Below are 131,220 nucleotides of genomic sequence, written 5' to 3'. Positions count from 1 at the left end.
CTTAAAGTGACAGTTCAACCCGAAATGACAATTGAGCTTGTAATTCCAAACCTCCCATCTAAAACAAACGTCTTGCACATTTTGAAGAATGTTGGTAACCAAACAACAACATCAAATTGACTTCCGTTATGAACACTAAACCTCTGAGACATTTCTCAAAATAACTTCATTTAGGTTCCACTGAAGAAAGAGTCAGGTTTCAAACCACACAAATGATGACCGAATTTTTGGGTGTACTATCCCTTTAACGCTGAAGATAATCGTTTAATTACTGTACCACAGCTTTAACACATGGATGTGTCATCTAGTTGCTGTCATTGTGTGTAACTTTAGAGTTTATCAGTGTCCAGTGACAGAGGTTTGTTGCATCACCCTTGAACATCATTTGGTACGTGTGTCACTGGTTTCGTGTCACATTCTGTACAGCCGTCCTCCGGGAGCAATCCTGTTTCAGATATAGCATATCAAAAATAATAAGCTATTTGCATACCCGAACTGGCACTATCTCTAACACAGATAGAAATGCAGTGTCTTCTTACAGTCGAAGCTCTTCAGTACTTACTAAACATAGTGGAATCTTTGGTTTCATTTTACATTCGTTATCCTTAATAAAAGTGAATGGTTGTGATAGAAAACCATTAGAAAACTAATGAAATCCAGTCAGACTACATTTTGTGATATCATACAATGTCATTGGTTTCATGATCTGCAGTCTATAACTACACAATTTGCAACTGCTTTTATGGTCACAGCTACAGCAAAACATTATTCACAACAGATTGTATTTAGAAAATGTGGAAGAAATGTAGGGAGGGTCTTTATTTACATCCTTTGGGATGGTTGATGATACAAAATCTGTGACATCAGCCAAAAAAGAAAAGTTACATCAGAGGAAAAGGAAGTGATTGCATGTCCCTGAAAGATTACACACACCAACATAATTTTAATCAATAATAATCATTTTAATAACGTGTACACATATGTGTACAAACATTCTCTGAACATGTCGGGATACATTATAGTTTACATACAGTAGAGGGCAAAACTTTATGTGCAAAATGCATATTTATGTGCAATAATTAAATTAATGCCTGCTCAGGTTTGATTAAACTATCAAAATGAGATGTACTGTATATGATATTAAATTGAGTTTGGGAGAAAGTATTATTGTGATTTAAAAAAAATAGAGAATAGGTGTTAGTGGCAACAACACAAACAAACATATGGTCTCCGCAATGAATCAAGTTGTAATTTAATTTAATAGAATGCAATAAAATATGAATTTAAATAAAAATGAATACAAATGAAATATAATATAAATTGTGATATTACTAGCCACTGTCCAGACCAAATGTATGTAGCCGTGCAGCTTTAGTTTAATAAATAAAAAAGCATAGAAAAACAATAAGCTTACATGAGGTGAAGCATACATTTACTACAGTTGAATTAGTTATTAATACTTTGTTGATTCTCTCTCTTTTGGCTCTTGACTCAGTAAGCTTTGTTTAAGCTTTGTTGATCATTTTATTCCAAATCCTAAAGTTGAGATTCCGTTTACACTACAAGCACATCTACACACCACAAAATATTTAAGGCCTCTTTAATCATATATTTGAAATATACAATTTTTAAAGTTGGAGATCAGTTTCTTCTGTAAAAAATGGTTACTTTTACCCTGTGATATTTCATTATGTAACATGTTTTTCTCAGCAGGTCCTCTAATGTCCTGACCGATGAGAAGTTGTTAACCTTTACTTATCACACAACACTGTGAGTATCTGCTTGTTCTCCATACAGAAGAACGTCTCATCTCAGCTACTGCTGGCTCTTCTATACTCTGCAAGCAAAAGAAGGTTTATGGTTATTATTAACTTGGACGAAGTTGAGAGAAGGATTACATCTGCTAGACACACAGTTACAAACAATGGGCCGCTTGTGTGGGCACTGAAGGATTTGATTTCCTCTTCTTCAACTCACGTGGATTAATTTAGCATTTGTTTTCTTCTTATCGTCATGGTTTTTTCTGTATTTTGTCATTATTGATCTGTTTAGAAAGATGAATATTGATATTGGTAGAATAAAAAAGTATCTTTAATCTGTTATCAGCATTAAAACAATTATTTTTCTGCACGTAGTTTCATCAGCCCTGTGTTTCAAGCCTCTGATGGTCACGGCAGGGTGGTTTATGTAATGTGAATGTGTTATGCTGTAATGGGATTCAGAGATGGAGGGCGGGGGAAGCCTCGTCTCTCATCACTGCACCGGCTTCTGTGTTTACACTCTGACATATGATGTTACATAATGTTGCCATGGAAACCTACAGACACCCACCCCTTCGAGCTACGCTCCACCCAATGCCACAAAAAGGGTCAACGCACTCATATTAGAGGGATGTTCATTCCATCACATGTTAAGATATTTTTGCGTCTAATTTATATTATGCAGATTTCCCATTTTTAGTTTTATTTAATTAATATAAGTGTTTATCTGGCTTTGGTGAGCATGTAGAAAAGTACACAACTATTGTTTACATGTACGGGGTTGTTTGAGTTAAACTCTCTTTGCTTTATACTATTATGGTGGTGTCTGAAAATAGGATTTTAAAATGGTTCTTTTTTGGATAGTTAGGGATATAAATAAAATCTCAGAGTGGCTGATGTTTAAAATGTTATTTTCAGAAAAGCTATAAAAATCACACGCAGACCACTTACATTGGCAACCATGACCACAGTGTCGCCATTATATTCCCTCTGCTAAGATCTATTCGTGCAAACATGCCTGTGGGATCAACAAATGATATTTCTGTATTTTAGAAACGGTTCATGAGGAAGAGGATGACCACAGAAAACCGAACACGGGCCGAGGCCTTTTTTTCTGGCACTCAAGTGCATGATATGCGAGAAATCCTGCGAAATCCTTATCCCCGCCTCAAGGTCATTCACGAATCTTCTCTCATCACTCGTGTCTTATTATCTCTGTGATCTGGCCTGGGATCAGCAATAATTGTGTGCTTCTTGGATTCAATCAATGTTTTTTGCAGTCCCTTTGGTTTTTTTGTTTCCCAAGAGCTTCACCTTTTCAGAAATGGCACGCGGTCATGTTTTTTCACGTCTTTTGAGTTTTATGGTGTTTTGCGCAGGAGGCTCGCAGGTGACTGTACCGGAGATTCAGCCAATGACTCACGAGTCACTGAAGAGATGTTTGTGAGTTCAGGTTGGAACTGGTGCATTTTCTTATCTAAAATACCACTGGAATGTGCTTTTTGTCCCACAGTTAGATAGCGGTATACAGCCCACGGTAAGATGTTTATTGCATTAATAAAAATGACAAATGATGACTTAAGCATCCTCTTTTCTTAGTATTCTAATCATAACTGTTGCTTAGAGATATGAGTTATAGCATAAGATGGGTCACATAACCTAAAAATCCCTTTTATAAAATAAAATAATTGCACCACATGAACCTTGACAAAGGTAACCTCTATTATTTTTTCTAACATTCTCCATTTCCCATTTCGGGTATGGGTCACCAAATAGGTCACTTTCACTTCACTTTCACTATGTTAGGCCTGAAAGACCCATTGTTTCATACAGTCATGTGACCACGATAATATAAAGAAAATTTGGCTATTGCGACAACATGATGTCGCATCCCTAATTATTCAAATGTTTCTCTTAAAATTGCTTAATACTATGAAATGAAAAGAGAAATGAGAGTGGAATTGTTGAAGTACATGAAGAGTATGGAGGTTTGAAATGAATATAGATTGTAGAGGTAAAATCTTCTGGATTTGCGCAAATTTAAAGAGAAATGTTTAAGTATCGAGTAGTTTTGAGATCTTCAATACTATTGACTTTTGATTGCAGACTTGACAAATCTGAGCTCAGTTCTGAAGCTTTAATGACTGAGACATGTGTGAGATTTTGTGTTCTTTGTCTCAGGAGACATTTCTGAGACGCGGAGACTTTGCATTAGCTTTCCATATGTAATAATCTCATTGATGTTTAAAATAATTGAGATACAAAAAAATCTTCTCTTAGTGTTGATTCTACATCTTAGTCGAAAACGCCTTTTCAGGGAAATTGCCACCAATTCATACTGAGAAGAATGACCCTCTTTTTCCATCTGTACAGCAAGTCACAAGAAGCACAAGTAAAAGTATTTTAGGTAAAAACAGCAGAGCACCGAGAATGTGTTTAATTTAGAGCAAACAAGGGATTTATCTGTTCTGTTCAGGCTCTAATTCACTGCCATGACTTTCCATTTTAAGAAGGCATTCACAGTCAAAGTAAAAAACAGATTTAACATTTCCCCAACGCTGAGGCAGCGTTTCAGGACAGAACAGGGAGGTTTGGAAAAGCTTGACAGAGTGTTTCAGAATGTCCTCTCAGATTCTCTCGCAACAGAGAACAGCAGGCAGATTCAGGGTAACGCTTCTGTCTCAAAACAACACGATATAAACCTGAGGAGGACATAAATCAGACAGAGAGAGAGAGAAATATCCCAGATTTATATCATGCATGATTCAAATCAAACTCCACATTTCAGTTTGACTTCACCTCTCATTCCAAACATTAATCTTTCATAGAAACCTATCAATAAAGGTTAGATGACAATGATCTGCAGATTTCCATAGGTTTCTCTGCTGAAAATGCATTGCAAGAAATGCAATGGATGTATATTGCTCTCCAAAGGGAATTTATTTGGAGAAATGCAGCTATGAGAAATGCATTATACTATAACATATGGGTCTGAGAGTATTCAAACATATTCATAGAGCAGCCTGCCATGGATCCTGATGGCCCATATAAACAGAGCCGCGGTCATAAAATGAAAACATTCATAAAACTGAAACTTTCATAAGAGAAACTATAACATACAGTTATATGATTGAAACACATAAAACTGAAACTGTCTCAGGCTATGTTTGTCTAGAAATGAATTATAGATAAAGTTCCAGGAAACCCCCAGAAGTTTGATGTATCTTTTCTGGGCAAATAAGCATTGAGCTGCAAAAGTAAGAAGAATCTAAAAATAATCGTCTTATTCAATTTGCATACATCCTTTATTGATAATGTAGAGAGCCCAGATTTGTCCTCTGACGCCCCCTGTGGGCCATAAGTCAAGATGTAAAGCCTCATGAGACAATTTTTAATAGCCTGAATGGTTATTTACCTTTTTACTCACACGTTACCTTCTTAGTTTTAAAGGAATAAAAATGCATATATTCATTCATTAATTTTATATAATAGGCCATTAGGACAAATCATATCTTTTAGATTTTAATTTTATTATTACAGAGATCTTTCAATTGAATTCTTGCAGAGAATGATGTTGATTTTCATAGCTGGTTCAAAATTAATAAAAAAATAAAACAAAAAAACTCACACCTCACAGAATGCACTGGAAAAGAACTAAAAACATATCATATTTTCATATATATTTCATCATAAACATTGCTGACTATTTTCAAGGCTCATGGTTTCAAAATACAACCAGAAAACTTTCCAGAAGATGTCAAAGTTAAGGTCAATTTGACATAACAGGAGGGTTTCATTATACAGGTCTTTTTGTGCTGTATTTAAATCAAAGCAGTAATTAACTTGTATATATCAGCTACACACTGTCTGTTTTTTATTTTATTTTATAAAACTGATGTTTTATTGTATTTTAATGCACAGCGAGGTTTAAAGCCATACCTGAAATAAATCAAAAGGTAATTCTGCAAACTTTCTCTAAGAGCTGAACTTGATTCTCTTCGTGTTTATAACTGATGGGATTCATGATTCATTTTTTATGAAGACCCGCACGGACGAAGAGAACCGAAGAGATTTGAGAAGTGCAGAGCAGAAGGTGTAATGATGGTTTTCCAAGTTTTTGCTTGATTTAATTCAGAGTTGATGAATCAAAAATGGCAGTCTATGCCTCCCACTGTTGGAGTAAGATAATAACAGAGAGAGAGAGAGAGAGAGAGAGAGAGAGAGAGAGAGAGATGGTGTATTTTTACTAAGACTGGGGTGGGTATGTTGTGATGACTCACACCCTTTCACTTTGCTTTTACCCCCTCGATGCAGTGAAGAACGGGGCTTTGAGATGTTGGTTCAGGCATTTCCAGTGAATCTATTTTTAGTCGAGTGATTCCATTTTATATTCAGCATACTGACAGCCTCAGTCTTTCTAATCCACCTCACTGCACCTCGTATGATGTTAAGTAAGACAAGACTTTTCTTGCCCTTTTTGTGTTTGCTTTTATTAAGGTTAACCATCTAAACAGACTCCTAAACCTGAAACGCAAACAATACGCAAGTGTGTTAAAGTGTGAACATATGTGAAGACCATTTAAAGTCCAAGTGAAATTAAAAATGACAACTTATTATTTTTCCATGAAATATTGCAGCATTTATAGTAAATAGCGTATGGATGTGGGCCATTTTCTTTTTTAAATCAATGTACCCTCATAATCTTCGGTTAATATGTGAAAATGCACTTCCGCCCTGAAATGACTATCCATCTCAAATAACGTAAACTAGACGCCTTGGCCGGAGAATCAATAAAAGGTGCAGTTCGTAAAAATTTTGCAGTAAAATATCCAAAAACCACTATGCCAGTGTTATATATTTTGATCAGCTGAGTACTTACAATATCTCAAACCTATAACTCCTCCCCTTTAAATGTCTGTCTAATGCCAGTTTCATTTCAAAACGCAACGGGTCTTTTTACACATCCAATCAATTCGCAGGGATAACCCAAAGCCACGCCCACTAATTGTCTCCTTTGAAATTCCTTTTCACTCGGGAATGTGTCTGAATACGGAAGTAAAACCGCAACTTCCGGTTCACGGGGACTTTATCATCCGCAGAACCTTCTGTTGTATCAAAAGGTTATTTGTGGTGGAAATAAGTGGTTGTACCGGATATTAAATTGAAGAAATCTTTTAAGAACCTTCGAGGGAAAACACCACATTTATAGGCCTATTGCATTCTTGTGTTCTCCAATAGGCCTACATGAAAAAGAGAGAAAAATCACAAATTAAATTTTTCACCTCTTTTTTCCCCCCAGATATCAATGAGAATATATGGAGATAAAATAGAAACTTTCACTCAAGTTTCATCTCAATTTGAGATATTTCTCCTCAAAATCATCTTTATCTGAGTTACAGAAGAGATGCAATAATTTCTTGAATCGAGCTCAAATTTGTCAATTGTACTATCAATAGTCAATATTTTCTCTATTTGAACTCAAACATTCCTCATTAAATTTAGCACATGAGCAACACCCACATCTGCCCAGCGTGATAGTAGCGAACGCAAAAATAGCATTCTTATCAGAAATTGTAATAATCCTAAACCTGACATTTCACAGACTATTTCTGACCTTCACATCAAAGCGAAGCGGATCTGGAAAATCAGTGTTATATAATCTCAGTTTTCCTCATCCATTCTTCCATGAGAAGAAGCGTAGGCTTTTCCATCAGTTCAGCAACGGAAAGGTCAGTGGAACTTCTGGGAATGTCAGGACTAAAAACAGCATCGTGCCATGGGGTGGCGGGGAAACTCAAACCTGAGGAGAAATGTTGCTGATGGCTCGTCTGCTCAGTCTGAATGCTTAATCTAAATGTCAAGGTGGGGTCACACAGGAAGGTGGGATCCCCAAGAAAACATCTGGAAGGAGCTGATAGAGCCGAGGCCATTGTGAGGATCGAGGACCCGAATGCTGCAAAATCTTTCCATGGCCTGACACATTTCTGGCATTACGCTCGCTCGCTGGAAACTGAAAGATTGCATGAGCCGATCGGTGATTAAAGAATGGATGAGGCTATGTGGAGTTCACGAATGGACTCCTTTGAGATAGAAAATGGCAGAAGAATAGAATAACATTATTTCTCAAAAATGTCATTTTCTGGTGAGTCGCTTTGGTATGATAACACATGCAAGTCAAGTAAATGCAAATAACATTCTCCTCAAGTTGAAACACAGGGTAAATTTTAATTAGACAGTATCAAATGAATCTAATTATTAGCTGGAGACATGACATTGCTGTGATGATGCAAGTTATGGAGATCTCTTACCACCAATCACTTAAAATAAATGTAAATCCTAATTAAGATGATAATACGACATTTGTAAAGTGGATTTTCCCATTTTCCACAGTTAAATGCAAACTTTGGCATGCATTTGTCCATTTTACTTGCAAACTTCCCGTTCAAAATGAATTGCAGTACAAGGAATTCAAACACAATGAGTATAATATTATCATCCTTCCATATATATTATGATAAATATAGATTAAAATACACCTTATTGCTGTCAGACACGTGGAGTGTTTATCCTTGAGTTCATACAGAGCACACACGCCCTCTTGTGGAAAAGTTTGGGTACTCTTTCAACACTAAATGTATAGGAATGTCATGCATTGGAAAAATCAAATGCTATTTATTTAAAAAATATAAATAAATTAAGGATACATAAGACTAATTTCAAGCAAAACGTTTTTCAAAGAGAGTTTGTTAGAAAGTAGAATGAAAATAAATGTAAAAGTTTCAGTAGTTAGTATGTTCTTAAGGAATGGTGAACTGCACACGTGGTTACTCTTCTAAGAGTTAACATGAGGGAAAATTGTACATCTTAAATAATTTGAAACCTAAAATGTACAACTAAAAATCAATTTACGCCACATGTCTAAAAATAACAAAGAATATGGCATGGAAAGTGCAGTTAGCTAAAGAAGGCTGTGGTGTACTTTAGTATTTACTGTAGGAAAATTCCCAGATACTAAAGTGTTTCTGAAACTTATACCATATTCAGGTACAGGCCTACTATAGTGTTTATTACAGTTTTTTAGTGATAACTGCACTGCAATGTACTGCAGTTTACTCTAGTAAATACAACATACAGTGTTTTTTTATGCAGGATGCTTTTCGCATTTCACTTTATTTTATAGTCAAAAATTCATACATGCTAATCTGATCATATACATTTTGAGCCATCGTTCAGCTGTCCACACATACAATGTAGCATCGTCAATGCGGAAAGTCAAACACGATCCCCAACATATATTTGTGTTTGTTTGTTTAAAATGAGATTCAAAGGAAGTGATTTGACTTCATAGACACATCACACTGCACACATCCTCCCCAAAGCCTCTTCCTCTGTGACACGTGTCCAGAGATCTTCTGTCGGGGGTCGGTGCCTGGCGCTCGGACAGCAGGTGACATCTGCCCTGTCATCGCACGCGACCGCCCGCGGTTGTCCCGCCACAACTCTCCAACATTCACTTCCCCAGAGAGATGGACACAAAGGAGAGGCACCTCGTTCGGCGCCTGTCGAGGGGCGAGGATACACTATTGTTTGTATCAGGCCGCTGAGGGCGGCGAGAGCACGCTATAAAACAATAGAGAGTGCATTTTATAGAGAACTGCTTAAAATAGTTGGATGAACTGAGCATCATATATCTGCAGTGCATTGTGGGATTTAGGGAGTTTGATAGGATCTGTAGCGTACCTATGTGTCTCGAGTCTTTCAGGGTGGGATTGACCATTGAAGATCATTTTATGGGTTGAAGGGTCAGATGTGGCTTCCTTGTTTCCCCCCCTCCGAGTTCAAGTATGCAGGAAGTTCTGCTGACTGAATGTCTTCTAGACACGGCAGCACGTCTTGCGAATGTACAGACCGAGTGTGCAAGGCAACCTGAAGTGCAAGTACTTTTAAACTTCAGGGTAAAATGACAATATGCATTGGTTTTATCTATAGTAAGAGAGAAAGAAAAAGTCTCTCCCATAGGAAAATTAAACAGTGTTTAATTGTAGTAAAACCGTTTTGGTTTGCAGGTTTGTGGTTGTTTCAGATGGTCTCATGTTTGTTTAGGCTGGTCATGTGCTGGTTTAAGATGGTCATGATGTTAAACCAGCACACGACCATCTTAAACCCGCACTAATTAGCATCAAAACAGACCTAACCAAGCATATGCTGTTTTTTTCAAAAGGGTTAGTAGCCTAACCATGATTTTGACAGACTGATTATCATTTGAACACTTATAACACATATGTCCCAACACAGTCTTATGGGAATTTGTGACTATAATCTATTCATTTGTGTTCATTACCACAAATTTCCCCCTTTTTCATGTATCCCCGCACGACATTTAATCTTACGCATTTTAATACGTAAAGATACTGTATATGAACGCAATCTGATTCGTACCTATTTTACAAGGTGACTTATTCGTGGGACTTCCTACTTTGCATCTGTGATTTTAGGGTTTGGGGATGTAAGATGTTGGTAAGCCACCATCTGAAATGTGTACGACGTCTTCTGATATCAGGTTATTAATATATTTACATTTACATTTACATTTAGTCATTTGGCAGACGCTTTTATCCAAAGCGACGTACAGTGCACTTATTACAGGGACAATCCCCCTGGAGCAACATGGAGTAAAGTGTCTTGCTCAAGGACACACTGGTGGTGGCTGCTGGGATCGAACCAGCAACCTTTGATTTACCAGTTCAGTGGTTTAACCCACTAGACCACCATCTCCATGTATAAATGAACATATTCTGTGTATTAAAATTTGTGCTGAGTGACACGAAAAAAATTCCTTTCCAAAAACACGAATCAATAGATTTCAAGTTTCATGACTATCCCACGAATTGCCTTGAGACTGGGTTGAATATCATGGTAAAACTATGGTAACTATAGTAAAGCCATGGTACTGTCAAACCGCTAATTAATAAAGACTGGGTTTGAGAGTCTAATCTTATTCTTTGAGAGGGTTACTTTGTGTTTAATAAAACAAAAAAGAAGAAAGAAAGAAACATTGCAATATTTTAATAAATGATCCTACTTACTGTGAGAATTTACGTTATTAAAAGTTTCATTTATTCTAATACAATTGTCCTCTTAAAGTTTTTTTCTTTTAAAACCAGAAGAAAAATTATAACAAATATGTATAAGATAGATAAGAAACAAACAGACACATCGGAAAGTGCTACATTTTTATTAGTTGATAGTCACATGTAAATACAGTAGCACATACGTTCCTTTTGAAATGTTCGTCTATCATTGTGACTAGCAACATTACAATAACAAAAATGGAAACAATGCAAAAGCTCAACTGGTTTAAACTGGTTGAAGTAAAATGCTCCCAGTCCTCTTCAGGCATATTGTGTGGCGTGACAAACCCCAAAAGACAAAAGCACTGATCTGAGTGTTATGTTTTGTTTGTATTTTGATATGAAATCATCCCCTGTGCTGTTGTTTCTCGATAATAAAGCTGTTTTTCTGACCCGATGTTCAATTCTTTACATTCCAGAGGGAAACTCTTTTCTCTTAAGTGGATCACATTACAGTCATTTCCGGCCCTGTTCCCAACATTTCCAGGTCAAACGCATTCGACAATAAAGACAGACTGGCGTTTGTGCCGGGGAGAGGGGAATTTATCTGTGAACTGCGGGGACAAAACAGGAAAGAGATGCCAAACTGCTTTCCTAAGTCACAGAAGAATAATACATGAGACAAATGAACTCAAGTACTTCTTGCAAACACTAAAGAAATCCTTTTAAAGTGACAGTTGAGCCAGAAATTAAAATGATTTCATCGTTTACTCAACCTCATGTCATTTCAAACCTGTATGACGTTCTTCTGCAGAACACAAAAGAAGATATTTAGAAAAATGTTGATAACCAAACAACATAAAACTCCATTGACTTCCATTGTATGAACAAAGATCCACTGAGACATTTCTCAAAATATCTTCTTTTGTGTTCCACAGTCATACAGGTATTTCTATGGTCTTCAAGACCTCGCCCCTTTGCTGAAAAACATTATAAAGACATTCTGAATCGTTGAAGGCATGCTGCAGAAACAACTTGTGCTACACAAAAGCCAATTGGAATGCAGCAGCGTTTGACAGCACAATGTACGCCGATGTCCTGGAATAAAACAACAAAATAACACAATAACAAAACGGAGCGATAACCAGCAGGGAACTTTGCTGATTAAATTCCTCTGCTGTGACTCTATTGTACATCTCGCTGGGCTTCCGCAGGTCCGCTGTTAAACTCACGGGCATTGTGCTCGCTTAATAGGTCCTCCGAGGTCCAAGCATCCAAACGCTTCAACACAGGATACTTTGACTCTGGGCCGTTTGTAGATGAGGTGCATTTTGGGGGGCTTTGATGTGCTCGTACATTCAAAATAGTGCATGGGAGGGACTTGGCTGATTTAGACCAAAGGAGGCAATTGTTGGGCTTTAAGCTGAAGTTTTGCTATATGTTAAAGGGTTGGAATGTGTCTGGGAATGATTCCAATTGTTAAACTTCAGGAAACTCCTTATTAAAGCATGTTTTAATGCATTAGAAGATCAGCAAGAGCTGTACCACAGACAGAAGAATATTGATTCCTTTGAGGAGACCTTTTTTCAGTCGTTTTAAAGAAGTAACGTTGATTAAAAATATACTTAGTATAGATGTGGTATAACTTGGGGGACACGAAAAATCTTGTCGTTGAAATATCATATGACTAACGACTTTAATAATAAGTTGAAAAACTAGTTTTCCCAATATTTGTGTGTGCTGTCTTAAAAATGCTCATTAGAAGAATCAAATTGATTTGAAAAGTAAATTTAACTTATGTTTTCTTCATTTTGTCTGTTCTTGGGAGTTGCTGCAAATAAATTGAAATTGCTTCGTTTATTTGGATGAGTTAAGGTCATGCAAAAACATTTAAAAAATGAATATAGAAATTACTTTTTAAATTTTATCATCCCTGAAATTTGAAGCAGCAAAACAAAAAGGTTTATTATGAACTTTAGGCAGCAACTTTTAAAGCACTTAACTTTTAAAGCCGTACTTTGTCTCGAGAAATTTTGCCTAACTCTTTGTATATATTGTTGACTTAGAATTATACGATTTTAAGTCTCGTCTTTATCTCTTAATGACAGAAGTTTGCCAGTAACTTACTGTAGATGTAAATTTGTGTAATTTACTGGCAAAAGTTTGTTAAAAGATAGATGAACATTAAACATTAACAAGTCTTTATAGCCTCTTTAATGTAAAAAGAAAAAACATCACAACATGTAAATTACTTAATGTAAAAAATAAGAATATGTAAATAACTATGTATGTACATTTTGACAAAAATGTCAGCTACGACCTTTTAATTTCAAGGTGACGATCTATTTGGAGTCCACACTTCAAACAGATGTTGCTGCCTTGAGTCATTTCAACTTAGTTACTAAGTTTCTTCAACTTTTAAAATTGTACATTGCTTATTATGATGAGTTTAGGTAATGTAAAAACTAGATCTGTCAAACGATTAATCGTGATTAATCGCATCCAGAATAAATTTTTATGTTAATGTTATATATGTCAGTGTACTGTGCATATTTATTTTGTATTTACAAACACATATACATACTATGAATGCTTATATTTACGAAAAGTGTAAGATATAACAATTAATAAACGTTGATTTAGAAATTTAATTATTAGTAATTATAAATAAATATATTTAAATATTTCCTAATTATATGTACAAGTATGTGTATGTTTTTGTGAAATATATTTTTGCTTCTATAAATACAAAATTAATATGCACAGTACACAGACATATATAAGGTAAACACAAACTTTTATTCTGGATGCGATTACAGCGCAATTCATTAAGACAACCAATGTTTCAGCTTTCATCTGATCGCAACAAGCTAATAAACCATATATATATATATATTCACCGTAAAATTTGGAACTGTGCTAATCTTTTTATTTGAAATAATTTTTAAAGCTTTATTTTTACTGTTAGTCCTGTACGTGAACGAGGATTTGAAACAGAGATGGAGTCAGGTCGGGTAAACATGTAAGCTTTACCAAACCCTTCTTTAATGAGTTTTACCATATTTAGTGCTCAGGCTCCAAAAATAGTTCCCAGACCCCCTCCAGGAGGGTGGCACCACGTTTGCAGCTGGTACGAGTGCATCGGTTCTGCACGTCCACTCCGGTGTGCCCTGGGGAGGGAACGTGTCGAGGAAATGAGATGGCAGACTCTGTTGAGACTAAATGACCCATGCAGAAATGAATTGACTTCTGGACGAATTAGATTTCTATAACCACTGACTTATAAAAAGAAACTGAGTCGTTCCGACCTTATTTGCGATTTCAATGAGGTTATTCAATTTGAGACATTGAAGCATTTACATTGTATTTAGCAAATGGAGACAAAAATAAGAATGCCAGGCGAAATCACATTAAATCAAAGTCCAGACTAGACGTCTTTACAAAGTCAAAACGGGAATTGCCTTTAATATTTAATGGATACACCCTATTTCTTTCCTTCAGTTATCAAAACATTTTCTCAACTTACTTAACATTTTTAGTAGCTACAGATGTAAAAGTGTATATGCTTTTATGTTTTATGTTGTTTTGATTAATGTGTGAATTCTTTTACAACTTTTCAAACATAACTTTTGATTTGATTCTTTGTAACGTGATCTTAAGTCATTCACAAAAATGTATATTATTTATATGATTTGTATTCATTCCTGTACCATTTATTCTTTAAAAAACAGTCTTCTTATTTCAGTGACAAGAGACCACAAGGTTACTTTTACTGCAAATGTTTTTATTTCAACCGACTGCAGGTGTTTGTTTTTACAGAGGAACATTTGTACAGAAATAGATCTGCTGAAAAGCACAGATGTCTGCAGATAAAAAAATAAAAAAGAAGATATTGTACACTATTTACACAAGCCATTTCCAGTCCGAGCGGAGCTGCATTTTCGCATGCAATCGCTGGGGAGCTGTTTGTGACTTTGTGAAATCATTGTAGGCCTACAGTATGTTAACAAGGAAACACAAGTGTGAGTCTGGGATGTGTTCGGTATCATGGATCTCTGTGTATTGCAATATTCTCAATATTCTCCGTCTCAAGTATTTCCAGAGATCTGAAACCATTATAAACAGGAAACTGATTGAATCCTCCAATCCTCAATCCAACCATTTATGGCACATTTACATTTGAAAATAAAACTACTTTTCTCAAGGAAAGTTCTCAAGGAATCACAGCAGATGTGAATCTGATTGGCCGTCCACCCCAGAGCAGCTGTTAGTTTCATGGCCCTTAAAATGTGCAGACCAACAAAAGCGAATCTTTCCGTTTCTTCAACAACATAATATAACAAAATAAATGTTTTCAAAAAATCATACAGAGTATCAAAGGCAGCAATAATAAAAGCACTTAAAAACATCTTTCTAAATTTAAAAAATAAATGGCATATCAAATAATCATCAAATCTCAAAAGTGAAACATTTGATGATAGTTAAAATACACACAACCAAACAACACTGACGGCATGCTGTAACACGACTCTAACATGTACACAAACCTTATATTTATGACAAAACAAGAAACCAAGAGCTTGAGTTTCTTCATTAGAAACTCATTCATTCAAACACAAACCATGCTGGACACACATTATAGGGTCATAGGTTTCCTTCTTTCTCCATTTTTGCTATTTTTATTTCAATTTGAACTTGTGTTGAAATTAATTATAAAGTGTATTTTTTATATTGATGTGTGTTGTAGTTAATCTGATGTTATTCTGGTCTCGGCAACTTCCCTTATTAATAAGGTGCTTGAAAAGAGCAAGTATACAAAAAAATTGTTGAAGAAAGAAACTCTATATACTGTATACACAACCAGCATCTACATCCCAGTATACAGGCCTGTGTGCCGAAATGTTTTCTTCCTTTAACAATTCATGTCAGATTTCCTCCTACCTTGAAAGTCATCAAAACATATTAGCCTATTAAAGGAAAACATTATTTTCAATGGTATAAATGTGCAAAAAGACGTTATTGAAATGTTTGTGGCTACATTTTGGATTAAATACTAGTGTATCATTTACTGAACAATATTAATTGTATACTGTCAATTAATTGTGTATATGAAAAAATGTACCAATAATATTTCTTGGAAACATTCACTATTTTGTATTTAAGCATGATTGTTTTTTATTTAATCTGGCTTTTTTTCATTTAATGAGTTGTAAAATGCATTATTTTTTTGCGGTTTGTCAGACGTACTGCACTGTATGATGGATGAGCACACTGTATAGTGTACACTAGATATACAGCACCTTTTGGTAAATGTATGGTGATCATCTGGGTATTCAATACATGCAAAAAACTCCCATAATGTCCACTGTATAGGCCTATATACTGCCAAATTATACTATAAATGGAATGGTTCAATGCAATTTGAGGCACAGCCTAGTAAAACCAACAGTACTGAGAAGTACTATAAATAAAAAACTAAAACTTTAAATATAAATAAACAAAATAATGACTCTCTCAACATGACTCAATAAAATAATTAGATAATAATAAAGGGTGCAGACCAAAACTACAATCGTTTGATCTGCAATAAACGCTCATTCACAGTACACTGGCGCCCTCTGCTGGGCTCATCTCAAATTGACGCAAAATTCTAGTTGCATCTGAATGAAATTATCATCCCATGTCCTCATACATACCTTAAATTACAACATAAAATCAGAAAATCTTTCACAGTAACAACAAAAGAAGAAACAGCCTCAAGCTTGTTTCTGTGAGTCTTAAAACGGGTTCATGAATCAGTGCTAAGAAGTTTGCAAAATACAAAAGTCAAACGATCGGGTTAAAAAAAAACATTCAATTAAAAAGTACTAAAGCTGAAGTGATAAAGAATACTTTGGCTTAAACAAAGAAATCTTGTGAGTATCTGTGACATCAGACATCACTTCTTTCATACCACACAATGTGTTGAAGCGACCTGCAGATGTTATTTGCTTTGACACAATGATCACGAAAGGAATAAATGTTAATAGACATTTAACATATATGAAAATATAAAGGATTTTTGTAGAAAATAAGATCTATATGAATAATGCGTTTTTTGTACCGCTTCATACAAAAAGAAAGAATTTGGCATCGGTTCGAAGCGGTTTTGTAACACCATTTGAAAATGCAGGTTTTTTTAAATACTTTAAAAGTAATACTTGACAGCATAATAATTTAGTTGCAAATGGTTATGAAATCAACTTTTCAACATAATGAAAAAAATGATAGATTTGGCCTGTAAATATATGAAGTGTATATATACAGTATATATACGGTATAAGACTAAAACTAAACGACCTCATAGAAAGTGCTACCAGAAATAAAAGATGTTTTAAATAAAATAAATATAAAATACACTTTTTTCACAAATGATTAAAGGATAGTTCACCCCAAAATGATCCCCATTGACTTGAAGTACATTTCATTATTACTATGGAAAGTCATCGGGGACCATTTTTTGGGTGACATTCCTTTAAGTTCAGAATCTCAAATGGTCTTTCACATCACTTCACCACAGCATAAAATACGCAAAATAAAACATTATTTGCTGTGAACATGCCAGTGGCAAGTGTGAGGTAAAACATATTTCACATTGTTCAACCAATATCTTCAAATATTGACACATTTGCTGCATATACTGGGAATCTTATGGAAGGCATCCTACAATATCACACGTGCGATCTGCAGTTTTCACACATCCAATCAACAGCCAAAAATCCATTTGTTTCCTCATGGCCTTAGTAGAACTCCTGCATCCGAACTTTCAAGCACAATACATTTATGTACCCCAACATCACCATGTTTTTAATGCAGCCGTGTGGCGTGCGGCAGAGGAAACCCGAGGGAAAGAGGATCGCCTTACGATTCAACTCCTCAATAGTCTTTCAAAGTGTGTTGAATCAGTTCAGGATGAATTCTCACATACACTCAACGCACGAGAGTTTGTCTCGTCTTTTAAGGCCTAAGGTTTAGAGTCTCTGTATATGGGCTGGGATAGTATTGCCACAGTAATGCTGGATAAAGTGGATTATACATAAGACTAGTCATTTACAAGGACAAGAGTATAGTTTTCAACATCTACAGGATGAACGTACCCATGATATAATCCAAACCGACGGATGACATCGAACAATCAATGCCTTAGAGAAATCTAAATATCAGTGTTAATCGTTTCCGTTTGAAAAAGGATTTGTTCCATTATGGATCAATTCAGATTTCTCCTTAACATCTTAGTATACTTTTAGAGCATTGAAGCACCTTCCAACAACATGTAAAATGTGCAAAGTGGAAGAAATGGTGATGTGATAACAGAGAGAAAATCTTTGCACACAAACAGGAATGTTTCCGACCGCTCAGCTCGTGTGGGAGAGCGTGAAAGAAAAGGGAATATGAAAGAGAGACAGATTATGGCGTGATCACGGTCGCAGTTTGTTTCCACTTTACTGCATTACGGCTTCATCGGCATAAAGCTGCAGAGATCCGAGTGCAAAAACAACAAATGTTCAAGACGTGTAAAGAGTCATCGTAGTTCACCGTCAAGGCAATTGGCACGTTGATTGAGATTCTGACAAAGGCTTGTGCACAGCTCTTACGCTGATTTTGCATCGAGTTGATCTGAACCGATCGACGCCTTTCCACAGAGTTTATACAGCGGCTCATCCGTCTCACCGTTCCAAAGGCCACTCACCCCAGCCACACCCACTGTCTCCTCTTCTGTGAGCTGATTGGCTGTATCCGTGTGCCAGTCTGTCCGTTCAGAGCGTGGCGAGTATTCGTGAGAATGAAATGACGACGGTGAACGCCGTCTGGCCCATGCCAAACACCAGAGCTTCTAATGGAGTCATGCCTTTTCCCGCCACACGATACACACCTGCCACGGCCGCACCTGAGAAACGACATCACAAACAATGACATCACACACATGCATCTTTTGAAATAACATGCACTGATGAATCATAACATCACTCCCAGAGTTGAGAAAGTAAAGAGGTCAATTCATCTTCATGTCTATCTGATATATATATACACATCAGAGAGAGAAAAAAGAGCCAATTGCAAATTTTTATGGAAGTTTTTTGGTTCTAATGTAACCGATGTATCCGGATTTTTAAAGATGCTCCTGTTTTTTAATATCTAATCTCTCACAAACACAAGCAGCACGACACAGTAGTCTTCCTGTAGCACATGTTCCAAAAGTATGATATTGATGATCTATATTTAAAGGAGTAGTGCACTTTTAAAATAAGTGTTCAATATACTCTACTCTCCCCTATGTCATCCAAGATGTTTCTGTATTTGTTTCTTTAGTCGTAAAGAAATGAAGGTTTTTGATGAAAACGATCCAGGATTTTTCTCCCTATAGTGGACTTCAATGGACTCCAAACGGTTGAAGGTCAAAATGACAGTTTCAGTGCAGCTTCAAAGGGCTTCTAATGATACCAGACGATGATAAAGGTCTTATATAAAGAAACGATCGGTCATTTAAAAAAAAAAGTATATGCTTTATAAACACAAATGCTTGCCTTGCTCTGTTCTGCGATGCGCGTTCATGACTTCACTTTATAAATCATATACATTTTTTTTTTAATGACTGTCATTTTGACCTTCAACCGTTTGGAGTCCATTGAAGTCACTATATGGAAAAAAATTTCATCGAAACCTTCACTTCTTTTCAACTAATGAAACAAATACATAAACATCTTGGATGACCTGGGGTGAGTAAATTATCATGAACATTTATTTTGAAAGCGAACTCCTTTAAAGACCATATTGACGTAACCTTGGCTTCATCAGCAGATAAAGATAAAAAGTGCACAGTAACATCAAGGACATGTTAACAAACATGCAGAATGACTTGTGTTTCCGAAACCTGAGTATGCAAAAACACTATCCGTTTAGTTACCCAGATGCTCTCGTGCTTCTGCTGAGCTGTTCTATCCCATAAATCTTCAGTAGCTACAAAGTCACCAATTTCAAAACATTCATACTCGGAAAGAACCAACCAGTTCGCAGTTTTCCAGTGTTTTTCAAGTGTATTTCTCAAGGTATACTTCTTTAAGCATACTTGTTTCAATTATTTTGTTGGTTGTTGATAATACATCATAGGTTAACCCTTCCAAAACAAAAATATATGAGAATACATGTGAAAATATAAAGCAATATATTACATTTAGTCATTTAGCAGAAGCTTTTATCCAAAGCGCTTTTATCCATACATTAAGTAACACATTTCCATTCGTGGAACCAAGTATTTCAATATATTAAAAGCCTCATTTATGTTTTATAATTTTTTTTAAATATAAACTATGTATTATTACATATATTGTCAAATGTGAAACCTTGTATCTTCATATTTTGTTATTTTTGCCATAAATCATTGTTATTAGTCACGCTTTTTCTTTGTCATGGTGTTCTGCAAATTTCTAGCCAATAAGAAGTATTAAAAAGTGCTTGTTAACTTTGATGACACAGAATAGTACAGCAATCTTATTTTTCCTGAAAAGCAACTCATTTGGATGATACATTAAATGATTTAATATATTGACAGTTAATAAATAGGAGCATTTATATTCATTAATGTAGTATGTGATTTCAGATGTGAGTAAAGTAAAGGAGGTGAGTTTTGGCTCTGGGTTTATATGCAGATGTTATTGTTAATGGAAAGCAGAAGTAGATGTTGACTGACTGGTGATGACCCCTCCAGTGAGGGATGCGAGGAAACCCACGCTGATGAGGACCACCGTGATGAAGCGCCCTCTCTTATGACGCTGCAGCGTCACGCACATTAGCAGACCCACAGCACCGTAGACGAAGAGAGACGAGAAGAGACACCAGAGAAACACACAGTACCACATTTCTGCAGGGAAAAACAAAGACAGGAGAGAGCTGTCATAGCTTCAGCTGTTTTAAAGAGAACACAACACAACAGTAAGCTTTATGTACGAGATGAACATGTTCTTCTGTTCTTCTTTTTTAAAGAAGTTCTGTTTTTTAAATCAAAGAGGAACAGATTTGTGAGGAACGTCTCCTGAAAAAGACCAAACTTTCACACAGAAAATTATTATTTAATTTGTAAATTGTTAAACAAATAATCTCTTTTAAATATCCCAACAATTTTGGTAATAATTTCACAAGGAATCAGCTCAAGACGGCTCTAGAAGATTCCAGACTATTGCAGAGCCTCTTGGGAAACCGCTTATCAAACTGCTGTTGTCATGAACTTTGTGAAATGCATCTGCATGCAAACCATAAATACTTAAGAAATCGTGCGCTCATGAGGGGAAATCTGCTGACAGCTGCAATTTTACAAGTTAAAAGGCTTGTATCAAATAACCAACTGCATACTTGCACATACAGTATAGTGCTGATGAAAGCGCTTCCCCTTTAATGTGAAAAGAAAGATATTATATGGGAAATATACTAGCATGTGATACCTGTACAAAACATGACAACGATAATATAAATATCGAAGGTCTGGTCAAGTAGTTTCAAGCAATGCTTCTGTGTAAATTAGTGTGTGGACACAAAAAAGACAAACAAACACACAATGTATTGATTAAACCATAAGCTGCCACTCACATGCTAAGTGAGACGTAATGTCCAGACACAAAAGCTTTTGTGCTAGAAGTCTGTAAACAACACACACGCCCGCTTGCTAGAACGCACGCACACACAGACACACAAATATGTGATTGTGACGGGTGAATAGCAGAGAGAGAGACATCCATCAAACTGTGTTATCAGTACACTGAGCCCAACAACACAAAGGGCCCTGATAGAAGAGCCACACTGTGCCAGGAGCACCACTGCAGTTATTATGAGTGATTCTATTGCCTATGGTCTCAGCCAAAACATGCAAGACTTGGCACAGGCACACTGTAGCACAGAGATACACTTGTTTTCTGCGCACAGAGATATAGTAACTGTGAGAAACTACAGTACGGGGATAATACAGAACATAGACACAGTCACTCAGATATACTTCAGGACAGATATGCTGTAGCACAGAGACACAGTTACAAGAGAAACTTCAGTACGGAGATAATACAGAACAGAAACAGAGTAACTCATAGACACTTCAGCACAGATACACTGTAGCACAGAGATACTGTAACTGAGAGAAACTTCAGCACGGATATGAGACACAGTAACAGAGAGAAACTTCAGTACAGAGACAATACAGAACAGACACACAGTAACTCCTAGAGACTTCAGCACAGACATACAGTAACATAGAGATACTGTAACTGAGATAAACTTCAGCACAGATATTCTGTATCACAGAGACAAAGTAACAGAGAGAAGCCTCTGTATGGAGATAATACAGAACAGAAACAGAGTAACTCATAGACACTTCAGCACAGATACACTGTAGCACAGAGATACTGTAACTGAGAGAAACTTCAGCACGGATATGAGACAGTAACAGAGAGTAACTTCAGTACAGAGACAATACAGAACAGAGACACAGTAACTCCGAGAGACTTCAGCACAGACATACAGTAACATAGAGATACTGTAACTGAGAGACACTTCCGCACAGAGATACAGTAACAGGGAGAATTTTCAGTATAGAGATCGCACAGACTGAGACAAAGTAACTGAGAAAGACTTCAATATTGAGATAGAGACACTTAACCACTGAGACAAATACAGAAAAAGAGACAGTGGAGGACATGAAGTAGAAAAGAGATATTGAGCAAGACATTAAACGCAGAGATACATAAAGACCTTTCAGCACAGAGAGTCAGTAACAGAGACTTGAGCACAGACAGAAGTGAGAGAACTTTAGTTTCTCTTCCTGTTTCTCTGGATCTAGAAAAACAGTGACTTGAAACAAAGAAGACAAACACACTGAAGCACAAGGATCCAAGTGTGACAAAAGTGACAAAAAGGATCACCAACATCACAAAAATACAAAGTAGTGACCACCAAACAGCAAACGCGCCAGGTCTCATACGAGGTTTGTGTGTACATTGTGTGTGAAATGAAAACAGAGGAGGGGCTTAATTTAAAGAGTTGTGTTAGTGAAAGGCCTCGTCAAACATCGCATGTTAACATGGCAGTTTCCAAGGTTACGAAAGGCCTCTTTTTTGTGGCTGTTGAATCGACACATTCACAAAGACTAAAACTGACACGACACACACACTATTCAAGAACTGAACTTCTCTAATTCTAATTTAACAAACGTACAAATAAACAAACCTATCTTTACCATCTGACTTCATGAATAACCAGCATGAACACAAGAAGCAAAAGAGATAGCCAATACAGCTGTCAGATTATTAAATAATCGTCTCATCCCAATGGTTTTAGAACAGATTCATTACATTTATTGCACATCTCTAGAAGACACAAGGGGGAGCTGTAGTGCCTGCATATTTTAGTGTATATATTGTAACTTAAGTATAATAATACTGGTAAAATGTTCCAGCAATCTCTTAAAAAATGTTTTAATGCATATACCATCAAAAAAAGCTGATCTCAATATGAAAACTACACTACCACAATTTCATCGACATGGAAGTCAAATTTTGTTGTAGTCTCGCTCGTCAGAAAAAAAAAACTTCTTTTTCTATGACTGTTAGTATTTTAATGGTGGCTTCAATTCACTCATTCGCTTTACACATTTTTGTATTATTGACATGTTAAAGCTTAGACCTTAAATGTATTAAATATATCTTTTTAAGAGAAAGTAAAACATTGTCTTATATTCAGAAAAATATGATCGTTTCAAAGCTGAATCAAAAATGTATGAGAATTAAATGTCAAAGCCCTAAAACAGACAATTAATAGTCATAATTGTCAAAATCCACAAAGAGACAATTAATCGTCATAATCGCAATGATTTATTAGATAATCAATCGTGAAAGCCCTAAATGCCATCAGCAAACAAACAAACACAGAAGACATGTTTATGTGGTCTGAAGAGCTGCTGTCATGTAGTGCATGTGAAAGTGTTGCTTGTTGTTTTTACTCCACACAGGAAGCTCCACCACAGCATACAGAGATAACTGCAGCTTCATCTATTTCCACACTGTGAGAGCTGTCCCTGTGATGACTTATAAAGCACACATCTCATTTATTCTTAAGGAAAGTCCAAGTATATAGCAAGTATACTAATACTAATGTACAAGTAGTATACTTGAAATAGTACTTTAGCAGTGCTACTTGGGTCTACATTGCTCCAACTTTTAGTTTATTAAAGTATACTTTTAGTTCTTTGCAAGTATATTTGTAAGTTATATGATATAAGAATACTTCATTATAATTTCAAGTGTTTTATATCTAGTGCGTGTTGACTTTAAGATTCTGTAGGACCTCCACGTAGGGCTGTCACGATTATGAAACTTTGATTAAGTGCCTATTTAATAATTGCAATTATGCCGATTAATTGTCTGCTTAAAGGCTCTGACAATTAAAACGATTAATAATAATTATTTTATTCAATAAATCCAATAAAGATACATCAAGAAATGTGAAAATTCTGTAAATAACTCAATTCCCTATTGAATTACCTTACCAGAGAAATCTGAGATACGAGGATAATGTCGTCTAGCTGTGTAGAAGCAGCAAACCTGGAATCACTTGAATAAAACTCAAACACAAAAAATACAAATCTGATTTTTACATTTAGTCATTTAGCAGACACTTTTATCCAAATTTGATATAACTCAAATGATGAAGAACTGTTATTGGAACATAACAAGTATGGTGGATGTAAAATGGCCAAGATAAGCCCTGTTTTCTAAGGATTAACAATCATTGTTATTATGTCGAATAATTGCGATTTTAGCCGAATGCTTGAGACTATAGGCAAATACTTGTGGCTATAGGTGAATAAATAGATTGTAGCCGAAATAATTGTGGTTATAGTCGAATGGTTGCGGCTATGGCTGGCTAATTGCGGTTGTAGATGCCCGTTTATGGTTACTGACGAATGCTTGCGGTTATAGACGAATATTTGCGATTGTAGTCGAATAATTTCCATTATAACCGAATAGTTGTGATTGTTGCAAAAACAGCGATTATAGTCTAATAATCCGATGACACGATCATTTAATAATTGTTAAAGCCCTTCCTCCACGGTTTGACATCTAAATGCTTTTATATGTACTGTAATTCCTCCCGCTAAATTCTGCCACACACATGAATGATCTTTAACCACGCAACATGCTCTCTACAGTTTCTATTATTATTTTAAGCAATTAAGCATTTAAATATTTCAGGCCCTATACATAGATGTCAAAATCGTCCACTTTCATCTCCACAACACTAAAGTTTCTAGATAACACTGTTGAATCTTAAGCTTGCTTTGCTGGCTGAGGGAAATGAAATGACTACATAAGTTAGTTTCACTGACCAAAACAGGAAATGATAAAACGACCAATGAACTCTCAACCTATGTGTCACAATCTGTGTTTGCTCTCTGTGCACCTGCAGCTTTTATTCAGCACAGACAGAGAGAACACAGCCGTTTCTTTCACTGACTGAAGCTTCTGAAGTGATGGATTTTCTATTTCCATAGGAAATATCAGCTCTTTTATCAGTTTTTGAAAGAATACAATTTTATCATTTTTGTGGAAACTAATGTGTTGTGTGATCTATCCAAAGTCTCGTGAAGCCTCACTAGGTTTGTGTGAAAAACAGAAAACAATGGAAAGTTCAGTTTACTGAGGTTCAGTAATGTGTCAGTCACATCAAACCAGGCGTAACCTGGCAATACACCATTTTAGAGAATATTGTCTTGGATTTTGTTCTGTTTGCCAAACAATAGCTTTTGAACATTTTGCATACGGCACATTCAATGTAAAGTCGATAGATTTTCCAGTTTGATCTTACTGAAGTTCCAAGCCTATTTTGTATGAATCTACAAAGTATAAATCTATGATCAATAGAAAAAAGCTACAATGAAGCCCCGCCCCTGAACCTAACCATCACTGCCCAAAACAGATTGTAGTAAGAGATATAATGAGATTATATAAATGTATACTAGTGAACCACCTTGTAAAAAAGTTAGGAATAGACACGAGATTGTGTTAAAATTTCAGAGTGTTTTTTGTGGTCAGTATGTATTTGTGTGAAAAAAAACAGCATAAAAATTCATCCTTTGGTGTGTTTTACAGAAAAACTAACAGCATACATGCTTGGAATGACACAGTGGTACATTATGGATGACAGATTTTGTGTGTTTGTATGAATAATTCCTCGCACAAATTCTGGCACAACAAGCTCCCCACTGCTTTATGTGTTTATGTACAAGATGTCCGTGAGAAAACATCAATTATAATCTAGCAAAATCTCTGAAGGGGAAGACGGGCGTGTCTTATGTTTTACACCAGCGTCTTCAAGGAACATCCACTGACCAGCCATGACCTGCTTGTCCAGTACTTATCAATCAAATCAAATAGTCTAAACTGGTCTTTGTTACACACGGGACAGTTTTTCAACCGATGGTTGACACGCAGAGCTCATGTCGAGGTTTTAACTCAAGTGTGACTGTCAAGTTAAGAGAGCAAGCGCATAGGTGCCAAAAGTGCAAAATGCTCAAGAGAAGATGCAGACAACAGCATCATGTGCCACGTGTAATAAGTGCATGTCTACTGCACAAGCCAGCAGAGAGGATTCTGGGACTCAAGATTAACCAAAGATTCATTCATGACACGCTTAAAGTTTCACACCGGGTGTAAATGTATTAATGCACTATTGATTTCTAAGCATACAAGTTCCGCAGAGTCATCTGAACATGTCGGCGTCATTTGTTCAACCACAAAATCCTTGAATTAGCTTGCAGGGATCTACTATACAAGGTAACACTTTACATTTCAGTCGTGGCAGATAAAATCCATATAGTGTTATAGTGATAGCTATAGGACCGTGGCATTTACAACTTTCAAACACTATCATCATGTAAACTACTGACATGCCATGGTATTATCATGTCATTTAATCACCACACCATGTTAAAATCTCTTTGTCTCTGGACATGCACTGTGATCATACTACAGTACACAACCATGATGGCAATATCATGGGAATATAGATTCATCACATACAAGCATATATCAAAGCACACAGTTGTCTGACTCCATCACTGTACCTTTATAGCTCATTGATAAAACATACATATGTGTCGTAAATGATCAGCGTACAGTAATGTGACCTTGTTCACATCGGATGCGCAAAGCTGCGCGCGTGTCCGCCGGTACAATAGACTGACCGGTTTGGGGAGGCGTGCGTGCGCGGACACACATGAAGCCTTTCGAACCCGATCTCGTGTGCACGTACCTGTGAAGTCCTTTAAGGTCGGTACCGTGCCCTGGACCAAGAGACTGAGGACCCGCTGCACGGACAGATTAATGGTGTCATCCTTATCCATGCTGGCACCGGGCTTGCGGAGCGCAGCCCTTCTGCTCAGATATCTGACCGACGATGATGGAGATGATGAGGGACACATGGAGCCTCTTCACCGGTGCCGGTGTCTGACGGGCTGGGTCCGTCTGATCGGTCTGACCAGCTGCTGCTCAGAGGCCATGATGGGTACGGCCGACACGCACAAGCACACACACATACACTCGCACCGGCGCTTCAGCCTGGCTCTTAAAGGCGCAGTGCTCTTAAAGGGAGGTGGACGGGTAAATTTAAATTACGACATATAATGGAGTTTATGAATGAAAATATTAAATAAAAGAGGATATTTATGATATATAGAGTCGGGTGACCTAAACAACGCTGGTCCAGAAGAAAGTGACACAAACAGAACAATTATAACCTATTTAAAATGTTAAACAAATATATTTAAGATTTAATTACATATGTGAGGATGGATACAAGTGTATGTGTTTACATCATGCAAAGTGGTCCATATTTATTTGTTATTGATATAGCTTTAATGTATATGTTGTTTGAGTTATATATATATTTTTTTTAAGTTTAATTTTACATTTTGTTAACATAATACAATATTATTTAGAATATAAGTATATTTATTCTTTTGTGTATTTTTTATATTTATATAATTTCATGTTGAAATATATTTATTAATATTTAGCCTACATATACAAATAATACAACGCGATATATAACAAGACATAATTATTGCATACGGTTTCAATGACTTTTTGACTGCAGAATCTATCTATCTATCTATCTATCTATCTATCTATCTATCTATCTATCTATCTATCTATCTATCTATCTATCTATCTATCTATCTATCTATCTATCTATCTATCTATCTATCTATCTCTCTCTCTCTCTCTCTCTCTCTCTCTCTCTCTCTCTGTCTGTCTGTCTGTCTGTCTGTCTGTCTGTCTGTCAATCTATCTATCTATCTATCTATCTATCTATCTATCTATCTATCTATCTATCTATCTATCTATCTATTCTATCTATCTATCTATCTATCTATCTATCTATCTATCTATCTATCTATCTATCTATCTATCTCTCTCTCTCTCTCTCTCTCTCTCTCTCTCTCTCTCTCTCTCTGTCTGTCTGTCTGTCTGTCTGTCTATCTATCTATATATCATTAAAATTACACACACATTAAATGTATTATAATATATAAAGCTAAAGATCTGTACTCAATAAGAAAATATCCCACAGCAGGCCTAAGTTTAAACTCTCAGATTCATGAACGCATGTCTTTGTTTGCAGCCTAATGCAGCCTTTTGATTTTTGAAGAATGAAGTTGTTTTTCAGAATCACAGAACTGGTTTACTGGACGTAATGGCAATTTCAATAGAACACTGACACGCACACTTATCATTTTACACGATTTACCGGTCTTATATTTGAGTCTACGATTGTATCATCTTACAAACCTAAAGCTTCTGTACTCTTTGTTAACAGTATTGTCGCATGTATCAAATAATCCTCAGATCACAGGTCACGTGAGGAGAACATCACACTTTCACCGAATGAAATGACTTAAAGTAAAAGCTGACATTTGATCGGAGATGACGAAGCCTCTGTGCAGTGACGTTTGATTCTTTTGTGAAGAAACCACACAGCTCTTCTAAAGGGAGATTTTTAAAAGGGTTTTCCCCTAAGAGCAGATTTGAATTCCCTGAGCATTAAAATATCAATGGTTGCATTGAGACAATCTTTAAAGGAAACCAATAAAAAGCTTAAAATCAAGGGTGACCAGCAAATTTGTGGTTAAATGACAAAAAGAGCGAATCAAACAGCCAAGTTTTTGACCATTCATTACTGCTATTATGTATTCATCCGTGTGCTTTAATAGCACAGACTGTGGTTGAGGTCGAGCTTCAAATCACCATAAGAAACAACCGTGTGATTTACATTTCACAAACACATCTCCGTGGTTTGAATGAGGTTTGATAGAATACATAAAGATCACACTTTATGGCGATACACAAACGTGTCTGCTCTGACAGGGGAACTGGTTGTGGAAAATTCCACGTGGAACAAAAAAATGTTGTTTTGCACATTGGCCGCAAGATGGTGCTATAGGCTTACATTGTAGTAATTGAGCAAGTATTTTCCCAATTTCTTTCTTTCTTTCTTTCTCTCTCTCTCTCTCTCTCTCTCTCTCTCTCTCTCTCTCTCTCTCTCTCTCTCAATCTCTCTCTCTCTCACACTTTTGTACTTTAAAAAAAAATATTTTTGACCAAATAATGATGATCAATATGCTAAGTTGGCAACGCAAAGGTCCTGGGTTCGATCCCTTTAAAAAACACATGCTGATAAAAATGTAAAGACTGCACAGACAAATATGCTTTAATAAAAAAACATGCAAAATGCATAAATTTAAACACAAAAAGGTGCTTGGCGATGCCATAGAAAAACCTTTTGTCTAAATGGTTCCGTGAAGAACTTGTAACATCCGAGGAACCTTTCTGTTTCTCAAAAGGTTCTTTATGGCGAAAAAGGATCTTTAAACTATAAGAATGTAAGGAAGACATGCTTTTTGAAAGAACCTTTGACTGAATACTTCTTTGCGGAACTCAAAATGGTTCTTGCCATCGCTGTGAAGAACCCGGTATGGCTGTTTATCTTTAAGAGTATACTCTCTAAAAAATTAATTTCTAGATCTGTAATTGTTATACATTTGCAGAGTTTGCAGGTTTCCCATGAGAAATTTGAGAACTGCTCTCATAAAAGAAAGATATTTTCTCACAGTTTGTCAGATAAGCACATCAGATCCCTTCCCCAGAATTGCTCCAGGTGTGAATCTGAAAGTTGGATTCTGAATCAGAATGCATGCGTCACTTGTTTAGACTGTGAAACCCAATCCGAAGGGAGTTCTCATTCTATCCATACTTGTTTCTGGATTCATTGTCATCGACTCTCTCTCTCTTTCTCTCCTCTGTCCCTTCAGGTGACTCATGTAAATATCCCAGCTGTCAAGAGTGACCCGACCCTACGGCCTGATCGCATCGCAGCCTGAGTCACAACCACAAAGGCAACAGGACACCCGGGTCTATTCATCACTCCAAACATCCTCTTTCATTTCTCTGTGGTCTGATGGTTTGTTGTCACACACTTCACTTAAAACAAATGGAGCGGAGACCGGCAGCCATGCACGTGAGACTTCAAAGCCCATGCTTTTTAATACACAGCGGTGGTCTGACAAAGACGACGATGGGAAAAATCGACGGTGGAAAAAGTTCAAACAGAAATGGCCTTTGTGGCTTTGAGGCAGATTTCACCTGTTCAACTTTCCTGGGTTTGTTTTGAATAAATAACAGGTTGTACAAGCTACTGATGTGGGACTTTAAAGGTTTAACCTTGTTTAACCTGAACGCTAATCGGTTGTAAGATCACTGCCCTAAAATAAAACTGGTCCTGGTTCAGACACCTGTGAGAGACCTGTCTGTACCTGCATGAACTAAAACATACCCTAGAGCTACGGAAACCAAACCCGGGGATTTTAAGACCTTCGGGATTTTTATGGATTACTCATTTGCACTCAAAAACACGTCTGATCGTAAGAAAGAGTCTTTAGGAGGCGCATGGGGTTAAAACCCCTTGATCACAGGTGTCAAACAAACTTTTCTTTTACATTTCAGTTTTTAGAGATATATATATTTTAATACGATTATATGGAGAGTTTGTTTAACTCAGATATTTCTCCAGAGAAAAGAGTCTGTCTTAGTCAATGTCTCTGTCATTAGAGTTTCAGAAGACGTCTCAATTTTTTTTTGGAGTTTTAGAAGTTCTTGGTTTAAGTAAGCAGAACTTTCAGATTTTGATTACTGTTAAATTAAAGTTCTTAAGGTCTTAGGAAGTGTGACTCAAATATTTAATTCATCCTTCTCATCATCATGTTTAAAACGTACTCTTCTAATGCAGGCTGACGCAAAGCATGCTGGGAATAGGAGATCCTTCTCGACCAACTGTGTCGAATTAACGTGTTTAGATGAAGTAAATTGAACAAGGAGCAAAATATTTTTCTTTGAGTTTTACCCAAACTTCAAGTTAATCAAAAATAATAATTTTACTAAATACTCAAAGTTTTGTTTCGGGAACTTAATATTTTTAATCAAATTAAGTTTACATTAGTTAATCTTTGATTACTTTGAGCATTTGGGTTTACAGTGTTAATTTCAACAACGACAATCTCATTTTTATTTCTCATAAGCAACTATAGGAGGAACATCTGAGACCTAAATGAAACACAAAGAATCGTTATGGAAAAGCTATTACATTTTCCTCTGGGTGAGTTAGCAGCGTTGTTTGGGTTGAAGGATGTACTTAGTCGTATTACCGAATCACAACCCAGTCTTAAATCTAGTTCTCTGTTATAGAATCTTATAATTACGTTCATCATAAAGACAACTGAATAATGAGTGAAATTATAGTATGTGTTTCCTCACCAGTGATCTGGGTGAGAGAGGGGTCTTCCTGTCAATCTCATGCTCTAGGCAACCCACTGTTAACAAAGGAGGCGGGACGTTGTGATTTTCTGTCAAGTTCTGGGAATGGCTCATTCATTAGAATGACACTTGAGGTTTAAGCAATGCCTATCATGTTCTTGTTACAACCTGAAGGTGCTGGTCCTCATCGCTGTAACCACATGCCCTGAGGTGTAGATCTTCTAACACAGAATTCCCCTTCATGACGACAGCCTGCAGACGTTTAGGTTGAAGACATGATGCAGACATCCTCTTTTACTTTAAATCATAATGATGTTTGATCTTGCCTTTTGCCAGTTTTCGCTTAGTTGTCATAATTGCAGGGCAGGTAAGACACATCACAAGACACAAGACACGAACGTTTACAACAAGACTTTTATTTTCAAAAGAATAGATGGATCGATATGGCACAGGTCACGCCCGACTGAAATACTGTCCGCTTTGGTTCCTCTCATCTCTGATGGGATTAAAAAGTCAGGTTTCCAATGCAGTTCATCTGATTCTGTCGACTGGAGGGTGAAATTGGGACGTATTTATTTCGTACAGGCAGAAAATAACCCGTTGTTTATCTGATGAAAGTCTTTCATGCAGAATGAAGACGGACGTCCTGATAGTGGAACATGCGCGTTGGGTTCATGAGATCAGAAAAAGTTCTTGCTATATCACACAGATGATAAAAGATGTTTCTAGGTTTTTATAGTTTTATGTTACAATGTTTTATGTTTTGGTTGGTTTTAAACTTTTAATTACAGATCATGATGTAAGAAATCGCAGAGAACATTGTGAGGACTTTGAAGTTCAGTTTTTGTTCTATGTCATCTTAATGATCTCAAAGAAAGAACCTAATTTGTGTTTTTTTATTTGTACGGGCACTTATGAACATAGATACACAATCTCTTTCCTCTTTCAGTGATGACATGAGTTAAGTGGGTAAATCACACATTGCACAGGAGGTTTTGTTGTACACACCCGTCTTCTGATGGACGTTTTGCCGGCAGGATCACGGGACTAGTCGAGGTCATTGGGATAGTTTCATGTGGCTTTGATCCCAAGTCTTACTTCCCCTGAACCCAAGCAAGAGATTAAACCTGAGGTTTACAGGACTCTTGCGCCGGTTACCAGACTGTACATGTCTCACGTGTGCATGCACACAAATTAATATCACCTAAAACACTGACATGATCTAAAAATCACATTTGAATCTTATGACAAAATCATCTGTTTATCATGAGTCACAAATTATTTCATTTTCGTTCCATCACGTTTTCATTGTTTTGTTGAAGCATGACCAAAATGAAACTGATGTAACTTCTCCAAGAAATTAATATGAACAGATCAACTGTATTTCTCTAAAAATGGTTTTGTTTATTACAACACAAAATGTTTTATATTTACATTTATTCATTTTGCAGATGGTTTTTTTATGAAGTGATTAACAAAAGAGAGAGTATTTAACATTTTGCCTAAAGAACCAATGGTACCTCAAATCTGTATAAAACTGTTTCTTCTGAGGAACACTTTGAGAAATGTGTCTTAGTGGTTTTGTATCCATACAGTGGAAGTCAATGTTGTTTAGTAAGCTTCTTTCAAATATTTTTTTCTCCAGAAGAAAGAAAGTCATACATGTTTGAAAAGACATGAACATTAAAAGTGATGTTTGTTTGTCTGTGAAGACCAGCACTTATCAGCTTCTGTCTGTCGCTCCTGCTGTGTTTATGACCTGATGGCTTCCTCACAGTTCTTTCCTAGACAAGACAATAACCAGTTGAGTGTTTTATATCAGATAGATTCTTATCACAGCTGGCTTCGTCCTGCAATAACACAACGTCTGAGAAATCTCCTGTGTCTGCAGAGCCGTGTGTAGTCTACCTGTACTTGAATCTGTGTAGCACCATGACATCAAGTGTTTTTCTGATGCATTAGTCATATGTTTGTCTTACTGAACACATGATATCAGGATGAGTAAACATTACACACTCCTGTATATATCAACAAACAAACAAAACAAACACACACATACGCACACAAATTCACACATGCTGTGCATATACATAGGTAGACACATGCTGAACACACACCACAGATACTGTCCTACACACGCCACAGATACCGTACATACACAAAAACATGTCAGATCTTTGTGTGGTCTAATGAGGCGAAAGAGTTCATTGTGTCAGTAGCCTGTTATTGTGTGTATGTGTGTACCTGGTAAACTAAAAATGTCCCCACAAAGATGCCAATATTCAAAATCCTTGTCCATTTTTTGGTCCCCATGAGGGAACAAGCTAATAAATCATACAGAATTAACTTTTTTGAAAATATAAAAGAGCAGAAAGTTTTCTGTGATTTTTAGATTTATGTGAATGTGATATACAGTTTGTACAGTAAAAAAAAACCATTGCGACTGCGGAATGTCCCCATAAAACATGAAAACCCAACATGTTTGTGTTTTTTCATTTAGATTGTGTGTGTGTGTAGGTGCGTTGTGTGTGTTCGTTCATCATATTTGTGTGTGTACAGCATATGTGTGTGTTTGGTCAGCATGTGTGTGTACAACATGTGTGTGTGTGTGTGTGTGTTTGTTTATGTGTACATGATCAGTTTGTGTATGCGTGACAGCATGTGTGTGTTTGTTCAGCATGTCTGTGTACAACATGTGTGAGTGTGTGTCCATGATCAGTTTGTGTGTCCGTGTACAGTATCTGTTTGAGTGTGCATTTGTGTTCATACAGTATGTGTGTGTACATGATCGGTTTGTCTGTGCACGGACAGTATCTGTTAGTGTGTGTACAGCCTGTGTGCATATGTGTGTGCATACAGTATGCGTCTGTGTGTGTGTGTTGTTTGTGTAAGCCTCTCTTTGTTAAAATCCCTTTAAAAAACAAAGATAATTTGGTTATTTAACATCTCATCCACAGCTAATGTAACAATCCATCTGTGCCACATGCTAAATGTTCCGGTAAACACAATTAGTGCACATCCGTGAAAACAAGCCTCAGTCTGGACTCACAATGACGTCACCAGAGTTTCAGTATCTGCATGGCTGAAAATTACAGAGCACTGCAGCTTTCTAAATGAAGCTCTTTTGTGGCACGGGTTGGCTCGATGGATAAGTTTCCACTTTTCATTGTGCTCCAAATGTGCAGCCAGGAATGAAACTTTATTCCAAACCTTCACCATAGACATGCACAGACGCGGTCTCTGTTAAGTGGCTAAGTCTTGATTTCTCGGTCACGGTAGGTAACTCAAACTTTCTCGTTGTAACTTTTCTTCATCTTTAAACCACTCTAATGATGTGTCAACGTAGTTTCACAATGAATGCTTTCATGCGGTTTCATGTGGTTCATTAGAACAAAGAATGAACCTGGATGATCTGGAACCTGGTTCTCTTCTCACCTGAACATTTCTTTTGACCTCGTCTCTGCGCCTCGAGACGCCTTCAATGTTCTCTGTCCTCTCAGAACCAGGTCCGACCTGAAGATAAAAATAAACACAGACTCTCACATCTTAAGCAGGGAGCGTCCCAGGGGTCCGGAATCACTGTTCTGTCGAATGTCCCCCTCTCTCTCTACTTGTCTGTCTCACCCCGAAGAAACAGAAAAAACTGAATGACTTGCAAAATTGTACATGTATTCATTTACATCCATATAAAAGTGTATACTTTAAAATTTACTATAGTAAACCGTGGTAAAATTCCTAGATACCATAGTACAGAATAACAATTTGATGCAAAATGATTGCAATAATCTACAGTTTACTATAATAAATATGAAAACATAATAGCCTGCAGGGTGTTTAAACAGCAAAAATTCACTGCCCTTGGAATAAGAAAAGATTGTTGAAACACTAGAAAAACACAGCACTGTGTGTGTATGTGTGCTTCTCAACCCAATATTAAAGTTCTCCTCTTTTTCTCTCATTTGTGCTGATGGATTTAACAGCAACCCTCGGCTCCAAACCGCACCGTATGCTGTATGTGTGTGTATCTGGAGACAGATTCAAGGTGGGATAGCTGACCCAAAAATGAAACCGCCGGTAACTTGGCACAGAGTGTTATTGTCTTCACGCATACAGTAAAAACACAAATGAGACAATTAAAAGCATTGTCCGTCTTCAGCAGACCTGAAATAAAACAGATGAGTCATGTATGGACTATTTTAATAAAACTTTTACTGTGCCCTTCATATTCTTGTATGGAAAAAGCTGCATTTTTGGGTCAACTAATCATTTGAGATGTTTTGGCATCAGACCGTAGATGTTATAAAACTGTCAGCGATCTAACAGCATGTTACACACTCGGGTGTGTGGTTTCATTGGTACGACCCTGTGTTTACCGGCAGATCTCTGACACAGTCTGTGAAATATGAAAGACGTTTAACAGTCGCCACAGAGAGATCTATTTACAGTGAGCAATGTGACATTATTTCTTATGAAAAATGGGCTTTAAGTCTATACGGTATTTAGTCATCCGATAAAAATTTCCATGTCAATATTATCCACTGCAAATTTTTATCTAATTATTTTCCATTGGGTCCAAAAACAATACAAATGAAAAAGGAAGAAGAAGAATAAACCTCTCTATCAAGCCACATCACTGGGGTACTTAAATGCAAATACACACAAATAGTCATTTATAACCAAGAACATTTCAAGAAAATAAACCAATTCAAGAAAGAACATAAAAACCTATTCGGGGCCTTTACAAGCCATCTTTGCATTTAGTTGTTCCGGAACAAACCGTGTGGTGAGGAACAGACGGGCGAATGAACCCTGTGTAAAACCGAATATGGATGTTGGGATCCAACCAAATCTTTTCAAGTGGAGCTCCTTGGTTTCCGGAGGCTGGCCAAAGGTCCAAATGTGCGTCTTTCAAGCGCCTGTGAAAAATAAACTCTGACAACCCGGGACAGGTTTTAGATCTGATTCTGATATCAAATCTAAATACATCTGTGGGCGCTGGGCTCAGCTACTGATCTTCACAATCTAATCTGATGATCTGTTTTATGTTTTCATGGCTTGATGGAGGAGGATAATATGATCGATTTGTTGTTTTAACACTGGGGGGAGAGGACCAAAGGAACAGCTTTTTCATTAACAGTCACATTTCTCTTACAAAAATAAGTACACTTAAGAAAATAAAAGTATATTTTAAGTAGTATGTACTAGTACTTGAGATGTAAATTTGACTCTCAGAAAGGGAAGGAGAGAAGAGTTTAATCCTCCAAGCAGTTGATAAGCCGTCCATGGGTGGTCTTTGTAATTTGCATAATGTTAATTAGATTCATTTGTTTTAAAGCTTTAGTTGTTGGTGGTTCTTCTCATTAAGTCTCCTGGTCATTTTGTGCAATAAAACGGCTGTAAATCTTTTAAGAAGACAGTAAGAGAGCTCTCAGGAGAGTAGATCTGGTGTTTGTGTGTCTAAAGAGCTTTTAAATTATACGTTTTGGTGATAAAGTGTGTGATAAAGAGTAACGTCTCCAAACTCTTGTGTGTTCGTCTAGCCTTTAGTGGTCATTTATGTTTCACTTCAAAGCTCCAAACATCTCTAAATTGAAAAACAGAGCATAAAATGAGGTGTTCCATCTAACTAAATTTGCAGGTCTGTCTTATCTGTCTTTTATCTAATTCTTATAGTCATCAGATTCAAATAATTATAGTTTTACTGTCTTACACACTCAGGAAAAACTATCATGTTTAACATTAGTATTTCAGAGCTGCTGAACGAGATAAACCGCAACGTAAGGAAACTAAAGGAAAAATGAAAATTGTAGGACATCTGCTGCAGTTATTACATTTTCTTCATTTCTTCCAAAGAACGAAAACGGAAATCTGGATGAAGCACTTGCATTTGTCACAGTTGTGCTGCACCTGCAGCGACAGAACTTCACAGCATCATAAATCATCCACACACTCGTGTCTGATCTGCCCTTGAGTTACTGAAGAGTACACAGACATTTCCAGAGCGACGTGGACGGACTGTCACTACCCAGGGAAAGGGTTCTTCAGGCTGGTCCAGAGGAAGATTTAAACAGAAGAAAGACTTCTTGTGTGCGTGTTTGTGCTACAGGACAGCAGGACGGAGGATGACATTCTGCACGGCAGTGTGACTTTCACAGGGTGGCATCACATACGTGTCTAGACTGAGTTTACAAATCCTCACATACACATACACGCAAGCATCACACTTTGTTAAAAACATTCTGCATTTTATTTACTTTCAATTTTTTTTCCATGGGATTAAAAATGTCCCCACAAGATTAAAAAACTGAGATTATGCATTCATATTAAAAAAAACACAGATGTTTTTTAAAATAGAAAAAATAATTTTAAAGATGCACTCATGTTTAAATTGAAAAAAATATTTAGCAGGCTAATAAAAAATATTGTGTTTTTAATGAATTAAAAAAGTGTCCCAAGCTCCAATCCTTAATTTTTTGATAAGAACGAGACAAAAGAAGGTGCTGCATGACCAGGACAAAATAAAAATTAACAGATTGTGTAGCATCATGTTCAGCATGTTAATAAAATATTTTGACATCGAGGGACTTTCCTGTGCCATTTCTAGATTTATAATTGAGCCGAGAAAGGTTGAGGTTTCTTAATAGAATATTGTGTACTATCATGATGTCTAAAAATAGGACGAGAAAACGGTATGCATTATGTAACAGCAAAAAGTACACAATAAACTCCATAAATCATCTCTGCCTTGTTTATGAGAATTAAGAATGTTTCTTAATGACCCAGAATGAATTACATGTGGTGCTTGACTGCACATTCTAACTGCAATATGTCAGATTAATAGATCATAATCTTAAACATACTTATGAGAACGAATATAAAATGTTAAATTAATAAATCTGCCAACAAAAACTAAAATCAGCCAAAAAATTACCCTATGAAAGTAAAAAAGTATAATGCCATTATCCTCTAAAACGTAGAGTTGTTGAGGCGATTCAGTTTTTATGGCCTGTTTACAAAAAGTTAAATCTAAGCGTTTAAAAATATGTGTGGTTTAGAATAAGTGCACGTTCATGAAGACAAAAAAATCTGGATTTAATTTTACATGTTTAAAGTGAAACCACCAGGGCCCGGTTTCATGGTTTATCTTAAGCCATGACAAGGTCTTAGTTAAATTAGGATATTTTTGTAGCTTTTATAAAAATGCCTAGTAAAACTATGCTAGTGTGAATCTGGAGACGAAACAATAGCACTGACATGTTTTAGGATCTTTCTTTGCAAGTTATTTTCAGTTAAGACAGTTCAAACTTGCTTTTCAATATGGGACTAGGCTTAAGCCTTGTTTGTTAAACCGTGCATATGTGTTTTTGTCTGGTTGTTGACTGTTTTCTCAAACTCTAAATCAGTGTTAAAGTACAGTCTGTAGACAAAACCAGATTTTCAGCCGGTGTGTTTAACGGTGACAAACAGGAGCTGGCATGAGTCGTGTTGATCATTTTGATTATCAGCAGGAAGTCTTGTTGTAAAACACAATAGAGTGTTTTGCTACTCTTAACTTTTATGTCTCCCTTTCCTCGTTCTATTCCAAACAGTTAAAATCAGGCTGATTCACCACCTGTGTATGTTAAAGTCTTAAAAATACAGAAAACGCTGCATATTCTTGCAGCTCAGACGTCAGTCTCAGTTCACAGAGTGGTTCAACATGCTTTTGGGTTGAAGTTAAACAAACAGTTTTACATCAATGTGAAATGTCACCCGTCTATCAGTTTGCAGTCATACTGCCTCAAAAAACTCTGAGAGATTGTCAGCTATAGATGCAAAACTACATTTTATACCCAGGAGGTTGAAATGCTAAATTTGGGGCTCTGAAGATCACATCAGTCTGTTGGTTATGTGCTAGGAACGTTATGCCCGTTTTTTTACTTCAAATAAATTGCCCTGCAATATCTTCAAATATGTCATTGCCATTGTTTGGTCTCAAGATGCACACCATCAATGTTTTTATCGAAGGCATTTTATTAAAAGCGACCACAATATCCTAATTTAACAAAGGCATAGTCCTGTCTTAAACCTTGTCCGTGAAACCGGGCCTTAGTGACCTAATCTTGCAACATTTCAGTCATAATATGTGACATTTGTTTATACAAAACAACTTACAGTGTTGCATAAATAACCCAAAGTGAAAGATGAAGACAGAATTTCAGATACAGATAGATCAGACGTAAGCCTGCGACGACGACGCCACATCCGAAAGTCAGAGGGCGCTCTCGCGCAGAAACTCCAAATATGGGCCACAGAAGAAGTGCCATGTTCTTCAAACCTGTTCAGGTGTTTTCATGTCAATGAAGTATATGTATAATGATGATGTTTGACGGGTGTTGCTTTTTCAAATAGAAGTTGTAAACGACTCAATCTCGTAGTGGTTTTAGATCGAGCTTGAGAAATATATTCCGACTGATCGAAGACCTGTACTTCACGGAATCGAAGCCTTTGCTATTTCAGAATCGCCCTAGACAGGTGTAATTTGTTATATCGCGATATATCGTCCAAGCTCTGCTTAGCAATTCACAGGTCAATTAAATAAAATACAACAACTACAACACATAGTATTCAACATGAAAACAAACTAATTTACTCAACTATTGACATAAAACAACAGTATAAAGCTATTAAATGTGTGCGACAGAGCTCAGACGCCTCTTTATAAAGGAATTTAGAGATAAATCTCAATATTCATATTTAGGAGTCTGACTTTCGATTGCAAACACATACATTTTTAATATTTAATATGTTTCTCCTGAACAGCAATGAAATTAAATAGAGTATCAACTGAAACGTGCTGGGAAGTATCTCAAAAGTCACACTTCTCCATTTAGTCTCACTGTGTCAAGAAAGAAAAGAGAATTAAGCGTTTTTCTTCATAATGGCTTTCTTTACAGCTCTTATAAAAACCAGTTACATTTTTTGTTTCTTCAATCATCCCACATACACGATTTCTTTTTTGCTTGGCCACATTTGAAACCACTGAAAGTGAATACGCCGTCACGAAATTCCTACAGAGTTTGATTCTCCTCCCCAAAACGCAAAATGTGTTTGACCAACAGCCATCAACTATATATGGAGGGTTTGTGGAGGGTAAAATATTCCCAAACTCAAGTTCCCGGGGTTTGGCGATGGACGCATCCTGCTGAACGAGACCGAGATGCCAAACAGCACAAGACAGCGGTCGTGAAATAGGAAATCGGCGACATCTGATACAGTATGTGTTCTTAAACCAAAGTTCTTCAATGCTCTTTAAATTCAAAGAGTTTTTCAGAGCAGCCCCAGACGGAACACACTCAAAGAGCGAAGAGCGCCGGTCACCAGGGAGACCGCAGATCCGATGGAACTCATGCTGAGAGGTGAAGGCAGTCTGACCCAGTTTTTACCTTCTTTACAGACAGCAGATTCTGCTTTGATACATGAAATGAGCGGAGCAGATACAGACACGGGGCACTTTGACACATATGTTTTATCCATGATGGAACCTCGGAAGAATATCTCAACAACCATCTATGGGTTATCAACACACACAGCACGCTGCTTCCTGTGTAATACAAGAAGTTAAGAAGTGATCTTTGTTCCTGTTGTGGCCTCATTTCAGGGTGTTTTTGTGAGTTTGTGCAGGTCAAGGGTCAGTCTTATATGGAAATGATACTACACATGGATATTGCATGACAGCGATCCACAATGAAGCAAACCGTAAAAGGCCGCCATAAAATACATTATATCTAAGATATTTCTCTTGAGAAGAATCTCTCAGACAGAGCTTCAGATTGTCTGCAATCAAATGTCAATAATATTGAAGATCTCCAAACATCTCAAACAATTTCAGATTATTTTACTTCTACAATCTACATTCAATTTTACACCTTCACACTCTTCATTTGTGTCAACAATTACACTCTCATTTGTTTTTATATTTAGTTGATACTTAAATGAAAGACGGCTGAGAACCCCATCAAATTTCAACATCTGAGCAATGCATTTTCCTAAGGACTGATAAAACGGAGAGATCACCCAAAAAACTGCATTTAAGCACTCAATATAAGTAGATCCGACAGTATTTGGTGTCTGTGGTTTTGTTAATGAACTGCTGGTTTCATCTGCATAATAATCTGCATATCCTGCATAACAATTGGATTAGTGCTGCTCCGTCTCTTTAAATCTGCATGAATGTTAATGAGATATCGTTGTGATCCAGACACCTTTCCCCATGATACATTATAAGTGACCGTTTTGCTTTTTTGATGAATTCAGGTGCCGTTGTGTATATACGACCTAATTCTGTAAACTCAAGAGAGAAAACATACAGTTTCATCACACAAAGCAAAACATAGTACATTATTTATCATCCCAGTCAATTTATATAAGCACTGATTCAAACTAAAATACATTTTTAAATGACATTTTGTACAAATGTGATTAGTTTACTCAGTGTTACTTAGATTATTGTGGATTATATATACACTGTGAGAGTAAATGTTTCCATTTTTAACACTGGCGATTTTGCTGTGTTAGAATAGAACTTATAATATCAAAATGCAATTATAAAGGTGCACAGTAAATATAATAAATAGTTTTGTTTTAAAAGTTGTTGTACAATTGCTATTGTCATTAATTAAAGAGTTTTATGCAAAAACAGATAACTCATGTTTGAATTTGTTTTAAATAAACGTCATTATTTTATTGTGCATTACAAGTAATATCAATCAAACTGAAGTTGTTTTTTTTTATTAAAGGATTAGTTAGCTTCAGAATTTGAACCTATTGACATTACTTTGGAAAGTACTACTTTAAGTAAAAATACCTGACAAAACAACAACACAATAAAACACCATTAAAACGACAGGATTTTTATCTGTGATTACAAAGAAACTCTTTAAATAAACAAGTATGCGATCAATTGTACACACAATCATTCCTATACAGAATGACCTTTAGACGACCTCTCAGTCTGGACTCTCTCTCTAAAATTGCACAACAATGTTTCAGCCCCAGACGAGCTCTTTTGTTCTGCACTTGCCATCAAATAATGACCAGACTGCATCCAACAACAGAAAGGAAACACTGCAATAAACAGGGCTGGAATAAAAAAAACTAAACCAAGTCCCTAAAGAGCGAATACAGATGAGCTTCTGTATCTCACCCTCGGCAGGCAGGGCTGAACAATGAGAAGGGGTTTAAAAACCCAGAGTGTTCCTCAGAGGACTCTCATCTGCTGCAGGCGAGCAACATATACTGATGTGAGATTCCGGTGTGTTGGTTTTAAGGGTTATAGTTGAATACACAGATGGATTAATAAATCTACATATCGACTGGTAAATCGGGCATCCTCGCAGGCAGGTGAAAGGGGCACTGGGACGCAGAAGCTGAAAGTAGAGAGGATTCTGGGAGTTTGTATTTGTGGGACGGATATAGGTCAGATCTCACTGTCAAGCTCCAAACCTCTATGAACGGTGCTGATGGAAAACCTTTCTTTAGAGTACAAAATAGTCCTGTAAAATGTGATTCATTTCCTTTTTTCCCAAAATTTTCCTTTTGTATCTTCAAATAGAACAAAATACATAATTAAACATTTAACACGTTGGACACCAGCTGCTGTTTCGTTCACATTAGTTGTGCTGCTTAATCACCATTTTGTCAATTTTTTTGCCTTTAGTTTTGGATATGCAAGCTTTAATGATATCTAAAGTGTGCTTTTTTGGTTATGAAAGGGTTTATGTGCGTATTCCCAGATAACACAAACACCATCCGTACATATTGTAATAATTAATTAATTAATAATAATTAATTAATAATTTAATTTAATTAATTAATTAATTAATAATTTAGTCATTTGGCAGACGCTTTTATCCAAAGCGACTTACAGTGCACTTCTTACAGGGACAATCCCCCTGGAGCAACATGGAGTAAAGTGTCTTGCTCAAGGACACACTGGTGGTGGCTGCTGGGATCGAACCAGCAACCTTTGATTTGCTTTGATTTACCAGTTCAGTGGTTTAACCCACTAGACCACCATCTCTCTTGTGATTGAAGCATGAAAATCACTGCTCTGCAGAATATCTGGATTTGGCACAAATTCTAATGTGGTGATAGTGGCACAAATGTTAATCAAAAACAAACAGATGGGAAACATACCGCCGCCAAACCAAAACCACACAGTCATACTTTGCCTTTCCTTACGGTCCAGATACGTTCTAAATAAAACGCTGGATCTGGCTGGAAACACACAGATTGGTTTTAGACAGGATCTTGTCTGGGAATGTGTTATTGTACTTTACCCGTGGATCTCTATAAATGAACTGATGAGTGCAGGGGTGGAAGCGGAACAAGTTTTGGTTTTTATAGGCACGTGCAAGTCTGGAGAGCAGGTTGGGAAAGATCTGTTTGTTCAGACGGTCCGACACATCGCTCCGAGGAGGGGAACTATAGATAAGCAGGTGTGATCTGTCAGGTGGTCAGACTCAACCATACATGTACTCACAAACACAACATTTACTTTGAATGTTGGAATTCTGTGTTAGAGGTTAGTTTACCGTCATTTTAAACCCGCGTTTGACAGACCTGCTTCTGTAGAACACAAAATGAAGCTTTAACTCTACGAATCATGTTTGAGTCCTCATGGAGACATATCACAGCAGATCTGACAATAATCAACATTTTCAGGAAGTGCTGCTTTCAATCATCTAGGATCGGGTAAAACATCAACATTTTACATATTTTTTATAAAAAATGTCACATTAGAGAAAGAGACTTCAAATTCAAGACATTTTTTACATGAAAAACTGTTATTTTACGGTAGACATTTTCTGTTTTCTTGAATCAGGACATGTTTTCAAGTAGGCTATACGATGTGTGAAAGTTAATCTAGCAACAGTTCATTGTCAGATTTGTTTTGGGAAACAGTTTTTTCAGGACATGGTGTTCTTTGAAAAGACAAAATAGATTTACTGCTATCATGTAACATCCTTCAGATTTCCAAAACACGCAAGCGCTGATAGCAAATCCAACTTCACAGTAAAGCCTGGGAGCAAAAAGGTAAAGAAAGACAAAGATTTGAGTGTATAACTGATCTATCTGTGTATGTGTGTGTGTGTGTATCCTGGGAGGTCAACAGTGAGTGGAAACAGTGAAGTCACCTGTTTGCTTCCCGAGTGTTGATCCAGCATTGTGCATGTGTTTCCAGGCGGCAGGGAGTGTCATCACAGTCCCTCTGACCTTTTTTCAAACTTCTGCAATGAAAGAAAGTGTCTTTAGCCGAGCACTAAACTATAATGTTCATAAAATACATAGATATGTTTTCCACCATTAAATCGATAAGAAACAAATAAACCTATAGATAATATAATATTTTACTGTGTTGTCATTTCTGTGTTAATGTATATTTTAGCTCATCTTGAAACTTTAATCTTAAATCACTAAACACTTAGCAACCATCCATTGCAACATCTTGGCAACCAACGACAAAAATTTGTGTTATTGGGTTATTATTTATATGAAAGTAATTTGACTGCCTAGAGGAAAATGTTATTGTTCATGTCTAAGTTGTGTTTATCGACTTGGTGTCAGATGTCTCTTCTAAAACAATGTCGGAATTGTTGAAATCCTAAACATGGAGGTGTTAAATCAGTGTAGATTGTAGAGGTAAAATAATCTGGATTTGGGTACATTTGATGAGAAATGTTTAAATTCAAACTGAGATCTGCAATAATACTGACTTTTGTTTGCAGACTTAACTAACACTGGAAACTTTTAATCTCATTGAGGTCTGGGAGAAAAAACTGAGATATTGAAGAGGTTTCATGTACAATACAGTAATTTTATCACACTTTATTTACATTGTTTAGGTATTAAATCGAAGTAAAATGACACTTCAACATTCACAACTGAAAACGCTAACAGGATGTCAGATTTCTCAACCTTTTGTCCAAATCTGTTCTGCCCTGCAGGACTTTTCACGGTGGACATTGTGTTGCGGTTGTCCATTGAACGTTAGGGATTTTGTTGAGCACACAATGTATTGAATATATAGTACCCCAAAAATGGGTAATAACTTTCATGTACACAGCTGGTGCCAAAGAGCTATAACTAGGTCATTGAACAAGCCACAACACAACACTACTGTGTGAGTCTTTAGATAATGTGGGGGACTTAGAAAAGAAAAGGTTTTCAATAGAGTTGTGATGTGTGTATGGCACGCATCCAGAACCATTACACGTATTTAATAGCACCTTGTTCCTACATATATGGAATGGGTCAAGGCATGTCAAACCGTACAGTGTCAATGCTGTCATACCCAGAATGCACTGCAGTTCTTCTTCACAATGCCATGAAGTCTACCACTGCCAGCTGACACAAAAGCTGGATGGATCATTTCCATAAATAACTAGCAGGAGACCGGACCAAAACCACACTTGTCCCTCCCCGTCCTCTTCTCCGATCAAACCTGTTCTAAACATCTCCCAGCCGCTGTCCAGAAGTTCTCCACACGGACGGTTCAAACGAGGAAGCCAGAAGGAAACGGGAAATCTATGTGTTTGGTTTCTATTAAAGGGATCATGAGGAATCAATTTTTCCTTGATCTTTGGGGATGAGAGAGCTTGATGCACTCTGAAGAGAAATCTATAGCTGTCAGAACTCAAAACGGTTCCTCCTATCGTCCAAAATGACTCAATACTCATTTTGACGATTTCCTTTTGGGAAGAAATAAAGAGGGACATAACCGGTTACAAACTGAAAAGGAATAAAAAATTATCTTATGCCATCAAAAATGTTAAAAAAGGGAATATAAAGAGAGAAAAAGACAAGCTTATTGTCTAAGAGAAAAGGGATAGAAGACCAGAGAGGAAGAAAGAGAGAGAGAAGACGTGTGTGTGTGTGTAGTTCCAGACAGAGAGGGTGTCTTACACTGGAAATGGAACTGTCAACACCCCACCACGCATCATCACTCACACACACTCACACACATACACACACACACGCACAAACACACCATGTACACACACTTGCATGCACGCACACACTCTCATCCTTATTGCAATGCAATTGAAGAAACAGGGAGTAGGAGACAGAGAGAAACAGAGAGAGAGAGTTCTATGGTTTTATTATTTCTAAACATCTATTGTTTATTTATATTTTTGAGGACATCGAAAACATTAACACTTATCTCGAAATGATTTTCTCAACATGTTTACGGTTATCTCTAAGTCACTATGAAACAGCACACACAATCCTTTTCAATTTGACCTGTCATGTAACGGAAGGCATTTTAAAATGAAACGTGACATTCTGAAACAGTGTTTCTGTTGCTCAATTTATAGAACATTGCATAAGAAGAGCAAAGATTCCAGAAAACACGCAGCGCTAAAAAATATACACCAGGTCTCTGGATGAAAGCTTCTTCCAAATGTGTAAATGTAAATTAATTGTAAACAATAAAATAAAGAATGTGTATTGGGAAAGTAAACTGGGTGTCGAGTAAATAAAGAGCATTTCAGATGCAAGAACATTTTGTGATAAGAAGGTCTTAAGATTGCATCCTGATGTACTCTATAAAACACCTTTTTGTTTTAAAATCAAGGTGGTATCTTTGTAAGCATCTACCATTAGGAAAACACATCAACCTCCCAGAACACCATACCAACTGCCCTAAGCATCCTAAAGCATAAAGAACCCATCTACCTGCTTCACATGTAAAGTGCGTCAGCAGCATGTTGTCTTTTGGGTGTTGTTGTGATGGTCTCTCCTCCAGCATAGCCGCAAGATCTCCTTGGTCAAACAACTTCTTCTGAAAGTTGACCACATAGGGTGCTGCACACACTTTTCTGCAAATTCATATATAAAAATGTTTGCCTCATACTGCATGTATCTAGTCTTTTTCGTGGTAAAATCAACCTTCATAATGTAAAGAACATTCTGTGACCCTGGTATCTTTAAAAATGACAAAATCAATGTTTACAAAGCCAATTTCTGGTAGTTGTTGCACAAAACAATAAAATGTGTGAATCAAATAACTATTTTCAGTACTTGTAAATGAATTTCAGTTCTGTGTGTAAACATCTATAATTTAACATATTGTAATGTATAAAATGCAGTACACACAAATTATATCATGGCTTTGACTACTTTGATGCTTCTTATCTCATTTCTCAAACAGTGTCACAAACGTCTCCAGGAAATAGTGAAATATACCAAAAAAGTACACATACAGAATGTTTACAGTTAATTTACGTGTTAATATATGTGTGTGTTCATATGTTTTACAATACATCATATTCTTTCATTAGATCTTCAAAGACAGCGTTTTATGAACCCCTAGAGATTTTCCTGATGTGATTGAACTAAGAATAAATCCCCTCCACCTCCAAACAGAGAGTTTATTTAGTTCTTTCTTTCTCCGCCTTGCATTTCAAATGAACTGGATTCCAATGCATTTCTATGTAGCTACAGGGTCAACAGGGTCAGTGTGATTATAAAGGAGCCGGAGAGACAAACGGAGAAGAATGAGAGAGGCTGTCAGGACTTGCTGATTCCACAGGAAGCTTTTCTGATTACTTCTGTTGATGGATTGGATGGGCGGATCCTTCACAGTATCTGAAGGACCTGAGCTGCGTACACAATGGTTTCAGGTTCAATCTCAAGAAGGAAAGATCGCGGTCCAATTATCGCCCTGCCCTTGACCACGCAGATGTTTCTCCAAATATTCCTGATGAGAAATTTTGTAGGAAAAAATTGACATTTGTTGACATACAGTAGAGATTTGATGTGAGCCAGGATTATTTTGTATTTGAAGATTTTGGAAAGAAATGTTTGAGGTCACACTGAAATCTCGTTGGTATCTTCTCCTCTAAAATTCGAATTCTTCAATTATTTACCATTTACATTAGTATCATGAATAGAAATAAGATGCTAAAAAGCTTTTGTTTGTTGCATTTCATCCAAACTTTCGGCATTGAATACAGACTCGCTCACACAATCTGTCGCGAAGGAGCATGCTTTCACCGTTTTGTGATTGTTTTTACAGATTTTTGCATCTGTCCAAAAAAAAAAATTCCTCTTTTGTTTCAATTAAAAAAACATGTGCATATTTACAGACAAGCTCCGTGGATAAATCTTTGGTACTTTGGTAAAACAGCATGAACCCGTTGCGCTGAACCCTGCGTATCGAGATTTTATTGGATAGCTTAGCTCGTAAACAAAAATAGTTCAGGCATTACACACCAACAGCGTAGAACCTCCAGTACTACCCACAAATCTCTTGGCTTTGGAGATCATTGTTATGGCAACAGTCGGGTACAGAACATTGTGCGGCTCTCTTAACTCAAACCAGTAATGCTCTTCCCTCACCGTTCACATTCTTGAACCGCAAACTAGACTCTTACAGTTATACACTCCTGTACAGAAAGAGCTCCTGGACTACGAAAAAAAGGCTTATATAGTACAAATAAAGAGGGAAAGCATAAAACAAATTCAGATTACTTTCTTTCTCCTCGCTCAGCAATATTATAATGCAATACTGCAGATTATTTGACGTACTTATCTTTGCATTAGTCTAATGAAGTCCTCACCTGAAATCATACCCATGCTCATTATATACTTGCTCAACATATGCCTTTTGTTTATTTTAAACAAAGACAATGTTACAGATTGCAGCTTTAACAAATAGATGTTAAAATTTTATATAATGAGGATTCAGTCAAATTTAGGCTTGTTTGGAAAGCTTAAGTCACAAAAAATTGTAAACCGGAAAACCTTCACGTTCAATCTTGTCAGTGTGAAAATGAGGAAACTGTTACGGAGGATGTTTGTGAAGGAAACAGGTGCACAAAAACACAATCTCATGCCACTTGTCAAGGAGAGCCCGCTCTCGTCCGTTGGAGTCCCAGCTGCTTCTAACACATGACAAATGCTTGTTTTGAGATGCATGATTGGAGATACAATTGTAGCCCTGAAACAAAAGAGCAGAAATATGAGTCTGCAGGAACTTAGGAGCATGAGACCTGAGAAATGAGAAAGCTAGAAAAACACAAGGGCTATGTGTGGAACCGGATATACAACAGAGCTTACAGTGTAGACAGCACTGTATCCCACAATGCACTGCACTTGATCTTGCAAAATGATGAATAAACCAATCAACAATCATCATTTTGTCAACAATCATTTTAATTTCCTCTGTGCACATGTAAACCGGCAGTCACACCTCAGACGTCTGTTGACGGAGAGCATCCAGGGCGGTTTCTCTCACCTCTTTAACTTCACTGTAAAAACATATTTCTATAGACTGATGCTGCACTACTGGTGAGTACACTTCTGCTAAATTATTGCTTTTACATGTAGATGAATCATGTGTAAATCGTCTTTTCAATAGTTGATTTCAGATGCATACATAAAAAATAACAGATCTCATTAGGGCTAAAAACAGTTACTGAATCACAATAAGTGATAAAGCAAAAAAAAGCTAACACTTTCCTTGAAGCGTGTATGTATAATGCATTATAAAGAGTTATTTTCATAATGTGTGTTGTAATGCATTATATGCAGTTGTAAAGAAGTATAACCAATTTAAAATGTGTTGTGTAACAATGAATTGTCATTATTAACTGAAATAAAAATTATTTATAAAACATCACAATGCATTAAAAGGTGAACTACAATGCTTTAAAACTACTTTTATAATGCATTATACATACATGTTTCAAGAAAAGTGTTACCAAAAAATATTAATGAATTACTTTTAATAGAATCTGATGTTGTAGGGGTTGTCTGACTTTAAACAACTGCAGAACCATAAACACAAACAGAATAAAATTGTGTTACTTCAAATGCAAGTCTTCTTTATTGTATTAGAAGAACCTTAAACCAATACAAAAATAGTATTTTCGTATAAAAACGGCATAAAGGTGAAAGGGTTTATTAGGTAATAAAAAATTCTAAAAGGTAGCTATAAATAATCATTAAAGGGAAATTAAAATTCTATCATAAATTACTCACCCTTAACCTGTATACATTTCTCTGTTCGGTCGAACACAAAGAAATATATTTGGAAGAATAAAAAATTTGGGTGGAGTATCTCTTTAATGTTAATAACATATTTCACTTACAGACGGAAATATAACTCTCATACACAAGGAAATGTTTTAGAGTGATATAAAAATTGTTGAACTGTAGAGAGAAATGAAATAAGTTTATACGTCAATAAAACATATTGGTGACATGTCACTATCACTCACTCATGATCAGCCTTACTGTGCATTTCATGACAGGAAACCACAATGAATGATAAACACATTGACAGTCCAACGCTTGCACCGTGTGGTGAATTAATAAGTGGTTACAAGAAAACAAAATGTTCCTCAGAAAGAACTTTAATAGTCCGGCTAAAGAGCTAAATGACGGCTTGCCAAGGTATTATTTCAAATATATTATTGAATTCAAGAATTACTGTGGAAAGAAGTAATCCAAAAACCTTTTGATTCATTCCGACCACATTAAACTACCAGCCAGAAGCTCAAGTACAACTAATCTCAATAATAAAGTGACAGTAACAACAAATAACCAAGTTCAAGTTGTTTGACATCAAAAGCTATAAGATCTTGATCAAAATCTATCTTAAAATGACAGTCTGTGCTGAACCTGAAAATAACTCAATGAAATGTCATATAGGCCTGAAGATCAAGTGTTCAACAGAAGTGGGTGACGTCACCAGATGAAGGCACACAACTTACTTAATTAAACTGAGTTATAACGGTCATGTCATGAAAAACCTACACGAATGCTAACAGTGAGCTAATTAACTACGTTTTTACTGTAGCTATCGGTGACACGATGACAGCAGCGCTGAGTAATTTCCTAGAAACGCCGCCGTCACCATGTACGGCCTCACAAAAAAGCGTTTACCGCCGGGCGCCCCTCAGCTACGACGTCAGAGCGCTCGAACACGCCCCTCCAACGCCAACCAATGAGCGATCCAAACGAGCTCCCGCATGCCCGTCGCCGGAGCTCCTCCCACTAGTGCTCTTAGTCACTACGGATCCTCCAGCCCTCAGCACGCATACCGTTATCCCCTCGATCCCGCGTCGATCAAAATGCGCGTTTAGCGTCGATTAAAGTTTCTTCTCACCGTATCTCGGATTGTCTTACCGGAGTTACTGGATAGCGGAACACCGCCAGCATGAAGTACAAAGTAAGTGACGCTTCATTCACGAGCGCGTTATTTCCGTAAACTCCATCTGGACGAGTTGAGTTTACAAGAGTAAAACAAGTCAGAGTAATTGAAGTACATAGAAGGGAATTCGTTCTCGTTGATTATTGTTGATACCATTACATGCTGAAAAAGACCATACAAAGTATCCGTAATGTATGTTTTTGGATGTTATTCCAGTAGGATTTAAAGATGTAACGTTACTGTTGGTTCTCATTCACCAGCAACATCCCACCAGCAGAACCCAACACAACACCGGTTTAGAACCACAGAGAACATCATAATAATTTTCATTAGCCAATACAATCCCATTATAACCATTAAAGCTATTAGAATTTGCAATTATTGTAATGTTTTCTATTGCATTGATGTTATATTGGGTGTATTTTCCCTATTGAGTGTATTGTGTATTGTTTGTATATTACAAATGCTTTATTGTTGATGTATTATAGGCTTTTAATAGCAAAAGCTGTAAAAATGACTGAGAAATCTATGCTGAAGATTTGGGTTTTGAAGGGTCATCTATGAATCCATGAAAGGGTCATCAATGTTTCTCTAGTTAAATACTCTTAAACTTCACAAGCAACTGGCTCAGTCCTGCACAGCAGTCATTTGTACGTATAACCGAGCATGCATGTATCGGATCACTGGTGTGATCCAAAAGCTGGGTGTAAATCACATCATTTATTGCCGCCTCCATACAAAAGCACCCCTTAAGAGCTTTTGTGTGGAGTCATGTAATAAACGATGTGATTTACACTCTTACATTTTAACTCAAGTTACTTAAAGCCACTTGAGGATATATGGGAGTCATTCATTACCCGGGCGTCCAACCCCTTTTCCAATTTGAGCCTCGCTGTGATTGTGTAACATGATGGTTTGAAGCAAACAGCATGCATTTTGTTCCGAGCGTTAAACTCTGTGTTTCTAGCGGAGCAGGAAAATGAAAACACTCCAGGAGTTGATGTGCACAACAGGGTTTGATTTGTGCGTGGATTGCTTTTTAAACTCCAGGGTTTTCAAACGAAGCTGGTCTGAAGACGTCACGTAGAAAATGATGAATAGACTTAATAATGACCTTTATGTCTTGAAACAAGTTTTGCTTATAGAAGCGATTTTCAACCCGGGGTCTGTGTAGAGTAAGCAGGATCCAGGAGCTCGTCTTTGCTTTGTTAAGCAGAAAAAGTAACAGATTAAAATGACTGTTGTTTGTAAGTTAATTATTTTTTAGTTCCTTCTTGTAGAAGACTGACACACAGCAGAATAGATATTGATCAGTGTATATAAATCATTTTGTTTATTTAGTTAATTACATGGTTTTGTTGTTGACTTGAGTCTTACTGATGGGGCCCGCGATAGGGAAACACCAGTTTACAATGTGTAGTCTACCATTCAGAGTTATTTTTAACATTAACAATGTTTGGTCCAAAAGCCAATCCTCTTTAGAAACGCACAAAATAAAACAAGACGTGACTTCAACTGCGAGTCTTTCAGAAGTTTGGGAATCTCAAAAGTACACGTCTAAACTTCAGCCAAGCCTGTACATCCAACCCAAGTACACACAGCGTGGGGGCAGCTTTTCATTTAGCAGAAACTTGGCCCTTGTGTGCGATTGCTTCCCGATTTGCATAGTCTTTGAGGCTCTCGGCCCTTTGGGAAGATTTGCTTCCTACTTTGGTAGGAGATTGGATCTGATCTTCCTGAATGGAATGCTTTTGTCTGTTTCACACTATCTGGGGAATGTGGAGCACTTGGCAGGACACGAACTGTTAGCGTTTCGGACTGTTTAGATTCCTTTTCTGTAAGGCAATGAGCCTCATTGTTTCAGATTGGTGGATTAAATGAGTAACAAATCAAAAGCGCTTTATTTCATTTGAATTCATTTCTATTTTTATTGGGACCCCTCTCGCCAATATAAAAAGAGAAGTTAAAGGGATTTATGTAAAATCGTATTAAAGACGAATCTGGCTTGATGTTATGCAACACTTGCGTGAAAAAAAACAACTCTTTTGAAAAAATCTTTTCAAACAAATATTAAAATCAGAAAGTTCAGACTGCAAATTCTAAATGGAAAAGCAAATTTACATCACTCTTTTAAGTCTACATAACACAGACACACCTCACAAAATGATTTACTATGGTATATTAGGTATATCATGCTCTCTACCGGTTAATTTATTTACTGCTGTAGTGACCGCCTTAACCTTAAGCTATATTTTTAGAAATACATCTTTTTGTTTTGCTGTCTTTTGACAAAGCTCATTGGCTCGTTGTGGTTAACTATACAACAGGGATCTTGTGTCAGTATGTTTGAGGTCAGGGCCACAGGGGCGAACTGCTCACCCTAGTGTTGTTTCTGATTCAGGACGACTGACGTACAAGCTGTTCTTAACTCATGAGAACTGTCAGACCCTACGGACAGGATGTCTTAAAATAGAAAAAAATAGATTGAGATTTATATGAATATATTTTTATTGTAAAAAGAACATCTAGACATCATAGAAATGTGTATATGTGGTAGGTGATAACCAAAGTTTTGCTACATGTGATGGATAAGGTGTTAAGCATTCATTGTTGTCGCTAGGCAGTTGCTAAGATGTTCTTGGTGGTTACTAGGGTATTGCAAAGTGGTTGCTATGCACTTTTAAGGATGCTTTGAAAGAACCCTCTCCCAAAATTATTATCTCTTATTGTCTACTTTTCGTATGGAGCATTGTTAAGGTCAATTATTGTTCTTCATGTTGTTTGCCATAATTTTGCTTATTAGCTTTTAGATTAATGGCCTTGGCAAGAAAAAACACACCGAGATCCTTCTCATGTGCAAGATGAATTTCTGACTTTCTGGGATGTTTAAAGTGGCGTCAAAATTTGGCAATAGAAACAAAACTCTTCCTATCTGTGCTTTTCACAATCCTACCTGTGTGCGACTCAAGTATCAAGAAAGTCATTCAGAGGGTCATAAGGTGAAGCAGTGCTGTTAGTTAAATATTAAAGCCTCACCAGAGCTGTTTTTCCACCTTTGGAGCCGTGAAGATACAAAACAGACCTCAGCTTTCAGTTTTCACGGTCACGTGGGCTAAGTCTTGACGTCATCGATCATAAAGGTCAGCCAGAACCTCTGTCAACATCGCACTCACAGGTGAGCAGGTGTGAGATGATACGCAGGACACAAATAATTCTGTAACATGCAGAAAGATTTGGTTTCATAGCCTCTGTTGAACACTGAGAATAGTTTGAGACTGTAGTTTTAACTTCAGGAAATCACAGAGACGAAACCGAGACGAGGCGCCCCTCCTTCCAAACAGGACACTTTCTTTGGGCTTATGTAACTCTGGCACAAAATTTCCTGACGGTGAAGTAAATGTTCAGGGTTTTTTTAGGTTCTCTATCCAGGCTCAGGTCCAAGGCTAGGGCTTTGTTTGTAAATTGACATTGTTCTCAAAGCCCTCTGAGGGAAAAAACCGGGGTTGCCCCACTGAAATGGAAAGTACAAAGTGGGTAAACGGGACGTATCATTTGGTGTTTGTGTCTGATAGAGAGAGATTCGATTCTGGTAAACATCAATAAGGATGCCAGTAAGAAACCAAACCACAACAGAGATTTCTGGAACATCTCAATTGTAGTCAAGGAAATAGTAATAGAGGGGTGGGAATTTATGACATGTCTTTGAGCTTTCTTCTATTGGAAAACATTGGAGTATGAAAACATGTGTGTGTCTATATGTTTTGCTTTGCGTATGTGTAGAAGGGGTGGTATTTGTGAATAAAGAACAGTTCTCAGCAGGCCTTCCACATTCCCCAGGGTAAGAACAAGGGCTATTCACAGAGCAGGTCTCAACCAGAGCTCCACAACACAGTCCGACCGTGTTTGAAAAGGACAGACAAAGAGAGAAGACTATTCTGAAGGAGCCCGGAGCCCTCCTGCATATTTCAACATAGGGGGTTGCGAAGATGCCTCAAACTGTGAACCTTTCACAAGAACGCCGTGCCGTCATCACCATTGAGGGGAACGCATCCATCCCCCAAATATAGTGCCTGACATGTGCTTCAATACATGAGACTGAGTAAAAAGTTTAAATGATAATGCTGTCTTTTTGTACTTGCCCTCACATAGTTTCAGATGCGTCATGAACTTTGAACGTACTTTGCAAAGCTAAATTGGTTTAAGAGGAATGGCAATGTTAAGGAGTCATGCGTACTACCATACTTTTCGTTTTTGAGAGCAACCCACATTTTAACCAGGGCGAGTTTATGACAGAATGTTCAGTTACCACATTTGGCCTCAATTGTGAATGTGTGGTTGCGAGAATCCTTAAACGTGTATTTCGTCAGATTGTCCTAAATGACCTCAGTATTGGTGTTTTGCACCATTCTCTTTTGGTTTAAAACGTACGGGTGGTTTCGAGTCACAAATAATAAACCATCACACAGTACATTTATGCCATTGTCTCACATCAGCGTCACGTTTGTTGAGCATGAAGACTGGGCCTGGTGTTTGATATCAGCCATTGACAGGTGAAGAGTTTTAGATTGAGGCAGTTCAGTGAGGTGAAAGGTTCGATTAGCGTTTGGAGATTATCTGGGGTCTGGGGTGTGATGGTAAACTGTGAGATAAGAGGAACTTTGACAGTTGTGGATGAGGGAAGCAAATAATGGTGTTAGTGACTGTTTTCCCTTGAACTTTGGGACTTCACTTGTAGTCATCACTATTTAAAGCATGACCTCATTTTTATCCACTGACACAATTGAAAGTGTGCTGATTTGTCATCCATTGTTCATATTATCATTTTATTCATGCATGTCATCAGACCTTTTACATTATATGGGATCCGGAAAAGGGTTTGGTGAAAGTATGAATGTATATATTCTAGCCAAAATATAGCAGTGGAAAAAAAAAATTGACTATGCATTTACGTAATTCAGTTTTCATGTGAGATTTGATGACTTTGTCACACCTGAGGTTTGATTTTGTTGAAGTTCATCAGATGGACTGGAATGATCTAGACATGCTTATTTAATGAAATTTGGAATGTTCTTAATTTTTTCACGGCTGTATATATTTAAAACCTATATATATAATATATATTAAAATAATGTATGAAGTTATAAAGTAAGTATATGAAAGTAAAATATACATATTTATTTGAAATGTAAAATTATATAAAAAAAAATGAAAACATACACATTAGGGCAAGGACGTAATTTTTAAACAAGCGGAAGATTTTAAGAAAGATATTAAGACATGGGTATATCAATATAGCCATAATACGTAGAATATAAACATATCTTATGGGTTTTCTAAATAAAGCTTAAAGACACTTGTATTTATTTGATAATGTAAGAGATTTTTTTAAGGACATGTTTTTTGTACTCCATTAAACTTGTCTGAGACAAATACGGTCGGCCTATTGACCCAAAATCCTTTAGCGAGTAATTTATAGCGAGCTCGTGTTGTGCTTATCAGCGGCGGAGCAGCACAGATTTGGCGAAGCGGTGTGAAATTGAGCTGACATTAGGGGGTGAATTTCCCCCTCTTGAAGGCCCGTCCCTGCTGTGACATCATAAATCTATCACACATCCAAACCGCTCGCTGGTTTTGGGGGGATTAGGTCTGGAACTATCTTCAAGAGGAAAAGTGAACCCAGTTACCCCACACTCCATATAATCCATCCCCAAAACCCCCTTAAATACGTGAAGACCCGTTGGAGTAAAAAATACACATTAAGCAAACATGGCATTATGGGATTTTTGTGTGTGTGTGTGAAGGGCGACGGTTAGGTACGATTTCTACAAGACACCCGATAAAGGCAGTGCCAGGTCAACATTTGGTGTTTGAAAATATGAAACTAGTGTTGTCGAAGGGTCACGATGTAAGATGAAGACTAGCTTCTGGCTTAAGGGTGGTGTGCCTTTCTTAACATGTTTACAAGAGATATGTAAAACCAAAACAGTCAATAAACACGGCTGTGGTTGTTATAATGAGCAGTTAAGATATTAAACCCATATTGGATGTGGGGTGAAATAACATCAAAACACCTACAACATTCTGGGCCCAATCTTACAACAATTTACAACAAGTTTTATGAGGCAAATTCATATACATTTTTGGTACGATCTGCATTCTTGACACTGTTGGGTAGGTATAGGGATGGCGATTGTATGTTGTTAATTCACTTTGTACAAAGTACGTATCACACTTTGTGAAAGTCCAAAAATCTATTTTTGGGCATCGTATGTACAGTTTGCACAACAAGGCAAGCGTCTTCAAAACACTGGAGTGGTTTAAAGGAATGCTCGTCGGTTAGGGGCTGTCTGGTGAAGCTTTGAGGTTGCCAAGTTGGCTGCGATCCGTTTGGGGTGTTTGTTTGTCGGTTGATGGGTGGGTGGGTTTTTTCCCTGAAGTCGAATGAAGGCCGATCACTGATTCACAGCTCAGAGGAAACGGGGGGGACTGTTGACATCACACCAGCACTGAGACATTTCTTTCGGTTTTACACACGGTGGTCAGAATGCAAGGTGATACCAATGAAATGCATTAGCAAAAAGTTTGCGTACAAACCACCAATTTATATCAAGCAGATTTGGTCCTCATGTGAGTTCTGTCATCTGCCAGATGTCTGTCTCTCACGTCCGTCATTTTGAGTGAAAATCCTGCGATGATGCAATTTTTTTTACACAGAATTTCCTCTTTCTTTACTTCATCTAGGTCAAAATTGCATTCTTCCTTTGTTTGAATTTGAATAAAACATGTCTGTCCCAAAGATGATTCTATTCTTATAGTCGAAATGGAGAACTGTTGTACCAAGAGCGTTTACTGTCCTAAACAAGTTTATTCAACCCTGTTAGTTCTTTTTTTTAGCTTTAACTCCACACAACAGCTCGCTTGAGTCATCAGGTCTTCATTAGAGTCATTATCGTAATTATCTTCTATATTTACTCGAGTGAAATGAGGGTAAAAGAAGGTGCTGGTTCACCGGTCACACCCACTCGAGCTTCGCCCGCGGGGACGTTAAAGTGATCTGGCCTTAATTTCCACACCACTTTATTTTGCTACAGGAACACACCACTTTTCCTAAGCCAAGGGTTTTGCCTATTGGGCGAAACCATTTAATGATGTTTGGTTGTGCTTTTTTATGCCCATGGGGTGCTGTTTTGGTGACTCTGTGTTTTGGTGTGCTTATTTACTGACTAACTTAATCGTTGACTTTGCTTTAACTGGGGTAAAGCCAAAACCACCCAAGAAGGTGGGGTCCCGCTTACGATTAGGTTGCATAAGTGTTCTGGAGGCTTTTGGAAGACTGGCACGCATTTGACGTACAGGCAAACTAAAGGGTTGATTATACAAACACAAACCGTCTAGCCACAAAAACGTCTTTATTTAGAAACTGGATGAGTCATGAGATTCCCAAACGTCTATGAGCAAGGAGGTGATGTAAAGGCATTGCGCTCCAGGTGTTGATGTGGAAAGCTACAATAAAGCCAGACTCACAATATAAATCTGTAGACGTTTTGCATCTCATGCGACTAAATCAAGATTGTTGAGCAAACCTGGACACATCTGGTTTTGTCTACGTGTTTAGCCAAAACATGCTGGCATTTTATATAATAGCCAAAGCGTTGGCGAGTCAACGAAATTGCATCCGTGGCTCTTTTAATGAACGTTTACAGAAAGTAATTCACATTAATGCTTAAGAGGTCATCGGCTAATGTTTAGCACTTGTGTATCCCGAGTTGGGAATGCCGTCGTCTCGAATCATTTTATAATGATCAACATGTGTGTGTGACATCTGTACAGTCCAACATTATCATTAGCGTGACATAACGCACCTGCGTCTGATGCACATACGTGTGCTAAACCAAAGCTCAGTGTCTTAAATACTTATAGGACTTACGTGCAGTCACAACGACCCGTCTTATGACCGTTTATCCCTCTGTTTGTGTACGTCTGTTGCTATGTTGTGAGATAAGTGATTGACTTACAACAGTCATAGGTCACTGTTATTTCCCCGCAGGTATCAAAATTTGATACAGTACATCAGTTGTTTGTTTTTACGTATTACTTCTTCAAACAAAAAGTCTTGTTTTGTAGCGTATGTGAGTTTCTTCTTTTGTTACGGAAGCATTTGCACAAAAGGAAATGTGGTATGGCTCTCAAAATGAAGAGAAGCTGTCAGTTCTGCTAAGTTATGTAGATGTGTGATTTAGATAAAGTAGGTGATAAAACTTATTTTGACAATGGATGGAAATATCCCACACACTTGGGGTGTGTTCTTTTGACTTGGACCAATAGGTAACCACTAATTTTACTTAGCAAAGCCCTTAGCAACTATACAGAATGAAAAACTTTTACACGTTAGCTTTAACGTTTTGTTCACTTTTAGAGTTAACATCACTTTTACTTTCTGCAAAACAGACAAGCAACTTTAATTGGGCACGCACGTAGTTGGCAGTTTTTTAATAAGAGTTTCCAGTTTTTATTTTATTTTTGTTGTAATATTTCCAAGCAAACAAGGATGTCTAAAATGGAAGAAGCGGGTACAAACAGCCTTTTAGACCGGTGTGACCCTAAAGGTCATGTTTTAAAGCAAACTGTATTAGCGTGCCGTAGTTCCCTCAGCAGGGGTTGTTGTCATGCCCTAATGCGGGTGACAGAGGCCACGAATGTGAGACAATAGCCATGCGACCAGACGCCCAATCAGAGATAATGATGCCGCTGGAACAGGAAGGTTCACGTGGGAACCGGATTACTTAGCATTGTGGGAAAGCAAATGAAGGCACACACAATCTGCTAACACACAACTCTAAGAAAATCTAATAGACGCCCCACTTGGAGTGAATGTGGGGTGTTTGTTATAGATCAATACATTGTCAGGGCGGTAACTCGACATTTACATTTTATTCATTTAGCAGACACTTTTAATCTAAGCAAAGGATTAGAATAGTTATAATGAAATGAACTTGAATTTGAATTGAATGTGGATTAAGTTGAATTGCATTAAACAAGCTTAAGAATCTAGTTAGCGCCTGACCTTCCTTCATTTTAGATTCTCATCAGAAATTCACTAAAGCACACACACCCTAGACCTGTCGAATAGTTTTAAAAAAGGATTTTAATCCCTGATCTGATTTAAGATGAGTGTTGCTTGGAGATTGGATCTGAAATAATGGTGTTCTGTGGACTGGCACAAGCTGACCTAAATTCTCCCAGTGCCGTCCGTGTGCTTTTATCTCCAAGCGGTTTTAGGTGACTGACAGAAAAATGGTTTTCCAGCAAAGTCCTGAGAGACATGTTTTGGCTAGAGAGGAGTCAGGCATTTTTATGATTATTTTCTTAGTGTGATCTGGGACGACACGAGCGTTTGAAAACACAGGTTATTACTGAGGCATTTGAACATGGAGTCAGCTCCCAGCGGGCCTCTTAAATGGGGTTACTGGGATGTTTTTCATCCATCAAATTGTGATATTACAAACACTTTTTCAGTTTTTCAAAGATCAAGAACCCACAAAATATGCCTAAAACCACTATTTGTAAGTGTAACAAATCCAAGATCATACATCACTGTCTGCGAAAGCAATGAATGGCTAACAATCTCTCCGCTGTAGTTTCTTCCATGTCCTTGAAAAACATCTTTCATAATAATAACAAATTAAACACAATTGTTCTTTCTTTCTAGAACCTGATGGCCAAGGCGTTGTACGACAACGTCCCGGAATCCCCAGAAGAGCTGGCATTCCGTAAGGGCGACATTCTGACGGTCATCGAGCAGAACACAGGGGGCCTCGAGGGATGGTGGTTGTGTTCGCTCCACGGTCGCCAAGGCATCGCCCCCGGCAACCGCCTCAAACTGCTCATCGGCCCGATGTTTGAAGGACATACGCCTGCCTCGCCCTCTCCACCTCAGAGTCACGTCCTACAGCAGAGACCTCTTACCCCTCAGGATGTGTACCAGGTGCCCCCCTCTCACCAGAGCCCACAGGGACCAGGCATCTATCAAATCCCACCATCAATGGGCGTGTACCAGGTTCCACAAAGAAGTGCGCTGGCTGTGGATGGGACACCTAGCAAGGTAACAACTTAATTCAACTCCCAGTTTGCAAATCCAAATTTGATGATTTAAAACGTATTTAGGAAACATTTGATATTTACACTGGCTTGTTGACCCGTAAGTCTGATATCATGATCCCAGCACCCGGTTTGTTTATAGTCCGGATTAAAAGAGTCTCTATGTCCAGCCAAAAGTTGTTCTGGAACCAAGATTCGAGTACACCCTGCCCTGCCCACTACCGCAGAGCTGTGGCTTTGTTTAGCTGTTTTATAACGTCCCGTCCATGGGTCGGACTTCATTGGCGCTCCCCGAACAGGAAAGCCACAGCGGGGATGGAAAAAGAAATCAGGAGATCAGGCTACCGAACACGCTGACATAGTCGACGCTGCGTGTGAGAGAAGGGAGTTTTGAGGTGTCCTTCTTGAAAAATGTGTCACTTACATTTCCTGAAACAGTCATAGGTGTTATTTACTAACCGCGTCACCCACATGTACCCACCACATCCATAGACGCTCTCGACCCACTTTCTGTATAGAGACAGATAGGAGAGATTTGTTTAATGCCTGCATTAGACAATAAAATACTTGTAGCAATATTTACCACCATACGCCTTGACTGTTGTATTAAATTTTAATTATATATTAATATTCAAAACTTATGCAGACACATAAATAACATAAATAAATATTTATATATTATATGCAAGTTAAACATATTAAAATAGCTCAATAAAAACAAATGCAATGGCATATAACAGTAAATATATGCAAGCATAGATTGTTTTGTTCGGACGATTTTGTTGGTTATAATATAACAATTTATTTCATATTTTAATTAATATTAATCGAATGTATTGCTGTAGATTATTCGAGGAGGTCTGGCCGAAGTTTGGGCCACATAACATTTGTTTATGGGTCGTTTATAAATCTTTACAGCAGTATTATAAGATAAACTTTTGTGAAATTTTGCAGACTGTGTCCGATGGCATATGAGTAGTTGTTTTCATTTTCATATTTATAGTTGCAAAACATTAGTACTGATTTTAGACTATTACAATTGTTAAGTTGGTATCGTGTTCAGAATCGGTTTTAAAAGCTTTACATTTTTGTGTTTATCAGCAAATGAAAGAGCTGAACACATAAAACTCATAACACATTTGCGGTCAATTTGAGAGATTGACACGGTCAGTGGTTATGGCCTGTCCACCACAAATAATCTTGACATGATACTTGTATGAAGCAGTTCACCTCTGAATGAGCGCTTAACTTGGGCTCGTTGAGGATTGGCCGGTTGTGTTGTTTTCTGTTTCAGAATAATGGCAAGCCTTGTTTGTTGTTTTGACAGCAGTTGGCACAACAGTCGGGCAGCTCTGAGCATGAGGTCAGAGGGTGTGCCCACATCTGTAAATGTAATGTTGGGCTGACGCTCCACTGACATGAGTGAAGTGCTTACAGAAGGTGTGGCACAGCGAATGCGTAACAGAACCGTTTCCTTCCTGATCTCACTTCCGGCGCTGAAAAATAATGACGATCCTGTTTGAGATCAAGTCAAAACAATAACTTGGTATGATTTCTTGTTTTTTTGTATTTAACATGAACGTACAGAAGGTGTGTCATTGTGATGGTGTTATTCTGGGACTTGTGGATGATGTGTTTGATGCTGGCACAGGGCAGGATTTGGTCACATAATGACACGCTGTAAGATTTTGGTTGAGAAGGGCGGTGCTGTCCCGGCCTGCCCTGAAGGGTACACTGATCTAAGACTGCCCAGAGCTGCCCTATTCATGCCAGGCAGAGATTGGCGATCTCAAACATTGACACAACCACACAGACGAGATCTTTGTCTCATTGAGTCTGGTTAAGTGACAGTTCACAAAAAAATCGTTTTTCCCAAACCTGGACGATTATCTGAATGTGAATAGGGTGCTCAAAAACAAAAACAAACACAAATTAGATTTTCACTAAATTTAGATTTTTTCTCCATTTACATTCATTGCATGGAAAACATTTGTTTGTCAGTCATGCAGGTTTGGAGTGACTTTGAGGGTAAGAATTGATGTTTGGCTTCTCCGGTCCACAGTTTGGTTTAGGTGTTTTTTGGGATAAACGTGTCTTCATGAGTCAGATCATAAATCATAACATCTCTGCCCACTCAATGGGTTTGGTTGTCCGTTATCACACGGACCGGCTTTTGTTCTACTAACGTCCCATCTGACACATCCAATCCAGACTTTTGTTTGCACTTTTCTGTCTCCAGGAGATGCCTTTAAAGATTGCTGTCGGAGGCGTAGGCTGGTCATAAGTCAGCGATCACTTCTAAAGAAATCTTGAGCAGCTATAAAGAAGTTAAGCATTAGTTCAATGACTCAGAGATGAGAGACGTAAAAGCTGTTAAATAGGTATATACACAATTTACTGTATAAAGAAATAGTTCACCCAAAATCTAAATTTTGTTCGTCCTCCAATTGTCCCAAACCTGTGAACATTTAGTTGTGCTGAACACAAATGAAGATATTTTAATGAAGGTTTATAACTAAGCTGTTTTGGGTCACCATTGACTCCCATAGTAGGACAAAGGACTGCTTTTTGGGTGAACAATTCCTTTAATATATGAAGGAATTTTCCATATTAAATTTAAAGAGCCATTTCACCTCATCAAAATTAAAACTTTGACTTTTGAGATTCAAAATAAGCAAGAAGAGACTGGAATTATCACACTAAGACTGCAAAAAAATGTAATTTTTCCTAAACATTTTTCTCTTTTATTTCTGAAAAATATCTAAAACTTAAATTACGATACATTTATATAACAAGAAAAGTGACCCAAGATAGGCCTACTTTGTCTTGTTTTATGAAAGAAAAAATATATAAACTTGGATAATTTATGCTTGAAACTGAATTGTAAGTTAAATCTACAGTAAATTACTGGCAAACCTGCTGCAAAATTACAGCAAAGTTTTACAGTATTTATTACAGGTTTCCCCAAATCATCCAGTTGTGTCGTTGTGAACATCCTCATGAAATACCCAGTGGGAGGTAATGCACATGCTTGGAATAACCCAACATCTCTTGTGTACCTCCTCTTCTTCCATAATTCTTGCTGAAATCTTTGCCTATTTATATTTAATATGAATTAAAGGCAAACCGTTGAAATCGTGGGTCATTGCATAATTTATGCATCCCTCAATTTATCGCCCCTCTCGCATCATCTCAGTGCTGACGTATAAATCACTCGCTGAGCTTCAACGCTTTCATGTGATGTAAAATTCATTACGGTTTCACACATCAGGGTTAATGGTCGTGAATTAGCAAGGATTCTTATTGCGCTTCAGTTTTGTGTTTGAAACGTGGAAGATCCCCAAGGGTTTGACATTTAATTGCCTGCGTTGATGAGTTCAACTTATTAATAGGACGAAGCTCTTTTTCAGGCGCAGATAGAAAGGGACGAGAGTCAGACAACAGGATGAGACTGAAGATTCCAGAAGCTGCAACACCATTGTTGTTTATTATTAAGAATATAACCAAAATATGGTTGATACGCTCATATTAGTGCCGTTTCCAGTATTATTATTAAATAGGAAGAAATTACCATTTCTTTTATAAATGTAACTAGTTCGAGACGTTTGACCAACAGAAGATGAGTACGTCATTTCTGGTGTACTCGGTCTTATAGTCACACCACACACTCTTAAAAATCAAAAAATATTGTGATGCCATAGAAGAACCATTATTTGTATAAATGATTCCATAACATCCGATGAACCTTTAGTTTCACAAAATGTACTTTGTGGTGAAAAAAGGCTCTTCACGTTATGAAAAGTTAGGAAAGAGATCTCTCTGAATGGTACTTTGTGGAACCAAACATGGTTTTTCTATGACATCGCCGCGAAGAACCTTTTCTGCACCTTTATTTTTAATAGCATCTCAAGATTCGAGGTGTCATATTTTCTCTGTCATTGGAACATGTTGAACAGAGATTGAACTGACAGATAGACGATAAGCTCGCTCCAACTGAGCTGCCGACATCACCGTCGTCAGCTCATTTATAAAGGAGACGGATGCGTTTGTCCAGGAAAGACATTTAAAGATAGTAAGGTGTGAAATGAGAGTTTACTCTGCCGGAAATCTCCTGCTAACTAGAACATCACTTCAACGGCCAACAAAACAAGTGTGGAGAGAGATACTCGAAGTGCGATAGAAACGACAAGAGTGAGGGATTATCTTGACTTGCTCAGATGTTGCTCTTCCGTAGCTCAGGAGATTTATTGGAGTTGTGTTTCATTTAAGTATCAACTTGGTCTCAGATGTTTCTCCTTAAATTGCTTTGGAGAAATAAATGCTAAACTAATAAAACAAATCCATGAAGATAATGAAAATGTGAAATGTAGAGGTAAAATAATCTGGATTTTGGTCAATTTGATGAGAAAGGTTCTGAGGTCTTCAGTAATATTGACTTTTGATTGACACAACTGAGCTCAGTTTGATACATTGTTGACATCTCTTCTGAAACTCTAATGACATTTGTGAGATTTCAGACTCTTTTCTTATGAGAAATAACTAAGAAATCTCGTCTGTGATTTTTCTTTCTTATGGGATATTTTAAGTTTATTTTCAGACATTCATTTACAAGAAATGTTTAAATATCGGAGTCATTATTTTGATTGTATGTTTCCTCCAGTTGCTCTATTGAAGTATTTCTCCAGCTCTGTTTACTTACTTCAGAGCTCTATTGTGAAGTCATTGTTTGGTCAGATAAGTCTTGCGTCATGTTGCTTTTTCAATACGGTTATTCTCCCCACACACACACAAAGAACCGCCACAGCAGTGAGGTCTCAGATTCAGATCTGATCCGGTCTTAGTCACGCAAACCCAGACAGAATGTAAAAGAATCCAGAAGAGAAGAATATGTTTGCCTACAGGTTACACTTCACACCTTTCTCAATAACACACCTGTATTTACTCTCGTCTGATTGGCTGCGGCAGACGGCGGAAAAGTGATCTGAGTTACAAATATGTACATAAATAACATATTGATCAGATCACATGTCTCGTTCGCCATTTATTCTCACTTCATTTTCCCAGGGTTTCTGGGAAGCAGAGGTGATTTAAGACTGACGGGAAGATGCAGGGAGATGTGGGTAATTGGTGTGAACTTTGTTGAACCTGGAGTTCCTGACTGCTGATTTATGAACTGGAATGTCATTGATGTGCACCTAAACTCACAGAGTAAAAATATAAGTGTGACGGTCGGGCTTATGAAAACCATCTGGCCGTTTCCATCTCCATGCGCCTGAGGGGGCGACATGTGCGTGAGTTTTCACAAATGTTCAATGACTCAAATCGATAAACGTTTTCAGATTCAGTTGTGTGTAACTAAGTTATTGCAATATAAAAAGAAGTTTGGTTCAACTTAAAAAACAAGTCTAGTTGCCTAAAACTGAGCTAATTTAACTTAAAAATATCAGTAAATTCAATGAACTGATTAAACTCGTTGAGTTGACTAATATTTTTAAGTTGAACCAACAAAAAACTAAAAAACATGTTTTGTCTGTGTCGAGAAGAGGAAGACATACTGCTAATGTTCTAGAAAAGTAATATTAAGGATGGATGACATTAGCAGAATTTTAGTCTGTCCTAACACAATAACTGTTTTAAAGTGCAGAACGTAATCTTAATGATTATGATATACAGGGGAAACATCTGTTTTATCGATTATCCTGATTCTTTCATCATTTATTCATTCTCATGTCATGTCAAACCTGTCTTTCTTCAAAATATCTTCTTTTGTGTTCTGCATAGGAATGTCGGCAACCAAACAACATTAAACCCCATTGACTTTCATTGTAAGAACACAAAACCCCCGAGACATTTCTTAAAATATCTGCGTTTGTGTCTCACTAAAGAAATATTCATATACAGGTTTCTAATGACATGGGGAAGAATACACGATAACCAGTTTTATTTCGGGTGCGATTACTTATAAGAGTGCTCACTTCTGAGGTTCTATGGCCCTTATAGTGTTACCTTGGAAGACAGCCGCCTATGTAGTCAGCTTGGTTTTAAACAGTGATGGTTGCTCTTTAACAGGATGTCGTGCGTATGGTTTCAATTTTCAAGAACTGTCAGTGAACCATGACTGTTCCTGCGTGGTGACAGCAGTGTGTGCGCCGGTGCTTTGGGACGGGGGCTGAAGTTTTGGGAAGAGGGAATGGAGACCAAACATTCCAAGCATTCCTCTGTCTATCTGACGCAGGAAACGACCTGAACTTTAAACTGAGGAATACATATGGAAACAGAGTGATGTTTGAACCGGTGATAGATTAGAAAACTCACAAGATGCCTGAAAGATGAATATCTTTAATATCTTGAGGAAAGGACGTGTAGATCTATCTTCCCTTTTTTGCAGGAGCATTCATAAAGTCACGTACACAGTGAAATGTATATGATCGCTGTTCTGCATTTTGCAGAGAGCTCATAAAAACATTGAGTAGTTATTTGTATTCATTATAATAAGAAAGAACTATGCTACATTTTGTAGTATACAAAAAAGTCTCAATACCAGTGACCGGTGCTTTGCTAAGACCATTGACATGTTGTTCGTATGTTGGGTTTTTAAAACATACTATGTTCTTTATCATTTATTAAACATTGTGGCCGATTTGATGCATGCAGAAATAAATGTTTTTAAGAATGTGACGTTTGTATGTATTGGTTTAATGCGCTCAATGCTGTTTAATGCAAATAGTCGCATTGTGATTTTGCTCACGACACAATTTGGATCACAATGACGCAGGACACATTTCATTGACCGGCTCTATTTGTAATGTCCTCTTTTCTCTTTAGGTGGTGACCCCGGTACGTGTGGGACAAACGTACGCCTACAGTCCTGCTTCAGATTCATCTCATGACCTTTATGACGTTCCTCCTCTTCGTTCACAGGGGGTGAGTGTCTCTTTCACACCTCACATGACCACACGATCGTTGATATGCATTTATTCACATTATCCATGTGTGCACAGGTCTATGATAGTCCGGCTATGAAACAGACCGGACAGAACATCACTCCCAGAGCCCAGGGCATCTACGACATGCCTCCCTCACAAGACCTTCGATCCAGAGGACTGTATGATATCCCGCCAGCATCACAAGGGGTATTGATCCTTTTTCAATTTGTTGAAGAACTCAAGAGACGTCATAGGATAATAAAAGATTTTTTGAATCTTTCCAGAATGCCTCCCGTTTTTCCAGAAATCTTTGGGTTACAAGTAAAACGAAATACTTGTATCACTTTCCCATGGTTTGTAAATGAAAGCCTAGCTTGCCAGCCGTGTTGGAGTCAAACTTAGAACGCCTCTCCTAACTTTGCGAGGAGGTCAAAAACGAAATAATTGCACTAAAGCCCCTCTTATATTTCACCACTGCGCTCGACGCAATACGACACAGCGCCTGAGTTTGTTTAAAATAAACCGTATGTACGTGCAAACCTGTTATTAGTGTCGTATTTAATTGGGGCTTATGGAAACCCAGGCTTACGCTGAAAGTTACATTTCAACCTCGACTGAAATCACTTACAGCCCAGCGTGTTTATTTATCGACCGATGTGCTTTTGGTACGGCCCGTGTGCTCCATTGCGCCATCCGGTCAATCCGGAGTTTTCTGTGTCCTTTAAAAGGTTTTGGATTAAGATGATGCAAATTCAGAACGGGAGATAACATTTTTGGCAAAAGATTTGGGAAAACAAACATGTTTAACCTAAATTTTGTTCTTGCAGATATATTCCACTCCTCCTTGTCGGAACAACGTCGCACAAGATGAAGGCAACTACGACTTTCCACAGCCGTTGAAGCACAAGCAAGAGGGTATATACGATGTCCCGCCAACAACTCTTTCCAAAGCTTCCCCGTGTTCCAACTATGACTTCCCGCCCAGCTCTGAGCCCGTCTCCCGGTTGGTCATGAACGACAGCAACGGTATCTACGACGTACCCGCTAGTAAGCTCGCCGCAGGCGGATCTCACGACTTGTACGACATTCCGCGTGGAAAACCTCAGAACAGAGACAGACATAAAGCAGTGTACGATGTTCCTCCAGGAGATTCCCGGTCACTTGGAGACGTGACCGACGGTGTCAACCGTTTATCGTTTTCCAGCACCGGTAGCACTCGCTCGAGCATGTCCACCTCATCTTCTTCAGCCAGCTCCCCTGCCGAGGGTCGGCTGGCGTTGGATCTTGACTCGGCGGTACAGCGGTTGAATCGCCTCCAACAAGGCCTGGATTCTTCTGTCGGCGTGCTTCAAACTCTTGCTGCCTCTCCGCACTGGCGAACGTACGGCTTCATGGAACGTCACGCCAACGATGTCCGTGTCTCAATAGAGCGGGTCAAGGCGGCGCTCACCGACTTTCTTGTGTTCAGCCGCGGGGCGGCGGCAAACGCCACAGCGTTGTCCGACTCAGTACTGCATTCAAAGTTGCGACGGCAGCTACAGCGTTTGGAAGATTCCCAGCAGATTCTTCAACAAACTCACCAGACTCTGGAGAATAGCAGCTGGGCGCTTAATGTCCTGGCAGCCGGCGCTAAGCAACTGAGCAAGTGTGATGAACTCGATCGTTTCACAATGGTGTCACGGACAGTTCCCGATGATGCCAAACAACTGGCGTCAACGATTGGGGGCAGCGCAGAGCTTCTCTTCCGGAGAGCGCCGATCGAGGGCATCGTTCACCCCTTCACCTGCACACCGACAGAAGACGACAGCTACGGTGGCCAGACCAAACCGTTCCCAGTATCACAGGACAAAGCGAACAGCGAGAAGTGTGTGAAGAGCTGGATGGAGGATTATGACTATGTGCATCTGCAGGTGAGAATGATGATTTTTAACATCGATGCCAAACCAAAATAATTGTATCTGTTTTATCAGCAGTGCTCGAAGACAATATTCAATTTTAAAAATGACTCCAGCAACATCCTAGAAATCACAAACATTCAGGACTCTATAAATGGCATTGTGATGTCCTAGCAACCCGCCACTATTTTTATGTTTTGCGGCTTCTGCACAGACAAAAACTGCTCACACTTCTTCACATTTCTCAGAATCTCCTAATCTAGTTTGATTGCCTGTGGTTAACTGAAACAGGTCGGTTTCTTGTGAAACTCTGTAGAATTTACCAAACCAACTTCTATTATTGCAATAAAGTATGTTCTGCAGGCTTGCGAAATCGTGTGCACGTGTAAATGTCAAAAAGAAACATACAGCAGTGACGAAAAGAGACTTTGGAAAATGGACATCTTTACCTTTCATTTGTTCACTGTTAGTATGTTAATCCTTCAAGCAGGAATACAGATTGAGGTTTTAAATGTATATAGAAAGAGGCTTTAGAAAAGAAAAAATGCAGAGACTTTAAACATGGTTTGATACTTTGAACATTTAGTCCTGCGTGTAGTATATATCTTTGACTGTTCATATCGCCTTTTGTATATAGCGCCTATTTACATTTGTTACTTGTGTTAAGTTTGCTGAAAAGCTGCTAAATGGTCTTCCATTGAACAAAGATTGGACTAAATATTTATTGTCAAACTACTAATTCATCTTCCTTCATTATTACAGGGAAAAGATGAATTTGAACGGCAACAAAAGGAACTCTTAGAAAAGGAAAACATTGTCCAACAAAAAGTTCAACTTGGCCAAGAACAGGTATGAACAAATAAATTCACAAATACATCAAAAGTGTTTGTCATTAACTTAGGCTATTATTGATCAGGTAGATGGCCAAACTCTTTTTAACATTGATTGCTTTCCACACGTATCACACTAAAGTTCCACTAAAGTTTTAGTTCCAAACTAAAAAACACAAAATTTCATGTGACTCGGGATCCTGAGGCGTCCACATGTTCACCGTGTCTCAGTTCAGCTTTAACAAGCTCACAGCTGCACATCTCAATGATGTGAAACTTTCGTATAGGACAACTTGCACGGCAGATGGTTCCTTTTGCATGTAAACGTAAACAGAGAGCGCCAGCCGGAACACTGTTACGTCCATGTTTATGCATTCTTTTATTGTTTAAAACATGCCTTGTATGGATGCCGTCCAGTACCAAGTGAGGCAAACGTGAACTTTGCTACATATTTTAATGGATTGTTCTAACGGTGAATTCTTGTTTTTGTTCTACAGCTTAACCAATTCAAACAGCTCGAACAGGAAGTGATCAAACCGGTCGAGAACGACATCACCAAATGGGTCACCCATCATCATTCAACGGGCTCCTCCTCCTCATCAGAATCCTCCGGAACGCCGCTGTGCTTGCGGGACAGACAGCTGCTGAGCTTCTACGCCGACCAATGCGAACAGCACTTTGTGACTTTGTTAAATGCAGTGGACGCTTTTTTCGGCTGCGTGAAAGCCGGACAGCCTCCACGAATCTTCGTGGCACATGGCAAATTCGTCATTCTCAGCGCACACAAGCTTGTGTTTATCGGAGACACGCTCTCGAGACAAGCGTCGGTGCCTGAGGTGGCCAATCGGGTGATGAACTTGAGCAACATGCTGTGTGAGATGCTGAAGACGGTCGTGGGGGCCATCAAGATGGCCGCCCTTCACTATCCCAACACGGCCGCCGTGCAAGAAATGGTCGATCGTGTGACAGACCTCTCGCATTTGGCACAGCAGTTTAAAGTGCAGCTCTTGCAGATGCCAGCGTTGTGATGTCATAATGACATCATGAGCGTTTGAACAAAGACTTGTTTTAATGTATGTGCATATTTATATACTATGTCGACGCATTACTGAAACTATGATCTTTGTATATAGTCTTGCTTTCTTTGTTTCTGTAAATATTTGGCTCTATTTTTGTGTAGATTTGTTTTATATAATATTAATAATATTAATTATTTGTATGCCGTAAAGTTATTGTGAGACTCGTGTTACGTTAACGTTCCTGATTTTTGTGTATTAGACAACGTATGAGTCTTTAATGCTTATTGTTGGATTTTGATGATGGCCAGGATCCACAAAATGAGAATAGTTTGAAAGCATATTTTGTACACGTGATGTTTTGTGTGACGTGCCCTCTGTCGAGTGTACAGACTGAACGAAGTAAAGATTTCTGTCTTTGCTGTGTGAATTGTGTTGCATTTATTTTTATTGTCCTAATGGGTAACATAAACATATCTCATCCAAAAGTCACCCTAAAGTCAAAAGATATTGAAATAAGAAATTATATTTTTCTTAAAGAAAAAAAGCCATGAAACAATTTGCTTATTTGAATGTGAATAGTGAAAAACAAAATAGCCAAACCTACATGTGAAATCTGAAAGCAGCAAGACACTTTCCCAGGAGATTTGATCCATCCATTTACATAACCAAATGTCGCAGCCAATCCATAATTCCAGATCAGATGATCCAATTGGACCGAGATAATCTGATAAAAACCCTTTAGATGGATGTGAAGTATCCCACACCACCTCTTTGGCCTGTGTGACTAATACTTTCCATTCCACGCAGTCATGAAATGAGAATTTATCATCACCGGCGGTGAGTGTTACAGCCGCACTAAAGGGATTGAAGCAGAATTGCCACATCAGATTAGCATTAGCATTAACCTGCTCTTTAGATGAACGTCACATGTCAGTAACCTAAATCTCATTTTGTGAGTTTTATTACACCGTCCCATCTGACTGGCCTTGGAGGGTAATTTGTTGTTTTGACGATGTTTTTTACAGATGTATAAAGTGAGCACATGTTTATGTCTGTGGCCTGTGGTTGGATGAGATGAAGGACATTAGATCATGAAGCAGGTGCTCTGGATCACCAGCCATGAATAACAGCAAATGTTTGATAGATCGCGTCGTACTCCGCGGTTTGATTCAATACTAGCACATTATATTGTGTGTTTTACATGTACACAGCCTAAATAGAAAGGGATGTGGCCGGTCTAAATGTGCACATAAATCCACAGGAATAGAGTTTGCAAATGACCTCAGTTTTTATAGTTAAAGTCTTTATTTACATGGCTTCATATTAAAAACACTAACCCATGTGCCGGTGTTCTGGTTCTCTGTGATACGTGTTCAGTTTGTGCTACCTCCCATACGAAGCATAATTCAATTCAGTTTTATTTATGTTGCATTTTAGACCAAAAAAAATAAATAAACCAAAGTTAGTATTAGGATTAAAATAACAAGGGTCCAAAGCAAAACATTAGACTAAACTAAACCTTAAACCTCAAGTCAGTGGGAGGGTAGACTGGCACATTCTAATGTTAGTGCAAAATGTCAGAACACTGTCATTTAATTTCACAATATATCGTGATAATGAATATTGTTATCGTGCACATTTCAGAATACTGCGAATAGTACCTTAAATTCTCAATTATCTGAATTTTTCATATTTCCAGAATGCACAGTTGCTTCTTTTCCATCAACCGGCTCAAACAGTTAAAGAGCTGAATAAAACTGCTGGACTCGAGTATAAAGCAGACATAACATGACAGTGACTAAAGCATAATAAAATCACAGATTCTGTTAGAGTAAAACAAAGGTGAAATCTTATACATTTCTGTGTAGTAAAAGAAGCCAGAAAATTTGGCTGAAATGTTTGACTTGTTATTGGTTAGTTCTAGCGTAATTGCTTTAATATTAAAGGTTTTTTATTAAGCTGCCAAAATTCCATTATGAGGACAACACCGAAGTTTTCAAGCTTTCCAATCTGTCCTAGTAAAAAAATATTGTGATAATACCGTAGTACATTTACATTTATGCATTAGGCAGATTCTTTTATTCAAAGTGACTTACATTGTATGATACATTTGTTTCTATTGATGTCCAATCTCTGGGATCAGGAATGCTAGAAGTGAAAAGTATCGTGCACAATGATAAAAGACCCTTCAATTATGGTGATGTTAAAACTAGTCATTTTAAAACACTCAATATGCATTTTTACATCATTTCTGGTGCACCCTGACTACTTTTCCTACAACAAAAATCTTAACTAAAGTATTTGTAAACATAAACCGATGCTTGACACAATGAAACTCAGGTTCAAAACAACATTTTGCATCGTGACCTTGAGGCCTTTCAGTCCTTCCTAAACTTTAGAGTTAAATGTCAGAACGTGTTCATTCATGTGAATGTGTGAGTTGTTGGTCATTCCTTTGCAGGTTTTATGTCTGTTGTGTCAGGAAGGGTAATGTACGCTCAACACCGGGCACGAAGGAATGCCAACCGCTTCAAACCGGCTGTGAAAGCCTCTGTATCTACTGGCTACAAATGACACTTAACTAATGACTTGAACATTTTTCGCATTCAGGACTGAGTTCTCAATGTTTAATGAAACTTTCTCAAGTCTCGCTTCTTTGTAACCCTGTGGAGAAGAGCGCGCTGTAAATTCTCCCAACCACTCTTTTCTGGTGATTTATCTTTCTTTTATAATGGCATCAGGGGCTGTGTGGTATTTGACTCGAGTCGGATCTGTGTCCAATTCAAGAGCTCACACAGGGACGGGCGAGTTACCCAATCAATGTTTCATACTAAATAAGCCAAATCCAAAAACACGAGAACAGACACTCCTGCAGGTGCACTTAATGGAAACAACACTATTCACTTTAAAGATGTTGTATTCTGAAATACTCCGAGAACACATCTCTCCTGTGTCACACATGAGGTGTGATGGTGATGCTGATGCTGAGGCTTTAATCTTCTGCAGGAAAGTGAGAATACACAGAAAAAGTGAAGTGCAATGTCTGACCTGTGAATAGAGCAGCGAGCAGAGCCGATCTGGAGAGTTTTGTGTGGCGCACCACAAGCATTTCCTGTGAAGTATTCTAAGGCCTCAGAATTACAGCTTCTGTGCACTCTTGCCTCCTTCATTGCCTGAAAGCTGCTGATATTTCCGTATGTCTCAGAATTCTGTGGGAAAATAGAGGGGTAGACACCTCTGTTTAAAAATATTGACTGACACTTTATGCATATGTGCATGAAGTCTTCATGTCTGGACAAACGTTTACTGACCTCTTTCATTTGGTTTAACCAGCATATAGTGTATACTTTATCATGTTGTAAAAATATGTATGGATAGAGCAGCATATGGGTTCTTTAAAAACATCGCAGCACCAAAATTAAAGCAGCTTTAAGCATTATTTGTCAATACGATTTGCATTGACTCAGTTAACTATGAGACATACATCTGTATTCCAGTAGGGGGCGTAAATGCCTCAAAAAGCCGGACCGCTTTTGATTTTTCGATTTTGTCTTACTTTGAAATTTTCACATTTATAATCACTTTATTATTTTAATTTTACATTTTCTGATATTAAGTCATGTTACGTCAACTGTTTGATAACTTAATTCATTAACACCCAGATATGGGTATAAAATACTGCAAAATCGAGCAGTATTTTAATAGGTTTATTCTTATATCGTTTTTGTCAAAGGTTTATTACAGCTGTCGATTATTATAGGATATATTTTATGTTTTAAACGTCTTGAAGCTTCGTTAAGCAGGTGTGTGATTTGTTTTGCAATACTGCCACCTTGTGGGCCGTTTTAGTAGTGCATCAAAAATTTTCAAGAGTCTTTAAAATTCATCAATGCAACAGAGCTACCGAGCAAGTCTAAACTGGGACGAGATCATGACAAGACAAAGATTATTATAGTGCAAAAAAATACCTGAGAAGAAAATCTATTTCTGAAATAACCATTAAAGCAGATGAACATACACACGTGACCGGATTACTGCGCCACTGAGTCTGTGAAGAACTACATTGCTCGGCGGAAGAATAATAATTGTATCAAAAATTCTAAAATTGTTGTTTATTTTATGAACCCTTTATATGTATATCAAATAACGGGTTATTACTTTATCACTATATATATATATATATATATATATATATATAAACGTTTCTTATTGTAAATACTAAGAAGGATTAACAACACTTTTTTCAGCCCTAAAAACGCTTCATTAGCCTGCATCTATGGTTGCCTAGCAACACAGCAACCTGTCGGGATGAGTTTAGTTTAGTTTCAACATGAGATAACTCTATTTTTAATATCATGTTTTTATTATGTTTTATTGTGTTAGTCAGCTGTATTTTTGAAAGTACAACTCATTTTGGAGCCAAACTCAAAATTGTGTTACGAACTTTGTATTGCTGTGCCAAATTGTATTACGAACCTTTGATCTGTTAAAAAGTAGATGTATTTATTTATAAACTATTTGTATATTTATCACCAAAAAGGTCAGGTGATTAAGCAAAAGACAAGAACTTCAGAGTGGTTTTATGAAATGTATTTTTTATGAAGGGAAAAATCAACTGCCCAAAAAAAACATAATGAGTGACGTAACCTTTAATTACAGTCACAGGTTTTGTGTGAATACCCACAAATTTTAGGCAGGTCCAGGCTGATCTAAGGTCAGTGTGGCTGTAAAGCTTTTAGAAAGCTGGTGATGACAGATACATCTGAGATCAGCAAAACGTGAACAGCCATCTTACAGCACTAAAGCCTGAAGAAACCAGAACTGCACGGGACATTTTATAACATCATCACCTTCCTAATGGGGTGATTCTTAACATCAATTTGTCACTTCTACTCGAAATAAAACTGAAGTTTCATTGCACTCACTGAAGACATGTCAGTATGAATAGTGATGGTGTTAAGCCAACAGAAACGTTGGATGTTTGGTTGTCAGCTGCTATCAGATTTGAACAGGTCAGTTAAAGTTAACATATATGACGCTCACAGGTGAATATATTTAACTGTTTTCCGGGCCTGGATGAGGGTAGCAGCGTGTTAGTTGGGATGTGAATGTGAGGTTGAGCTGGAATTCACATGTTTGTTCAGACAACAAAACTTTAAGTGTCCGAGTTCATATCGTGTCATATCCAAACCCAGTGAGGGAACCAGTGTAACCATGACGACTGATGTAGAGGAGAGCACAGCAGCTGATGGAGGTCTGGTCCAATGCATGATTTCAGCCGAAAATAAGAAAGCGATCATTGGACGTGCGGGTCTTCATGTAGTGCTGTCAGGAGGGGCGATCCTTTGGCGAGCCGTCTTGGGTCGGTGGCGGGGCGTCGGGGGCGAGCTGCGTTCACTCTCTGACTCAGAAGGCTCGGTTTCTGTCTGCGGTGAACCCGTGTCGCCCACCATCTCCCGCAGGAACTTAAACTTGGATAGGAAGAGCTGCCACACCACGTACCACCCTGCAGAGGAGACGGAAAGATCGACTTCATTTAATACGCTGTATTTGCCTTTCAAGGTTCACAGGTTTGCCTTCGATTTGCATTTTTATCTTCACAACCATAGAGCGGATCTGATTCTGGATTATATACAATCATTTGCATCTTTCTTGTGATAAGCACAGATTCACATGACATTTGCAAAATGACACACGGCTTAATGCAATCCAGGAGCTAGAACCTTTCAGACAGAGTTTGTTCATATTAAATTGATTTTGGATTAAATATGTTCTCGGTGGTTTTGGTATTCGCAACAATAAAGGAAGATTCTTTCAAGTTCAGGACAGTCAATGCTGTGACCTACTGGGATCTGAGCCGAGGTTGGCTTTGACATGACAGTGCAGAACGGTTTCTCAAATGACAAACTGCACACTTATGTAAGGTGTCTACAGTACAATACAGTAAAGTATATTACAGTCCTGTGTTTACTGCCACAAGCCCACCATACATTCACAGAGACCTTGACTTAAGTCAACACCGAGTTCTTCGTGTGCTGTTGAAATCAAACCTGCTGACCGTGATCAAACCAGCTCTATTTTTGCAATGCTTGACTGTACAGATCGTGTTCTTACACATGGGGAGACATTTCAAGGCTATGAACTTACCAAAAATCTTGTAACTATAAGTGTAACTGTAGATACGTGACAAAGTTCATGACTATCAGATCTCATGTTCAAGCAAGCACTACTTTGGACTTTAGAGAATTACTCCACGTGTGTGTTTGTACATAAAGGCCTTTTAGATATAAGGCCCTAAATTGCATTTCTAAACTTTTTGTAAATGAACTTTCTGAGATCAACGATTTAACCAAGTGGTGTCATGGAATTTTTTTAGTGACTGTATAATTTCAGATAACCTGAAGGACACATTATTGTCAGAAAGTCTGTTTTCTTCTGTAATACACAAGCATACTCCTAAAACTTGCTATTGTGGTTCTACAAGTATAAATTAAGATACCCTGAAGGACATATCATTATCAGAATTTACTTGTTTTCTTCTGCTTTAGAGTCTGCATACTCATAAAACTTGCTATTGTGGTTCTACAAGTTTTGTTGTCTGTGTGATGAATTGCTCGTGATGTTGTTCACCTGCAAGTCACTTTGGATGAAAGCATAAACGAATAGGGCGGGTTTGAGGGACACTTACCAAACAGCATAAAGAGCAGGACACATATCAGCGTGGCCACGATCACCAGCACTGTGAGACCAACACTCTGCCACATTCTCCCTCTTCTTTCCTTAAATCCAAACCAGACAAAACCATAATCAGCACATAAACGCATCCCTACAGTAACCTTATGTTTAATATGAATTTCTGATATCAAGATGATATGTGCCATTCCTTATGAAAGTTAACCACGGTGTAGTGTTTATAGTAAAACCCTACCTGTAACCATGAATCAACACTAAAGTAGCTATAGTTTAATCATGATATTTCTATCAAAACTATGGTGATACAAATATTTTTCAATTTGCCAAAAATTACACTTGGTCAGTTTTTCTAATGAATGTGATATAACAATACTGAATCATAAATGGTATTTGTTCATTATAATCACATCGGACACAGATAATACAATCATACAATACCATCATGGATTTTCAAAGTCAAGTACCTAATATGAGTATAATGTAAATATCATGGTAGATAATTGTATTGTTACCAATAACGTGATAAAACAACCATATTATATAAATATAAAATAATATAACCATCTAAATTTGAACATATGAAATATATGAAAAAAATATATGCAGGATATATGCATGTGGTAAATAATAATTCAAATTAAGATCATTTCCAAAATGAGATAACTCAAAAATCATGTTTTTTTATTGTACATTCCAATATTAATCAAACTACAGTTGATTTGTTTTGGATTTGAGCCGTCATAACTCAAAAAATACAGCTAACTAACACACAATAAAAACATGACATAATAAAAACATTGATTTTTTAATCAGTTGTCTCATTTTGGAACCAAACAAATATACAAAAGTACCGTAATTTGTTATAAGGGAAACTTAATTCTCAAGTTTGGTTTAGATATCTTTAGTTAATATACGGATATAGATTCATTTAACGTGTTAAATCTTAAAACCGACAGCACATGAAATGCACAAAGTGTTTATATGTTCGTTCATGATCACACCTTCAGTCGATCACGTCCACACAATCTTCACGCGGGATCCCGCACGTACGGACGCCGGTCACGCGTGTCATGGACGGCTCACAGATATTCTTCTTGTCTACATTATTGCGACATTAACAGAGAACAGAAAACAACTACAAGACAGCGATGTGAAGTCAACAACACGCTCAATCTGCCGGTGACCCGGAAGTGATTTTCCTTACAGTTGACCGCGTAGCATTGTGGGGTGTGTAGTCTTAGAGTGACTTTTTATATAATAGTCATTCTAAGATAAGGCAAAAAACTACCGTGATCATATATGAAGCTACTGCGTAAAAAACAATCGTGCTCAGCTGGGGAAAAGTAGGTCAAAATATTGGACCTGTGGAAAATTCAATGCAAATTTCAACCTTTCCTTGAAGTAAAAGTTTTTAAAGAACGTTTTTCAAAGTCAGGTAAGTGATTTTAGTTTCAGATTTGCCCTGAATGTAAGTTAAAAAAGCCCTGACTGCTCTTAGATGGATAGCTACAATAAAAACAAATTGAAATTAAACAATAAGTAAAGTGTATTTCGATACATCAGTTGGCCAATATCACAGCACAGGCTATTGGTTATAAAATGACAAAGTTGTCCTCAAATGTTTGAAAGTTTAATTGATTTATTGAAAGAAAACACTCATGCATTCATATACAGCTTAATGTCAAATCTTGATGACTGACAAGTGATAAAAGAACTGTCATGTGTCGACTTCCCATTTACTGCACATAAAAAAACTGAATAACATCTGCACCTAAAAGTAAAAGACAGTTTATTGTCATCCAAAAAAGACTGGCTTAATTTTTATTTTAAATTACGAAAAGCATTTTTCTATTTTATGACAGGTGTGATGATCAATGGCTCTAAGTTTTTATCTTCATTATCAACACATGGGCTAAAATATGGATAGAGTTTCTCAGTGAAAGATTGATCAGTGTAAGAGTAGATATGAGATCTGTTCTCCACATCATAAAAGGAGACCAAACCCTCCTCATAATCCACAAACACACCCACCTTCTGTGGCTTTACACTCAGAGACAGAGACACAGGGGGATCTGTGAGAGCTAAATATTTATTATCGTTCCACAACCACACACTCCATAATCCATTCACTGGTGTCCGTGTGATCTCTCCCTTCCTGTTAACAGATTCTCTGACCACTCCTAAACTCCAGGAACTCTTTCCCTTCACCTGAACCTCATAATAAAATCTCCCTGATGAGAATCCCTCTTTACCCAGAACAACGGGAACCCTGTCAAATCTCTTTCGATTGTTTGGGACATAATGATCAATGTTCTCAGTTCTCACTTGTTTCTCATCATGAGACAGAATGAGTTTAGGATGAGCTGTTTCAGGATCCAGAGTCACATCCACTGAGAGAGATCAGAGAATATGAATCACAACTGATGATGATGATGTTTGTGATATTTAATGAATAATGTGTCAGTATATAAATGTAAAGTATTGTAGTATATGAGTGAAGAGAGCAGATGACATACTGTACCTGCATACTGCTGCATCCATTTAAACTCTGTACAGACAAATGACAATAAACATCAGCACATCTTGTGATTTGTGTGTGTTTGTGTGTGTGCTCGTCTTAATAATCAATGTGAAACAAACATAGCGGCTCAACCCCCCTGATTTCAGTGATTTATCATTACAACACACTGTTGAGGACATTTTCAGGTCCCCACTAATTAAAAAGCTGATAATTTGGTTAATTTGTGTTTTTCTTTAATCTAATGTCTAGCACATGTTTGTGATTATCAGGTTTAGGTGTTGTGGTAGGATTAGGGGATAGAATATCATAAGACTGATATAAAATCAATTCAATGTATGGTCCCCACTTTTTTCTTTGTGTGTGTTTCAAATGTTAAACAAAACTTCCTTATTTATATATTGGCTCATTTGATTTATTTCTTTGTTTTAATTTTTCCTTTATCGCAATTTTGTTCTTTGTTCTTGATGTGTCTGCTATCTTGAATCATCTGTATAAAGTATCATATTCTACTTCTGGAATAAAGACTATTAGAGCAAAAGGAAACATCTAACATACAGTGTATCTGTCATCACACAAAATATAAGAACTATATAAGATAAGAACATTTTCCATAAAGTGATCTTTAGAGTAAAAACTATTGGAAATTGCACTTATGTTTTAAAATAATGTTTTCATTGAATTCAAATTGAACTCTGTACAGAAGATTGGATCTTTACTGACCAGCTGTGCAGCGAAGCATCTCTGTCTCCAGTTCACCGTATCTCATCTGAAGCTCAGTGAATTCTTTTTGCAACATTTCAAGTCTAACTAATGCTTCAAAGAAAAAGACAGAAGTGATCTCATATGTATGTTGTGTAGCATTTCAGCAAAAAATCTTGACAATCAACAGACTGTCTTGAGATGAAGTAAAATAACATAAAAAATCTGATCTCTTTAAACACTGTCTGTTAACAGCTGCCTTATCTGTTTGTGTTCAAAACTTAACTTGTGAACTGGACTATAAAACCAATCGTAAGGGTCAAATTATAAAATGTATAGCATTTATATATCATCTGAAAGCTGAATAATTTCCATTGATTTATGGTGTTTGGATACACTACAATATTTCGCGGAGATATCACTATTTAAAACCCTGGAATCTGAGCGTGTAACAAAATCTAAATATTGAGAAAATTATATATCCTAATAATTTTTGCCACAAAAGAAAAATCGACAATTTTGACCCACACAGTACAATGTATCTTTGGCAATTACTACAAATACTCAAAAGGCTGCTACTTAAAGGCTGTATTAAACTACAAGACTACAGAACAGATGAATAAAACTAGACATCACACACTTGCAGATTTTTTGAACATTAACTGGGCATCACAATACGAAATGAAATCTCCAGACTGAAAAATTGGGCAAAATAAGAGCAAAAGTCTTGTTTAAGACTCAGCTTTAAGACTGGTTTTATGGTCCGGGGAACATTTACAATATTGATGCAGTATTTAAGTGAATTAAGAGTTTGGTTCCAAAATTAGATCATATTTTTTTATTATGTTATTTTTAGGGGGGCACGGTGGCTTAGTGGTTAGCACGTTCGCCTCACACCTCCAGGGTTGGGGGTTCGATTCCCGCTTCCGACTTGTGTGTGTGTGGAGTTTGCATGTTCTCCCCGTGCCTCGGGGGTTTCCTCCGGGTACTCCGGTTTCCTCCCCTGGTCCAAAGACATGTATGGTAGGTTGATTGGCATCTCTGGAAAAATTGTCCGTAGGGTGTGAGTGCGTGAGTGAATGAGTGAGTGTGTGTGCCCTGCTATGGGTTGGCACTCCATCCAGGGTGTATCTTGATGCCCGATGACTCCTGAGATAGGCGCAGGCTCCCCGTGACCCGAGGTAGTTCGGATAAGCGGTAGAAAATGGAATGGAATGTTATTTTTAATGTGTTTTATCGTGTAACACTTTGTCAACACCAGAAATGATGGGCGCAACATGACAACCTGCTTGTTCTTCATGGGTTTGAAAATAAAACATTTAATGGGTTCTAATGCTTTTCTAATGTCTTTTGTCGTGTCTTGTCCCGTCGCGTCGCACGGCATGCGTCCAGTGTAGACACGGTGTTAGTTAGCTTTTTTTGTAATTATGGCCAAAATCAAAACAAACCAACTGCAGTTTGATTGATAGTAATTGGAATGCACAATAATACTAATTTAATATTAAAAAAAAAAAAAAAAGTTATCTCTTTTTGGAACCAAACTCCCCATATTTTCCTGTTGCTCAGGGTTTCCCAAACTGGGGCTTTTCCAATACTTTGAAAATAGTTAAAATACAAAGAAATGAAACAGGTTGAAAAATTGTAAACTATATATATAATACATATATTTTGAAGATAAACATGCAGATGTGTTCATAATAAATATTTTTTGATCCCAGGGGGTACTTCAAGTAAGGTATGTTAAGGTCAAAGGTTAAAATCCCCCGCTGTAGCTCTTTTGTTAGAACATTTAACTTTGTGTATTATCTTCACTTACCAGATGCAATAATAAACAACACTAACAGGACAACTCCTACAATCCTTGAACACAAATCCCCAGATGAAGACTTTTGCAGCCGACTCGAGTATTCCTGCTGTTTTCCCTAAAAGAAAATACACCGGTGATGTCACATGTTCTTGTGTAGCATTTCAGCAAAAATCTTAACAATTAACAGACTGTAGTGAGATTAACCAAAATAACATATTCAGTAAATCAAAAAACCTCTCAGCATGGATCTATTCTCTATAAAAATCTGTGGATTAATTGAGCTAAACATTTTGGATTGAAACAACCCAGTTCGAGAGGGGCCAGCTGAGGTGGCTCGGGCATCTTTTCCGGATGCCCCCTGGACGCCTTCCCGGGAAGGTGTTCCGGGCATGTCCCACCGGGAGGACACCCCGGGGAAGACCTAGGACACGCTGGAGGGACTATGTCTCCCGGCTGGCCTGGGAACGCCTCGGTGTCCCCCCGGAAGAGCTGGAGGAAGTGTCTAGGGAGAGGGAAGTCTGGGCATCCCTACTTAGACTGCTGCCCCCGCAAACCGGTCCAGGATAAGCAAAAGAAAACGGATGGATGGATGGACAACCCAGATAATTATGACCCAAAGATCAAGTTCATCCAGTTTTACAACAGAAACCAAGTTGTTTGTCACCTTGCATCACGTTGCATACAGTGGGGACAGGATTTCTGTTTATAATGGATTTTATTGTATTTTGTTGCTATCTCTCAACAGTTTTGTATTTATTTGTAATGTTAAAAAGTAACTTTAAAAAAAGTATTTATAAAAATATTGAATAAATAAAATATAAATAACCTCAATGAAGCCACCTCCTCAGCATGAGAGAGACTGTATGATGATGAGTGATCCGAGAGATTCACTGACCTGTAGGAGGAGGAGATTTTCTTCGGTGTTTGAGATCTTCTGCTGCTGATCAATGTTTCTCTTCTTCAGCTCAGTGATCTCCTGATCTCGAACTTTAATGACATTCTCTGCTGTGATCTGCTTCTGTTTCATCTTCTTCAGCTCAGCATCTGCATTCTTCATCTCAATATTTCTCTTTTTCAACTCAGTGATCTTTTGATCTTGACCTTTAATGACATTCTCTACTAGTCCATAGTTCTCTGTCAGCAGCTCAGCTTGTCTCATCCCCAGCAGAATGTTTATCTCCTTCATATCAGTGATCTGTTGATCTCGAACTTTAACTACATTCTCTGCTGTGATCTGCTTCTGTTTCACCATCTTCAGCTCAGTGTTTATCTTCTTCAGCTCATTGTCTCTCTTCTTAAGCTCATCTTCTCTCTTCTTCAGATCAGTGATCTCCTGATCTCGAACTTTAATGACATTCTCTGCTTTGATCTGCTTCTGGTTTACCATCTCCAGCTCATCGTCTCTCTTCTTCAGCTCATCGTCTCTCTTCTTCAGCTCATCGTCTCTCATCTTCAGCTCATCGTCTCTCTTCTTCAGCTCATCATCTCTCTTCTTCAGCTCATCATCTCTCTTCGTCACCTCATCGTCTCTCTTCTTCAGCTCATCGTCTCTCTTCTTCAGCTCAATTTCTCTCTCCTTAAGCTCATCTTCTCTCTTCTTCAGCTCAGTGATCTCCTGATCTTCAACTTTAATGACATTCTCTGCTTTGATCTGCTTCTGGTTTACCAGCTCATCGTCTCTCTTCTTCAGCTCATCATCTCTCTTCTTCACCTCATCGTCTCTCTTCTTCAGCTCATCTTCTCTCTTCTTCAGCTCAGTGATCTCCTGATTTTGAACTTTAATGACATTCTCTGCTATGATCTGCTTCTGGTTTACCATCTCCAGCTCATCGTCTCTCTTCTTCAGCTCATCATCTCTCTTCTTCACCTCATCGTCTCCCTTCTTCAGCTCATCGTCTCTCTTCTTCAGCTCAATTTCTCTCTCCTTAAGCTCATCTTCTCTCTTCTTCAGCTCAGTGATCTCCTGATCTTGAACTTTAATGACATTCTCTGCTTTGATCTGCTTCTGGTTTACCATCTCCAGCTCATCGTCTCTCTTCTTCAGCTCATCATCTCTCTTCTTCACCTCATCGTCTCCCTTCTTCAGCTCATCGTCTCTCTTCTTCAGCTCAATTTCTCTCTCCTTAAGCTCATCTTCTCTCTTCTTCAGCTCAGTGATCTCCTGATCTTGAACTTTAATGACATTCTCTGCTTTGATCTGCTTCTGGTTTACCATCTCCAGCTCATCGTCTCTCTTCTTCAGCTCATCATCTCTCTTCTTCACCTCATCGTCTCTCTTCTTCAGCTCATCGTCTCTCTTCTTCAGCTCATCTTCTCTCTTCTTCAGCTCAGTGATCTCCTGATCTCGAACTTTAATGACATTCTCTGCTGTGATCTGCTTCTGTTTCACCATCTTCAGCTCATTGGTTCTCCATTGTATCTCAGTGATTTCCTTTTTCAGATCTTTAATAAGACATTTATCTTGTGTCTCAGCTGCTCTCTGCTTCTCTGCTATCATCTGCAGCTTAATGTTCTTCTTCTTCATTTCACTGATCTCCTGCTCCAGATATTTAATGACATATTTATCATGTGTATCTGCTCCTGTCGGCCTCTCCTCCATCATCTCCTGTAGCTCAGACTGACAAAATTACAAATAAAATTACATAAAACATGATCTATTAGACATGCGGGAGTATTTTTCTGTCAGTAATCTTTAAAGAAGAAAATGATAAAAAAACATTTTAGCACTTCACGCTGTTGTGGTAAAGAGAAGATTGATCCTTCGAGGACAGACACATATTGTCTTAAAACTACAGTATACTCACCTCTCTTAAAGGAACAGTGTTGTGATTCTTGTGATCTCCTTCAGTGCCGGACAGACATACACATGTCTGATCATCTCTACAGAAGAGCTCCAGAGGTCTGTCATGTTTCTGATATATATAATCCTGCAGATTCTTCACAGGATCAATCAATTTGTGTTTCTGTAATCCTGACACTCTCAAATGAGACTCCAGGTGAGTTTCACAGTAAGAGCTCTGACACACCAGACACGACTTCACAGCCTTCAGCTTTCCTTCAGTACAGATGTCACACACAACTTCAGCTTCAGATTGTTCTTCATGAGTTTTCTTATGTTTATCCACAAGTTCTCTGAATGTTGTATTAATCTTGAGATCAGGTCTCTGCTTGAATGTTACTTTACATAATGGACAGATGCAATTTTCACTTTTGTCCCAACACTCCTTCAGACACGTTTTGCAGAAGTTGTGTCCACATGGAGTGCTGACTGGATCACTGAACACTTCCAGACAGATTGAACACATTAGATCCCCAGAGGACATCATCCTGGAAAATTATGACAATTTTATCACCCGTACGACAGTCAAATGTTTGGACATATAATATATAATATTTATTTAACCGAGCACTAACATTATAAATCTGTTTAGGACAAACTGTGTTATATTTCTTTCACTTACCAGCTGTGTTCACTACACTTCTACAATGATTCAGGATCAGTAGTTTTTTTTTGTGAAATATGCATGTCTGCAGTTTTTAGTGGGCTGCAGGGGCGTGGCCGGCGGACGAGCCTTACGGGCACAGACACGCCCACTTCATGAATAGGCCCACCCAGTTATAACGAAAATATTTAATTTTTTTAATTATTGTTAAGTTTTTCTCTTTAACATAATTACAAACATGAAGGTTTCATCTTAATATAATAAAATGTTGTTTTAGATTCTTTAAGACATCTTTGTTAGCCAATAAGCGGTTACTTTACCGGAGTTATTTCGTACGTGCGAGCTTTCCAGCTGCATGCAGTTAACCAAACTATATATGATAGTTAGCACGATGTCGATACAAATATATATTAAAAACTTTATTTTTAAAACTCATATTGACGAGGGAGATAACTACTCCAGCGACCTGCACCAGGACAATAGATGATGATAATAACATATCAGCGGGAGCTTATTCAGAAGAGGCTGATGCAGGAACAACTACAACAGATCTTAAATTTCTTCTAGATTCTGAAACATTTATTAGTACAAAATCAATCTGTGTGTGAAATTGTGGGGGTGAAGTAGCACTTTGCTAAATTTATTTGTTGTTACATGTTCTATGTTCATGACCTTTCCTTTCTGTGATGACTTTGATATTTCATATGTTTGATTAAATCTGGAAAATCTACATAACAACGTTTATAAGGATATATTTTACAAACAAATTGTAGAACATAATTCTGCTGTTACATTTGATATAAAATAATGTCCTAAGTGACATTTTGTTAAAAGTTTTATTTTAGTGTTACTTATTATTTTAGTTGAGGATCATTAGATACATTTATTTTTAAAATGTGCTCTATTTTAGTGTTTCAGAAAGTAGGCTCCTAATTATTAAAACTTTATATAAAACAGCTATATGTGCGATTTAAATATTTTGGCAAACATTTTTTGTTGTTGATTATTTAATAAAAGTGCTTAATTGATTAAATAAGTGGTAATTTTAAATGAGGTGTTTTGGTAAGTCAATGAAAAGATTTTAGATCATTGCAATTAGTCTAATAATAATGCACTACTGGTTTAAAAAATGTGGTAGTTTGTTGTTGCTGTTGTGCCGCATTTTATTAAAAAAAGAAAAAATATAAAAAAATTAAGTTGCAAGCAGCATTTGTCGGTGTTCGAGCTCTTTAAGTCCTCTAATGAACCTTTGACATCGTCGAGAAGGCTCGCGACTCCCACCATAACGCATCCCCAGCGGATGACACTCTCCCGCATCAAGAAAAATGACAGTAACTGTTAATAAAGACTATGCATGCTTACACATACTCATAAACTGGAATAAACCGCTAAAACCTAAGGGACAGGTGAAAATAATCTATTCCCATGTCTCTAAGATGTTCTGTTGGAGAGATATAGATCTAGCTAAATGGTTGCTAGGCTAATCCGTTCGATTGCTACGGGCGTGGCATGGCACTTGTCAATCAATGACACACAACACCACAAGTGAAACGAAAGAACCCCAGTGTCTCTATGATGTTCCATTGCAGAGATATAGGTCTAGCTTAATGGTTGCTAAGCTAACTTGTTTGGTTGCTATGGGCGTGACATGGGACTTGCCAATCAACAACACACTACACCACAAGTGAAATGAAACAACCCAGTGTATTGAATAAATACAATCTAGGAGCATCTTAAATGGATACATTGATTCACATTCATGGTTGCTGGAAGAAGAATTCTCACACGACATTCAAAAGTATACAGTGCACCCACACTCTTATGATAAAGAGGGAAATAATATGGATAAAAACACACACACACCACGAAAAACAGGCAAACAACAAACACTCAGTGAATGCAAACAATTGCGGACAGAACACAAGCACACACACACACATGCATAAAACAAAGACAATTTATATCCAGATCTTCAACATATTCGCAAATATAATGACGCAATAATTATGTCGTGACGTGTAGAGTAGAGTATTAAGAGATGGTATACATTCCTTATTTGTAACAAGTGTTTATTTGAGTTCATTTGTGTCATCTCAAATCAAACTCCCCATTCTCCTCTGACCTCTAACATCAACAAAACATTCTCCTGCATAGAACTGCTGCTCGCTGAATCAAATTTTTGGACCTCTTACAACCAGCCACCCTCATGTAGGATTAATAGATGTGTAAATATGGAGCATATATACATATAATAATGTTTACCACACACAAATGCATAAAACACAACCCCCCCTAGATATTTAAACTTCCACACAAATACTTCAGGCACCAAAACAGGATGATCATTGTAACGTTTTTACCATACATATACGATAGACGTGTATTAAAAAAGCCATTTAAGGCAAAAGGCCAGGACCATCTTAAATAGTTACATTGATTCACGATCATAATATTCTAGGAGGCTGTGCCATTTAAATGATGCTTATATAACATAATATGGTATATTCCATTATGATGTTCTGTTTGAACTTCAGGAACCCATGTTTACCATATCTAAATGCCTAAATGCATCGAGTCACTGCAATGTGACTGGCTGAGTAGCAATTTGGGTTTACATGCAATTAAACTGGTGTACCTAACAAAGGTGTGTTATATTTATATATATATCAACACAGCATCTTACAACCAGCCAGACATTTGCTATATTTATAGATGTGATAATATGGAGCAATGTTCAATGTGGAATACATTCTATTTCTAACACTGTCGTCCGTTTCATTCCACACACATGCACAGTCTCAATCACACATGACACACAAAACTATACAGTACACACGCACACACAATATGTAATACAGACAAATGTTCACTACACATGTTTCAAGCCCCATGAAAATATCTCAAACGGTTCACAAGTTATGGTCATTATTTAGTTAAATATGCTACTTCCGGTTCGGACATATTGGCGCCACCTAGCGACAGCGGATCTAAATTTCTACTTTTTATCGATAATTATTTATATTCACACTCCAAAGAATTCATTAGTGTTGGTTTAGTTCTGATCGGGCAAAGATCCCGGGACTAGTTCATTTTTTTGCATAAAATGCAAATTAGCAGAACAATTTGCATACCGGAAATGAAATTGGAGAAAAACAGGAGTGATGATCAACGGCTTCGAGTTTTTCCCTTTATTGTTAGGTTCTGGGCTAAAAATGGATAGAGTTTCTCAGTGAAATATTGTCAACTGAAAGAGAATATGTGAGATCTGTTCTCCACATCATAAAAGAAGACCAAACCCTCCTCATAATCCACAAACACACCCACCTTCTGTGGCTTTACACTCAGAGACAGAGACACAGAGGGATCAGAACCAGATATATATTCATTCTTATTCTTCAGAGCAACAGTCCAGAATCCATCCACTGGTTTCCTTGTGGTGAATCCCTTCCTGTTCACAGATTCTCTGACCACTCCTAAAGTCCAGTCAGTCTTTCCCTTCACCTGAACCTCATAATATGATCTCCCTGATGAGAATCCCTCCTTTCCCAGAACATTCACACATCTGTCTGATAGTTTATGATAAATGTCTCCATATCTCACTTGTTTCTCATCATCAGAAAATATGCTGCATCCACTTCAAGACTGTACAGACAGTGAAGAAGTGTGAGTATTTATCTTGCTTAAGCCTGCTTTTGTCTGTATTTAACTAACTCCAGTGTGAATACAATAAGCTATTTAACAAGAGCACTAACATTATAAATCTGTTGAGGACAATCACATTTCTGTCACTTACCTGTGAGAGAAGATCAGTTGTAACTTGACTGAAGAAATATACTGTTGTTAGGTTAAAGAGGGACAGGTTATAGAGATAAATCCTTTATATTATTGTTCAGTTACTCAGTGTCTCCAACAATGTTCAATGGAAAGTCACTAAATGTCACTGGATAAGAAAACGCACAATAAGAACATCAGTGATGTCTTTACATCTATTTGCATCAAAGTCCATTTAAGGAAAGTCACGTGTTCTGCTGGTGCACAGCTCATGTGTGTCAGGTGTCTTATGTTCAACAGAAAGCGCTGCTTCTCATCTTTCCTGCTTAGTGTTAAAAGAGTTTTATACTGGCCAACACAACTTCCCATGACAAAAAAATACTTACTGTGTAATCCTAACATGACTTTGAAGGAGAATAAATAAACCTAAATCTAAAGTAGTAGAGATCATTTACTGAACCATGAGTTATCCATTCTGATTGGTCCAAAAGAGTTACGAGAGAGCTCTTTAACATACAACCCAAAACAAGAAAAGTTGTGACATGTTACATGTAAATATAAACAGAATGTAATGATTTGCAATTTCATAAACCCATATACTACAGTATTTAAAATAGAACATATGGATCATCCATCCATCCATCCATTTTCTACCGCTTATCCGAACTAGCTCGGGTCACGGGGAGCCTGCGCCTATCTCAGGAGTCATCGGGCACCAAGGCAGGATACACCCTGGATGGAGTGCCAACCCATCGCAGGGCACACACACACACTCACTCATTCACTCACGCACTCACACCCTACGGACAATTATTCCAGAGATGCCAATCAACCTACCATGCATGTCTTTGGACCAGGGGAGGAAACCAGAGTACCCGGAGGAAACCCCCGATGCTTGGGTAGAACATGCAAACTCCACACACACAAGTCGGAAGCGGGAATCGAACCCCCAAACTTGGAGGTGTGAGGCGAACGTGCTAACCACTAAGCCACCGTGCCCCCATATGGATCATATCAAAATAAAATCATTTCAAGAAGATATGAGAAAATTTTGAAATGCAATGAATCGGGGCTGTAATTGAGAGGCGATGCAACTTGAACTGGAATTATAACGCCAAAGTCATAATAATTCACATATAGAGACAAACTGCTTTGTATGTCAGATGCACGAGGAGTTTTTGTTACACCCTGTAACACCGCACGCGATTAGTGCTACAAATGACCATAGAAAGCATTAATAACAAGGCGTTTGTTCCATCGCATCAAAGTCTTTTGCCGCGCTGCTCGCGTGTGGTGTAATGTTAACCATGGTGTTAATGAAAATGGATTGTAGGGAGCTTTCCTGGCAGCATTTCAATTCCAACCTGTACAATTCTGTAGGCCTACTACATCCCTGGTTTACGGCCACGCGTTTTCGTTTTGCCGTCCACAACAACATATTACAACATCCTGGACTCTGAATGAATAGGTTCAGTGTCGAGGCCACTGTGGGTACAGCACACGCCGAACTCAGTTTATAACTATGGTTCTGTGCGGATCTCCAGCTTTGTCTCTCGGTATTGAAAAGGAACTACGTGACCATGCCTCTCACGTGCTGAACCTCGATCATTCTCTGCTGGAGTTTGTGTCTAGATAGATGAAGAGTCGTTTGAGTTTTTGTCTGTATGCTTGTTCACTTATAAGCAGTGTCTGAATTTACTTCTCCCATGTCATTTGGTTATGGCGCGCGGCACAATAATGTTTCTGTTTTAATGGCGGCAGGTCTTTCTTGCCGTCCAATGAAATTCCGCCTTACATCTACTTCGTATGGCATGTGGGAGAAGGGGTGTATCCTAAAACAGAGCCGGAAGTTGATTGGTTTACCCCACGTGTACTTCCCAACGGCATTTTTGGACTCAATTGACAAATGGATAAAGAAAAGCATGTGGCAAAACGACAAAGAAAGCAATTGGCAAATAGAGCGAGAAAAGCATTTGGAAAAGGCTTTTTTTAAAAGCGATTTAAAATGTAAATTTAAAATGTACATAATCATATTTTTTTTTTTACATTTTAAAGCATGAATTAAACAAACAGTTTTAAATGTATAATGTTTAATAATGTTTTTGTTATTTAATGTTTTATTGTTCAATTAAACTACATTTTAAAACACAAATTAAATAAGCAATTTTAAATAAGTCTATTAATTTCTCAATTTAAAATTAATTTATTTGTTTACATTTTTATGTTTTAATTATTAAATGGATCAAATGATTCTTCATTTTATTTGTAATAGGCATTGCCGGTCCTCCATACTTAGGAAAGCTAAACAACAATTTCTTTCCATCACAGTCAAAAACACACATCCTTAGTGCCATTGCAGATTTTGGTTTAATACAAACTGAAAAATCCTTCATAACAGCACTAGAAACAACTGCTACACGAGTGAAACACGGTTATGGTTCCTGGATGGGCGTTCTCTTTGCTGTCGCTGGGTGATGATGTATGGGCGGGCTATTTCTCTTGCTAGGTTACGGGACTAATAAAAGTTGTTACGCAACAATTTTTCTTGTTCGAAAATAACTTTCTGTAACTTGTACGAACACTGGGGGAGTGTATCGAGCGCAGAAATACTACAAATTATGCCCAAATCGTTTTTTGACAAGTTGACCATCTTAAGCATGAGAAGACAGCACGTTTAACATTGTAAATAAGTCAGAATGCATGACACATCGTTGCAGGGCCGCTTTAAAATATCTTGTGCAAAAATTTTAAACATACATTACTTGTTTCTATTTTTTATTAAAATGAATACCAATACAGTGGAGTGTAAATGTCTTATAGGTTACCATAAGATTTCAGCAATGCTATAATCTGCATATAAATCAATATATTAGCCTAAAAAAATAAAACTCTGGGAGTAAGAACCACTGATTTATTGTCAATCAACAGAGTTTGAATTTTGGTTTTAGATAACCAATCTACTGTTTCTATGTCTGTATGTATGTTCACAGTGTTCAAAGATACAGTTATCACTATTTGTATATTAGATTGAAGGCCCACTTGTGTGGTGAGGTGCTCACATCGTGTATTTTCCAAATATTATTGTCTGCAGGACACTGATTTGCCCATCTTAGACTGGGACCACATGTGACAAAGGGAAAATTAACTCATTAAATAAAAGTTCCAAGAACATCCCATCAAATAATTATTTGTGTTCCCAACAGAACATTGCAAAAAGGAAGACAAAGACAAAGACCTCACCAAAAGGGATGCTCTGTATATAGACATGCAGAATAAAAAATGAAGAAAAAATGTAAACGTTCAAACTGAAATTCCAACAACTTGAAAAGATGCAAGAAAGAACGCCATAAAACAGTGACACAGGACCTGTTGTTTCAACACTATTTAATAGTATGCTTTCTCTCCCTGCAAGCAGCTTCAACCTACAATAAAATAATTCTGTAAACTGAAGGAAAAGTGACAAATTAAAGCTACAAAAAATTCCAACCATGCCTGTTTATTTTCATTAAAAATCAGCTTACTGCACCATTAGTCATATACATCGCATATATTATTTGGGTTTAGATACTACATATTTTGGGCCAGTATAATTGTTTGACATTTCTGTTTCTAGATATTATCAATTTATTAGGGAATGTTTAAATTCAAACTTGATTGACATTAGTTAAAATATTCGATATCAAATCATTATAATCCAACACAGATGTATGAAAACAGACAGTATATTCATTTATTATTGTGGGCTATAATTAATTTAATTGAATAAATATTGATTTATTATGTTCAACAAAGTTACATGAGAATTATTGGTAATATCATCACAATACCGGCGGGTCAATGTTAATTGACCTCTAGTTAAACAACAACTAAGGTTTAACCTCACACGGACCTTGTTTCCCAGCATAGGTTGCCATAGTAATGGAGTTCGAACTATTTTAAGTTAGTTATGAAGCCGAATCGCCTGACAATGAATCTGATTTACCTAAATAAGCCTGGCATGTTTTGTAATCTTGTTTTATGGTGGAACTGCCTTGAGATGTCAATTACATAAAAGAAAAAATCAAAACACACCAACATTCTTTTCTGCAGAAATGTGATATATGTGTATTTATTATCAGAAGGAAGTACAACACTACCTTTTAAGGTTCAATAGCTCTCATTTGGGTGATTTGGGAAACAAAGCATTTAACAGTACACTTTCACATGTACTGCTGTGTACACAATGGGCACAACAAAGGTAATCCACAAGAAGTGTACATTAAAGAACTCAGAGACAAAGGAGCATCCACATACAGAGGTAACAAAAAATAATCTGAAGAAAAAGATGGACCTTAAATAATGAAGGGCAACAGGTGAAAACAATATGTGACTATGGCAACAAATAAAACAATTACAAGACAGGCAGGAGAGCAAACTGAGTGAACAGGTTGATAACTGTGACATACAAGGTCCTTATAATAATTAATTAAAACAAAAAAAATGTATCTTACACATCACAACATAACAAGTGTTGAAAAAATAAATGTTCCAATAACCTACAAGAAAGTTAATAAATATCAAAAGCTGAAAAACAGGTGAAATAAAATGACTAAAATACATTTTTTTTTAACATTTCAAAATGTTAAAAGCATTGTGTTAATATATATATCATCTTAAATTTTGTTTACATTAGTTCAGGTATATGGCATAATGTTTCTTAGTGAGTAAATCACACAATTTCTCTATTGTTTCTTTTACATACAGTATAGGTGTTATATAGCGTTTCATAAAAGACATTTCCATATCCTTTGGAAAGAAGGGTCTGCCAGATGCATTAATGTTATTTCAAATGAAATTTCTATTATAATGATTGGCAAATTTATTTACTGACAGGTGTGATGATCCAAGTTCTGAGTTTTTCCCCCTATTTTTTTAGGTTCTGGGAAAGGAGGGATTCTCATCAGGGAGATTTTATTATGAGGTTCAGGTGAAGACTAAATTGATTTAAAAGTAGTCAGAGAATCTGTTAACAGGAAGGGAGAGATCACACTGACACCAGTGAATGATTCTGGACTGTTGTCCTGAGGACTGATTGTGACTATAGAGGTGCTGCAGGTCCCTCTGTGTCTCTGTCTCTGAGTGTAAAGCCACAGAAGGTGGGTGTGTTTGTGGATTTTGAGGAGGGTTTGGTCTCCTTTTATGATGTAAAGTCCAGATCTCACATCTTCTCTTTCAGTTGACAATATTAGTTGAAACTCTATCCATTTTGTAGCTCAGAAAATTATACATGTATCAAATCTCTTTGAGTTGTCTGGGAGTTCATGATAAATGTCTCAAGTTCTCACTTGTTTCTTATCATCAGACAGAATGAGATATGGATTTGCTGTATCAGGATCCAGAGTCACATCCACTGAGAGAGATCAGAGAATATCAATCACAACTGATGATGATGATGTTTGTGATATTTAATAAATAATGTGTCAGTATATAAATGTAAAGTATTGTAGTATATGAGTGAAGAGAGCAGATAACACACTGTACCTGCATACTGCTGCATCCACTTCAACTCTGTATAGACACATGACAAGAAAACATCATCAGCATCTTTCAATCATGAACAATCTGTAAGCTTAAATAAAAATGAGTCTGTGTGTGTGCTGATTATCATCACTGGATGGGGACCCAATGTCCCCTTAAAGATAGTTACACCAGTAGATTTTGACCTTGTGTGGACAATTTGAGGGAAAACCCTACAGTGGCCGTGATGAGATCAGTCACATTGCCCTCAATGTTAATTAAAAAGGCTGCACTGCTCTTAAACGGACTACACATTGAAATTGAACAATGAGTGCAGTATATTTCAAGACATTGGTTCTCCTATACCACAGCATATTCGTTATAAAATGACAAAAATGTCCTCAAATGTTTGAAATGTTAATTCATTTATTGAAGAACACAGTTATACATTCATATACACTTTATTGTAAAATCTTGACGATTGAAACTGATCAAATATATCAACTACCCACTGCATTTAAAAAAACTGAATAACAGTTTAAAGTAAAAGACATTTTACTCTCATCCAAAAAAGTCAGGTTCAATTTTTATTTTAAATTATTAAAAGCAATTGTTTATTTCATGACAGGTGTGATGATCAATGTGTTTTTTCTTTTACCATCATATGAACCGAAAAATGGATAGAGTTTCTCATTGAATGACTGGCCAGTAAAAGAGTAGATATGAGATCTGTTGTCCACATCATAAAAGGAGACCAAACCCTCCTCATAATCCACGAACACACCCACCGTCTGTGTCTTTCCACTTAGACACAGAGAGACAGGATCAGCACAAACTAAATATTCATTCTCATTGCTCAGAGCCAAAATCCAGAATCTATTCACTGGGTTACTCCCTTTCCTGTTAACAGATTCTCTGACCACTCCTAAAGTCGAGACACTATTTCCCTTCATCTGAACCTCATAATAAAATCTCCCTGATGAGAATCCCTCCTTTCCCAGGACAAATGGATATGTATCAAATCTCTTTGGGTTGTCTGGGAGTTTGTGCTCAATGCCTCCATATCTCACTTGTTTCTCATCATCAGACAGATTGAGTTTAGGATGAGCTGTATCAGGATCCAGAGTCACATCCACTGAGAGAGATCAGAGAATATCAATCACAACTGATGATGATGATGTTTGTGATATTTAATGAATAATGTGTCAGTATATAAATGTAAAGTATTGTAGTATATGAGTGAAGAGAGCAGATGACACACTGTACCTGCATACTGCTGCATCCACTTCAACCTCGACTCTGTACAGACACATGACAGTAAAATATCAGTAAATCTTGTGATTTGTGTGTGTCTGTGCGCTCGTTTTTAATAATCAATGTTAAACAAACTTAGCTTGCTTAGAAACTCAACCCCCTACAACAGAACTACATAGGTTGTGTGTTCAGGTTTATCTCTATTTGTGAGGGGCCAAATATTCTCCATACAGGGAATTAAAATACACTGTTGAGGACATTTTTAGGTCCCCACTAAATAAAAAGGCTCATAATTCGGAAATATAGTGTTTTCTTTCAATCTAATGTCTAGCACATGTTTGTGATTATCAGGTTTAGGTGTTGTGGAAGGATTAGGGGATAGAATGTCATAAGACTGATATAAAATCAATGGAAGTCTATATGGTCCACACTATTGTGTGTTTGTGTGTTTGAATCAAAAGTCCTTCTTTATTTATTTGCTCATTTGATTTATTTCTTTGTTTTTAAAATTTTGTACTTTGTACTTGATGTGTCTGATATCTTGAATCATCTCTGGAAAGTGTCATATTTTACTACTGGAATAACTTTACTACTGGAAGACTATTAGAGCAAAAAGAAACATACAACATGAAGATCTGTCATCATAAAAAATCTTTAAGAACATTTATCGTTAAGTGGTCTTTCCATAAAAACTATTGGAAATGTATCATATGTTTTAAAAAGGTTTTCATTGCATTCAAATTAAAATCTTTACAGAGGATTTGATCTTAACTAACCTATGCAGCGAAGCATCTCTGTCTGCAGGTCATTGTTTTTCATCTGCAGCCCAGTGAATTCTTTTTGCACCGTTTCAAGTCTTACTAATGTTTCCAAGAAAAAGACAGAAGTGATCTCATATCGATCTTGTGCATTTCAGCAAAAATCTTAACAATTAACAGACTGTCCTGAAGTGAAGTAAAAGCCTGATCTCTCAACACTAGAAAATGTACAATATATCTTTATGGAACATGATGTTTACATAATATCCTAATGATTTTTGGCATAAAAGATAAGTAGATAAATTTGACCCATGCAATGTATTGATGGCAATTACTACAAATACTTCACAGTCTGTTATTGCTACTTAAAGGCTGGATCACACTGCAAGGCTTTTAAAATTACATTTTCTGAGCTTCACGTAGTAAAATCTGCAGACTGCCGCAGACCTTCTGCAACTACAGACTGAACATTTGAGCAAAAATCTTGTAGTGTGATCCAGCCTTAAGACTGGTTTTGTGGTCCAGGGGCACATGACATGTAAAATATTTTTGCAGAATTTAAATGAATGAAGAGTTTGGTTCCAAAAAGAGAACTCAGTTTTGACATTTTTTCTAAAATCATATATATTTATGTATATATACACATATATATATATATATATGCATTATGTTTTCATGCTTTTTAGAATGTGTTCTATTGCGTTTCAATTTCTTTTGTCATGTCACGTTGCGCAGGTCGTGTCGGTGAAGACACAGTGTTGGTAAGCTGGATTTTTTCTTTTGTTATTATGGCTTAAATCAAAACAAACCAACTGAAGTTTGATTATTATTAATTGGAATGCACAAAAAACCCTGATTTAAAAAAAATGAGTTATCTCATTTTGAAACCAAACAGTACACTGTGACATTATCAGTGTAGTTTCCATTACTTTGAAATAAGTTAAATAGCAGAGAAATGTTACAGCTTAAAAAATGGTTAAATATTAAATGTTTTCTTGATGATAAACATGGAAATGTGTCAAATGAGTTAAGATGACTGTAGCTGTAGCTCATTTGGTAACCTTTGTGTATTATCTTCACCTACCAGATGCAATAAAAATCAACACTAAGAAGACAACTCCTACGATCATTGAATACTTTAGTTGACGACTCAAGTATTCCTGATGTTGGCCCTAAAAGAAAATACACAGATGATGTCACGTATTTTTTGTGTTACATTTCAGCAAAAATCTTAACAATTAAAGATTAACCTGAAATTACAAAAATAACATCTAGTCAAATACCAGACCTCTCAGGTGGATCTCCCCACTATAAAAATTTTGCTGGGTTATTTAAAAGTGGTTGAGTTGGGTTACAATAACCGTGCAAATGTTCTTTATCAAACAGTGGGTTAAAATAACTCACAATTTTTTTCTTTTTTCACTATTGTGTTACTATATGTCAACATTTTTGCTAGTATATGTACTGTTAAAAAGTCACTTGGAAAATAGTATCTACCAAAAATTTCAAATGCATATAATATAAATATCCTTTGTTTAAATATAAATGTCACTGTACATAATAACGTAACTCCATGATGTCTGCTCAGATCTGAAAGTGGCTGTGTGATGAGAGAGATTCACAGACCTGTAGGACGCAGATATTCATTTCAGTGTTTGAGATCTGATGCTGATGCTCAATATTTCTCTGCTTCAGCTCTGTGATCTCATGTTCTTGAACTTTAATGACGTTCTCTGCTGTTATTTTCTTCTGTTTCACCATCATAGCGTCTCTCTTCTTCAGCTCAATGTTTCTCTTCTTTAGCTCTGTGATCTCCTGATCTCGATCCCTGATGGTATTTTCACACTGTCTGTTTACTGTCATCTGCTTCTGTTTTTCCCTCACCAGCTCATCGTCTCTCAGCTTCAGCTCGATGTTTCTCTTCTTCAGCTCAGTGATCTCCTGATCTTGATCTTTAATGACCTTCTCTTGAGTGATCTGCTTCTGTCTCACCTTCTCCAACTCTTTGTTTCTCAATTGTATCTCAGTGATTTCCTTTTTCAGATCTTTAATAAGACATTTATCTTGTGTCTCAGCTGCTCTCTGCTTCTCTGCTATCATCTGCAACTCAATGTTTCTCTTCTTCATTTCACTGATCTCCTTCTCCAGATATTTAATGACAGAATTATTGTATGTCTTTGATCCAGTTTGCCTCTCCTTCATCATCGCCTGCAGCTCAGACTGACAAAATTGCAAAGAAATTAAATAATAAAAAAGTAAAACATGATCTATTAGACATGAGGGAGAATTTTTCAGTCATTAATCTTTAAAGAAGACAAATATAAAAAAACGCATTTTAGCATTTTGCACTGTTGTGATAAAGAGAAGATTAACAGAGATTTCTGGATGAACAACACATATTTCTGACAATAACACATTTTTTTACTTTACTAAAGTATACTCACCTCTCTTATAGGAACAGTGTTGTGATTCTTGTGATCTCCTTCAGTGCAGAACAGACACACACATGTGTGATCATCTCTACAGAAGAGCTCCAGAGGTCTGTCATGTTTCTGACATATATAATCCTGCAGATTCTTAACAGGATCAATCAGTTTGTGTTTCTGTAATCCTGACACTCTCAAATGAGACTCCAGGTGAGTTTCACAGTAAGAGATCTGACACACCAGACACGACTTCACAGCCTTCAGCTTTCGTTCAGTACAGATGTGACACACAACGTCAGCTTCAGGTTGTGTCTCATGAGATTTCTTCTTATGTTCATCCACAAAGTCTCTGAATGTTGTATTAATCTTGAGATCAGGTCTCTGCTTGAATGTTTCATTACAGTTTGGACATCTGCAGTCTTGAGTGTCACTCCAGTATGTACTGAGACAGATCTTACAGAAGTTGTGTCCACATGGAGTGCTGACTGGATCACTGAACACTTCCAGGCAGATTGAACACTTTAGATCCCTAGAGGACGTCATCCCTGGAAAATGATGACAATATTATCACCCGTACTACATGGGAGTCAAATATTTGGATACATAATATTTAATATTTTTTATCCCGAGCACTAACATTGTAAATCTGTTGATGACAATCTGTGTTATATTTCTTTCACTTAACATCAAAGTTCACTACACTTTTGCAATGATTGAGGATCACTAGTTTTTATGTACAGTCAGTGGCGGCTCCAGACAATTTTGAGTGGGGGGGCAATGGGGGGTCCTGGTCATTTCAAGGGGGTCTCATGAAAACCAAAAAAAAAAAACAGTGGACACGGCTAATAATTGCATATAACTGCTACTAATCAAATAAAACCAGATCGATGCACACTGTGAAAAAAATTACGACAGGCAAAACAAAAAGCCGCTTCTTTTGACAGAATATTCAAGCCACTGGTACTGTTTGAACCACGAGTAACTAAAACCCCTGGATGCCAGCTGCCCCTGCGATCCAAAAGAACGACACGGTTATGATTTTAATTTAGGCTGTCTTGGTTTCTCGGCTGGGCCATGGCTTAAAAAAAAAGTGTGTGCAACATTAAGTGCATAATGAAAATAAAAATTCAATTATATCAATTACATTTGTATTCATAAAACCCGTGTAGGAACTCCCAAATGTAATAGATATTATTTAATTTTTATTTTCATTTTGCACTTAATGTTGCACATATTTATTTGAAATGTATATTTAGATACACAATAGCATTGTCAATTTACATACTGCATTGCCATTTTGCATATTACATTGCAAATTGAATTTTGCAACACATGTGCTTCCATATGCGAGTTGCTCCGGTCCCACCTCCTCATCCTCCAATTCCCCGTGTCCTCTATTTCTAATTCTAGGATCAAGCAGGGCTCGCCCTCCACTGCAACGGGTATATTTTCAGTCCTATTTCCGTCGGCTGTCATTTTGTTTTTAGGTTTGACGAAGCGATCCATTTTTAGCTTCAAGATATAAAGTGCGTTGCAGCACTTGCGGGCTCGCGGCAGCGTCTTGAACGCAATGACGCAAGGCGCAGCGGCACCAACGTTCATGGGGCATCGCAGTGATTCTTATGTTTATATTTTTTTATATGTCGAATAAATTATGAATTATTATTTTTCTGCATAGTTTGAAGAGGACCATGGTTAAATCTTTATCCCGGATATATATATTTTAATATATATTAAATATTTTTTAATCAGGGAGGGGGTGGGGGGTCAAATGGGGGGTCAAGGCGTTTTTGGGCGGGTCTTGAGACCCCCCAAGACCCCCCTGGCTCCGCCGGTGTGTACAGTATGTTGTTTTCAGTGGGCTGTCATGCTATTTATTTTTGAGAGGATGGTTTAGATTTTTGACAGAATGAACTGGGTAAAAGAGGGGATCAGGACCGGCACAAGACCTTGAGCTAGTCAAACCCATGTCACCTGAAGCGAAGGTGTAACAAATGATTGATTACAGTCCATCCCCTCCTATTGAAGTTTAATACTTTAAACAGGTAATTATTAATGTCCATCAAGTCTCATTTCGACACTAATGTTACAGGTTTAGGCACATACCAGAACTTTTAGTCTTTACAACCTTAACTACAAGACCAAAGGAAAATAATAGATTGTTAAGAATTGTACACAAGCTGCTCCTGACCCAGTACTAACATTGACCCCTAACTTAACTTATTATCAATTAATATTGTCATATACAATTTTAATATAAAAGTTTTTCAGAAACTGTGTCATTAAATGAAATATAAAGAAACGTATATATTTCGTTTTTAATATATTTATATGTATATACAAAAACGTCCCCCACTGATAACCCAGAATTGTGAAAGTTCATATTTAACATGTTATTTAAAAATTATATTTGCTAAGACCATCGTGCAAATGCTCTGCCATCTTTAAACTGATCATTTAGATGTTTATTTTGTGACGTACAAGTGGCACGTTTAGAATTACTTCTGCTACTGTAAACATACAGTATTGTACCATCATGTACATCTGAGTTATTGCAGTTTCACCTGTTGTTATACCTGCAGTCATGGTGGAGACTAACGTTGTGTTTTCTGGATCTTCACAGTAAAATCACCAGTGTTCAAAAATGTCGAATTAGAAATCACTGTGAAAACTCACATTCTCAAAGTGTGGATTATACTGTATATACACTGTGAGTGTTAATTTGACTCTTTTTAACACTGCCGATTTTGATGTGAAAAATCTTTGTTTCTTAAACACAGGACAAACGGTTATTGTTATTCACAATTTTAGTTCAGTCCACATAAAATATAATTTTGTCTGTGATTATTAACACATTTAGGCCATCCATTTAGCAAACATCCGAATTGTAATACAATTTCAAGTGTAAAAAGCAAACGATACGTTGAAAATTTGACATCCTTTAACCTGCTTCTGTTCCTATAGTTTACTGAACCAAGCAATTATTAATCTGTTGAGGAGAATCTGTGTTATATTTCTGTCTCTTACCTGTGAGTGAAGATCAGATGTGTTCACTGTTACAATGACTGAAGAAATATTCTGTTGTTTTAAGAGTTTCAGCTCTCATTGCAAAAGTGATGTAACAGGTATTTCCACATATTTGCTAAATACTGTAGATGTTTTAGTCATTTCCCGGAAGTGACCGTGTACATTTTTTGGATTTTGTAGTGCAAACCAACCAGAACTTGAAAAAGCATAATTACATGAACTAAATAAAACCCTTTAGTTGTTTCAGTGAAATTAATACATGACAAATAATGCAGACCTGTGGTGATGCAGCTACAGACATTCATTATGTATTAACTGTTCAGAGTAAATAATAAATCACAGTTATCACACAACAAGACCTGTTGCTCATTTCAAGGCCTCAGGCATATCAATTGTTTTATTAATTATATTTTTTATATGATCAGCATGAAGCAGAAAATTAATATCATGTAATTTCATTTAACTTGTAAATGTGACACAGTGGACAGAAATTCATAAACAAGTTCAAATTGTATTGTTTATACTGATCTCATTTCAAAAACCGTTTACTTTGACGGTAGTCTTGAAATTACATTCTTGCTCGCTTATCAGTAACAACAACACAAGAAAGATCAGCAGCTTAAAAGTGTTCAACAAATATAATTTATTTTTGGAGACATGACTCAAGTTTCTTAGGTATGCAAGGGTGTGTGTTCGTGGGTGTTTGTACTTGCGTGTGTATTCTAGGGACTCGGGCTTTTCATGGCACAATACCTGAAGGACTGCTTCTAGTCTTCTAAAAACACACCCCACAACACAACACCCCTCCACCTTTAAAAATAAATAAAAATTTATTTAGACACATATTATTCCTCATTACAATATTTTATGGCAACATTAATGATTACCTCAAAGTTATTTAGAAGAAAAATTTCATTCTTTACCGCACTCCATCTCTTTCACTTATAAATGCTAATATTAAATGATTTCACTACAGGTAAGTTACAATCAAGAATAGTCAATCGATAAAGAGCCTATAGTGTACACTCTACAATCTAATTGTTGTCCTTACATACTAATTATTTGTTAACTTTACTCAGTTGTCAAAATGTATACATTTTACTAGTTTTTATTAAGTTACGATTACTTGCAGGGTAAATAAAAGAACTTACTTTACTTACAGTATATTTTACTTAAATAAAGCAAGTAGCAGCAAGTGAAGCAATTACTTCACTACACCAGCGAGTGGCAGTGGATTGCAGATCCTGCTTGTACGCAGAATAGATTCCCAGCATGCTTTGCGTCAGACTGCATTAGGAGAGTACATTTTTATATGCTTTTAGTAAAGTTAAAAACTTGATAGAGTTTAATGTTCACTTCTCTTAGATATTTAGAAGGGTTTGAAATATTTTTCAGTTTTGTGGTTACCACTGTTTAGAAGATAGGTGCATGTGATTAGGGTCTGCATAGCTTGTGTGTTTATTACCAATGAGCATAGTCAGTGCATACAGTTCTGAGATCAGTCTCTTCTTGCTCATATTTTGTTGCTCAAGTCAAGGTGTTTGATTTATGCATTTTTAGAATAATATATATGTTGAATAAAGAATTTAATTTAGTGAACTTAAAACTCCAATGATAAATATTTAAACTGTAGTAAACTTTAATTTAGCTATGCAGTAATCAAAATTTAGTATTGTAAACTTGTCCGGGTTTACAGTGCAATAATTCCAATGGAAATTCTTAGGTTGGTAATAATAGTTAATTCTGAGTACTCCACTAAGTACATCTGAACCCCTTTTTTTAGATACTTGAACTCAACAATACCATTTCACTTTAATTAGTTTTTTTAAGGCAATCGTTTTAAATGCTATTTTAAGTAAGATCAACTAATTAGATTTTACATTGTATTCTTCATGTCTTAAATGTTGGACTGGCGTAAAGGGTCTACACTGAGAACGAGAGGTGCAACGCCACTAAAGCCAACAGAACCCATTACTACAGTGTAGACATGGTCTTACGCCCCCAATAAAACTGGTGAACCACTGAGACCCATCTCAAAATCTGTATCAGTGTGTAGTGTTTTAAACAGTGTATTCTATTATTTGTGCTTGGAAAAATGAAATGTTCTTATCAAATTCTGAAATTATAATGTAAATCGTGTTACAGAAGGCAATTTTCTCAAACTTTCACCCACTGCAGCCTTTTGTCATCCATGGCTCATCTGGCAATTAGTAGCTACTCATTTAATCTGTTTATAGTGGTATGATATGTATGGGCCGAAATTTAAACACAAATCATTTCATAACACAACATTTTCATAAATGTCATAAAAAAAGTGAGTAAAAACGTACTTGTATAAATGTATTAAAATTGTGATGTCCAGGAGAGGTGAATTTAGATCAAACAGCCGATCAATGTCCTTATAATGCCATGATTCACTTTCGCACAAATATCACCAAATATGTATTTTATTAACCTATGTAACACTTCCCCATATCATCACAGCAATAAAAGTTAAATTTTGAATTACATCAATAACACATAATTTTTTTTAAATCTCTTTATTTTAATGTTTTCTATTGTTAAAAACAGAAATTGGTATATTCCCACTAATGTCTTTTGTTTGTTTGATAAATTCATTGTTTATAACTGGCTGACAGGTGTGATGATCACTGGCTCTGAGTTTTTACCTCTTATAATGGAAGGTGGGTTAAAAAATGGATAGAGTTTCTCAGTGAAAGATTGATGAGTGAAAGTAGATATGAGATCTGTTCTTCAAATCATAAAAGGAGACCAAACCCTTAGTTCAGTGATCTCCTGCTCCAGATCTTTAATGAGATATTCATCATGTTTCTCTGCTGCTTTCTGCTTCTCCTCCATCATCTCCAGCAGTTCAGACTGACATCTCTCAATGGAGCGCATGAGATCACTAAAGACCGCCACACTGGCTGCTTTCTCCTTCTCTGTGTTTCTCTGATGAAAAAATAATTGATGTTAAATTAGGCAACCTTATTTACAAAGCAAATAAAAACGTGACATAATAATCATTGAACATCTTCGATAGTTTATTGAACTCACTCTTCTGAGTTCTGCTGAATGTTTGATATCCTGAATCTTCTTTGTTCTGTTTTTGATCCTTTGCTGCATGTCTGTCTGTGTCTTCAAGAGATCAAGCTACAGAAAGAGCATTACAGACACATTTGATCACGGCGTGGATTTCTAAGCTTCTGAAAAAGGTTTTATCGAATGTTATAAAAGCAGTTAAAAGGATCAGTTCATCCCAAATCTATTTATTTGTTAAACAATATTACACCAAATTTTAATTTTCAAATGTGTGAATTACTGTAGGATCTATGGGTGATTAAGACCGTGAAGTTTTGCTAAAAAGTTTTACCTTCTTCACTTCAAACTCCTCTTCAAAAGGAATAGTGTTGTGATTCTTGTGATCTTCAACAGTGCAGGACAGACACACAAATGTGTGATCATCCCTAAAGAAGAGCTCCAGAGGTCTGTCATGTTTCTGACATAGTTGACATTGCTTCAGTACAGATGTCACACACATCTTCATCTCAAGTTGTTTCTCAGAAGATTTTTTTTTATGTCCATCCACAACGTCTCTAAGTGTTGTATTAATTTGAGATCAAGTCTCTGGTTGAATGTTTCTTCCCCACTAAATAAAATGGCTCATAATTCTGTCAAATAGTGTTTTTTCTTCAAATCTAATGTATAAACCAAAGTCGTGAACTTGAGAGTTTACACTGCACTAAAAACTAATTTCACTAAATACCAAAACACAATGTATGCACTGATTACTATGTCGATTACATTTATAAAAACAATTTGTCTAATGACTCTTATGAGAGACGTAATAATCAGTTTTGTGTATTTAATTTCACTGGAAAGAATGTATAATGTGCAATACATTAACAGAATGCATTCATCTGTTTCTTATATGATCATCAGTTCATACTATATGTTAAATTACATTAAGACGTTTAGATAAAAATTCACAAGTAATTAATCAATAAATAATCAATGAATGCATGTAAATGCACCAGAGAACGCTGAAAAATTAACAAGACAAACAATTTCAGTCTCTAAGAGATTTTATTATATACTTTATACAGGGAGAGAGTAGATAACAGTTTATATAATGAGCAGTCTCTATAGGAAATCATTCAGTCACATATACAGATACACAGCCATTATTATTTAGGAAAACAATATTTTAATTTAAAAAAATCACTAGAATAAAACAGAGATGTATTTTATCAACTGAGCAGATCATTTTTCAGCAAACAGAGAAATGAATGTTCTTTAATATAATGTTATAGGGTCCTCCATGACATAACTCTCATATTCAACAGATCTGAATCAAACTATCTGTGAACAGTTGCCTCATTTGTTTGTATTCAAAGCATCATTTGTGACCTCGACCAAGGGTCAACTTATAAAATTGATAGAATTTATATGTCATCGTAAAGCTGAATACATTTCAATTGTATTTACAATTGTAATTACATCATACAATTGGCTATGATATCACTATTTAAAACTCTAGAATCTGAGGGTGAAAAAATCAAATATTGAGAAAATCGCCTTTAAAGTTGTCTATCAGAGGTGCTGAAGCAGACCGTTTCTATCACGCTTTATCAGCAGGGAAACCAGGGGATCGGATCCATGTGGAATAAGTTCTTTTAACACATCCCCAAAATGAGTCAAATCTACAATCTAAAAAAGGAACATGGCAAGTTAAACAAATAACATGGTTAGGTAACATAAGCAGACAAAAGCAACAACTGAACAAAGGAAATGTATATACAGGAGAAGAGACAAACATGAAATAAAGACTCGAGGTGTGAAACCAGTAACTATATCAAGACACAATGCATCTTGGGAAATTGAGTCATACAAAACAAGCAGAAACGGAGCACTATGGCGCCCTCAGGTGGCACCACCAATAGTACATGAGAGTTGCTAGAAATCTAATATCTAGCACATGTTTGTTATCAGGTTTAGGTGTTGTGGTAGGATTATGGGATAGAATATCATAAGACTGATATAAAATCAATGGAAGTTTATGTATGATCCCTATTATGTGTCTGTGCGTTTCAAATGTTTGCTGATTTAATTTCTTTATTGTATTTTTATTCTTTGTTCTTGATGTGTCGGATATCTTGAATCATCTCTATAAAGTCTCATAATTTACAACTGGAATGAAGACTATTAGAGCAAAAAGAAACATCCAACATACAGTGTATCTGTCATCATACAAAACCTATAAGAGCATTTACCATAAAGTGGTCTTTACAATAAAAACTATTGAAAATTGCACTTAAGTTTAAAACAATGATTTCATTGAATTTAAATTCAACTTCGTACAGAAGATTTGATCTTTACTGACCAGCTTTGCAGCGAAGCATCTCTGTCTCTAGGTCACCGTTTCTCTTCTGCAGCTCAGTGAATTCAATTCTGCCTAATGTTTCCAAGAAAAAGACAGAAGTGATATCATCTTGTGTAGCATTTCAGCAAACATCTGAACAATAAACAGACTGTTCTGAGATAAACCAAAATAAAATCTGAAATCTCAACATAGATCTTATTGTCTGAGAACAGTTGCCTTCATTTGTGACATGGACCACAAAAACAGTCGTAAGGGTCAACGTATAAATGTACGGAATTTATTTATCATCTGAATGCTGAATACATTTCCATTGATGTATGATGTTTGGATGCAATACAACACAAAACATTAAGAAAATCGCTTTTGAAGTTATGTATCAGAGGTGCTGTAGCAGGCTGTTGCTAAGAAGAAACAGGTTTGTATTAACACTCTCTAATGAAGTTGTGGAGAATATATGAACCTGAAAGTTTAAATTCTAAGCTTTACATAGATACCGAACTTGAGTGGGTAATTCTCCAACAGCAGACAGCGAGTGAAGTTTATAGGGGTGTTTCTGGCTAGTTTCGTTTGCAACATTGCTGCCTCCATTCACAAAAATAAACTTTTGATATATTTACGGTAGAAAATTGACAAAATTTCTTCATGGAACATGATCTTTACTTAATTTCCTAATTGTTTGTCATAAAAGAAAAATCAACAATTCTGACCAAAATTTTTTATTGTTGGCAATTACTGCACAAGATACTTTAATTTTCCTTTATTGTAATTTTTTCCCTTGTTATTGATGTGTCAGCTATCTTGAAACATCTCCATAAAGCCTCATATGTTACTTATGGAATAAAGACTATTAGAGCAAAAGGAAACATCTAACATACAGTGTATCTGTCATCATACAAAAGTTTTCATTGAATTCAAATTAAACTCTGTACAGAGGATTTGATCTTTACTGACCAGCTTTGCAGCGAAGCATCTCTGTCTCCAGTTCACCGTTTCTCATCTGCAGCCCATTGAATTCGTTTTGCACCATTTCAAGTCTTACTAATGTTTCCAAGAAAAAGACAGAAGTGATCTCATATGTATCTTGTGTTGCATTTCATATATCTTAACAATATACAGACTGTGAGATAAACCTAAAAGACCTCTTCAGTCAAACACCAGACCTCTCATGCTGCTGGATTATTTTAAGAAGGGACCAGCCCGACTGTTGGGTTCATTAACATAAAAAATCTCAAATCTCAAAATACATTTTACTATTTAGGAACAGTTGACATTTTTGTTTGCATTCCAAACTTAATTTGTGACCTGGACCACAAAACCAGTCATACTTTATCAAACCTTTCAACTTATAAAATGTTTGCAATTTATAGTACTGTTTTTTTACTACAATATTTGTCTGATATATAACTATTTAAAACTCTGGAATCCAGTTTTAAGACTGGTTTATTGGTCCAGGGTCACATTTACAATTTGGAAGCATTATTTAAAGAGTACTGAGAATTACATTTCATGCAGTGTGTTATGTTGCCGTGTTTGAAAGTTAGCAGTCTGCCAAGTTGCAAGTCCTAAGTGAACAAATAACAAAGTTATTGGCCTTGTAAAAAAGGGAGTCGACTCTGAATCACACAAACGAGACATGAACCAGTATCGCTGCGTATTTACGTCACTAGACATAGTCCCCGCCTACGTTTTGCTGGGACTGCTGCGAAAACTTCAATCTCTCCTCCCCCAAAACACTGTCGCTCGTTCGTGATGCGTGTGCCGTCTAAAATCTGTGTTCTACTTGGTGCAACTAAGTGTGTCTTATTTAAACTACCAAAGGAAGAACTTCTGAGGAAACAATGGTTTCAATTCATTTTCAAATGACACCAAAGGAGAATAACCCCAGGGTTTAACTGTGCGCGGGTCATTTCACTGAAGATTGCTTCAATGATCTTGGCACGTTCACTGCAGGAAATGTTAAACAACTATTCTTGAAAGAGGGCGAAATGGCAACCTTATTTGGACCTGTTAGCTCCACCGATTCACAACCTGTAAGTGTGACTATTTATTTTTGTCTGAACTTCAAGAAATATTTGTGTACCTTATGTCTGTGTTTAGCTAATGCATATAACGCTAACATGACCCGTTATTTCTGGAGTATTACAGTTTGTTTATCTATCTATGAACCCGGCTAATTGAAGTGTTCAATCTACAGAGGTGGGGGACTCGAGTCACATGACTTGACTCGAGTCTGACTCGAGTCACAATTTTCAGGACTTGCGACTTGCTTGATTGAAGTAAGAAAATGACTTGACTTGACTTTGACTTGAGAGCAGGTGACTTGAGACTTGACTTGACTTTAAATGGAAGACTCGACAATGACTTGAACTTTGTAAAGTAATGAAATTACATAAAATAATTATTGTGACTCGGCAGCACTACAGCGCCTGTGCCTTTAACGCTGCTCAACTCAAACCGCGCCAAACAAGGTGAAACAGCCAATTACTGTAGAGCAGTTACGATAGAGAGGAAACTGCGCATGCGCCTGGCGGCTTGAAACAGTTGTGGCCGTTACAATGGCGGACAACAGTCGAGCTCCACAGTCACGTTTGGCTATAAGGACTTTGAACTGGACCGTGAAAATAAAAAAATATTTGCCAGATGCAGAGCATGCAACGCGAGGATTTCTGACGCGATAACCACAACGTCGAATTTCATCCGACATTATAAGAACCACAAGGAAAGGTTACAAAGTAATTTCTTTATAGTCAGTGTAATAAAACGATTACTAATATAATGAATTAATCGTTTCTGTTTGTCATAATTTTGCTTTGGTTGTTTTTTATCATTAGAAAAGTGATAATCGATCATCACTGGTAGGCCTACATCTCATCTCATAAGGTGATGAATTGGGGAATCTGGCTATAATGGCGTAGCCCGAATTGTTATGTTCTTAAAACATTAAAATCATCTTAAAATAAAGAAGGGCTTCTCTGTATTACATGTAGGCGAATGTCTATATTAAATGTGCGCATGTTCAAGTGTTTGTGTTGACTGCGTGTGGAAACTGAATAGCAGCTCTCTTATATACTGCATGACTGGCTAACATGGACGCGCCGGTGAGATCACTTGAACTTAAAAAAACTCTTTAAAAACTTTTCGGTCATACTGACGAGAATAATTTCATAGTTCGAATCTGTTAAATGTCTAAAAAAAATTATACTCACAATAACAGCAAAACGTTTTGTGCTGTAAAATAATGAAACCAGTTCAAATAGAAAACAAATATTCTCAGATTATATATTACGTATGAAACGTGCATACTGCGTGTCCACCGCAGAGATGACGATTAAGCATCATAACTTCATCACTGGGCTATATTAACATACATTTTATTTATATTCTACCGAAATGAAAAAGATTCGTTCATTTTGATAAACAAGATTCAATACCGAAGTCAATAAAATGATCCGGGATTCCCATCAATAGATGCAAATTCCCTATAGGCCTACTGTTCACATTAATGGACAGCACAAGTATTACAGCATCATATACTTAAAACATACAATAGTCAAGTTTTCAATCACAATTCTTAGTTTATAAGCTTCATAGCCTGTATAAATGCATTCTCTCAGATACAAGTATTTCCATTTCTGTGTAGACGTTGCAATTAAATTGAATTAGATTTTATTATACATTTCAGACTGGATTTCTTTTGTGTAAGCAACACTTTTATTTTCAGATATTAATGTTGCACAGATATGCATATAATTCATATATAGCAATGTGAATAAGATACATAATGTATGTATATAAGTTCATCTTTTCTGTGCAAAAATAAACATGTATCTAAAAAATTAACCTCTGTTTATTTTAGTACTGCGACTTGACTTGACTTGAAACTTATCAGGACTTGACTTGACTTGCTTAGGGTGAACCCTTGACTTGACTTGACTTGCTTGATTTGTCTAAACTGTGACTCGAGACTTGACTCGAGACTTGATAGTTAAGACTTGAGACTTGCTTGGACTTGGCCATATGTGACTTGTTCCCATCTCTGTCAATCTATTATCGTCTATTATCTACTATCGTCTTTTGATGTTTCTTCGTCTGACTAGGGTCCAAACTGGTAAAGTGAAATCCCTGCCATCTCTATCTATACACTGCTGGATTACAGTTTACAGGTTAAACTGTATGTTATGTACAATGATTGTAGGCGTTCCATTTGCGACACATGATGAATGATTTAAAGTTCAAGGAATGGGAAGAAGGAGGCTTCGAACGTCGAAGAACGTTCAACGACTTTTAATAAAAAATAAACAAACCACACGGTCGACTGCCGGCCAAACAAACATAAAACATAACATAAAATCCAGACCTGGACCTCTCTCCAGTCACTCGTCCTTTTATGCTTTCAATCTCCTCCAAAGAGATGCAATACCCCTGTAACGCGCAGCTGACACTCATTATCATCACTCGCTCTCGTCCCGCCTTGTTCGATACAAACGTGTTTGACCAATCACAGCAGACTTCACCACCTGACCAATCTCATGACACTAGGCTAGCAGATAGGAGGGAAATTGGACGGATGAACCACGCAATGAATCATTTGAGAGTCAGTCAAGAAGTAAGGTAAGAATAATTACCTATTATTACGACATAATAGTGTTTTCCACCTATGTACATAAACTTAATGTTGGACAATCCATAAACCAAAGTAGGACCTTAAAAATCATATGCTACTTACTCTTTAAATAAATGGAGAGTTTGGTTCCAAAATGAGATTACTCCATTTTTTTTTCACAAATATCATAATGTTTATATTTGGTTTTATTGTGTGTAACGGTAACCCTACAGTTAGGGACAGGCGGGATGCGACAAAACAACATGCTTGTTCTTAATGTGTTTGTCGAATCGCGACATTGCTTATCCAGTATGGACAAAATAAAAAATTATAATGGGTTCTAATGTGTTTCTAATGTCTTTTGTCCTGTCATGTCTAACTGGTTGCGTCCAGTGTTGACACAGTGTTAGTAAGCAGTTTGATTGATAGTAATTGGAATGCACAATAAAAAAAAACATGATTATTGAAAAGTTATCTCATTTGGGAACCAAACTCCTCATATGTTCCTGTAGCTCAGGGTTTCCCGAACTGGGGTTTATCCAATATTGTTTCCAATACTTTGAAAAAAGTAAAATTGCAAAGAAATGTTACAGGTTGAATAATTATAATATATATATATATATATGTGTGTTATGTCATGATTCCACCTCACCCTGTTAGGTATTTCTTGTTCTAGAGGTGGAATCATACAGGATCCTCTGTTTCATGTGGGAAAGAGACGATTTCATCTCTCAAGTCTACGTTATCGTTCCTACCCTCCTGTTTCCTACTTTGTACTAATTAGCTTCCCTTGAGTGTTCATCCCCTGCACCTGTTAAGTTTGCTCCCTATAAAGAGTCCTCATGTGTCATTGTCCTGTGCTCGTTCATTGTTTGCTGTTTGATGTGGATATACCTTGTGAAGATACCTTGTGGATATACCTATATGTTTTCCTTGTTCCTGTGTCATTGTCAAGTAAGTGTTAGTTTACTATTTGTATCCAGTGTTTATTTTCTAGTCTAGTGAGTTAGTGTCCTTGTTTTGAGTTTAATATTATCCAGTCTTGTTTTCCCCATTGTGGGTTTTGTTTTGCCTGTTTTGTATTGTTCTTTTGTTTAATGATAAATTATCTGTTAACACTGTCATCCCTGAGTCCTGCCTGCAATTGGGTTCTGCCTGCATTGTCTCACTTGCAGTTTCTGACAGAATGAACGAGCCATCACGAACCCAGCAAGCAACCATGTATAGTACAAGCTCTCCCCGGTGGCCTTGCACCTCCAATCCTGTGTGGTGGGAGTCTATAGCCTCTCAGTCACATGCCGGAGGTGGCCCATTCCCGGCTCAGTGCCATCGTCCACTGAGGGAGTATGCTCGGGAGGTCGAGGCCAGGAAGGATTCCGTCCCCGAGGTGCTGGTCCGTGCCTACCTGCTGGCCGGGATGGACAACCCTCCACCTTTTCCAGAGAGGGAGGAGTTGGTGTATCAGTCGTTTCCACAATTGGTGGAACGGCTGCAGCTTCGAGAGGAGCTGGCCCTAAGATCCTCTTCCAGCTACCATCAGGAATTCCTTTGTTCCGGTCTGGTGTCCATTTCAGAGGACTGTGTTGTGGGCCTCTCCCCACCATCTACACCATCCCCACTGTCCACCAGTCTCCGTATACTGCGTCAACGGAGGGAGTTGTGGGACTCCCCGTCCGACTCTCCCTGCACGGAGCTAGCCGTGTCTTCCACCGCCTCTCTTCCGTCGGCCGCACTCCCTGTGGGCCGCTCCCGGAGGAAGAAGCCCAAGAGGAGAGAGCGTTCCAGGATTGCCCAGCATCCGGTTTTCCCGAGGCTAGCTTTCAAGCCCGGTCCAGCAGCCGGCACCAAGCCCGGTCCAGCAGCCGGCACCAAGCCCGGTCCAGCAGCCGGCACCAAGCCCGGTCCAGCAGCCGGCACCAAGCCCGGTCCAGCAGCCGGCACCAAGCCCGGTCCAGCAGCCGGCACCAAACGCTGCCCAGCCGCCATTCCAGCCGGCCTTCCCGGGTCTCTTCAGCCGGTCTCGTCCGGCCTTCCCGGACCTCTACAGCCGGTCTCGTCCGTTCTTCCCGGACCTCTACAGCCGGCGCCGTCCGGCCTTCCCGGGTCTCTATAGCCGGCGCCGTCCGGCCTTCCCGGGCCTCTCCAGCCGGTCCCGTCCGGCCCTCCAGGGCCTCTCCAGCCGGTCCCGTCCGGCCCTCCAGGGCCTCTCCAGCCGGTCCCGTCCGGCCCTCCAGGGCCTCTCCAGCCGGTCCCGTCCGGCCCTCCAGGGCCTCTCCAGCCGGTCCCGTCCGGCCCTCCAGGGCCTCTCCAGCCGGTCCCGTCCGGCCCTCCAGGGCCTCTCCAGCCGGTCCCGTCCGGCCCTCCAGGGCCTCTCCAGCCGGTCCCGTCCGGCCCTCCAGGGCCTCTCCAGCCGGTCCCGTCCGGCCCTCCAGGGCCTCTCCAGCCGGTCCCGTCCGGCCCTCCAGGGCCTCTCCAGCCGGTCCCGTCCGGCCCTCCAGGGCCTCTCCAGCCGGTCCCGTCCGGCCCTCCAGGGCCTCTCCAGCCGGTCCCGTCCGGCCCTCCAGGGCCTCTCCAGCCGGTCCCGTACGGCCTTCAGGGCCTCTCCAGCCGGGGTCCAGTCCAGCAGGCCTGCCAGGGACTAGGACAGTTCCCCCGAGGACTTCCCCTGTTAAGCCTCCTGGGGCTCCACGATCTGGCGCATCCCCAAGGGCTAGGACTTCCCCACCCCCTCAGGACTTCCCCCAGTTTTCTCATGTTTGCCCCCATTCCCTCCCCTTTTTTTTTATTTTTATTGTCTCACCCCAACCCGTTTATTGTTCTTGCCTGTATGCCCCTAGTCATGTTTTCCATGTTTTGTTTGGTGTTGTCAGTGTCCCAGTCTGTCCTGTCTTGTTTGTGCCTTTGAGGAGCATCTGGATGCTGCTCCTTAAGGCGGGGTTCTGTCATGATTCCACCTCACCTTGTCAGGTATTTCTTGTTCTAGAGGTGGAATCATACAGGATCCTCTGTTTCATGTGGGAGAGAGACGATTTCATCTCTCAAGTCTACGTTATCGTTCCAACCCTCCTGTTTCCTACTTTGTGTTAATTAGCTTCCCTTGAGTGTTCATCCCCTGCACCTGTTCCCTCTTAAGTTTGTTCCCTATAAAGAGTCCTCATGTTTCATTGTCCTGTGCTCGTTCATTGTTTGCTGTTTGATGTGGATATACCTTGTGAAGATACCTTGTGGATATACCTGTATGTTGTCCTTGTTCCTGTGTCATTGTCAAGTAAGTGTTAGTTTACTATTTGTATCCAGTGTTTATTTTCTAGTCTAGTGAGTTAGTGTCCTTGTTTTGAGTTTAATATTATCCAGTCTTGTTTTCCCCATTGTGGGTTTTGTTTTGCCTGTTTTGTAGTGTTCTTTTGTTTAATAATAAATTATCTGTTAACACTGTCATCCCTGAGTCCTGCCTGCAATTGGGTTCTCCCTGCATTGTCTCACTTGCAGTTTCTGACAGTGTTATACATGTTTTTTGAAGATGTGATCATGAAATATATTTTTAATCTCAGGGGGTACTTCAATTAAGGTATGTTAAGGTCAAATGAGTTAAGATGACTGTAGCTGTGGCTCATTTGGTAGAACATTATTCTTTGTGTATTATCTTCAACTACCAGATGCAATAATGAACAACACTAACAGGACAACTCCTACAATCCTTGAGCACAAATCCTCAGATGAAGACTTTTGCAGCCGACTCAAGTATTCCTGATGTTTCCCCTAAAAGAAAATACACCGGTGATGTCACATGTTCTTGTGTTGCATTTCAGCAAAAATCTCAACAATTAACAGACTGTCCTGAGATTAACAAAATAACATATTCAGTCAAACAGTTTGTCGTCATGCTTGGCACCGAATATAGTGAGGATGGAATTTCTGTTTATAATGAATTTTATTGTCCTTTGTCACTATCGTGTTAATATCTCTCAACAGTTGTGTATGTATTTTTTATGCCTACTGTTTAAAACTGACTTTGATTTTTTTTTTTTTATATCAAATAAATGTAATTTGATTGTAAAAATGTCAATGTACATATTAATATAACTCAATGAAGACTCATCAGACATGAGAGAGACTCTATAATGATGAGAGATTCACTGACCTGTAGGAGTAGGAGATTATCTTCAGTGTTTGAGATCTTCTGCTGCTGCTCAATATTTCTCTCCTTCAGATCAGTGATCTCCCTATCTCGAACTTTAATGAGGTTCTCTGCCGTGATCTGCTTGTGTTTCACCATCACCAGCTCAGCGTTTCTCTTCTTCAGCTCAGCATCTGTCTTCTTCAGCTCAGTGATCTTGTGATCTTGACCTTTAATGACATTCTCTACTAGTCCGTGGTTCGCCATCACCAGCTCAGCCTCTCTCATCCTCAGAACAATGATTATCTTCTTCAGCTCAGTGATCTTATGATCTTGATCTTTAATGACATTCTCTGCTGTGATCTGCTTCTGTTTCACCATCTTCAGCTCATCATCTCTCTTCTTCAGCTCAGCGTCTTTCTTTTTCAGATCATCATCTCTCTTCTTCAGTTCAGCGTCTTTCTTTTTCAGCTCAGCTTCTCTTTTCTTAAGCTCAGCGTTTTTCATCTTAAGCTCAGTGATCTCTTGATCTCGAACTTTAACAACATTCTCTGCTGTGATCTGCTTCTGTTTCACCATCTCAAGCTCATCATCTCTCTTCTTCAGCTCAGCGTCTTTCTTTTTCAGCTCAACGTCTCTTTTCTTCAGCTCAGCATCTTTCCTCTTCAGATCAGTGATCTCCTGATCTCGAAGTTTAATGAGGTTCTCTGCTGTCCTCTTCTTCTTCTTCACAATCACCAGCTCAGCATCTCTCATCTTCAGCTCAGTGATCTCCTGATCTTGAACTTTAATGAGTTTCTCTGCTGTGATCTGGTTCTTTTTCATCATCTCCAACTCATCGTCTATCATCTTCAGCTCATCGTCTATCATCTTCAGCTCATCTTCTCTCTTCTTCAGCTCAGTGTTTCTCTTCTTCAGATCAGTGATCTCATGATCTTGATCTTTAATGACATTCTCTGCTGTGATCTGCTTCTGTTTCACCATCTCCAACTCTTTGTTTCTCCATTGTATTTCAGTGATTTCCTTTTTCAGATCTTTAATAAGACATTTATCTTGTGTCTCAGCTGCGCTCTGCTTCTTTGCTATCATCTGAAGCTTAATGTTTTTCTTCTTCATTTCACTGATCTCCTGCTCCAGATATTTGATGACATATTTATCATGTGTCTTTGATCCTTTTTGCCTCTCCTCCATCATCTCCTCCAGCTCAGACTGACAAAATTACAAATAAAATTACATAAAACATGATCTACTAGACATGAGGGACTATTTTTCAGTAAGTAATCTTTAAAGAAGACAAATATAAAAAAACATTTTAGCACTTCACGCTGTTGTGGTAAAGAGAAGATTGATCCTTCGAGGATAGACACATATCGTCTTAAAACTACAGTATTCTCACCTCTCTTATAGGAACAGTGTTGTGATTCTTGTGATCTCCTTCAGTGCAGGACAGACACACACATGTCTGATCATCTCTACAGAAGAGCTCCAGAGGTCTGTCATGTTTCTGACATATATAATCCTGCAGATTCTTCACAGGATCAATCAATTTGTGTTTCTGTAATCCTGACACTCTCAAATGAGACTCCAGGTGAGTTTCACAGTAAGAGCTCTGACACACCAGACACGACTTCACAGCCTTCAGCTTTCCTTCAGTACAGATGTCACACACAACTTCAGATTTCTTCTTCTGCTCATTCACAATGTCTCTGAATGTTGTATTAATCTTGAGATCAAGTCTCTGTTTGAATGTTTCTTTACAGTTTGGACATCTGTAGTCTTGACTGTTGTTCCAGTATTTATTCAAACAGATTTTACAGAAGTTGTGTCCACATGGAGTGCTGACTGGATCACTGAACACTTCCAGACAGATTGAACACATTAGATCCATAGAGGACATCATCCCTGGAAAAAATTGAAAATATTATCACCAGTACTGTATGCCAGTCAAATGTTTGGCATTGTAATATATAATATTTATTTAACCCGAGCACTAACATTATAAGTCTAATGAGGACAAACTGTTATATTTCTCTCACTTATCAGCTGTCATCACTACACTTCTACAATGACTGAGGTTCAGTAGCTTTTTTTGTGACATATACATGTACAGTATGTAGTTTTTAGTGGGCTGTCATATTATTTGATTTTGAAAGGACAGTATATATATTTATGACAGAAAGTACAGTGTAAAAGAGGGGAACAGGACAAGTACAAGACCTTGATCTAGTCGAACCCATGTCACCTGAAAAAAAGGTTTAACATATGATAGATTACAGTCCATCCCCTCCTATTGAAGTTTAGTACTTTTAAAAGGTAATTATTAATGTCCATCAAGTCTCATTTCGACTTGAATGTTACAGGTTTAGCCACATACCTATACATTTTAGTCTTTACAACCTTAACTATAAGAGCAAAGGAAAATAATAGGTTGATAAGAAGTTCATCATAACCCATTCCTAACATTGACCCTTAACTTTACTTAATATGAATTCATATTTCAACAAAATTTTATTACAATATTTTTTCAGAGGCAAACAATGTTCATTAAACAAACACACAATAACATATGTAGTGGCATCATGCAATTAAAAACTGGGAGTGCTGTATTTGTGACGCATCAATGAAGATATCATCTATGCAAAAGTTGAGTTTTCTATGTCCTTTCATTACTCCTCAAACACGTTGCAAGAATAATTTAGATGGTAAATTGCTGGTCAACAAAGAGTTCACTTACTCCCCATTCAGCCCCTCCTGCTCACTACAGATTTGCAGATGCATAATAACCAATTCTCATAGATCTCGTGACCCCTCACAAATCATGTGACAAATTACCATTTCATGTTCACTACAACATTCATGTCATGATGTAACAAAGTTTAAAACTGTAACATTAAATGTAATATAAATAAATTTATACATTTACTTCTAAGCGCATTTGTATATACATAAAACTCCCGCACTGGTAACTTAGAATTGTGGAAGTTTATTCGTAAAACAGGCTATTTAAAAAAATAATTGCCTTGACCATCATCTTTCTCGTGCCATCTTTAAACTCATCACTTAGTTGTTTATTTTGTGATTGTACAATTGACATGTTTAGAATAATTTTTACTGCTGTAAACAAAAAGTATTGTACCATCTGTACACCTATTGTAGTTTCACCTGTTGTTATACCTTCAGTCATGGTGCAGACTAACCTTGTGTTTTCTGGACTTTCACAGCAAAATGTTCAAAAATGTCAAATTAAAACTCACTGTGTATAATCCACATTCTTAAAGTGTGGATTATAAATACACTGTGAGTGTTAGTTTGACTCTTTTTAACACTGCCGATTTTGCAGTGTTTCTAAAACAAGGGTTTGCCTAAAAAGTTATTGTTATAAACAATTTTTGTTTAGTCCACATAATATAGAATTTTGACTGTGATTATTAACACACATAGGCCATCCATTTACAAAACATGTTCATTGGTTTTACACAGACTTCTGAATTAATTTCAAGTGTGAAAAGCAAACCACTTTAGTTGAAAATTTGACATCCTTTAACCTGCTTCTGTTCCTCTAGTTTACTGAACCAAGCAATTATTAATCTGTTAAGGAGAATCTGTGTTATATTTCTGTCTCTTACCTGTGATTGAAGATCAGATGTGTTCACTGTTACAATGACTGAAGAAATATTCTGTTGTTTTAAGAGTTTCACCTGTCATCGCTTTAGTGATGTAACAGGTATTTCCACATATTTGCTAAATACAGATGTTTTAGTCAATTCCCGGAAGTGATCGTGTACATTTTTGGAATTTTGTAGTGCAAACAAACTAGAACTTGAAAAAGCATAATTACATGAACCAAATAAAACCCCTTAGTTAATTCAGTGAAATTAATACATGACAAATAATGCAGACCTGTGGTGATGCAGCTACAGACATTTATTATATATTAACGGTTCAGAGTAAATTATATATCACAGTTATCACACAACAAGACCTGTTGCTCATTTCAAGGCCTCAGGCATATCAACACTTTATTTTATTCTATTTTTATATGATCAGCATGAAGCAGAAAACAACAAAGATGGCTAATAGTGTTATTTCATTACCATGGAAATGTGACGCAGTGGCAAGAAATTCATAAACAAGTTCAAATTGTATTGTTTTTACTGATGTCCTTTCATTTCTTGTCAAAAAACGTTTACTTTGACTGTAGTCTTGAAATTACATTCTTGCTTACTTATCAGTAACAACAACACAAGAAAGATATCAGCAGCTTAAAAGTGTTCAACAAATAGAAAACCAGATTTATTTTTGGAGACATGACTCAAGTTTATTAGGTATGCAAGGGTGTGTGTATGTGCGTGTGTACGTGGGTGCGTGTTCTAGAGACTATTCATGGCACAATGCCGGAAGGACTGTGTCTAGTCATCTAAAAAACACACCCCACAACACAACACCCCTCCACCTTTAAAAATAAATAAAAACAGACACATACGATTCCTCTTTTTATTTAATATATCACTTATTATTACATTTATTAATACATTATGCATTTGGCAGACGCAACTTACAGTGTATTTAGTTTAAATGTTTTTTTTCAGTATATAAATTCCCTGGGACAACAGGCACTGCTAACATACAATAAAATGAAAAACAAATGATTGATGATTCTGAAGTCATTGCACTTGGAAACAAAGATGAAGTTCTCAAGGTGAATGCATACCTTTACACTAGGGATCAAACAACTAAAAATCAAGTCAAGAATCTTGGTGTGATTCTGGAGTCAGACCTACGTTCCAGTAGTCATGATAAAGCGGTAACAAAATCAGCAAACTATCATCTCAAAAACATTGAAAGGATTAGATATTTCGTTTCCTGTTAAGATTTGGTGAAACTTGTTCATGCCTTTATTACCAGCAGGGTGGATTATTGCACTGGTCTTCTCACCGGACTTCCCAAAAAAACCATTAGACAGCTGCAGCTCATACAGAACGCTGCTGCCAGGATTTTCAATAGAACCAGAAAATCTGAGCATATTACACCAGTCCTTAGATCCCTACACTGGCTTCCAGTTACTTTTAGGATTGATTTTAAAGTACTGTTACTCGTTTATAAATCACTAAACAGCCTAGGACCGAAATACATCTCAGATATGCTCACTAAATATAAACCTAACAGACCACTTAGATCATTAGGATCAAGTCAGTTAGATATACCAAAGGTTCACTCAAAACAGGGGAATCAGCTTTTATCTTTTATGCTGCCCGTTGCTGGAATCAGCTTGCAGAAGAGATCAGATGTGTCAAAACATAATCAACATTTAAATGCAGACTCAAAATCATCTTTTTAGATGTGCATTTACTGAATGAGCACTGTGCCTCGTCTGAACTGACTGCACTATACTTATGTATAATCAGTTTATTCTGAATGTTTTTTATATTTAATTTTAAAAGGTTTTTAAATTCCTTGTTTTATTTTTTGTTCATTTTTAAATTATTATTTAAATTTTTATGTGAAGCACTTTGAATTACCATTGTGTATGAAATGTGTCATTTAAATGAACTTGCCTTGCCCTCTCTTGTCATTTCCTGTTGCATGCCATGTTTGTAGTCCTTTGTAGTTTTTCTTGTTAATAAGTATTCCCAGGTGTTTCTTGTTTCCTTTGTCACTCCAGTGTATTTAAACTCTAGTGCTTCCTTTGTCTTTGTGTTCCCCTTTTCCAGTCTCTGGATTACATTTGTTTGGTTTTGTCCTGTATTCGTTCATTAAATGTTACATGCACTTGGATCTCCTTCCTACCTCGATCACTCTTGTAACAGAAAGACAGACCCCAGACAAAGGAAGCACTACGGTTTAAATACACTGGAGTGACAAAGGAAACAAGAAACACCTGGGAAAACGTATTAACAAGAAAAACTACAAAGGACTACACTGTAAAAAAAATCCTGTAAAATTTACAGTAAACTACTGGCAGCAGGGTTGCCAGCCAGTTACTGTAAATTGTACAGCCACAGTACTGTAATTTAATTTACAGCCATTTACTGTAATTGCAGAATACAGGAAAAACTGTAATTTTGAATAGCAACAGTATAATGCTGTATTTTTTACAGCAAATTGCTTGATTTTAATTTACTTTATTTAGAAGAAATACATATTTTTTTTTAATTGATACAAAAATACATTACAGACAAATTGTGTACGTTGTTGTACATGAAATAATTTTATTCAGTAACAACTTCATAGTATCCAACATGGCTCTTTAAACATTCATGTTTAAACAACACGTTAACCAACATTACCATCATGAAACAACATTGCAAAACAAGGCCCAAGTGAGTCTGTAAAACGGTCCACATCTTGATCCATCAGAGCACAACAAGTAGCTGGAACTATGGAAACGAAACAAGAGAATAATGTTAGATATTCAATTTATAGTCAGAGAAAAACAGAGGACAACATATACAGTCAGAGAATAATATGATGTAATTCAATGATGAGATCTGTGTGTGTGTGTGTGTGTGTGTGTGTGCGTGTGTCTGTGTGTGTGTGTGTGTGCTTCTTACTTTTCATCGATTACACTGAATATTCATCATTGTGTTTAGAAGAGCGGCAACATGTGGGTTCACTGCAACCTGTTTCTTCTGTTTCCTGGCATTTTAGATGATGCTTCTTGTTCCACTCTCTGGATTAATATCTACAAATCAGTCAGGAAAAACTAAATGTTATATATTAAATGTACAAAATATATTATATTAAAACACATGAATTAAATCATCAGCTTGCTAGTGTTAAATAGGGGAGACTTCTAAATAATTTGCCCAAAAAAATTGCATCTCTCGTTGAGAAATATTGTTTTAAAGGTCTTAACAGGTATATAACATTAACATATCTATAAAAAGCAGGTAAGGAAGTTGTTCAATTAATACCTTTCATTGGACTCCAAGTACATGCTGCCCCATCCTGGTACTCAAGCCTGAATATGTAACATGTTATGAACAGAGTGGGAAGGCCAGACATGAAGCTGTGCTGAGCACGTCACAGTCACACACAACCTAACCTTCAGTAGTCAGCATCCAGTGGCCTGCATGGCAAAGTGTGTCCTAAAACAAACAATTATACATGTGACAATAGTAATAGTTAATAGTGACTATACAATTATCTTTAAGCATTTTACATTTAAACTTCATTTAAGTATAAGTGACTCTACAAACAAACTCTAAGCAAATTAAACAGAATAACTTACACTTAAAACCGTACTTATACAGAAATGTAATCCAACTAACGTTAGAGATGTCACGGTCAAGAAATTGTCACACTAGTATTTTGTAACGGGTCTCACTCCCACCCTCCAACGGTCCTGTTTGGGAGACAGGCCTGCTATACAATGAGGGTGTCGCTAACGTCTTTTGCTACAGCTCTCATCTGGCCTCCGTTACATATACTGTATATCTAGATGGTTACGTACATTAATCACTTTACCGGGCTATCCTCCGTGAACATCGACTTACCTCGAGCTATGGTGACTCATTTTAATTTGGGCGCTCGATTTAACGGATGACTGCATTTGCAAATTTGAATTACACCACAAAATAATCACGACCGAGTGTGGTATCACAACTGTCGAAGCATGTAACTTTTACCGAGTCTACGGCGGGCGCGATGTTCAACATAAAAAAAACAACCGTCAACTTACTAATACAATGAACTGTAGCTCGTCACATACCGCCTTCGCTCCTGGTGTGAACAAAAACTCTAAATAACATGAACAACTTCTGTCCTCAGGTGCTATAGCGACGGAGAAAGTTTGAAATCTTTCCGCGACGGCGCTGCTGAAACCCCGCAAGACTCCTTCGGTCCCCGCGGATGGAGGTTGAATCCGGGGTTAGCAATATGAACCGCGAATTTAGATACCTCTATATAAAGTTACCAGTATGATATTTACCAAATATGGAAAAAAAATACGTAATAAGTTACTTACCACAGGTGTGAATCATTCATTTTGCGCACTACCCCAATCTCGACTGTTGAAGATCATCCCGCCATTGTAGATTTGAAATTTACAGCAATATTCTGTACATTGAGTTAATCCGTCAAGTGACCCCAGAATGCATTGCACTTTACAGCAATATTCTGTATTATTTAAAATACAGTCAGCTTCTGTAAAATAACGCTGTAGTTTTTACAGCAATTCGTTACAGTGTACAAACATGGCAGGCAATAGGAAATAACGGAAGAGTCCGAAATAACAGGGAAACAGAGAACAGATCATAACATGTCCAGATAAGGTGAATTTTAATTTACAGATCAAACAGCCGATCAATGTTCTTCTTATACCACTGATCACCTGAGCACAATATAAGATCACCAAATATCCCTTTTATTAACTTATGGAAGACTTCCACATAGCATCACAGCAATTGCACAAATAACACAACATAAAAAATATTGTAATTCTTTATAATTTAATGTTTTTTTATGTTAAAAACAGAACATGTTATTTTCCAACTAATATATTTTGTTTGATAAATTCATTTGACAGGTGTGATGATCAACGGCTCTGAGTTTTTACCTTTATTATTAACACTAGGGCCAAAATATGGATAGAGTTTCTCAGTGAAAGATTGATCAGTGTAAGAGTAGATATGAGATCTGGACTCCGCAAACCCTCCTCCTCTCAGACACAGGGGACCAGCAAAAGTTAAATATTTAATTATTATTCCTCAGATCCAGCATCCATTCACTGGTGTCAATGTGATTTTTCCCTTCTTGTTAACATATCCTCTGACCGAGATCAGAGAATATGAATCACAACTGATGATGATGATGTTTGTGATATTTAATAAATAATTATTATTTATTATTATTATTATTATTAATAATAATTAAATATTGTAGTACATGATTGTAGTCATCAGATGACACACTGGACATACATACTGGGCAATGTTCTTAATCAAACATTTTAAGTGGTTCTAAAGAATGATTTGTGTCTTTCATATTGTTACATTGTAGAAAGAAAAATAAAACTCATTAAATGTTTGGATTTATAATGTTTATATATCATCGAAACAACAATGTTATTAACAATCATTTGTAGAATATTGTTCTGACTCTCAGGGTATTCTGGGAACTATAACACAAATACCTGCTTAAAATGTTACAAGAATATTAAAGTACCAAGTTTTAACAATTTAACCACTAAACATATTCAGAATGTTTAAGAGAACGTTTCCTGTCTTTTAAGAGAATGTTCTGGGAACTAAAATAAAAACGGCTAAAAATGTTGTTAAAACTACTCAAAACTAAATTAAACTAAACATGTCTAGAATTTTTTTAACGTTATCTTATAATCCAAGATAAAGTTCTGGCACCGAAAACTACCATCTGAAAACAGTTATGCAACATTACTTGATAATATTCTAAGACTAAACATTTCTAGCTGGGATGTCCTACACCTCACCCAGGGTGAAGAGAGACCCACCAGACATTAATGCACAGTAAATAAATTGAGCAAGGGACCCTCGAGGACCATAACGGGAGATGCTATTAAATAAAAGGTATTTGTAATGATCACTTAAACTGTCCACAAACAGTTCAATGAGAAGGTCCGGATGGGTGGAAAATATACAATGTCCAAAAAAGTCTGTACGTGGTCCTCAAGGGAAATACTACCTTGGCGAAGGAGAGCCAAGTGAACTGCTGGATCCATAAGCAGTCGATCGATCCGTCACACTTCATCAGCAGGGAAAACAAGAGATCTGATCCATGCATTAAGTTTTAATCTCCAAATTACGTCTTTTCCACAGTCTAAAGAAGGAACATGGCAAGTTAAACAGTAGGAGACAAAAGGCCACTAGATACTGAACAAAGGGGCAATATATATACAGGAGAAGAGACAAAAATGAAATAAGACTCAAGGTGAAACCAGAAAGAATAAGGAGAATCAAGTCATTATGGGAAACGGAGTCCAATAAAACACAAGGCGAAAAACACAGAGCACTATGGCGTCCTCAGGTGGCGAACAGAGGCGGCAACAATAGTACATGACCATTGCTAAGAAAAAACAGGTTTCGATTAACACTCTCTATTGGCTTATTGATGAAGTTGTGGGGTATAGACGAACCTGAAAACTGAAATTCTAAACTTTACATATACTGTAGATACCAAACTTAGATAGATACCAAACTTGTGTGTGTACTTCTCCTGGAGCAGACAGCAGCGAGTCAAGTTTGTAGGGGTGTGTCTGTCTGATTTTGTTTGAAACTTTGCTGCCTCCACTCACAATAAGTTTTAATATATTTACAGTAGAAAATGTACATAATATCTCCATTGAACATGATCTTTACTTAATAACCTAATGATTTTTGGCATAAAAGAACATTCAACAATTCAGACCAATACAATGTTTTGTATTGGGATTGCAACAAATTCTTATAAGGCTGCTACTTAAAGGCTGGATCACACTACAAAACTTTGCGTGTTAAAAAAAAAAAAAAAAAAAAAAAGATTAAAAAAAATTGCAAACTTTTTGAACATTTACTGGGCATCACTAAACGGAATACAATCTGCAAACTGGCGCAAAATTTCTGCAGCAACTCCAGACTGATAATCTGGGCAAAAGTCTTGTAGTTTGATCCACAAGAAATGACAATAAAACATTAGCAAATCTTATGATTTGTTTGTGTGTGCGCTCGTCTTAATAATCAATGGTAAACAAACTTGGCTATCTTAGAAGCTCGATGGCCATCCTTTCAGAAAAGCACGGCGAGGTGAATGAAACCCACGAGCCAACCGACGAGCGAGACCCTCTTACCATCAAGGTTATCTGCACTGGGTCAAGATGGGCTGTGCTGCGCTGCAGCTCTTTACTCTTGTGATAGTGAAGTATAGGTGTGTCTGTTTGTCCATGGCGTTTCAGTGATAGATGTTATATAAAACATCTATATATGGATATAATGCTGGATTTGGAGATTGTTTGAAACTGATAGATGGCTGGACTGCACATGGTAAGTCAAACTAAGTCATATGTCTGTGTTTTGCTGGCAATCGGCATGTACGTGTATGATGTAGAAAACACAAAAGGATTAATATGATGATTTGGCTTGCTCGTGCTGTAGTTTCATCCCATTCTCTCCACTAGTCCCACCTCTAGCAGCTCATGTATCTCTGGAAATAATCGTACAGCTGTATCTCTCTTTCTTGAATTTGTGATGTGAGTGAATGAGTGAGTGTGTGTGCCCTGCGATGGGTTGGCACTCCATCCAGGGTGTATCCTGCCTTGATGCCCGATGACTCCTGAGATAGGCACAGGCTCCCCGTGACCCGAGGTAGTTCGGATAAGCGGTAGAAAATGGAATGGAATGGAATGCGTGATCTTTCAATCTAATATCTAGCACATGTTTGTGTGATTATTAAGTTTATATGTGTTTAGGATTAGGGGATAGACTGATATAAAATCAATAGTAATGTCCCAACTATTGTGTGCGTGTTTCAAATGTCAAACAAAAATCCTTCTTTATTTATTTGCTCATGTGATCTCTTTCTTTCTTTTAATTTTTAATTTTGATTTATTTGTAAATGTTGTGTCTGAAATCATGAATCATCTCTATAAAGTCTCATATTATACTTCTGGAATAAAGACTATTAGACAATAACGAGACAATCCAACATACATTGAATCTGTCCTCATACACAATCTATAAGAACATTTACAACAAGTGATCTTTACCATAAAAACTATTGTGTACAGAGGATTTGATCTTTACTAACCAGATATGCAGTGCAGCATATTTGTCCCCAGGCCAATGCTTCTCTTCTGCAGCTCAATGAACGATGCAGTTATTCCTAGAAAAAGACAGAGGTGATCTCATATGTATCTTGTGTCCATATATATAATTAAATGTATATATACAATTAACATATTGGGATTAACCAAAATAACATCAAAAATCAGATTTCTCAACATGGATCAAACAATCTGTGAACAGTTTCCTTATATGTTTGTATTTGAAACTTCATTTGTGACCTGGATCACATAACCCATCATAAGGGTCAATTTATTAAATTTATAGAATTTATATATCATCTGAAAGCTGAATACATTTCCATTGATGTATGATGTTCGGATTCAACACAACACAAAATATTGAGAAAATCGCCTTAAAAGTTTTCCCATCAGAGGGACTGTAGCAGGCCGTTGCTAAGAAGAAACAGGTTTGTATTAATGTTCTCTATTGGCTTAACACTGTAATGACGTTGTGGTGAATAATTAAACCTGAAAACTGAAATCTTAAGCCTTTACATAGATACCAAATTTGCTAACCCGTTCCGCATCCAGTGTGGACAAAATTGAACATTGTAATGGGTTCTTATGCATTTCTAATCTTTCGTCGTGTTCGTCGCACTGGTCGTGTCCAGTGTTGACACGGTGTTGGTTCGCTGAATTTTTTTGTTATCATGGCTTAAATCAAAACAAACCAACTGCAGTTCATTTGATATTAATTGGAATGCACAATAAAAACATGATTTTTGTATCATTTTGAAAACA

At 37.3% G+C, this 131,220-nt stretch overlaps 4 protein-coding genes, 1 long non-coding RNA gene and 1 pseudogene across 5 annotated transcripts; 1 reads left to right on the top strand and 5 right to left on the bottom strand.

The window, feature by feature from the left end:
* Positions 1-14,594: 14,594 nt before the first annotated feature.
* tmem170b (transmembrane protein 170B) lies at positions 14,595-27,417 on the bottom strand. The gene is made up of 3 exons (XM_056742122.1): positions 27,161-27,417; positions 20,559-20,729; positions 14,595-18,758 (listed from the first exon to the last, which is right to left on the bottom strand). The coding sequence occupies exons 1-3, from the start codon at positions 27,327-27,329 to the stop codon at positions 18,628-18,630; spliced, it is 471 nt and encodes a 156-aa protein (XP_056598100.1). The 5' UTR covers positions 27,330-27,417; the 3' UTR covers positions 14,595-18,627.
* A 24,378-nt stretch (positions 27,418-51,795) lies between these two features.
* nedd9 (neural precursor cell expressed, developmentally down-regulated 9) lies at positions 51,796-73,114 on the top strand. The gene is made up of 7 exons (XM_056741458.1): positions 51,796-51,937; positions 61,629-62,021; positions 68,843-68,941; positions 69,019-69,150; positions 69,771-70,853; positions 71,601-71,687; positions 72,166-73,114. Exons 1-7 carry the CDS (start codon positions 51,926-51,928, stop codon positions 72,694-72,696), a joined length of 2,337 nt encoding a protein of 778 aa, XP_056597436.1. The 5' UTR covers positions 51,796-51,925; the 3' UTR covers positions 72,697-73,114.
* Positions 73,115-77,262: 4,148 nt separating this feature from the next.
* On the bottom strand, positions 77,263-80,575 carry smim13 (small integral membrane protein 13). Its single transcript, XM_056741531.1, has 3 exons — positions 80,382-80,575; positions 79,376-79,466; positions 77,263-78,193 (listed from the first exon to the last, which is right to left on the bottom strand). Exons 2-3 carry the CDS (start codon positions 79,449-79,451, stop codon positions 78,003-78,005), a joined length of 267 nt encoding a protein of 88 aa, XP_056597509.1. The 5' UTR covers positions 79,452-79,466; positions 80,382-80,575; the 3' UTR covers positions 77,263-78,002.
* A 631-nt stretch (positions 80,576-81,206) lies between these two features.
* LOC130415213 (zinc-binding protein A33-like) lies at positions 81,207-91,772 on the bottom strand (annotated as a pseudogene).
* Positions 91,773-97,731: 5,959 nt separating this feature from the next.
* LOC130415212 (nuclear factor 7, ovary-like) lies at positions 97,732-120,924 on the bottom strand. The gene is made up of 12 exons (XM_056740757.1): positions 120,903-120,924; positions 120,082-120,587; positions 107,956-107,973; positions 107,640-107,735; positions 107,361-107,468; positions 104,583-104,595; positions 101,574-102,100; positions 100,756-101,349; positions 100,214-100,301; positions 99,148-99,231; positions 98,384-98,416; positions 97,732-98,252 (listed from the first exon to the last, which is right to left on the bottom strand). The coding sequence occupies exons 2-12, from the start codon at positions 120,583-120,585 to the stop codon at positions 97,732-97,734; spliced, it is 2,586 nt and encodes an 861-aa protein (XP_056596735.1). The 5' UTR covers positions 120,586-120,587; positions 120,903-120,924.
* A 3,942-nt stretch (positions 120,925-124,866) lies between these two features.
* Positions 124,867-126,869, bottom strand: LOC130415860 (uncharacterized). Its single transcript, XR_008905975.1, has 4 exons — positions 126,652-126,869; positions 125,600-125,773; positions 125,237-125,367; positions 124,867-125,062 (listed from the first exon to the last, which is right to left on the bottom strand). It is a non-coding gene; the product is annotated as an uncharacterized LOC130415860 (long non-coding RNA).
* Positions 126,870-131,220: the final 4,351 nt, after the last annotated feature.

Source organism: Triplophysa dalaica, chromosome 25 (assembly GCF_015846415.1).
Source record: "Triplophysa dalaica isolate WHDGS20190420 chromosome 25, ASM1584641v1, whole genome shotgun sequence".
Taxonomy (NCBI): Eukaryota; Metazoa; Chordata; class Actinopteri; order Cypriniformes; family Nemacheilidae; genus Triplophysa; species Triplophysa dalaica.
The sequence above is the reverse complement of the archived record's forward strand: the minus strand, read 5'-3'. Positions and strand labels throughout refer to the sequence as shown.

What these genes read in the sequence shown, in the direction of transcription:
- tmem170b (XM_056742122.1), bottom strand. Translation starts at nt 27,329, where the DNA reads ATGTGTCCCTCATCATCTCCATCATCGTCGGTCAGATATCTGAGCAGA. An exon ending in GACCTTAAAGGACTTCACAG is followed by an intron (nt 20,730 to 27,160) that starts GTACGTGCACAC and finishes TTTTCCCTGCAG; the next exon opens with AAATGTGGTACTGTGTGTTT. An exon ending in CACTGGAGGGGTCATCACCA is followed by an intron (nt 18,759 to 20,558) that starts GTCAGTCAACAT and finishes GTCGTTTCTCAG; the next exon opens with GTGCGGCCGTGGCAGGTGTG.
- nedd9 (XM_056741458.1), top strand. An exon ending in TGGATGGGACACCTAGCAAG is followed by an intron (nt 62,022 to 68,842) that starts GTAACAACTTAA and finishes TTTTCTCTTTAG; the next exon opens with GTGGTGACCCCGGTACGTGT. An exon ending in ATGACTATGTGCATCTGCAG is followed by an intron (nt 70,854 to 71,600) that starts GTGAGAATGATG and finishes TCATTATTACAG; the next exon opens with GGAAAAGATGAATTTGAACG.
- smim13 (XM_056741531.1), bottom strand. Translation starts at nt 79,451, where the DNA reads ATGTGGCAGAGTGTTGGTCTCACAGTGCTGGTGATCGTGGCCACGCTG. An exon ending in CCTGCTCTTTATGCTGTTTG is followed by an intron (nt 78,194 to 79,375) that starts GTAAGTGTCCCT and finishes TCTCCTCTGCAG; the next exon opens with GGTGGTACGTGGTGTGGCAG.
- LOC130415212 (XM_056740757.1), bottom strand. Translation starts at nt 120,585, where the DNA reads ATGATGTCCTCTATGGATCTAATGTGTTCAATCTGTCTGGAAGTGTTC. An exon ending in GTTGATTTTTATTGCATCTG is followed by an intron (nt 99,232 to 100,213) that starts GTAGGTGAAGAT and finishes TGGAAACATTAG; the next exon opens with TAAGACTTGAAACGGTGCAA. An exon ending in GTGGATGCAGCAGTATGCAG is followed by an intron (nt 98,253 to 98,383) that starts GTACAGTGTGTC and finishes GATCTCTCTCAG; the next exon opens with TGGATGTGACTCTGGATCCT.